The sequence below is a fragment of the Phoca vitulina genome, unplaced genomic scaffold, assembly GCF_004348235.1.
Source record: "Phoca vitulina isolate PV1807 unplaced genomic scaffold, GSC_HSeal_1.0 scaffold25, whole genome shotgun sequence".
Lineage (NCBI taxonomy): Eukaryota > Metazoa > Chordata > Mammalia > Carnivora > Phocidae > Phoca > Phoca vitulina.
In genome coordinates, this window is record NW_022589728.1 from 39,632,876 (window position 1) to 39,777,054 (window position 144,179).

At 34.5% G+C, this 144,179-nt stretch overlaps 1 protein-coding gene across 5 annotated transcripts; it reads right to left on the reverse strand.

Moving 5' to 3' along the window:
- Positions 1-28,177: 28,177 nt before the first annotated feature.
- Positions 28,178-112,792, reverse strand: TRIQK (triple QxxK/R motif containing). 5 transcript variants are annotated; one of them, XM_032421687.1, is made up of 6 exons: positions 112,676-112,792; positions 102,368-102,527; positions 100,676-100,854; positions 69,390-69,471; positions 37,172-37,257; positions 28,178-31,939 (listed from the first exon to the last, which is right to left on the reverse strand). In XM_032421687.1, exons 3-6 carry the CDS (start codon positions 100,805-100,807, stop codon positions 31,826-31,828), a joined length of 414 nt encoding a protein of 137 aa, XP_032277578.1. In that variant the 5' UTR covers positions 100,808-100,854; positions 102,368-102,527; positions 112,676-112,792; the 3' UTR covers positions 28,178-31,825. The 5 variants fall into 5 exon arrangements, with proteins under 5 accessions (XP_032277578.1, XP_032277580.1, XP_032277579.1 ...); XM_032421689.1 differs by lacking the exon at positions 100,676-100,854 and having other exon boundaries at positions 69,390-69,468; positions 112,678-112,792; XM_032421688.1 differs by lacking the exon at positions 100,676-100,854 and having other exon boundaries at positions 112,678-112,792.
- Positions 112,793-144,179: the final 31,387 nt, after the last annotated feature.

The window sequence follows — 144,179 nt, forward strand, 5'->3', positions numbered from 1 at the left end:
CTGAATAGTTGTTAATGCTTTTGTTGCCTAATTAATTAAGAGAAGGAATTCAGGTCAGATGTGAAGAATAGTCAGGTATTCTTCCCTAAAAGTAATTAGCCACTCGGTTTTAACATTTATGTTCCTTGAAAACATTATGTTTATTTACACTGTGCTTCCCCCTCTCCCTCCCCAATTCAGGTGTAAACAAAATAACAAAGTGTTAGCCTTTTCTGGTGCATCTGTGAACACAATATTAGCTTCTAACAGCTGAGGACGGCTGGACCTTCACCTTTACTTTATTTCCTCAAAATAACAGTTGTCAGATGCATAAATACAAACATGTCTATATAATTAAAACCTCAGAAATTAACATATGCAGAGAATCATGTGCCCATACTAAAATATCTTAACACAATTCAATCAATTGATGTTTTAGACTTTTCAAGTTCAAGTGACAAAGATTTATTCTGATGTAAGTTGATGTCAACCATATGCAACTACAACACAGCTGGGAGCCCTTGAGTGCTGGGTATGCTAGAAAGAAATGAAATCATTTTTCTATATTGGGAGCAGGAGTCACAAACTCAACAGCCCACAGGGGCCAGGCAGATGACAGAAATGAGGGAAGTGGTGAAGAACTGGGGTCTACTGGGAGGCCTGTGCCCTACCAAAAGGAAGTTCCCACTGCTCAAGGTTTTCCCGCTAGCCAGGGTTTTCTGGCAGAAGATGTAGCTCAGTTTTCTAGATTTTTCTATTTTTTTAAGAGAAGCCAGACCACCTTTTTGTATTTAAGGAAATCTTTTTTATTTTTAAATGTTGGACACTAGCTCAATTAAAAACAAAACAAAACAAAACAAAAACAAACTACTGGTCAAACAAAATATATCTGCGGGCTCATGTGTCTCTAGTTTGGTAGACTTGTTTTAGGCAGATGGGCCACTTTCAGCTTCTTTCCTAAAATTCAGTGTTTATATTCATTTATTTATATACTTAGGCAAAAGTAAGTTATTTCTCTAATGTTTTTAATGTGCTTAGGCTAAATTAGATAGGAAATGCCTTTGAGATGAATTATCTTAAAGCAATGGCTGCTGGGTAAGGTGGAGACACTTCTGCTAGGTTGTAGCGGGGTGGGGGTGGGGCAGGAAGCCAGAATGAAAAGAAATATTTCCTTGTAGAAATTATTGTTCAAGACAGTCTCAGGGTCACCATCCAACAGAAGTTTCTATAATGATGAAATGTTCTATATCTGCTCTGTCAAATATAGCCGCCAGCCACACATGTGGCTGGCTATTAAGCATTTGAAATGTGACTAGTACAAGCAAAGAACAGAATTTTCAATGTTATTTAATTTAAATTAACCAAATTTAACCATATGTGGTTAGTGACTACTGTATTTGACAGTATAGCTCTAGATATACATGTCAGAAGAGAACATCTGCTTCAAAGAGGACACTCCTTTGTGCAACCTTTATTAGATATTGTCAAATTGATTCCCCCCCAAATTTGTTTTACTAATTTATATATGTAAAAGTTATTTGTTTGTTTGTTTTTAAGATTTTATTTATTTATTTGACAGAGAGAGACACAGCGAAAGAGGGAACACAAACAGGGGGAGTGGGAGAGGCAGGCTTCCCACTGAGCAGAGAGCCCGAACCTGATGTGGGCCTCAATCCCAGGACTCTGGGATCATGACCTGAGCCGAAGGCAGACGCTTAATGACTGAGCCACCCAGACACCCCAAAATTATTTGGTTTTTATAATTTACCTTCTTCAACACCTGTATTGGCAAAATTTTAAATTTTGGGTAGTCACATGAGCAATAATGTCAGCTCTTGATTAGTTTACTCTCAATTTTCCTGATTATTAGTGAAGTTTGTCATCTTATACTATCAAACATTTGGGTTTACACTTTGGAATTGTCTATTCATGTACTTTGATCATTTTTCAAGTGAGTTATTTTCTTTCTTTGCTTTTATCTCTCTCTCCTTTCCTTCCTTCTTTACTAATTTGTAGACATAACTTATAAATTCTCAATTTTAATCTTTTGCCAGTTATATGGATCATAAATATCTTCTCCCAGTCTGTGTGTTGTATTTTCACTTTGTTTATCGTGTCTTATCTGATCAGAAGTTTTAAAATTTTAATGCAGTGTGATGTATCTATCACTTACTTTATGGCTTATGCAGTTTGTGCCTTATTAAAGAAATTCCTTCTGAACCATTTATCTGATATTAATATAGCTAGAACAACAATGTTTTCATTAAGGTTTGCCAGATTTAGTAAATAATTATAGGGCACACAGTTAAATAAATTTGACTTTCTGATAAACTATGAACTCTTTTTAGTATGTTTGCTCATGCAATATTTGGGACATACTTATAGTAAAAGGTATTCCTTGTCTATCTGAAATTAAAATTTAACTGGTCATCCTGTGTTTCATCTGGCAACACTATGTTGTTTAGAAAATACCTACTATGTATTTTTCTCTCATTTTTCTTCCAAACTTTCAAGATCCTTATGCATTAGGTGTGTCTTTCATAACTAGCATTTAAATGAGATTTACTTCCTTACCCAACATAAGGATCTGCCTTTCAAAAGGCAAAGTCCATTTACATTTATTGTGACTATTTTCTTTTAATATTTACCATAGTTTTTCCTCTGCTTATTTTTTCTCTTTCTCTGCCTTTTCCTACATTGATTGCGTTTTCTTTATTCTGGGCTTTATACTCTACTGACTTGGATGATATGACTCTATTAACTTTAATTATTGACCTTAATATCTTAAGCAACCTTTTTTTTTTGAAGCTATATATATTTTAGAGACATTCATCTTCTTTTGCCATATTTGAATGAAATTTTTCTCATTACTTAAACTCCTTCTTTTTGAGTGTATTTAATGCTTTAAACGTAATCTTTTCTTATAGTCTCTGTTAGGTTGCCCTATTATCTCAACTTTTGAGGAAATCTAATACTTATCTTTCATGTACTTTTATTTCATGTTTCCATGTGTATTCTGTTTCAGACCATTGAATTACCTCTGACTTTTCAGAGCTAATATCTTTTAATATCCCTGAATATTTCTATTTTGCAATGGTATGTTTATTGATGTTACAAATGTATGTTGAAAGTCTACTCTGCTTAAGTAAGAGTTGTGGCTGTTACAAGATGAATGAGGCAGAATCCCTGAGCTCAAGATATTTATAGATGTTATTACCTCATAAAATAATAAACATAAAATACACCTTTTTATATAAGTGCATATATATGAGTATGTGTGTGAATATAGCTTGCTACCTAACATCTATATGTATCTACTGCTTATAAACACACACACACACAAATACTTATTCTACTGACCACTGCTATGATGGTGCATTGGTGTGAAAACTGACCATATGCCTGGTACCAGTGGGGGGCCACATGGAGCCACTGACCCATAGTCTTCACAATAAAAAAGTTTGAAGTGCTTATAAACACAGAACAGTCTCACATAACATGACAACAGTGTTTTAAAAGTACTTTCATGTTCCTTCTCTCACTTAACTTTTTCAAAATTCTTACAGGAGTAGGAGAGATATTCTAAACCTCTATATGTAAAGTAGTAATTGAGACACTAAAATGTTTTTAAAAAGATTAGTTCAGAAAGTGTTTTTCTGAATCCTGGAAAATGAACTTCTAGGATTCTGTAAACCTCAACTTCAGTTTCAGGCAGTATTTGATTTTTTACTACAAAGTATGGCCTTTTATTTTATTTTATTCACATTTTAAACATAGCTTAATGAAATAAGTTTATTTTAACCAGAGTTCTGTGTTTTTTTCTTCACAAAGCCTTCCCTGAAACATTAGAACCATGAAGAAAGCCACATCAAAAATAATCTACTCTCCGAACAGAAACTCAACATGACCACATATACCATGTTTAAATTGAACATCAAAGTATATGTTTATGTTTTTAAAATTACAGTAAAATAGCTAACATTTTCTCATATACATCTCATAGTAAATAGTTCAATGATTTATGTTGCTATTTTAATTAAAATCAATCTTATACGAAAAAATGACTTAATCATGTGTTTCATACAAGGTTTTTCCTGGTTAAATTTCATAACAGAATCCTAACCTCGTGAGCTATGCAACTAAAAGCCATCAAATTGCAGACATGAGGTAGAAGGAAAGAGCAAACTTCTGGGATTCCTTTTATACAGGACCAATGAAGAAAGAATTCTCTTTTTTCTTAATCAGGAAAATGATGCAGATGACCTTTAGAGAAAAAGAAGAAGATAGCAGGAGGGGAAGGATGAAGGGGGGGAAATCGGAGGGGGAGATGAACCATGAGAGAGGATGGACTCTGAGAAACAAACTGAGGGTTCTAGAGGGGAGGGGGGTGGGAGGATGGGTTAGCCCGGTGATGGGTATTAAAGAGGGCACGTACTGCATGGAGCACTGGGTGTTATACGCAAACAATGAATCATGGAACATTACATCAAAACTAATGATGTAATGTATGGGGATTAACATAACATAATAATAAAAAAAAGGATACGGATAAAAAGAAGGAAACCTGTTGAAGATAGGCATAGCCACAGAAGCTACTTTGATTAGTCAAATAATGTAATTTATAAGCAAATAAAAGCATTCTCATTTATCTAATTATAGAAGTGTCTTATCAGGGATTAGTTTGAAAACTTGTCCCTCATCCATATAATACAAACTGAAATCCAGTTGTTGGACATGCTTCTACAAAGATTTAACATATTTGACACTGTTAGAAGTCGGTCTACAGTTGAAATGAGTTACCTGTGTAGGAAAGGAGGGGTGCTATAGCAATTTCCTACTTACTCAATATTACATCGCAAGAGCAGAAATTGGAGAAATACATGGTAGGACTGTCATCTAAACATCTGTGGGTAGTAAAAGCATCTTCCCATTCATTCACTGCACTGTGCTCACTGTCCTAAACACAGCTTAACACATATAAACCACTTAATAAGTATTTACCAAAGAAATGAATGAACGAAGTTTAAGCACCAAAAACTAAATTTTCCTTTTTCACCCTTCCCCTAAGTTCAGACCAGTCCAGGTGGATATGAAATAGACTTTATAAGATTGCACCAGTTGCTACCTAAAGGGCTTGGCATCAAGTTGGCTCCTAGGCATGCTGCAGTGTAAGAATCATACCTCTGTGTGATCATCTAAGTTTCTTTCATCACCATCCATAGGGGTCCCAGTGTCCTGGTGACCGTGTCCAAGTTCCCATGCCCTGGGAATCACAACTATTCTGTCTGCCCCAGCTAAATGAATTTAGCATCAGCTGTCTTTGTTTCTTCCTTCTCTTCTTCTTAATAGAGTAACATCCCTGTAATTTGGAAACTTAGCTCTCCCTCTTATAGAATCAGCACTCTCTTTTCCTGGAGAGCTGCTCCTCACCCAACTATAATCACTTGGCTTAGTGGAAGTTGCCAATCATATTATTCTTCCATACCCTCCCCAGGCAGTTGTATTTCCAATTGGATTGTGAGGTCGAAACAATCAGAATCTGTCTGTAGAACTTTTTGAAATAATATGCAAAAAGAAATATAAGCCTTTCCTGTGTAAATCCGTGAAATATGGGGAATGAATTTATTGATGATCGAATTTTTATATATGTGAATGGAAGTGGTCTGAAAAAACTAAGATGGTGGGAAAAGCAGATGAGAGAAAGAGAGAAAAAGAGGGGAGAGGAGGAGAAGGAGAAGAAAGAAAAAGACAAGAGAAGAGAAAGATGGGGGGAATGAAGTTCAAGGTTCCGATTTTCCCTGAAGATTTAACTATATATATCCCTAATCATCCCTCGGTTTTGTGAGGGAAGAAATGGTTCTTTTTGCCCATGTTAATATGATTTTTTGGGCCACTTTCAATCAAATGATGGGGAATGATGAGGAGGAGCAGTTGGAGGATTAACAACCCCACTTCCGCAACCCACCTGAGGGTTGAGTGCTCTATGCAGTTTTCCAAAGGTCCCTGGCAGGGCCGAGTCCCAGTTGCCCACAGTGGTAATCTGCCCATGAAGAGCCTGTGTGGGCATCATCCCCCTTCTTGTCTCGGTTCTCCACTCCTTACCAGGGCTCCCATTTGTTACCTCCCAAGTAAACTCATTGTGCTCGAATCCTTATTTCAGAGTTTACTGCTGGAAAACCCAACTAAGGAAAAATAAGAATATTTTTATGTTGCTACTGTTTTCTGATCATAAAAACAATAGACTGAAGGCAATTTGAAAAATAAAGAGGTACAAAGAAGAAAACAAAAACTATTAGAACATAATTATAGTAGATAAAATTATCATTAAAATTTTCATGTATTTCAATCCATATAAACAAATATAAAGTATTTGAATTGTGTTCACTATCCAAGTTTGTATCCCTATACCACTACCAAGATGTATAACTTATCAACAGCTATTTTACTTCTGTATGTCTCAATTTTTTATTAGTAAAATATGTACACACAGACACACACAGATACATAGACACACACACACCAACAGGATTGTTGCAAAGATTAAATGCAATAAAATATGTGAAAGTGTGTAGTGCAAATCAGGTGCCTAATACCCACCATTATTATTCTTTGTTTCAGGGATTTTCTATGAAATAGAAGATCTATCCATGCCTCATCCAGCCTACTTGGTAATCTTTACTCAGACCCACATTTTCTAATACTTAGAAATATAGAGATCAGTGTTTCTCAAATTGTGGTTGAGAAATCATGAACAACAGAATCACATAGGGGGCTTATTAAAAAGGGAAATTCCTACACTCTACTAAATCAGTCTTTGAGAAAGGGCCCTAGAATATGCATTTCAATAAAGCACCTCATGTGACTCTTTTTCTTTCTCAAGAAAGAACTCAAGAAAGCAGTCATTTAGGTGAAGCTAGTAAGTGTGGCCTGGGAAGCCTGACACCCAGCCCGTTTTCCCCATTTTCGAGCCTCAGTTTCCTCCTCCGTGAAATACAGGTGATATCGGTAACCACCTTTGAGGGTTTGGGACGACTGAAGAGGGTAATGATGCGGGCAGAGCAGAATGTGTGGCACTGGGCACAGAGCGAGTGCCCGGTAAATGTTTGGCATCTTCATTATCACCCATCTGCTCCCAGGAAGCACTGGAAATGTACAACCAATAAAACACCCAACAGTGAAGCTGCGGCAGGGTTGGTTACTCAGTGAAACAATATAACTAGAAGATAAATCTTTGACTTAAAATTGGGGTGCCAGAAAATTTATTATACAACTAATCCATTTTTGTTCAGGACAAATGCTAAAAACCAATGGACTACCTAGACAACACCTGGAACTGGTATCTGCCCACGTGAATCAAGAGACTGTGCAGTCACCCTGCTTACAATCCAACCTCCGAACTGCAAAGAGCCTGTCTTTGGGATGGAAAATCCCAATATTACACAGTTTGTCATTTTCTGCTGGTGTCTAAAACACGTGATCCCTCTGTTGCCCAAATTGTAGGATAAATCAGGGCTAATACTATGCCTTCCAATTATGCATTAAATTATTTCTATTTACCAGAAGGAGTTACTTTTTAGGTTTGTCTCCTATACATAACAAATAACGTAACAGCATTACCAAGTAGTTTGTCAGCAGGTCATAATTTAATTTCTGTGGCTGGAGGGCAAGGGATGATGCAGTGGAGAAACATAAATAAATATTTAGGATAGTTAGATTATTTGGATGCTCATTCTGGTGCCGTCACCAGCTGGCTGTGTGATCACAGGGAAATCACTAAACTCCACTGTGTCACAGTTCCATCAGCTGCAAAATGAGAAAAATGCCACCTGCCCTAAGTCCCTCAGAGACTGGTAATAAGATCAAATGAGATGTCAGTGTAAGTGCTTTGAAAAAGTATGACAAAAGAACACTTATTTTTAGTAAAGGATGGAGCCTCACTTCTTAAACAGAAAGCACCCATATCTCCTTTTAAGCCACCAAACAGAATTGAAAGAGGCAATGTATAATTATAATAAAGCTCAAAAGATCTGGTCTCATGGGCCTCATCTTCCTTGCCCTCCCATTGTTGTGGCAGATGATTAATCATCAGGTTCTTGACTTCCCTCTTTGCTGATTGGCCACCCTAGGGTCGTAGCCACTTTTCAGATCCATCTTTGGGCTTTGCAGCTATGCAGGGCAAAAAGCCTTCCCTAGTGTTAGGGCATGCCAAAGCTGAACCCGGAACCGCCATTAGCCTAATTGACAGCATGACTTTCCCCTGGAGAGAAGAGTGATAATCTAGCTATTTATCTTGTCTGTAGGTTTATCACCACTGTGCTCAGGCAGAGATGTTTAAATATAAAAATGAGGTAAGGCACATTCTTGCCAGGCTATGTGCCATTAAAGCCAGGTTGGGGGTCAGAAGCATGAAAGGGGAGCATCTGGGATTGTGGTCTTCTCTGCTGCCGCTTAATGTCTCAAGCGGCCTTGGAGTACGGGGCTGCCCACGAGGGCACTAAAGGACATCTCTTTGTAATTGGGAGCAGGCTGGAGCTGTGTGGCCACTGCTACCCACGGAGCTGCTGCCTGCAAGCGGCTAGACTGCTGCTTTTCGGCAAGGCAGGAGAAGCCCATTAGAAACACGAAGGGGCGGTTTAACTCTGCAACAAGATGTGTACAAATGTATGCCTCCTATCGAAACCCATGCAACAGCTTCCAAAGTTAATTAAAAGCTAATTTTCTAATGAGGTGGCAACACTGGCAACAACATGAAATCAGTATGAGAGCTGCAGCCAGCAGCCGGTGAGGGAACAGGCCACCTCCTTCTTACAGGCTGGAGCATCCTACCTGCATCCATTAATTAGCCTCCAGCTGTATTGTTTTAATACCGGACACCAGTATAGACTGTCACAAAGATCATAAATTGTTTTGGCGTCGCCAAGATATTGTGGATACTTATTTTACAGCAGGACTCTTTCCAGCCATAACACCATAGGCAATGAGCTCCATTCCTGGAAATATTAAATCCAGGGGGCAGTGCCATGGACACTCGGTTATGTCAAGTGACATGGCGTTTTAATCCTTTGGGCAATTGTTAATTGTAAGCCAGACTTGCAATTAGCTTTAGTAAATAGAGAGAAAATGCCTTAAATTAACTGCACTTACACTGGTTTTGCCTCTTGTTTTGATTTCAAACACAGAGCCACGCAGGATGACTTGTGGCCATTATCCTAATGATCTGGGTCTCCTGGCCATAGTCAGAGCATGCCAGACACCTGTGGCCGTTCCTTGGCATCCTTCACAGGGAGTGTATAGTGATGTCATGCAAATAGATGCTGAGAATCTTGAAAAAAATAATAACATTTCTACAGAAACTCCAGGTTTCTGGATATTTAAGATGTAACTTGTTTGTTCAATTCTATCCATAAGTATTTATTTATTTATTTATTTATTTATTTATTTATTTTAAAGATTTTATTCATTTATTTGACAGAGAGAGAGACAGCGAGAGAGGGAACACAAGCAGGGGGAGTAGGAGAGGGAGGAGCAGGCTTCCCGCGGAGCAGGGAGCCCGATGCGGGGCTCGATCCCAGGACCCTGGAATCACGACCTGAGCCGAAGGCAGACGCTTAACGACTGAGCCACCCAGGCGCCCCTATCCATAAGTATTTAAAAGACATATGTAAGATCTCCAACATAATCTAAGAAATAGAATAAAAACTTATTACATAGTCATTCAGTGGTAAGCAGCAGGTAGAAAAATCCACTTTGAATTTTCTGCTTCTACAGGAAGCTTCTTGCTGCCAGCTCAATAGAAGAGTCATTTTTTATTTGCTCATCCTCTTGGAAAATAGTATAGAGTTAGGGCTTTTCAGTTAGCTGGTCTTTATGTACACTCTTTCTCTCTTATTCTTGGACTCATTTTCTCTCCCTCACAGTCTTGCCTGTAGTTTCTGTCTCTCATTCTTGTATTCATTTCTTATTCTCTCGGTCTCTTGTATCTGTTCATTGTGGCTCTTTCTCTCACTCTTGCTCTCTTATATTCTTACATTCTAGCACTCTCTAGAGCGCTCTAAAACTTAGAGTATGATGTTATGTCTACTTTGTTACCAGTTCAGGAAAACTTTAAGAAATGCCCCTCACATCTCATTGGCCAACACCAAGTCACAAGTCCATACTTAAATCAATCACCAGAAAAGGGAACAAGACCATATGATTGGATTAGATTAATCAGGACCCATTCCCTGGGGCTGGGGCTGGCCTCACCTCCCCTGGAGCGATGGCTGTGCACAGAAGTGTGGCTACCTGAACAGAACGGGGGTTCTGAAGGAAGGATAAAGGGGAAAATCGCTGCTGGGTCAGCAACCAATCGTGTCTGCTATGCAGATCACAAGGGAAATTTAAAGCATGGCAAACAGAGAGAACAGGATCTGAATAATAGCTCTCGGGATTGTTTCCGGAAAAGTAAGATGAGCAAAGCTGGGCCCTCTGGAGAGCAAGTAGAGTTCCACATTCTGTGAGACTAGGCCCTACCCATGCTAGCGGGTGTGAGGAAAACCTTAACTAGTCCTAGGACGAGTAAGAGTTAGGTGTCATTCTCTTGTTCTTTCAATGGATGTTTGTTAAGTGCTTACTATGTGTCTGGCACTTCAGATGATTTATGGCCATGACAACTGAACAAGATAAGGTCCTTACTCTGACAAAACTGACTCTCTAGCAGGAGAAACAGACGATGAGCAAATTAAACACATCAAGTAATAGATTATGAAGAATCTGAGATTCATAAATAGTAGAGAATTCCTGGTTTAGCATAGGAGTTGGGAGTCTTAGCCAGGCTTGCTGGGAAGGCCTCTCTGAGGAAGCGACAACAAATATAAAGTAGCAATGGGAACTTAGAACAAGCTGAACGCCTGCTGCACGTGGCAAACAGTTAAATGGCTTGTTCCAGAGACTTCTTCACCTGTCTGGGGATTATTTCACTTCCAAAACATTATTTTCATCACTGTGGTTAAAAAGTCATTACTAAGGACATACCATCTGCTAAGAATTCTGTGTGCTTTATTGATTCATTCAATAAATATTCATGACGCACCTACTATGGGCCAGGCACTGTTCTGGACAAGAACTCAGGAACAGCAATTACCAAAACAAATGACATTTCTGGGGCCAGGGAGCTGATGTTCCCATTTAATACTCACCCATTAAAAAACAAACAAACAAACAAATAAGCAATGAAGTAGATCCTAATCACACTTAGCAGATGGGACTACTGTCACTTAGAGATATTAAATACCTTGACTTTTGCTATTATACACACTGCCTTAAATGAACCAGTAATACAAAACAGCTGTGTTAGAAAACACAGGTGGTAACCAAGTCTTATGAAGGCAGACTTCAAAATATTCAGAGTAAAGACAGGTATAAACTTGTGATGGGAGACCCTACAACAAATATTGTTAAAATTAAGTTACTTATATTAAAATTGTAATTGCCTTGATACAATTGTGGTAATCTTAATGAAAATGAAAATGAGAAACTCTTCAATAATGGTGGTTGTAATCAGAATTTTGTCCACAAGAGTTCATGGACGAAAGTCTTAGATTTATAAATTCCCTGAAATTATAGGAAATTTGGATGGCTAGGTGTACTATTTGAGGAAGGGGTATCCAGAGCTTTCATCAGGTTCCTAAAAGTCTGTTCATTCAAAATGGTCTAGAATCATCACTTCAGAAGTCAGATATATCCCCAAAGGGTCTTTCCAATAGATTTCACTGTACAAGAGTATATTAAAGAAGAACACATAGTACCAGATATTTCTAGAGAATACTATTCATCAGGAAGTCTTAGCCCCTAAATGAACTGAAGTGAGTGAAAATTATTGGACAAATATATAAAAAGTCTCACTTACCTATCTTCCAAATAAGAGCGGGGAAGGTCCAGGCTTGCCTGTGGCTCAGGTCCAATTGTACAATGCTGACAGATGACAAGCAGAGAACAGATCTGATAAGGTCTGATGATTTTTCTGCCTTGGTTGTCAAGGAGAGTGATCTTCAGATAGGAAAAGTAGGGCAAATGCTGGTGGGAGGAAATCGAAGTCTGCAATCCATATGAAGTCTGTAAGAATTTCTATGTCTCAATTGCACTGGTCTCTTAGCTTTCAAATATTCCTTATTTAGAACTTCAAAGAAACTTAATATAAGTTCATCCATCTAACTTAGATATCCTTACGGATTCATTAAAATTTGAAATTTTGAAAGACTGGAGGTGGGCAAACTTCACTCTGATGTTCCAAAATAGGTCAGACAACTTGACTGCAGTCAAGGGTAGAGAATGGATTGTTTAAAATGTATTTTTGTGAGTACATAAAATGAAGCCAGGCTCATTTTCTTTTAAGCTAGTGCTTCTCAAATAAAAGATTTTGGAGATGCAAATGCAGTAAACACACTGCATTCCATAGGATGTTCAATAAATTTCCTATTTGGGAACATTTTTTTCCTAGAGCCAAGTGCAACATGACCTTACCAATGTTAAATATGGGAAGTGGCCGACTGGATGGAAGTGGTGTCACCTACTCAAATATCCGTCTTACTGAAAGCAAAGAGATCTACAAGCTGAATAAGTATGGTTAAAAGCCGGCCCTGGAATCAGACATTTTTATTTTGAAGATCTAGAACCGTTCTTTCTTTCTTTTTTTTTAAATTTTTTATTGTTATGTTAATCACCATACATCACATCATTAGTTTTTGATGTAGTGTTCCATGATTCATTATTTGTGTATAAGACCCAGTGCTCCATGCAGAACATGCCCTCTTTAATACCCATCACCAGGCTAACCCATCCCCCCACCCCACTCCCCTCTAGAACCCTCAGTTTGTTTTTCAGAGTCCATCATCTCTCATCTAGAACCATTATTTCTAGATTATGACCTTGAAAAAGTCACTTTACTTTTCGGTTTCAATGTAAAATGGGGATATCAATGTTATCTACCTCCCAGGGTTCTGTGAGGATCAAAGAAAATGATGCCAAAGAAGTGCTTACCAGTAGGCCTAGGCTGGCATAATGCTCAATAAATGGTAACTTTTGTTGTTATTTTTATTCCTAGCTAATTAAATGTAGTAGTTTTTGGTAGTTATAAACTCAAGCAATGCTCAAGGAAAAGGGGCCCATATAATGGCATAATAAATTTTAGAACTCTTAAAAAAATTATCATATGAGGGATATTAGTAATAAGTGTAATAAGCCCTAATCTCCTCACATGTTAATATAATGCTCCATTAAAATGTTATTAATAATCATTAATGTTAATTGTATTTCAGAGTGAACTCTGCCAAGGTACTCAGAGAACTGTGAAGGCATATATAATAAATGTCTTAAACATTATAAAAACTTGTGAAATAACAGTATTGATGTACACGTAAATGGTTCATTGAAAGTAACTGAAGATAACCACTATAATTTGCATATTTTAAATGCATTTCTATATTTTAGTGTCCAGTTATTCAGAACTGTGAAAAAGATACCTACTTCTCAGTGAATCGTTATCATAACCATCACTCACTGAGATGCTTTGCAACCACAGTATTTTCAACAGGACAGGAATCCAACAGGACTGAGTTTGCTCAGTCCTTAATTTGGGAGTGTGGTAGGCAATTCTGGAAGCTGTTAACCAAATGACCTTTTCCTATGACTCTACTGTGTCATTCTAATATTAGGACATTCCTATTTATTTATTCTGTCTTCAGTCCATTTATTGAGTTTCAGCAATCCAAGGCCAATGTGGGAAAGAAGACATTCGACATGGGGCCAGCCTGCAGGCAAATAATGGGTTTCATAAATAATTCTAATGCTTGATGAGCTGTGGTAAGTGCCTTATGAAAGGGACAGCTGAAGTGCTCTAGGGAGGAAGAGAAAATGCCATTTCAGTTGAATCCTGAAGCACCAGTACTATATAGATCTGTGAGTGAGCAGGTGGTGCCAGCAGAGAAAGAACCTGGAAAGTAGATAGAGCACTAGCAAAAAGCAGAGGAGGGAAACACAGGTGAGCATTGGGGAATGAATGAGTTTATTTAGATTTAATTAGATCGGAACAAGGGGTCCATGTAGATTAAAGCCTGAGGAATGCTTACGGACCATAGATCGAACCCCACGGGATACTGAAATTTAAGGCCAGAGAGAGAAAAAGGGAAGTCACAGAGGAGGCTACAAAGAATCATGAGGAAAAGTGGAAAAGAAGGATAATGTGTTGTGACAGAGCCAGGAGAAGAAAAGGTGTCAAGAAGAAGAGAGCTTCCAACAATGTCAAATCCCCAGACAGGCAAAGTAAGCACCGAAGAGTGTCCATTGAACTGGACAGTTAGGCCATTATCAGTAATCTCAGCTAGAACAGATATGGAGATATGAGGACCTAAGTCAAAGTGCAATAAGTGGGGAATGAAAGGGAGAGTTAGCAAATGCAGATGAGCCTTGAGAGAGATTGCTTTCATAACACTTGGTTATGAAGAGAAAACTGAAAGCACAATATTAAGGGCTTGGAAGAAGATGCCCACTGTAGAGACAGAGAGGACAGGAGATGGGAATGAGCATGGGGTGAAGTTGGTAGGATGTGAAGCAACAGAGCTAGACCTTTTGCTGGAAAAGGGAAGAAGAATCAGGTGGGACAGCTAAGCTTCTACGGAAAAGATGTGCCATGTGGAAAATAGAGGAGCAAAAGAACTGAGAAAGCAGGAGTAAGGGAACTGAGAAAGCAGGAAAGCATCCCAAGAAGGATGATCTCAATCTGAGGTCCCTTCGAGTCTTATTTTGTAGATCAACAATCTCTAAAGTAGAGTTGGTACATCTTAACACATTAAAGATATTTGCTATTCATTTTCTGGGCCACACTGCAGTTTACGCATGTGCTTAATTTTACAAAAATTAGAATCTCTGTAACACTTGGAGATTGGAGTGACAATAAAAATTGATTTTACTACTCAGAATTATAGAGCTTCTCTTGTAGTACAGTACTTAATAAGAGCAGTAAAACTTAAGAGATGTTGCATATTTATCTTTTGCAAAAAGATAGATACTCCAAATTTGCTGGCCTTTTCTTTATTAAAATATGTTCTTTGCTCAAATCATAGAAGGCCATGCTCAATTGGTGTTCCTACTTTAGTCCCCACTTTTCTCAGCCTTTCTCCCTGGAGCTTCCTCGTCTTGCTGATTTCTTAATATTGACATGCCTAACGATTTTTCCAACAACCTCTCTTCTTCTCCTTTTAACTCATTCCCTAGAAGATCTCTTCCAATTTTATGACTTAAAATGTCAGCCTACATGACTTCCACGTTTGTATTTCTACCCTGGACTTCGCCTTCAAAACTCGAGTTTTGCATATTCAACCACTTATTCAACATCTCCACTTATCTCACATATATTTTTGAACACCTACTGTGTGCCAGGCACTAGTTTCAGCACTTGGAATACACGATTGACCAGACAAAACGAAACAAAACAAAACAAACAAACAAAAAACTCTGCCCTTATAAACCTTACAATCCAGTGGAGGAAGACTGAAAAATAGATAATACGCAGAATAACCAAGTAAAATATGCATAATGTTCAAAAGTGGTAAGTGTTCAATATGAAGAAAAAGGACTATGCTAAGTGTCTGGGGGATGCTGGGGGCAGAAGAGGTGGCATCAGGTTGCAATTTGAAATAGGGAAGTTAGGGTAGGCCTCAATGAGAAGGAGACATTTGAATGAAGATGAGATAGAGGAGGAAGAATGAGTCACAAAGAAAGAACAGTGAGTACAAAGGCCCTCAGGTCAAAGCATGTCTGGTGAAATCAAGACAGGTGTGAGCTGTGGCTGTGCCAGAGGAAGTGGGAGGATGGGGACACTCATTCTCCACCCCCTACCTTCTTTTCTCCAAAACACTTCTCGTCTCCTGGCATACTGTGTTTATATATTTTTATGTATTTTTTCATTTGTCTATTTCATATTTCTGCTTACCTACTCTTCCAGAATGTGAGCTCTGTGTGGACAGGGACTTTACTCATTTTAGCTCACTACTATATTCCCAGTTGCTAAAAGTGCCTTGCATGTAGTACAAATGCATTAAGTATCTGTTGAGTGAATGAATACATTAGAAAGAATATGGCAATATGGTAGACCTGTATCTGCCTACATATGCATTCTTTTGATTAAAGAGAGCAAAAATGTGGGTGTTGCTGTAGTCACAGGCTATTGAGGTCTGGGAACAAATAAATTACATATTTTTATAAGAATATGAATGTACTATAACGCCTAGAAGGCTAAAAGGAAAAGCACAAATATATAAATATTATTAGGGAATATTTCTGATAATATGATTTGGATTGAGTTTTTTTATTAGCTTTCATATTTTTTCTTTAATGCACATATATATTAAAGAATGATAAAACATATATATCCTAAACCTGTGATATTGCTGTATTGATTTCAACTTTTAAAATAGAAAGAGGAGGTTAGTGTATATTAAAGCTTTGCTTTGGGATCTTATTATAATTTTTGGTTCAGTAGGCTATAATTGTGGTATCCCTCCACAAGCCACAATTTAATGAACCTGAAGCCTCATTTCTAGGACCAAAGAAGATTGGGAAACCTGGAGCTCGATAATGCTGTTTTGTTTCATTAAATGTTCTCACTGTCTGTGTGGAAATAAATGTGACTTGTCCCTGACAGATGATAAAAGGCAGCAGACATCATTAGTGTCCATCACATGACTCCTGACACCTACTGGAGAGAGGGCCTCTGTTTGCTCATGATCAGAGGTAAAATCTTTCTACAGATTGATTTGAAATTGCTTCTTAACTTCAATGTTCAGATCTAGCCATGAAGCCAAGAGTGGCTTCCTATTCCAACCTTAAAAACCTTCTTCTGAGGTTTTAAATCATTTCAGCTCTGTATTTCAGGTTGTTTCAAGGGGCAGCAATGTTCACAAAGGAAGAGAGCTCTGTGGAATGCTTTATTAGAATTTCAAAAAAGTGCCATCTCTAAAACTGCTCATTACTAGGAACAACCTGATGCCAAGCAATTTATGATTATTAAAACATATAATTTGCATATAAATTAAATGAATTAATAAATAGCAGAGATTATAATAATGTGTTATATTTCCTTATTGTTTGTTGCTTTAATTTTCACACATGCTAAAATAAAGAACAAACTGTATAAGTTTTCTTTTGTGTTTTTGCAGAGAAGGTATTGAGAAGTATGAATTGGAGAAATTACTCAGTCTCTATTATTTCATGAGAATGTGTCCTCAGATGGGTGTTTCCCTTAAAACCTGGCTTCTTTTTAAGAAATTGAACTATATTTTAGTTGTTTCAGAAGATATTTCTCAACATTTATTCTGAAGTAAGAAATCTTTTTTAAAAGATCTATAAATAACTCAAATGTTTTGCTTTAAGTATCATATATAATATTTACTTATATCAATAAATGATAGTCTTAATAACTAATTAATATTTACTGAGAAACCATTATGTGTACATTAATATACCAAGTACTGTGGTAAAAATCAAAACTACAAGACCCCTCCCCTCAAATTATGGAGTCCGGTTAGGGATATGCAACTTACACACAAAAAATTTAAATTCAAAATATAATAAAACCTGTTGAAAACAAATCCAAGGTAACCTTATACATTTAACCTAGAAAATAGTCAATTTCAAACTCTATTTCCAAGCAAATTCTGGGACTGGATATAATGGTGTCCTTCTGAAACCAAATCTCTCCTCAAATCTTCCCCCAAAATGATTAATATCAAAAATCAGTACAAATAAAATCCCAAATGACTCAAGCCTTTAGCTTTACTAGGAAGTAGAAAATATCATGATTAAGTTATCTTACAGTGTTTATAGAGATATAAACACCACAGCCAAATGATCTCTTGAGCCTGTAGATGACAAACATAGGAAAAAAGAAGCTGAAGAGATACCATTAAAAAGTGGAATACAAAGACAAAGCAAAGACCCCAGAGAAGAAAGTACAATGCTAAGTGGCAAAATTTGGTGTCTGGTATTTGGTAGTTCACAGTATCAGCTATAGGAAAGAGGTTAGAAAATGAGTTGTACTGCAGAAGTCAGAAGCTTCAAAAAGCATTGCTTCCTGGAGACAATCCTAAAAGTAGAGAAAAGATTATGCCCTTGAGGATGTAGTAGAAGTGAGAAAGAAAAAAGTAAGAGGGGAATTCAGAAATAAAAGAGACACAAGGCATGCCAATTCTTGTCTCCCCTACCACTAGGGCATTCATATAAGAAACCGGCCTTACTATACTGACAGAAGGGGGCACTCCTGGACTACAGACTCTACCCCCAAAATGACTAGGAATAGGAAAAAAAAAAAAAATCAAGCTAACTCCATACAAAGTTAATGGAAGAAGGAAACAGAAAATTCAATTGAAATACTTCAGCTGTTGAAATGCTCCCTACCAAAGAAGAAAAGAATAAAGAAAAGTCCACAAAACAGAAGAGCACTCTAACACAATTTTTCACTGAATTGATAATCCTCAAATAAGCAGCTGGAGATTAGATGTAGATATGAAGATATGCATAGATGTAGATATAGATACAAATAAGAATCAGAAATTTTAAACCTAAGCCCATAAGTGGGAAAAAAAAGAAAGTAAATCATTAAGAGTTAATTGATTTCAGTAAAAAACTAAAGAAAACAAGTCCATCTCAGAAATAAAGAATAAATTAAAAGGTATCTAAGGTATAATAGATTCTAGTGAAATTGAGTAAGAGACGTTGAAGAAAAGCAAGAAAACCAAGAGGATAAAAATGAGATAAGGTAACATGTAAAATGGTCAAAGAGAAAATGGTTGAAATAGAAGATATGCAAAGAGAGTTCAACATACATATAATTGAAGTCTTTGAAGAAGGAAAACAAAACATACTATTACTGATACGTAAACCTATAATAAAAAAATTTTGAAGACTAAGAAAAGTAACCATTTTTACATATTCAAAGGGCCCACTGTGTATCTTTGAAAACTCAAAAACAAACTCTGAGACATATCCTAGAGAAACAGTACGAATTTAAAGACAAAGAAAAGCATTCAGGGTATACAGACAGTAAGATCAAATTACTTGCAATCACTATTTAAAAAAAAAAAATAGCCTGGCATCAAACTTCTCAAGGGCAACATACAAAACAAAGCAACAGTGAAAAGCAATATTTTAAAGAAATTCAAGGACTTGAATACTTGAATACTTGAATACTTGCAAGCCGAGTATTTTAGAAACAGCCAACTGCCCCTCAAATGTCAAGGCAACAGAAAAACACTTTTAAACGCTTATGAATCCACAGAATTCTTTACACATGAGCCCTTCCTTGTTTGGATGAGCTTCATTCAACTAGGACAAAACCTGAAGAATTCTGGCAAAAGAATTAATGATTAGCATTTCATAGATTTAATGTTAGAATTAAGTGTAAGAATTAAATGCCTAGGGGCGCCTGGGTGGCTCAGTTGGTTAAGCGACTGCCTTCGGCTCAGGTCATGATCCTGGAGTCCCAGGATCGAGTCCCGCATCAGGCTCCCTGCTCAGCAGGGAGTCTGCTTCTCCCTCTGACCCTCCTCCCTCTCATGCTCTCTGTCTCTCATTCTCTCTCTCTCAAATAAATAAATAAAATCTTTAAAAAAAAAAAAAGAATTAAATGCCTAAAAGGAGGGTAGTAACAAGGCCAGAAGGAAGAGTAGTGTGTACGTATTATGTGTTACCTATGATATACTCTGGCAAATTAGAAAGAAAACACCTTGAAATAGAAGGAAAAGACAAAGAAGGAAATACAATAAGATTATTGACTGTTTTATAGGCAATGGATGAGAATCAAGGATATCATGTAAGATTGACAGTCCACAGAGTAAAAGGTTTTTTATAAAAATGTTCTCAAGTGCAAAAAAAATGTGTAAATATAAGAGAAACCTCTAAATAAAAATACCAATGTTCAAAAATACCAAAATAATCTTTTTATAAAAGCAGAGATATATCAGAGAAACATAGCATATATAACAAAATTAACATGGTAACTATTACATAAAATTATACACAGAATTGATACCAGTATATTAGCCACATCAAAAACTGTGAATGGGCTTGACTCATCCATTACAAGAAAAACATTCCTAATTGGCTCATGAAGCAAATATCAACTCTATGGTTCTATGCAAGGGGACCACCTCACATACAGTGATTCCAAAGGTTGAAATTAGAAGTGTGGGAAAAGATATATCAGGAAAACAAAACTATGAGAAAGCAGGAAGCGTGATATTCGATGTAGTTTTTTAATATATATGAGGTTTGGTGGTGGGGTCCAGAGTCAATGGCCCAGAAAGAATTCTTGAGACATCTTCGGTGCGAAATGGTGGTTTTATTAAAGCACGGGGACAGGACCCGGGGGCAGGAAGAGGTATGGCAGAGGCTGTTGCTACCTCTGCTCCCGGCTGCCCCCGGATTGTGAGGGGCAACTGATTCTATACTTTGGGGGGAGGGGGAGTAAAGATAAGGGACGTTCCAAAAGGATTTTCCTATGTAAAGAAGACTCACCAGATACTGGAGGCCTTGCTATTGTCAAACCAAGGTTGTTTTTCCCTCTAGCAGGGGATTAACATTAAGACAAGTTGGGTGCTTCCTGGAGAAATGTTATACTCTCTGTCTCAAGTATCTGTCAATGGGCAGCACGTTATGAGGACATTCAATTTTATCTACATTTCCTCCAACATCACCAGTTGCCTTTGTTTCCCACATCAGTATGGATATTTAAAAAAAAGTAGAAATCAGGCCAAAAAGTATCAAAAATACTCTATAATGCTAAAGCCAAAACTCACAATAAAGATATAATAGCTATGAATATCAATATACCAAATAAAAGAGCAACCATGTTCAAAAGCAAATACCACAGAAGATGCAAGAACAAGTAAGTACCTAATAATAAAAGACTTTAATGTACCAGTCTCAGTATAAGGCAAGTCAAATGGATGAAAAATAAGTGTTGAAGATCTGTACAGCATAAGGTAGATTTTATGTACTAATATTGAACATAATACTATAATAGAATATACCACTTTTTAAAGTGTACATGAATCATTTGCAAAAAGTAATTATGTATTAGGTCAAATAGAAAACATGAGCAAGTTCCACAAAATAGAAATAATGGAAGCAACACTGATTGCTGTGCAGTAAAACTTGAACTTTAAAATTTAAATAACAGACTGTTCTACCTGTAAACATATATATTTTTAAAATTTCTATTAAATAATTCTTGGATTATTTAATATTGTTTGGGAAAACCCAAACAATAAGGATTGGATAAGAACAACATAAAGTATCCATTTACCGATGACAGCAGAGGATCCTTGGAAATCTTAAGAGAATCAACGGTAGAACTAATGGTGAAACAATAAAGATGATCAGGAAAATGAAATTTTTTAAAGGGAAACATCTTTATATACTCTTCGAAAAGGCAAAAAGTAAAATAGCCAAACAATAAGAAATGTCAGTCAGCCGGGCACCAGTTGCATGGATACGTATTTATTTTATTCCTATCTCTCAGCAATATACATGTACATATATATGCTTTTTTAAAATATGAGTCATTTCACATTCAAAAATAGAGAAAATGGGGGTCAGACACTGCATCCACGAAAAAGAATTTATACATTAAAGTTTCTGATAACTCTAAGAATTATGTTATGTTTCTAAGGCTCATTATTTAGCTACCTATGTATAAAATTTCTCTGGCTGCACTGAATGTGTCTTGTTAGTAGTAAATACATACATACATACATACATACATAAAAGGAGGTGGAAGGGCCGTCCTTTCCTGGTTTAGGAGTTTTGTCTTACGGTGTGTTTAAAATTTCTTGAAAAAAAGTTCTAGATTGTTGGATAACATCGATATCTTAAAGTCCTTCTCCCTTTCCTTTGAGAAAAGAAACAAAACAAGCTTGCAGTAACACCAGGGATTTGAGCAGCAGGTGGGTCAAGTTCAGACATCTCTTGTGACCTCCCCCCCCACCACCACCCACCAGAATGAGTATAGGATTTGAGTCAACAATTTGTATAGAGCTAGGAATGCTTGGAGTTAACAAAAATTAAATGCCTCTGAAAAATGACTTGAAGTAACTCTAAAGTCCTGTCCCAGACTTCCCCATTTCCACCTTGTTCTCATTGCAACTGTGATTTTCATAGTTCTAGGGCAGTGGTGGTTCTCAGGGGTACAGCTGGGAATCATTCTGACCCCAGGGGACACTTTGCTATGTCTGGAGACATTTTTGGTTGTCATAACTATTGGTTCGAATCCTCAGCAGCTTCCCCAGTGAAATCTGAAACAGGCCCCCAGACACAGCTGGCAAGGGGAGATGGGAGAAAGAGGTTTAATAAGCAAGGGAATAAGCGCAAGGCTTGTCTGGGCGGCGGTGCTACGAAATCTTTTTTTATTTTTATTTTTTTTTAAAGATTTTTTGTTTATTTTTTAACAGCGAGAGAGGGAACACAAGCAGGGGGAGTGGGAGAGGGAGAAGCAGGCTTCCCGCCAAGCAGGGAGCCCGCTGTGGGACTCGATCCCAGGACCCTGGGATCATGACCTGAGCCGAAGGCAGACGCTTACCGACTGAGCCACCCAGGCGCCCGGCACTACGAAATCTTAAAAGTATGAAGAGGCCTTACCTGGGTTCAGTCAGTGTACTGCCCACGTTGCTCGGTCGAGGTTGCAGCCTTGAAAACTAACGCTTCTGGCTGTGAAAACCTGCTGAGGACGGAAGTACATTCCAAAGACAGGGGCCCACCTGAGGGGCCTCAGCTTGCCCATGGCTCCTGTGCAGCTCACGGGTCAGCCAGTGGTCACATCCTCTCGATGGACCTCCTCCAACTATAACTGGGGCAGGAGGAGGTGCCCCTGGCATCTAGCTGATTACTAGCATCTAGGTTCCCTGCTAAACATCCTACAATTCACAACATCTCCACACACAGAATTAGCTGGCTCAAAATGTCAATAATGCCAAAGCTGAGAAATCCTGTTCTATGGGAATGAGGTGTAGTACTTATTCAAACATATTTACTGTGGAATAAACCATGTGTCTAGTGCAGCGATTGGCATTTGAGATAAAGCAATAAAACCCAGAGTTCCTTCCTTAAAGACCTCAGAGTCCAGTTAAGAGGCACATAAATGGGTAATCATGGAATAGATTCTATGTAAGAGAAGAATCACCTAACTTAGCCTTGGGTGGGTAGGGTCGGGGGCTTCTGTGGGGAAAGTCTGGGGATTTATCTGGGAATAGATAAATCTTGAAGGATAGATATGTAGGCATTTTACAGATTAAATAAGAGAAAATGGTTTTAGGCAGAGGAAGGAAAGAAGGTTAACAATGAGCGCAAACGGACATAATCTTCCTACCCCACAGGCCAAGCACTAATATGTCTTTGTGCTCTTTCATTGGTTTTTTTCTCACTTGGAATACCTTTTTCACCCTCTTTTTCTGTTTGATGAAACCATCACCATCTCTCAAGTCATATGTCATGAGAGCAAGAGTACTATTTTTGTTTTCTTGTTCGTAATGTTCAAGGATTTGTTGCAAGCATAAAGTACAGTTCTGCCATGTGGCAAATGAGCTCAATAAATATTTTTTGAATGAAAATTAATGAACTTAAATATCAGTTCCTTTCTGAAACATTCTGAATTTCTCACTATGAAAAAAGCAGAGCCACCTTTTTCTATACTACTTAACATTGTGTATAGATGGGGAATTTGAAAGATGACTTATTAGTACCTGATAAGTGCTTAATGGTTATTAAATGAATGAAAAATAGAAAAACATAATGGAAAAAAACAGACAGACTTACCATGTGTCTGGACTCATGATATAGCTCACTAAAACATGGTCTTTCCAGTCCTCTCTGTAGAGTGGAGATTGATTCACTCAATATAAAGAAGTAAAAATCACTTATAATCTAATATCCAGAAATAGTCTTTTACTTCTTCCTAAATATTCTTCAAATATACTCAGATAGACTCACATGTGTACACACACACACATTACAGCCAGAGTTCTATCTCAACATGGTTTATTTATAAAACCTTCTCTTACAAAACTAACACACACACACACACACAGACATACACATTCAAGCAAAATAGAATCCTATCACATGTATCCTATTTTTAAGTGCTTCTTCACCTCTCTCCATATCCGTAGGTATAAATACATATTATTTTAATGAATCCATCACATTTTATTTAATAGATGTAACACGACTTGTATAAAAAGACTCTTATGTTGGACATTTTCATTGCTTTCAGGTTTTTTGAGGCCATGAACAAAGCTGTGGTTAACATACTTTGTGCGCTTCTGCACACTACAGGCATTATTATCTTGAAAGAATTTCTAAAGAGATATGGAAGCAACTAAAGTATATATGAAATTTTAGACTTTTAAAGTACACTGCAAAAATGCCTTCCAGAAAGTGTGTGAGATTACCATTCCCCCAAGCAGTATATGAAAGAGACTGTTTCTTCACATCTTTAATTAACACAGAGTGCTGGGCTGCGTGTTAGATTTTAATTTAATGTGTTATAATCCAACAGTATTTCCTTTATGATTTCTGACTCATGAATCAATGCCTAGAAATAATTTCTGTACTATAAGATTCTAAAAATGCTGTAGTGTCTTCTAATAATTTTTATGGGTTTTTTTCATTTAGAAATAATAAATTCCATCAGAAATTAATCTTGTTTTAAAGTCATGGTATAGGCATCTTTTAATTTCCAAATGGATACTCAATTGTTTTAATATATTTAATAAGTAATCTATCTTTCCATCTTCATGACTTACAGGATACATTAAGTGAATATTTATATTTTGATCTATTTCCAGACAGCACATTTTATTGCTTTGTCTACTTTCCTTGACTATGAGATTATTTTAATTATTATAACTTTATAATACACTTTAATATCTGGTGGATTAAGGTTCTCTTTTCTGTTTCCAATTTAGAAGAAAGTTTAAATTTGTACAGTATTGAATCATCTCATCCAGGGAGACAGTTGGTCTCTTTTTATTAAAGTTTGATTATCTTACCCTGCAAGGTCTTTTTTCCAATGAAGACTCTTCATAATTCTTGCTGATTTTTTTCTAGACAATTCATAATTTTGATTGTGATTGTAATAAATATTTTTATGATATTTAGCTAACTATTGTAATTATTAGATAGAGCCATTAATTTTCACATAGTTATTTTCTAATGGACCATGTTATATAAATCTTACTCAATATCTTATTAGTTTTCCAGTTAATCATATAATCTGCAAATATTAGTCTTTTTCCACATTTACCACTTACTCCTATTATTTTAAAAATCTGATTCCATTGGCTATTACTTTCGGAAAAATGTAAAATCATATAAAAGCATAAAAATTTCATGATTTTAATGATAATACCTCTAATATAAAGCATGATAATGGAATTTGTATTTCAGTATTGAAAAGAATGATGATTGCATTGGGTTGAAACACACATCACATATGTAAAATCTATGGCTTTATAGTGATAATAAAAACTACAACAGGAATAGCAATGGCAAATCTCCACTGAAATTTGATAAAGGCAAAGATTCAAGAATTTATCCTTCTTTTCCTGTTATGAGCCATATTTTAAGGTAACCAAATAGTTGATTAAGTTTCTTATTTTTGTTTTTTTTTTTTTTCAATAATTTCACTTAAATGCTGAAGGAATGATCGAAAATTGTCATTCTGGGGAGCCTGGGTGGTTTAGTCAGTTAAGTGTCCAACTCTTGATTTCGACTCAGGTAATGATCTCGGGGTCCTGAGATCAAGCCCCAGGGCAAGCTCTGTGCTGGGCATGGAGTCTGCTTAGGATTCTCTCTCTCCCTCTCCTTCTGCCCCACCCCTCCATCTCATTTGTGCACATGCTCTCTCACTCTCTCTTGAAAAAAAAATAAGTAAAACGTTTAAAAAATTGTCATTTTGTAATGTCAAAAAATCATCAAATGAGATAATAGACCTAGGGAATAATTATAAACAGATGCTAAAAGCTTTAGGCAAAATGTTGATATAAATCTTATTTTGGAGGGAATCAGGTTACTAGCACATGAATCCACTGGTAAATTTCAGCATCATCATAAATGAGACAACCAGAGATAATGTGTCTCATTAAGTACTATGACATACTATTGCCTTAAAAACAAACAAATAACAATAACAAAACTATCTGGATCTAATCTAGCCTAAGATCCAACTCCTAATTTACAGAAAATATGAAAAATAGAGGTATAAAATAAATAACAAAATGAAAATAGCCAAGTTTAGAATATTGGACATTCAAGAGGACAAATATTGTGGTTTCTTCAACAAATCAGTGGCATTAAAGAAAACGAGATTTGCTATAGAATAAAAGAAATTTAAGATGCTTACAATCAAATGCAGTACAGATCTTGATCCAAACCTATTATAAACAGGTATCTTGAAGACAATTAGGGACATTCTAATATGGACTTGGTATGAAATGATTTGAAGAAATAACTAATCCTATTAGCTGTAATAATAGCTTCTTGGTAATGCAAGAAAAAAAAAACAAATTACAAACAAGAAACGAAAGTTCTTGTCAGAGATGTATACTGAGATATTTGTAGGTAAAGTGTCACCTTATTTGACGTTTGCTTTAAAATACCTCAAGTTACAAAAAAAAAAAAAATGGGGGAACAAAAGAGTGGCAAAATATTGGTAATTGTTGACTCTAGGTGATGGGTATACTGTGGTTCATTCTTCTCTCTAGTTTTGTGTAATGCATGTGGTCAGTGTTAAAAAAGGGGTAAGGAGTGAGAGTGGGAAAAACAGTCTTGATTTTAAGTAAAAAAAATAGAGGCAGTTAATACGGTAAGTACATAGTTAAATGCGACTTAACGTACAAGTGAGGTTCAGACAAACAGAGAGGAAATGTTAGAGATTGCCTAGAGTATAGAATTAGGGCAGATAGTGGAAAAGGTGAAGGGTAGAAAAGGGAGCAATGGTACTTAAATAAGATGCCTACAAGGGCGCTCGCTATCTGGATCACCAATGTTTGGGAACTAGCATAATAAATGATTGTTTGTGTCTGGATTATTTCTCTTTGATCTACAAACTTCTCACATGACAGCGCTTCATGCAAAGCATCCCACTGCAGCTAAAACTGTGACCTCCTTCTCATGGACATTACAGCCAGAGTTCTATCTCAACATGGTTTATTTATAAAACCTTCTCTTACAAAACTAATTGCTGCAATTTAAGAGACTTACAGTGTCTTTAACCTCGCTTTATAAATATGAAAACAGAAAAAAAACTCTGATTTTTTGTGTTACCCTAGGAGGTACAGAGAACGCAATGCAATGAAGACCTGCCTTGTGACCTTCAGTGGAGCAACTGCAGAAGCAATTTGTTACAAGCAGATGGATAGTTGAACGCTAAAAAGGATAATAAACTCGAACGAAATTAGATATTGAAATCAATTTCTTTTAGGCTTACCATGAACCTTCAGATTTACACGATTGTATTTGAAGAAGTCAGGAAAAAAAAAAAAGGCATACTAAGATGGGTGCCCGTGAAAACAGAACTTTACACATGCTATAGCCTTTATAGTCACCATTTACTTGGTTGGTTCAAATATTTATAGTTCATTGTTATGACTGCCAAAACTGGCAACCACAAGGATTGTTGTCTCAATTAGGACAGTAAACAGATTGTCTCTTTTTTTAATGAAAAAATCTAAAATGTAATACTTCACAGTTTAACATGTTTATTCATCTAAACGAGCTAAAAAATAATGGTGCGACATCTGTTCGAGAGGCATTGGTACCTCAAATTTTGGCTGCCTCCCCACCAATTTGGTTGTTGTTTTAAAAAATGAAGAATAGGAGGGGGTACTGTCATCAAAAAATCTTCTGGCATGTAAAGTATCTTATTTTTCTTGAAATAAGGATCTCATGTCTGTTGCTAAGGATAAAAAAATTATTTAAGAATGAGGCACTATGTTGAATAGGGCAGCAGTTCAATTGTTTTAAATGAATTTACTGGTCCACTATGGATATTTCCACACTGGTATAGTTCTTTGAGTGACTCTCCCAGTTCCCTTCATATTTACCTGCATTGCTAAAATACAAAATAAAATAGTAAGAATGTTTCTGTTGGCACTGAATTCATCTGCTAGGTTTTTTTTTTTTTTTTTACTGTGGGTTGCACTGATTCTAGATATGATGTCAGTGGAACAAAATCTAGCAAACACCATTCTATCCAGGCTGCATTGGAGCAATTCTAATAAAAGAAGGCAGAGCCGCTAAGGGAGAAATGGTAGAAATCTCCCCAGAGAAGTCCAAGGTAAGTGTACTTATCTTAGATAGGCTCTGGCTCAACAACCTTACATTACGGATGGAATATATGAAAATTCTCTAAGTTTAATTTCTAGAAGTTTTATTTCTGAAGCCCATCTAAATAAACCATAATTTACTGAATTATCATTGACTATATCATTTTAGAATCTGGAAAATATAGTGCTTTAGTATTCACATAAATATAAGCATTATAATGAAAATTTAGTTTTATTTTTGTTGGGAGTGAGGATATATAATAAGTTAAATTAAAAACACTGAGGGTGGTTTTCAACAATACTAAGATAAAAATAACATATTTGATTTCCTAGAAAAGAGCAATCAATGTTTCTGTTCTACAGCAAATTTAACACTAGTTGTTTTGACCTTAAACAGGAACAGGATGAAACATATATTTGTCCCAGAACATTCAATGATCATAAATGTTAAATGCTGAGTTAATCAATATAGTGATTTCTAAGTTTTATTTATTAAATGCAAATAATTTTTGATAATCTCTTACATGCAGCAACTGTACCAGACTCTGAGAGCACTAAAAGAAATTAACTTAAATTTTGACAAGCATTTATTAAATATGTGCAGATCACTACACTACTGGAATTACAGAAATGATAAGAACATATTTTCAGGATCTTGCAATCATTGGTTGGGGTAAAAGTATTTCAGAAAAATTGAAAAGATGGAAAATCTTCAAGTATTTGCCACCTTAAAACAACAAACTCTATACTGTACTATGATAGGCTTTTTGTTCATTTGTTTTAAAAGAAATCCTGGATGAGGTTATATTTTTACGATATCTCCTCTCAGATGAATCTATAAATGTTTATTTTGCATGCAAAATAAGAACAAGCTACTCTTCAAGCTTCATTCACAGTATTCCATAGGCTATATGTAAAGTCTGCTGCATTAGCTAAAATTTATCCTGCAGAGTATGTTAGCAAATAGATTCTAACATTCTGAAAAGTCATTATAATTTTTCTGTTTTTGTCTCCTGAATTACTCTGAGCAGTGAATTATTGGAGGAGAAAAACCCACGCCTAAAATTTGTGTCTGGTGCCAGTCTTAGATTTATGCCAAACACCACTCACTATTCAGAAGTGTGGTCTGCTGAAAATGTAGGCCAGATATCACCTTTCTATCTTCAAAGATTCAAACCAGATTTCAATCTGGGATTTCTCTACAGGCCCCTTCCCAGTTAATGTGAGTTTGAAAAATTTACATTTCATGAAAACAGTGTTGTATAAACATATATTGTCTCAGTTTACCTGCTATTTATTAAAATCAGAGTTGAGCCTTTGGGACTTATGGTTCTCTGGAGCCATCATAAGTCAATTACACAAATGGATTAGCCAGAGACTCAGGATATCAAGAAAATGAGGTACCCAAACTAGCCTATAATTATACTATGTATAGATTAATACTTATTACTATCAGAAACAACCTTTTTCCCTCAAGAGAACACCTCAAGAACAGAAGGGAAGAGTAACACTTTTTTTTCAGGGTAATGAATTTCAGACATTTCCAAGAGTATACTCATCTATTTTAAATACTGTAAATTCTGTTGTATTTCACTTGGATAGGTATCTAATAAACAATTATTACATATCTTCTCATTTAAATTACTACTGAAATTAGAAATAATCTTTATTTAATATGACTTTTTAACACCATATGGGAGGTAAAATAACTAAATGAAAATTGTTCACGTAAATGTGATAGGAGTGGGGGAAAAGCAGTATTTCTTGACATGTGGCATGTCACTCAGGAAAGGAAAAGGCCCATCATATCCAAAATGCCAGCTTGGATATTCCCTTGCCACCCACTTCACGAACAGACATACCACATGGCATTAAATGCTGCAACCTTTCCTAAAAATGCCACTTGGATTGGTCTGCTGTGGTGAGTGTATAAGAACTCTTGGTCTGTCTCATGAGTTTGTGATTTCAAGGGGTAGAATCCAGTAAATAACACTGGCTAAATTTTGCCCTCAGATGTTTGGCATAAATGATCTGTGAGGATACTGGAACTTTGGGCTGTTTTCACATTGATAAAATAAATTATGCTACTTGAAAAAATTCTACAGAACATAATGCTACACAGTCATATTCAACTATTTCCAAAAGTCTCAAAGAATATCGAGTGTATTCATCAAAGCTTTCTTCTCTGGGCAAATATGGAAACAATCTTAACATTTTATTTGCTCTTCATAAATACAATGTATATGATATAAAACACTTTGTGCACATGGTTCTAACTATTAATTTTTTATACATCTTTATATAAGGTAGTAACTAACAGCTCTGCTGTGGACACATATTTTCTCATTTTCTAAGCTTTATGTATTCATGTGTTCTAAAAATATTTTTAAAAAATCCATTACTGGTAAAAATATTGAATATATTGATTGTTATACTCCAACAAATTCAAAATATCTTGAAAATTTATGTAAACAAAAAAATTACATATGCGAGTAATATGAGACATATATTTTCTATTATTTATCTTTCACAAAACAGTTCTGATTAACTCTCAATAGACAAAACGTAATTTTGTAAACCAACTTTGTATTGTTTAGGTTTAAGAGACAACCCAAGAAAATTATTCTGAGTAGGTAGGACTTCCGTTACTGTTGTGTGAAAAAAAAAAAAAAACCTGCACAACTAAACGACAGATTGTTGCATATCTCCCTAACAAGAAGGGCAAACTGATACTGCAAGCAGCCAGAACCACATAATTAAAATAGAATTCCAAGTTTATATTAATACAATAATAAGTTAATTAAAATCAAGATCAACTGAACTTTCTATTTACACCAGTTCAGACAGCCCAAGAGGAAAGGAACTCTATTTTACAGACATATGTGACTCTTGAGCTTCTGTCATCCAGGTGCCATTTCTGATGGAGCACATGTGCACTGAACAGTTGGCAAAGAAGGAAAAAGATTACTGTAGATGTATGGCAGATAGTCTCTCTAATGATATAAAATATGTCTGGAAAGAAAGCAGGGCTTCTTTGTAAAATGAAAAATTTCCCATGACTTTTCCTTGCTTCTTAGGCTCTGAATGTGATTTGAGAATGTTTCTGTAAATGAGGATATATACTTTTACTTACGACGTATATGGAACAAAAATAGATTTAGTAATCTGTAAGTGATGGAGTTATACACATAAATTGGCTAAGACACCAGAAGAATTTAGGATCTGTTTTCCATTTAATCTAAACGCACCATGAATAGGTTGCTTGTCAAAGTAGAAAGATTTATAAAAGTATCTGGTAGCATACATTATACTCCATTGCTAGGTAAGGTTCTTTTCTTGATATCCTATGCAACTATTTAAAAAGATATTTCTGAAAACTGAAAATACCAGCAGAAAGAATTCAAGATGTTCCAGTTTCAGTACTTTAGAAAGTATTGGTCCCAAGGGGTGCTTTTGTAAAATTATTTCCCTTTAATGCATTGATTGCTGTTCAGCTAATCTTCATCTCCTTCCAGATCAGGGTCAACATCTGTGGACAGTCTGAGATAAAAGAAAGCATAGAAAGCCAGTAGGAGGGCCAATATAGCTGCAAGTACGAGGCCAACTTCCTGAGGAGGGAAAAAAAAAAAAAAGTAGGTTTGAAATTGATGAAAAGAGATTGGTTAATGTTATGAATTTCATCAGAGAAAATAGCGATATAATTCCATCATCTAGAATAATAATTTAAACCTAATTAATCACATTCTTTTTGTTTAACACTTCTTGTCATTTAGTAAAGTAACTTATTTTGTACTTGACAATACCAACTGCAATGACAAGTACATCAGTGGGTGACTCATTTCTGTTATTATTCCTATGTAATTTGTGCTTTTCTAATAGTAAAATTAAACTTTATAATTTTGATATATTTGCATAGTTTGAATATCAAGATGTTGGGTGCAAGCAGTGTAGTTTGTGCCAACACAGTTTCTCTCTTCTCTATTTGAGTATCTTTAACTTTATTTGTTGCTTCAATTAATTTGTTATTAGTTTCAGCTTTAGGACATGATTTTAAAACATGTATCTTTCTTTTTCTAATAGGAAGAAACTGCTATTATAGCCAGTTTCTAAATTATGTCTCTGTAAATCTTTATTAAATATTATTTTGTTGAAACTAAATTTAAACTCTAAATTCCATAGTTTATAACGTGGGGGAACAAAACTGAAGACTCTTAGTTCACGAAGCAAGATACAATATAATTTATCAGAACTGTGAAGGGTGATTCTGAATATTTCATTTGGTGATTTGATGTGGGTTATATTAATTATGTTAAAATAGTAGCCAAAAATTTACTACATATATTATGGCAAAAATCCTATTATCTCTTAAGAAGTCCATAAACTTCATATTTATATGAAATATAGAGTGTGCAGTATACAACACACACAGACTTACACACATACCATTAAGGAATATTCTTGATATTAACATAGCATTTGGCTAAAAAGATCAAAAAAGAGCAACTAGTGCCAGTTCCATATCCTAAAGAGCCTAATATGCCTTTCTAATTTTCAATTGTGTATCACACCCATTCCCAGCATTGTTTTCTGGAGAAGCAAGTTATTTGCATTTACGTGAATATATTTTACATTTCATCAGAATGTAAAATTACTAATTCAACATATACTACCTAATAAACTTTAAAAACATTAAAATGAATTTGGTTTATAATCAACATGAAATTTTTACCTGGATGTTGAAATTACAAATGGGCACTTTATACAGATATTTAGCTTCAAATTTACATTTATTTAGATTTCCAAGCTATGAAAATAAATATTGATAAAAATCAGGGGGTTGATAGACTCAGTGTCAACTATTTTAATCTAATACATCAATATAATGTCAAACGAAAGTGAATTTTTCTTTGTTGCAGTTGGAACACTTCAGCATCTCAAAAGGGCATGGCAGCATCAGACAGGTTTCATTTATATTCCTATATCCACAGCTGTGCTCCCAGACCCATCTGGTTACACAGCTACTAATTTTAAGAGGATGTAATAAACAAGTGACACACAACTGCAAACTCCATCTGTTCTGTATAGTGGACAACAAAACTGTTTAACAGCAGTCACCATTCATACAAGCTTAAAGCAAGAATAAAGTTTTTACTCTTGATTGGAGGCCATCATCCACATCTCATTTGATAATCACCTCTAACTGCTGCTTTTCAACTGCTCCTTGTCCCTTCAAAAAACTCTCTATCATCTTCACTATACATTTTCAGGCTATCCAGAGGCATGAAAATGGGTTTTAAGGGTTAGAAGCCAAGAACCTTCATAGAATACAACTCCAGAGGATCCATTAATTCAATGAAGTCTACTGAATATATGGTGGAGGGGGTAGGGCTAAAGAGTATTAAATGGGGAGGAATAGCAACATTTAAAAAAAAAATGCCCCATACTGTTGTGGGGACTGAATGTATAGAGGTTAAACAACGATAACATTTGAAAATACTGCTTGCAGGATACTGGTGACACTAACCATAACTTAGAGACCTGTAGGCATTTATGACCCCCCACCCCCTGGCCATTTTTAGTTTTACATCCGAAATCACAAAAAAAGAAGAAATAACGTTTCCAGATGTCTCATCCCAAGAGGTTGTTCGCAGGATCTGGTTGACACTTGAAGATTTTATTTATGTAACAGATAAATTAAATTTTTGATACTTATTCTTTTATTAGATTACACCTTTCAAATAAACCTTTCAAATGAACTAATTAATTAACAAATATGAATTATCTTTTTTCTTCTAAATACTGGGAAATATGGGTATTTACATTCTAAAAAATTTTTAACAAAGTTGTAATTCTTAAAAAATAATCTAACTGAACAGCAACCAAATAGGAAATCTTAGTTGTGCTAATATTTTTTAGGTAGCACTCATTACTGGATCACAAATTACAACATTTTGTTTACATTGGTAAGACACAGGAAATAAAATAGCTTCTAAACAGAAATTAATTCTAGATTTTGACACAATAATATTCACATCTTATTCTGAATCATTACTGTTCTCCCAAAACATTTTCAATTACTAAACATATGTTTACAAAAAGGCACTAAAAGTGTTTGAGCATAAAGACTGTATTGTGTATTCTTTACATCTCCAGTCCTAGATCTCTCAGTCAATACTGTTGATTTGATTTTATGTGGTAATGAAATCTGGAAGTTATTTCTTGTATAAATTCCTCCCAGATGATCCTGTCTTGGTCATCTTTCTTTCTATAGGTTCTACAACATTGTAATACTTACAGCATTTCTAAACAGAAAATGAAGGATTGAGTAAGATTTAGATAACATATATATGAAGTATATTAAAATCATGTAATACTTGGAAAACTTTACAACAGCAATATCAGTATCTCCACAGCAAAACTAAGAACATTTTATAATATGCAATATAATAACACAGTGCAGCCTGAGTTGAAGTGGGGGATCTTAAGGCCACTGACAAACAACCAAGGAAGTCTTATTTGTACAAACCAGCAGTGGCTAATTCAAAGAAATATTTCCTCAATCAGCTAACAATTCATAAGTGAATTTGATGTCCTGGGTTCAATGTTAACTGTTTTTGTGGTATTACTTAACTCTTCTGACAGCCCTGTGAGGTAATAGCATAATCGCTTTTGCAAATGTGTCAGCTTAGACTTAGCTAGATCAAGACGACAGGAAGAGGCAAGAGGAATGTGATCCTAGGCCTCTTTCTCCTGTGTTCAGTGTTGTCATGGCTGGCATTTTTCTATTCCATGCAGCTGTTCATATTTTCTATAGATTTAAATTATTTTAAGAGCATAACTATGATTCATTCTAAAAATAAGCAGTAAAGTGATAAAATACTATAATATTATGGTCATCCTGTACCAACTAGATAAGAGTCAAACATGTTTGATGTTCATTAGTCCTTAGTTGCTTCTCTGACATTATCAATATGGATAAAATCACTCACTGGGGAAATTAAACAGCATTAAATGGCAATTGCTGAAAGAAACTTCGTTATTTAAAATCCTATGCTAAAATGACAAGGCAATCAAAGTTTGACAGAGCAAACTAATTAGTATGCCAGATTTGAAATGTAAAACACCTCCATGGTTCTGATTCTAAAGAGTTTCAAATCATTTTAATGGGCTCTTCATATAATTTTTCAAGCAAAGTGACCAATGCTTAAAGTTAAGGTTTTTGTTTTCCACAGGTTTACAAATCAAAATGATATGTTAGCTTATTAAAAAGAAGCTATGTTCAGATGTCGTTAGAAATTCTTCTGTACATGCATTAGATCATAAATTAAATCTAAGAAAAACTTTTTTCTCAAAAAAAATAAGCAAATTCTGCATTGTTTATAAAATGATATTAGATAATTGCATTATAAGGTAGATTTATCTGATACTAGTCATTTCCTCAAATTAAAATAATAAAAATTATAAGAGCAAATAAAGAGAATGTATATATATTAATAAATGAATGGCTGCACCATTTCTCAAATTCTGATTTATAGCTGTTCATTATATTGTGCCACAAGTGGATTTTGCTACCCCAATATCTTTCTTTAAAAAAAAAAACCCAAAACCAAAACAGAGAGTTAAAAGTGAGTGACATAGTGCCTTGGTGGAAAATTACAAATAATGCTCTCACTATAAGAGACAATCACCAGGTAACTAACTGTACAATAAAGAGAAAAAAAACCCTAACTAATGCTTTTAGAAATATCATGTCATGGAAATAATTTTAAAGATGAATAAAATTTCATGTGAAATTAGAAGAAAACTTCAAAAGATTAATCATCTGTCTTTTCAAAAAAAGGCAATTTACTTTTTTTTTCATTAAAAACTGACACACAGCACTAACTGAGGGGATTGTGTTGTGAAAACATACCGTATCACACGGCAATGCTTGATCAAAATCAGCAATCAAGAGTAAAAAGAAGGCAGTGTTTCGTGATCATAATAGCAAATTCTGGAAGACAACCAAATATATCATCTGGCAGTTCAACAGCTGTTACAGCCTAGTAGTAATACCTTGGCATTTGCTATAAGCTATAACTTAGAAAAATTGATTTTTCATCTGCCAGATAAAAACCAAAATCTCCTTTTAACATTTTAATATTTAAATAAAGTATATATACTAGTCACTTTAATTTTACACATTTGACAGTAGAACCATCAAGTTAATTTTTGTATTTATAGTTTGATTCACCTCTAAATACTTGGCAAAAAATTGACATGAGTAATAATGTAAACGTAATTTTGTTGAACTTCATTGTGCTAGCACATTGGATTAATATCTGCTAACATCATTCTCAGATGCATTTATCCCTCTTAAGCAGTTAAAACACTGGTTTTCTAAAAGAACAAGTTTGGGGACATCACTAGAATTTCATCATAGAGAGTACTGACAATAATAATAATACACAGAGTAAAATTACATATATTAATGATCTAAGTATCTATAATTACAACTAAAATTTCAATAACCATAAAATTAAATTTATTGAAATTAAGTTTTTTATTCAGGCCACATAAATCACTGAAATATTTGAACAATATACACGGTAGCTAGAGGAAAAAATAAATTGCAACTTTCTGTATAACTGGTTTTCTTATGTGACATTGTGTTTTATTTTAAGACCTGATCAGAATGATGTTTCCCATTAAGTAAATTCCTTATAAAAACCTTCAATTCTGGCATTGACTTTGATTTTGAAATGTCATAAAACATTTAGCATTCAACATTTATGCAATTCAGTTTTAGAAAATGAAATGGCATGCATATATCAAATTTTAAAGTTACCAAATACAGGTACCTTTATCCCTATTGCTGTTTTCTTTGCTTCTGCTTTTAATTTGGTTGCTCGTAAAATAGGTTTGGTTTTTTTATAATCTTGTTTACCTAGAAAGAAATAATTTCAGGCAATGAGCTATGCTTATATATAATTCAAGTTTAACAGCCATCTGAAATGTCAAAGAATGTTTAAATACAGTAATACTGGGACACAGAGTTGCAAAGTAGCTCCCAGTTTTGGAAACCATAAACTTGTCACCCTAAGGTCAACATCTCCTCTCTTAATTTTCTGCAGGAAGAAGATCCAACAGACGTCTTTGATTTGGTGTGCAGTGAAGAGCTAAAAAGATAAAAACTAATTTTAGAGAGTAGGATGTTTAAGGTAAAGACAGTAAACCTTTCGGAAGCATTTAGAAACAAATGGGTAAATGAGTATACATAAGATCCCATTAATAGGTAAGTTAACTTCATCTTCCTACATGAAGAATAAGAGCTCCTTATAAATTTATTTTATTAGGGATATATAAAATACCCAAATAATCAATTTGAGGAATATCCTCAAGTTTTCTGTAAGAAACTAAGGAAAGTTAAGTAAATACTTAACTTTCAGTCACTGAATTCATTAGAAAAATACATATTTAACTTTGTTTGCTCTTAAGAGAGGACAGAATAAATATGGCTAAATAAAAGATGTAGGAAAGCCACATTTAGATATTAGTTCCAATCTTCTCTACCACATTTCACAGCCAAAGACGAACAAAACTAAGTTAGTTAACATCACCAAATTTCCTTTTTTGTGTACCATTTGATGACTAATGAGTAACAAACCTGAGTTTGCGCGTAACCTGGATGAGTTACATAACTTGTGAAGAAAATAGATTTAACATAACAAAAAACAAAACAAGAGTAACAAAAACTTTGACTAGAATAATATACTCTTCTGTTAACCAAAAGAACTTTTAACTAAGAACTGGGTCAATGGGTCTCAAATACAGCATATCACTCTGTGTGGGAGTTAGCATAAAACCATGTGATCTCTCTTTTAGTTTGCCTTGTTTCTATCTTGCTCCCTTTCCTTCATGATCGGTTCCTTTCCAAATCTTACCTCTATATCTCCTTTATGTAAATAATACAACTTCCAACTTTAAGTTCCACATCTTCCTCACATTGAAATAAATCTGAACACAATTGATCTACACTACAGTATATCATAAAAAGTTAATGTGCAATAAAATGTCTTTGTTAATGATTCAAAAGTGCCTTTAAAATCCATATAGATTTTTAGAATTAGAAATGGCAGGGAGAAGTTAGTCAAAAGGATGGGAGTAATGAAGAAATGCTCTATTTGTGTTCATTAGACACATAAAAGTGTTAGTTTGGCTGAAGAGCTACGTATTGGTTTTTTGTTTTTGTTTTTTTGTTTTTTTGTTTTTAAAGACCAGTGTATGCTATTTCCTTAACTGTGATCATATAGCAGTCATTCTGGATCTACGAACATGCGGAAGCTTAATAAATATTATTTGATGATAAGGTTTAATGATCCAGAAATGAACCAATTGTAAAAATGTACATCAAATGATCTAAATTTAAATTGTGGAATGAACAAACTACAGAAAAATATTACTCTGACCCATTTTAAATTAGCAACATTTAATTTTGCTGAAAAAGCCTTGACAAGTATTCACTCTGATTTCACATCTCAACAGTCAAACTATTCATGTCATTATTCCTGCTGAGACATAAACAGTTCAGAACAATGAAAATGGTGACACATCAAATGCCTCCACTCAGGGTTACAAAGCAAATTTCTAAGGAGAATCTAAAGAGAAATTTGAAGATTATAGATCTGAGGCCAAAAAGTCATTTCTTGTTTTCTCTTATATATACCCTATAATAATCTCTGGGTGCAATGGGAAAAAATAAATGGAAAAAGGATTATCTTAACCCAAATGTTTTACATACACATATGCATTATTCTGGATGATGTGTCTGCCATAAAACAGATTCAAATATACCTCAAAGAGTCAAGGTTAAAGTGAGAATTTATCATTCTACTTCACTTGCCATATAACTTATTGGTTAAATAATGTGTTCCATTTCAATTCAACTCCTGTATCTCTTAGAGAATAATACCTCTAGATTCATATTAAAGTTGACATGAACATTTGAAACTGTATTTATAATAAATAGATGGTTTTAAAAATTATTTACACCTGGTACTTTCCAAATAGTGCATCTGTCAGTAGTTTAGCATTCTGCTTGCTAACTATGATATCCAAAAGTACATACTGAAAAACGAGGTTTCAGTCTATTAAGTGAAAACGTTTACAGGGGCATCTGTTCTTTATAACTAAAACTAGATATTTCTATTATACCTAAAGAAGTTTTCAACATTTAAATTTTTTATGGCTTCAAGAAGGATACCTATGCCTACACAATTGTAAAAAATGTAAAATACAGAAGCCCCTGACTTCTGAGTACTTAGAAAAAAATACATATATATATGTATATATATGTGCATGTATGTATATATATGTATGTATATAACATATATAATAATCTAGATTTTATATGTAGATGGATTCTTAGACATAGTTGGGCCTGATTTTGGTTATATCAATAATGCAATAACCAAAGTAGCTGTTTGACAATTGCTCATTACCTTTTATATGAGAAGAAACCTGGAGAATTCAAGCCTATGAAGCTAATCTGGGGCCTCAATTATTTAGTTTCTCTGTTTAATGACACCATTCATCATATTTCTGTATTTTCATTTCCTATGGCATAGTTTAAGCAACAAAAGCTTTTTTTCTCCATCTCCAAGCTTCCTGATTGAGTGATTTATGCTTCCTCTCTCCAATATAATCTTATAATACTACTTTATTATATTTTATTCTTAAATTATCACAATGAAATTGACTTTTTTTTCCTTTTGGTATACAGTTCTATGAAATTTAATGCTCTTCCATAGATTCATGTAACTACTACCATAATCACAGTACAGAAGAGTTCTATTTCAAAAAACTCCCCATGCTATCCTTTCATATCCATGCCTCCTCCCAGCCATAATTTCTGGCAACCACTGAGCTACTATCCATTTCTATAGCCGTGTCTTTTCAGTAATATGGCAATAACATTACAATGGCTTCTTTGATTCAGCATAAGGCCTTTAAGTTTTACCCAAGTTGTATGAATCACCAATTCATTCTTCTCTATTGTTGATTAGTATTCCATTATATGAAGGTACCAGAGTTTGTTATTCATTCACTCACTGAAGTGCTTTTCGGTTATGTATAGTATTTGGCAAGTACAAGAGCTACCTATAAGCACAGGTGTATGGGTTTTTACATGAACACAATTTTTCAATTTATCTAGAGTAGGACTACTGAGTCATATGGTAAGTATATATTTAACTTTGTAAGAAACTACCAAACCATTTTCCAGAGTGGCTATAATATTTCATATTCCCACCAGGAATGGATCAGAGTTCTGGTAGCTTTGTATCAGAACTTGTATTAGTATTATTACATCTAGATTATCTAGATTATTTAACTGTTTATAGTATTCCTTTATAATCCATTTTATATTAAGATCGATAGTAATGTACTCTGTTTCATTAATGATATTAGTAATCTGAGTGTTCTTTGTGGTTTTTTTTTAACAGTGTTAAAGGTTTTCAATCATGTTGATCTTTCTAAACAAACTTTTGGTTTTGTTGATTATTTTTTTATTGTTTTTCTCTTTATGTTTTTTCCACTTTAATCCTCATTATTTCCTTTTCTTCAGCTTTGGGTTTAGTTTGCTCTTTTCATATTCTAACTTGTCTAGGCAGAAAGTTAGGTTATTGATTTGAAATCTTTCCTCTTTATAAACATAGTGTTTAACAGGTGTAAATTGCCATCGAAATACTGCTTTAGCAGCATCTCATAAATTAGCAAGGAGAGGAAAAAAGTTACACACAGAAAACATATGTAGACTTCTATTATATTTATCTATGTGGTTACCTTTACTGGTGTTAGGTTTTTGCTGTTGTTGTTGCTTTCTATATATGGATTTGAGTTACTATCTTGTGTACTTCCATTCCAGGCTCAAGGACTTCCTTTAGTGTTTCTTGCAGGGCAGGTGTGCTATTAACAAATTATCTGGTTTTGTTTATCCAAAAATATCTTAATTTCTCCCTTTTTTAAAGGACAGTTGTGCTGGATATAGAATTCTTGGCTGGCCATCTATTGCTTTCAGCACATCATATGTAATATGTTACTCTTCTCTTGCTGCTTTCAACAATCATTCTTTATGTTTGACTTTCAACAGTTTGACTATAATGTAGCCCAGTGTGGATCTCTTTGAGTTTATCCTACTTGAAATTTATTGAGGTTCTTGGATAAAAAAATCAAACTCTATGGTGACTAACATAACATAATTTAAAAAAAGGCAAAACTACTAAAAAAAATCAAAGTGTTTCATCAAATTAGGGAAGTTTTTGGATATTATTTTCTGACCCTCTCTCTTCTCCTCTCATTCTGGAAGTATTGTTGTACATAGGTTGGTATGACGGATGGTGTCCTACAGGTCTTTGTGTGTCTGCTCATTTTTTGTCATTCTTCATTCATTCTTTTTCTTCATGTTCCTCAGAAAATCTCAATTAACTTTTCTTCATGTTCCCTGATTCTTCAGTCAGTTCACATCTGCTTTGAGGTCCTTCTAGTGAAATTTTTATAATCATTGTATTTTCCAAATCCAGAATTTCTATTTGCTTTTTAAAATACACATAATTTATATTTCTGTAATGAGGTGCTTTATTTTGTGAGGTATTGTTCTCATATTTCAATTCTTTAGACAGGATTTTCTTTAGTTTTTTGAACATATTTCAAAGGGCTAACTTAAAGTCTCTGTTCAATAAGTCCAAGATATGACCTTTCTTAGATATAAGTTCTATTATCCTTTTTTGTGTATGGAGCACACTTTGCTGATTCTTTATGCATTTTATAATTCTTGTAGAAACTGGACATATCAAATAATGTAATGTGGCAACTCTGCAAATCATATCTCCCCTATAATGTTGTTGCTGCTGTTTGTTTTTCTTTTGTTGGTTTTTTTGTTTGTTTTTTTAATGACTTTTATGGTCTAATTCTGTAAAGTCTGTATTGTTGTCATATGCAGCCACTTAGCTTAATGTTCATCTAAAGACTGGACAAATATTCTCTTAAATGCTTTGAACCAATGTCTTCCAGCTTTGCTGGGGAGCTGTGTGGAGTATATATGTTGGTATATATTTATATGTTGGTATATATTTTCCAAGCTCTGACAGGAGTTTTTAGTCCTGTCTTAGCCTTCACTTCCTGCTAGCTTCCTCAAGGTCAGCAAGAAGTGAGAAATTTTACAGCCTTTTCAGGTCTTTATTGGACAAACCACAGGCTTGTGGCTTTCTAGATTTCCAGAAATCTATGTTGGAGATTTTTAAAGACCCTACGGACATCTCATTCCCAGTTTTTTAATATTTTTAGGACTGCCCCCTGCTAGTCCCAGCTAGTAATCCTGCTTCAAGTAGTTGCAATGTTAAAAACTTGCCTCTGACTGTGTCAAATTCTGGGAGAGGGCTCTTCACACAGACAGCTCTAAGTCTAGTCAAATAAGGGCAAGTTTTGAGAATGAGGCTTTTCAGTGAGTTACCAGACAGGTCAGATAGGGACAATTTTCTGAGGATGGAGTGTTGCATAGCTCCAAACACATTCTGCCTTCTCCATTGACTGCAGGGCACTGTTTTTCACAACTACAATAGTTGCAAGGATGAGCAGAGAAAGATGGAATTAAGATCAGTTAAAACCCAACAAAGCCTAATGTGCTTACTGAGATTCAGCAAGCAAGGAAAGAATTATAAAAGTGAATAGACTGCTGTAGCACAGGTGTGTTTTCCTTAAAAATGCCAGGCAAGACACTGTTGTCCCTATTGGATGTATGTTCTTATTATAGCTTAATAGTTTTGCAATAAAATGTGAAAGGCACATGCATAGTTAGGAGTATTATACTCTTGTTACTGAAACTTTAGATTCGTGATAAAAACTACAACTTATCTTTAGATAATATCTGTGATTTAGTTGTGAAATAAAATTTCCTACTACTCTTCTCTCCAGTTTTGTGACTGGTTTAAACTGAAGAGTATCCTGAAGTTGCTAGATCTGTACTATTAAAAAGTTACATAATTATTTTTAACTATTCATGTTATAATAGGATTTTCTTGATATTGTGAAACCAAAACAAAGTACAGAAAAACATGTAATGTTCAGGATGATACATTATGACAAACGCCATTCTTAATCCCCAATCTCAATGACCACCATCAAAACAGCCATAACATTCTCTTTAATTCTCTCTAAAATAACTACATATAATTTAAACTTATGAGATTTATTTATACTAATAAAATGCCATCTTTGTATGTTTAAATTAAAGTTGCAAAATTAATATTGTAGTACAAAATTCTATAATATGGGAAACTGCTTTTATGGCTTGGTAAGAATACAGATTCTATTATCCATTATGTACAGTTCTTAATAAGGAAAATACATTTAAATAATTGCATTACTAAGATTACCAATCCAAACAGAAAATTTCTCTAAAAATCATGACATGGAGAGTTAAAATTCCTTCAAATCAATCTGAGATTCTTAACAAATAGAGAGTGTGTCAATGTGAATTACTCATTACAAAACTCCTTTTGCATATAAAATTCTAGATCGTTCTTGGGGAGAAAGTGAAAAAGTCCTCCCCAATTATGATAATGATATACCTAAATAATACACTTAGAACAATAAAATAAATTTATTTTTATATGAATACCTGGATTTACAAGAACTTACATAAGGCAAAAATACACTTAGGATGTGTGGCTTTAGTATTTATTCTGTAATAGATTTTAGCTTTCTTTTTTTTTTTTTTCAAAATGAATCTGGATTTAATGTGGAAAAATGGACATTTCAAAATTAAGAAATATTAAAACTTGCATTTTCACACAGGAAAATATGTGATAAAATTGCTCTTTAAACTAATCTCAGCACTGATTCCCAAATTATTAGTATATGCACATAGTTACTGAGTAGAAGGTAAAATCTCTGAAGTAAGGTTATTTTGGCTAGCAAGTAACAAAATATTAATAATTTTCCTCAGGAAACAAGAAAAATATAAGAAAAAATATATATAATAGTTTACTATTTTCACCTGCATCCAAAATTTTAATTGCATAAGTCATTTTTTTTTTTGCATAAGTCATTATTTTTTAAGGTTAGTAGAGAGAATTGCCAGAACCTCTGAGAATAGTGTGACATTAGAACATATCACTGAATATAAGTTTTCCTAGTTAATCTTGTACCTATTTAAGCATAATTGAAAATGTTCCCTTATGGTCATGAGAATTTTTATATTGTTTTCTAAACAACTCTTTCATTCATTCATTCATTCATTCATTCATTCATTAAAAACTATTTACTGGGGGATGCCTGGCTGGCTCAGTCAGTAGAGCACGTGATTCTTGATCTCAGGGTTGTAAGTTTGAGTCCCACACTGGGTGTGGCGATTACTTAAAATCTCTATAAAAAATTATTTGTTGAGCACTTACCATGTAACAAACAATATTCAAGCTACTAAATATACAGTAGTGTGAGCAAAACAGACCAATTGCCTATTATCCTTGTTAAAAGATAAATAATAAGCAAAAAAAAAAAAAAGTTCAGTTTTCCAGGTGATAAAAAGCACTAAAAAGAAAAACAGAGTTGGTGAGGGGCAGAAAATAAAAGGGAGAGAAGTATTGTTTCAGATAGAGTGGTCAGGGAAGGCTTCCTTGATAATGCCAGTTGGCATTATTACTTGATGTCACTCCACCAGATACTTAGATGACTTTAGGGAGGAAGTCATGTTGATATCTGGTAGAAGCAATTCCAAATACTGGGAAAATCAAAGTGCAAAGACTCAGGAAACATGAATGCTTAGAGGGCCAAAATGTCACTGCAGTCTCTCAAGTCAGAAAAAGAGCTTTATAGGTAATAAAATAAAAGTACGAGAGTAAGGTCAGCATCATGGCAGCATAAGTTGTTCCTCTTTTCCTTGCCCTTTCATTTACAACTAATTAGACATCCATAACCAAAGAAAAGCCCCTCTGCAGCACATACCAGGACACTCAAGAGACCCATTCATTCATGCACCCAAAAGTGGGTGGACTGGATAGCAGAGGGGGCAGTGGAGCAAGGGGAGTTGCACCAGAGGTGGCAGCTGCAGAGAAGACTGCTGCAGGTTTTGCTATGGGCCAGCACAATCTTTCTGGCAGAAGAGGTGGAAGGTGAAGGTGGTAAATGGGGTCTGCCCAGTTTTGTGTTTTGCAGCTGGGGAATCCATTGCTCTCTCTTAGGAGGGAAGTAGACAGACAAAAAGAACTGAAGGAAAGTGTCTCCTGCTGTCTGCCTCAGGGTTCTGGCAATAGAATCAGCCACATTCCTCTGTGAATCCTTCTTCCACAATCATGGAACTCTCAATAGAGCTGTGGACACACCCACAGCCCCAAGAGCTAAATACACACCTACCACCACTCTGCCACCAGCTTTTTTTTTTTTTTTTTAATGCCTGGACTCCCAACCTTAGCACAAAATCAGCTCTGATAAGAAAAACCAAAAGATTATGCTATGCCACTACCTTCTGGAAGGCAAAAAGGAAGGCTCCTAATTACCAACCTGTTGAACTATTAGAATCACATTAAACAAAATCTTGACTAAATAAGAAAGGTGGACACTATTTTCAGAAGCACTTTTCATCAAAAATGAGAAATCATGATAATATATCACTAAAAGAAAATGACAATTTCCCTGCAACTGAACCCAAAGATATGGAATATTGCAATCTAATGGATAAAAGAATTCAAAATAGCTGTTATGAAGACATTCAATGAGCTACAAGAAAACTCCGAAAGGCCATAAAAAGATTTCAGAAATAAAATTAACAAACAAAAAGAGTACTTTACCAAAAAGATTGAAATTCTAAATAAGAACCAAACAGAAATTCTGGAGGTAAAGAATTCAATAAATGAGATAAAGAATGTATTAGAATGCATGTAAGTACAGCAGATCAGATGGAAGAGAGAATTCACAAGCTAGAAAACAGGCATCTAGAAATGATTCAGGTAGAAGATGAGAAAGAACTAAGATTTTTAAAAAGTGATGAAATCTGAAAAACAAACTGAGGGTTCTAGAGGGGAGGGGGTTGGGAGGATGGGTTAGCCTGGTGATGGGTATTGAGGAGGGCACGTTCTGCATGGAGCACTGGGTGTTATGCACAAACAATGAATCATGGAACACTATATCTAAAACTAATGATGTAATGTATGGGGATTAACATAACAATAAAAAAATTAAAAAAAAAAAGTGATGAAATCCTACAAGAGCTATCAGACTACATTAGAAAAGCCAATGTAAAAATAATGGATATTTCAGAAGAAGAGAGGGGAAAGAGGGCAGAGAGTTTAATTAAGTAAGTAATAGCTGAGAATTTCCCAAATCTGGGAAGGAAATGTATATAATTCCATGAAGCTTATAGAACACCTTATTACTCGATGCAAAAAAAAACCTCCAAGACACATTTTATTAAAACTGCTGAAAGTCAATGATAAAGAATTTTAATGGCAGCCAGGGAAAAAAAGACAGTAACCCACCAAGGAATGCCTATTAGATTATGAGTAGATTTCTCAGCAAAAACTCTACAGGTCAGGAGACAATGGAATGATATATTTAAAATATTGAAAGATAAAAACCGCCACCCAAGAATACCCTCTCTGGCAAAGTTATCCTTCAAATATAAAGGAGAAATAAAGGCTTTCCCAGACAATTAAAGCTGAGGAAGTTCATTGCTACTAGACCTGCCATATAAGAAGTGTTGAAATAAGCACTTCAAGCTGAAAAGAAAGGACAAAAGGACATAAAACTCTGATTAAGGTGATAAGAAGTCAGTCAGAATTAGATTTAGAATCTTTTTTAAAATAGGGGCACCTGGGTGATTCAGTTCGTTGAGTGTCTTGACTCTTGATTTCAGCTCAGGTCATGATCTCAGGGCCCTGGGATCAGCTTTGCATTGGGGCTCCATACTCAGGAGGGAGTCTACCTGAGCATTCTCTCTCCCTCTTCCTCTGCCCCTCCCCCTGCTTGAGTTCTCTCTCTCTGTCAAATATATAAATAAATCTTTTCTTTTAAAAAATAATCTCTTTTAGAATATATTAAACTCTTAATTATAGCAGAAAGGTAAAAGGAAAAGAACATGAAAATTATGGCTACTACAACTTGGTAAGAAAATCACAGTGTAAAAGAGATCATTTGTGTCATCAAAAATATAAAAGGGGAAGAATGAAATGACAGAACCCTTACAGCAAATGAAGATAAACTGCTATCAGCAGAAAAAAAAGACTGTTTTATTCATCAAATTTTTTATACAAACCTTGTAGTAACTACAAAACAAAAATTTAGAGGAGAGGCATGAAACAAAAACGGGAGACAAAGCAAATCATCACAGAAAACCACTAACTTAAAAAGACAGAAAAAGAAGATAAAAGAAACAATGGAAAGACAGAGTAACCAGAAGGCAAAAGATAAAATGACTGTAGTAAATTCCTTACCTAGCAATAATCACTCTAAATGTAAAGGGATTGAACTCACCAATCAAAAAGCAGAGTGGCCAAATAGGTTAAAAAAAAACCACACACACAAACAAACACATACAAGTCCCAACTATATGCTGCCTACAGGAGACTCATCTCAGCTCTAAAAACACACATAGGTTCAAAGTGAAAGGGTGGAAGATGATATTCCAAGCAAATAGAAACCTAAAGAAAGTAGGTGTAGCCATACTTACATCAGACAAAATATACTTCAAGACAAAAAAGTAACAAGACACAAAGAAGGTCATTATACGATGACAGAGATCAGTACCTCAAGAAGATATAACAGTTCTAAGTGTATATGCTCCTAACATTTGAGCACCAAGATATATTATTAAGTAAATAATAACAGATCTTAAGGAAGAAATAGATGATAATATAATAATTGCAGGGGACTTCAATACCCCATTATACAGCAATGGATAGATCACCCAGACAGAAAATCAACAAAGAAACTTTGTAATGAACCACACTTTACAACAAATGGACTTAATAGACATATACAGAACATTCCATCCAATAGCACCAAAATAAACATTCTTCTCAAATGCACATGGAACATTCTCCAGCTTAGATCATATGATAAGTCACAAAACAAATCTTAGCAAATTTTAAAAAATTGAAATAATACCAACTATCTTCACTGATCACAATGGAATGAAACTAGAAATCAACAACAAAAAGAAAGTGAGAAGATCGATAAATATGCAGAAACTAAACAACACACTTCTAAACAAACACTGGGTCAAAAAAGGAATCAAAAGGAAATTAAAAAAAAAAAACTGAAACAAAAATAAAATGGAAAAACAACATACCAAAACAGTCACATAGTGTTTCAAATCAAATAGTGTGGGTTGCGGCAAAAGCAGTTTTGAGAGGAACATTTATAGCAGTAAACATATATTAGGAAAGTAGAAAGACCTCAAACAACATAACTTTACACCACAAGAAATTAGAAAAAAAAATAAAAATAAAGCGTAGTTTGCAGAAGGAAGGAAATAATAAGGATCAGAGCAGAAATAAATGAAACAGAGACCAGAAAAACAATAGAAAAGATCAATGAAACTAAAAGCTGGTTCTTTGGAAACATAAACAAAATCAACATAACCTTTAGCTAGACTAAGGAAAAAAAAGAGAAGACTCAAATAAGTACAATTAGAAAGGAAGAGGAGACATTAAGCTGATACTACAGAAATATGAAGGAGACCTCTATGAACAATGATTTGCCAACAAGTTACATAACTTAGAAGAAACGGATACATTTCTACAAACACACAACCTACCAAGACTAACTCAGGAAGAAATAGAAAATATGAACAAACTAATGAGTAAAGAGACTGAATCAGTAATCAAAAAACTCCCAACACAGAAAACTCAAAGACCAGACAGCTTCACTGGAAAATTCTACTGAACATTTAAAGAATCAACACCAATCCTCCTCAAACTCTTTCACACTCTTCCCAACTCATTCTATGAAGCCAGCATTACTTAGATACCAAAACCAGATAAGGATACCACAGTAAAAGAAAATTATAGACTAATATCCCTGATGAATATAGATGCAAAAATTCTTAACAACATATTGGCAAACTTATTTCAAGAATTCATTAAAAGAATTATATGCTATGGCCAAGTGCGACTTATCCCTGGGATGCAAGGATGATTCAATATATGCAAATCAATAAATGTAATATATCACACCCATAAAATTAAAGATAAAAATCATATGATCACCTCAATAGATGCAGAAAAAGCATTTGACAAAATATAAGACCCTTTGATGATAAAAACCCTTAAGAGGTTGGATATAGGGGCGCCTGGGTGGCTCGGTCATTAAGCGTCTGCCTTCGGCTCAGGTCATGATCCCAGGGTCCTGGGATCGAGCCCCGCATCGGGCTCCCTGCTCTGTGGGAAGCCTGCTTCTCCCTCTCCCACTCCCCCTGCTTGTGTCCCTCTCTCACTGTGTCTCTCTCTGTCAAATAAATAAATAAAATCTTTAAAAAAAAAAAAAGAAGTTGGATATAGAAGAAACATACTTCAACATAATAAAGGACATACGTGACAAACCTACAGCTAACATTATACTTAATGGAGAAAAATTGAAAGCATTTCCTCTAATATTAGGAATAAGACAAGGATGCCTATTCTCACCACTCCTATTCAATACAGTATTGAAAGTCCTAGCTAGTGCAATTAGGCATGACAGAGAAATAAAAGACATCCAAATCAGGAAAAGAAAAAGTAAACTCTCTATTTGCTGATGATACAATCTTATATGTAGAATCAACAACTTTAGTAATGTGGCAGGATACAAAATCAACGTACAGAAATCAATTGCATTTCTTTACACTAATTATGATGCATCTGAGAAAAAGAAAACTATCCCATTCACAACAGCATCAAAACAATAAAATACTTAGGAATACATTTAAGCAAAGAAGTAAAATAGCTATACGATGAAAATTACAAGACTTGGCTGAAAGAAACTGAAGAAGACACAAACAAATGGAAAGACATCCCATGCATGGATCAGAAGAATTCATATTGTTAAAATGGCCATACTACCTAAAGCCATCTACAGATTTAATGCAATCCTTATCAAAATACCAAAGCATTCTTCACAGAAATAGAAGAAAAAAGTCCTAAAATTTGTGTGGAACCACAGAAGACCCTAAATAGCTAAAGCAGTCCTGAGAAAAAAGAACAAAGCCAGAGGCATCATGCTTCCCAATTTCAAATTGTAGTATAAAGCCACAGTAATAAAAACAGTATGATACTGGCACAAAAACAGACACATCAACCAATGGAACAGAATAGAGAACCCAGAATTAAATCTTGGTATATTTGGTCAACTAGTATTTGCCAAGAATACCCAATATGGAAAGGATAGTTTCTTCAACAAATGGTGCTGAGAAAACCGGAGAAACATATGCAGAACAATAAAATTGGACCCCTATCTTACAGCACTCACAAAAATTAACTCAAAATGGATCAAAGACTTAAACATAAGACTTGACACTATAAAACTGTAGAAGAAAACATAGGGAAGATATTTGTCAATATTGGCCTTGACAATGATTTTTTTCTTTTTTTTTAACATGATACCAAAACACAAACAACGAAAGCAAAACTCAACAAATGTGTCTACATTAATCAAGAGCTTCTACACAGGAGCACCTGGTGGCTCAGTCGGTTAAGCATCTGCCTTTGGCTCTCAGATCATGATCCCAGGGTCTTGGGATTGAGCCCCACATTGGACTCACCGCTCAGCAAGGAGCCTGCTTCTCCCTCTTCCTCTGCCTGCTCCCCCTACTTGTTCTCTCTCTCTCTCTCTCTGTCAAATAGATAAAACCTTAAAAAAAAAAAAAAATCTTCTGCATGGCAAAAGAAATGAGATGAAATGACAAACTATAGAGTGGAAGAAAATTTTTGCAAACTATATATTGGATAATGGGTTAATTCCAAAATAATAAAGAACCCAGCCAACTTAATAACAAAAACCCCAAACAATCCAATAAAAATTGGGCAGAACTAAATAAAAATTTTTCCAAAGAGAACATCAAAATGGCCAACAGACACATGAAAAGATGCTCAACGTCACTAATCAGGGAAATGCAAACAAAAACAACTATGAGCTATCACCTCATGCTTGTTAGAATTGCTATAACCAGAAAGACAAGAGACAACAGGAGCTGGCAAGAATGTGGTGAAAGGAATTAAGAGTACTCTCATTTTGATAAGCACTGAGTAATATATGGAATTGTTGAATCACTATACTATACACCTGAAATTAATATAACACTGTATGTTAACTACTCTGGAGTAAAAATTTTTTTAAAAATGTGGTGAAAGAGAACCCTTATACATTTTTGGTGGGAACGTAAATGTTCCAACCACTATGAAAAACAATATGAAGCGTTCTCAAAAATTAAAAAAAAAAAAGATGTATCACATGATCCAGCAATTCCTCTTCTGGTTATATACCCAAAAAATGAAATCATGATTTCAATGAGATATACGCATTCCCATGTTTATCAGAGCATTAGTCACAACAGCCAAGATATGAAAACAACCTGAATGCCCATCAATGGATAAATGAATTAAAAAAGATGTGGTAAATATACACAATGGAATATTGTTCAGCTATGAGAAAGAACGATATCTTCCCATTTGCTATACATAACATGTATGGGTCTTGAGAACATTATGCTAAATCAAGTAAGTCAGATAGAGGTGACAAATACTGTATGACATCACTTATATGTGGAATCTAAAAAAGTCAAACCTGTTTAAAAAAAAACAGTAAAATGGTAGCTACCAGGGGATGAGTGGAGGAGAGGGAAAGGAGTGATGGTGTTTAAGAGTATAAACTTGTAACAAATATAAATAAGGGGCATCTGGGTGGCTCAGTCGTTAAGCGTCTTGCCTTCTGCTCAGGCCATGATCCCAGAGTCCTGGGATAGAGACCCGTCAGGCTCCCTGCTCAGCAGGAAGCCTGCTTCCCCCTCTCCCACTCCCCCTGCTTGTGTTCCCTGTCTCGCTGTGTCTCTCTCTGTCAAATAAATAAAATCTTTAAAAAAAAAAGTAATAAATAAGCCATAGAGATCTAATGCACAGTATAATGAATATAGACAAAAATGTTATACTTTAATTATGTAATGTGATAAATTTTGTTACATCAGCAATCATAATACATAAATGTATCAAAGTAATACATCGTATACCTTAAACTTATACAATGTCACATGCCAAATTTATTCAATTAAAAAAATAAAGTAAATTTAAAATTAAAAAGTTGTATTCCTGATGGTAGGCTCAGAGGTCCAGAACAGACCCTATGAACACTGACCGTTTCCAGGTGTATGGGTTAAAATGATAGGCAGGATCTTCAGCTTGGTTCCCTGATATGTGCTGTGAGAGCTATTTTGAAAGTAAAAGTGAGGTAGAAATATTACTCCCCTTCCTTACTAAAATGATAAATCAAAGGGAATGTACATTCCTGGAAAAGTTTCAGAGATTCACTATATCATCAAAACTAAATATACAGTCACACTGTTTATTTCCAGAGACCTATTTATTTTCTCACTGTGGCTAGTTGGTCTTGAGAGACTAACTGAGCACTATATTAAATTCAAACTTATGGTAGAATTTTCTTATTGTTCTTATAGTAGCAGAATGTAAAAGTCCTTTATACATGGTCACAAATAGCTAACTATGCTAGCCAATGGTTTTTTCTAGGTTCTAATCACAGGTACAAGAGACTATCTGCCTTTACTGGAAGAGGACAGCAGTATACTTATAGTCCTGCTCAAGAACTAGAACAACTGTCTATCTCAGTGCTATGGTCTCAGTCCAAGAGAATTTAACTGCCTCACTACCACACAATATATCACAATAACAATGATACGATGTAAGGCTTGGAGAAGACATGAAAACTGCCTGAGATGCCTCATTCAAATACATGGATAAGAGGGAGATGAGAGAATATTCTGTTAAATACAGAAACTTGCCATCTAAATCTGATTCATAGAGGTCCACTGATTTAGAGCATGTCAGGATTGTTTCCAAGAAGAAAAGTCCAACTTGCTGTACTTCACACTATATCTACCATTAATAAAGGTACATAGGTCTAACTTACCAGCTTACTTAACAACATTCTTCTATGATCTATGAGCCAACATTCTTCTGCTAGGTATATATTAGAGAGAAACTCTTGTACGTATGACCAAAGAACAGACGTGTCCAAAAATGTGCAATGAATGCTTATAATAACATTCATAGAAAAAAAGAAACAGAATGATCCAATGTCAAAACCAGGAGAAAGACAGAAAAATACTAGTATACACATACAATGAAATGCTATAAAGCATAAAACATGAATAAACTATTATCAAATTTCATAAATAAGAATAAAACTCTAAAACATGATGTTCAAAAGGAGCAAATTACATAACAACATATATGGTACGATTTCATTTATATAAAATTCAAAAACAAACCAATAGATTGTTTGACACATATCTAGGTGGAAAACTCATAAACAGAATTATTACAAAATCAAGATAGTGGTTTATCTCTCAGAGGCTTAGAGAGTGCTGCCATTGAGAAGGGACATAAAGAGGGTTCTAAGGTACTGGTATACATAGAATTTTTAACCTGGATGATGGATACATGGTTGCCCATACTATAATTGTGTTTTTAAAATCTGCATACATATTTTATATATGTAGAGAACCTGAAAAGCAGCTAGTGTTGTGTGGGGCATGGGACACAAAAGGTTCTCCAGTAGATTGCTGTGCAAGCTACTCTACTTCTTAGATATGGCAGAATAAATGAAGCTTGAAGTGCTTTTAGCTGTGACATAGAAATAAGCCTTTAGCAGGTCCCCCCCAAAAAGAAGTGGCAGTCTCTAGGGTTTTGGAACAGTGCCATACATCCTTCAGCAGGTAACAGCTGCTAAGAAACAATTCCTGGATTGCTACCAAGCTCTGATGGAGACTGACTACCTGGTCATAAGACTCAGGGACCATCTGGCCAGAGCTACCAGTTATGAATTGGAGGTTATCTAATTCAACAAACCATAAAATTGGGTGTACCATTTTAGCAGTAAAAAAAAAAAAATGTTTATAGATGGTTCTTTATAACATGCTGACACCAGCTGGAAGTAGACTGCTATCCTCTAAAATACAACCTATAAAGGAAATCCTCCCAGTGGCCAAAGTTTGAGTAGTACATTTTCTTGTGCATTTTACTTAGGAAAAGAGGTAACTTAAGAAAGGCATAATATTAGTTTTCCTGAACTGGATATCGAATCTGCCACCTGGTCAGTTTGGATTATTTATGCCTATAGGTAAACAGGCAACATGGAGAATCACAGTATCGGCTGGGGTAATTGATGCTGGTTATCAAGGACAAAATGATTTGTTAATACATAGTGAAGGCCAAAAGAATTATGGAAAGATGTTAGGGAACTCCCGAGGTAATCTCATGTATTATTATGACCAATAATAAAATTTCATGACATTTCTATATAACTTTATAAATAGAAGAATCACCTAGAACCTTCAGGAATAAAGATGTGGGCTACACACTAAAGACAAAGGGCTCATCAAACTATGATGCTTGCTAGGGACAAGATCCAGAATGAATTTTGAAGGAGGTAGGTCTTAAATTACAACTACTACAACCAGCTAGAGAACTGAGAATGGTAACCTGATATATATTATATATATATAATATATATCCATGATATATATATATATCATTGAAGATCCTGGACTTAGAGAACAGTAGTCCCAGGCTTGGTTGGAAAATATGTGGGTAGTTGCTGGATCCTTTCAAGATTATTTTAATGATAAAGGGCAGAAATCCAACCTGAAATAATGTGAAAATAAGATGGGTGGAGGGAGAGGGAGAGAGAGCGAGAGATTAATGGATTTTTTACTTATTCTAGGAGATGAGAGAAGAATGAGTTCAGTTGAGATTGACTTGAACTCCAATCTTGACTCTGAAGGAGTTTCCACCACCAGTTTGTATTTCTTGTTTCACTCTAGAATCATAGCTATTTCCTGCTCTGGTTCACATTTTTACAAAATGAAAAGCAAAGCAGTATGGATACTTTACCTTGGGATCATTTTAATCATTCTTAAAGTCAAAAAAATTATCAAGTTTCTTCCAATTACAGAGGAGTAAGATTCACCTAATAATATGTGTCTAGTTCCAAATTCCAGCAACTTTAACAAATCAAACTAGCCTGTCTCTGTTTCTCCTATCAAATATAGATTGAAAATATATACTTGAAAACTAATGGTACATAATCAACAGAATTTCTTGCTCCAAGTCTTAAACAGGGGTTATGAATATCAAGTAAAAGCAAAATCATAACTAAAAAGTAAACATTGATGCAAAATAATTTTTGAATTACACCTGGATTTTTTGATAGCAAAGATGATTCCACACATATTCATAATTTTTATTTATATATACTTTGCAGACAATCTGTGTAGTATCTGCTTTTGAAATAGAATAATTTAAAAAGTTATTTTCAGTTATAATTTCTAATCAGTAGCTATTATCTGTGTTAAAGTTTCCTTTCTTATTCAGTATGTTAAAATACATTTAACTCTAGCATGGGCACAATTTCTATAAAAAATCACAAGTGGTACAAAAACATACTTAATAAAAATCATAAATATTTTGGTACCTTAATATTGTCATATACTGTTCTTCATATTACACTAATTTAGAAAAGAATAGAATAATTTATATGCTCTATTTAATTCAACATAAAAACCTATTTTATGTCATAAATTATTTCATATTTAAAGACATGGCTTTAACTATGCCATAGTTTCACTGAGTTTTCTTAGTTTAATGAAAGAATAGATTACTTAACTGCTTTTGGCTTTTTGCTTTTCTATTCCTTTACTTTGTCCAGAAACAAGACTGCATCTTTGCCCTTTGTTGATATTGCTGTCTAAGCTCATTATCATGTGAATATCTGGTTATTGTTTTATAAATGTTCATTTTTCAGAAGCTTGCTGTTTTTTTCTTTCTCAACAGTCGACATTACACTAGCCACACTCATTATCATCATGTGGCAGTACTGCTCTTCCTCTGCCTTTGCTGCTTTAAAAATTAATGCACTGTTATTTTCTGAATACTGCATAAGCTGCTTATGAGTACATTATGCTATCAAGCAAGCACATGCAGAAAAGCTTCCTAAACTGTTATTCTTTCAATGAAAATACAGCTGGTTCTGCTTCAAAGGCACATCTTTTCACCTGCAAATGGACTTGCTCCTACACTTATTCCTCAATTCATTGTCTTTTATTTGTGTCTGGAAATCTTTAATTGCCTTTAATTAGAAAAAAGTAAATTCAGTGCTTTAATCTTGCAAATACATTCAATCATAATTCTGTCTGGGATGAATACCAAGTTCTATTCACTGTCTGATCTCTATAACAAAGATATATAATTTATTGTCCATTTATAGAGACCACACCAATTAAGATACAATAGAAAAGCAAAGAGATAAGAGTCAAAATATTTGAAAAGAAAAATTTGCAATCTAAATTTAATTACTCAAACGAATTATTGGAAGATGAGTTATTTACAGCATGCCAAAAATACTGACAAATAATAATATTTGTTAATCAAAGTAAAGACTTATATTTCCTTCAACATTTTTAGAATAATTTCTCATCAACTGTTTTAAATCCCTCCCCTCTTCTTCGAAAAGCAAAACACTATTTGAAATCTTACTTTTCTCATCTTACCATATGATTACCATATGGTATTACCATACCATATTACTTGTATTACATAGAAAAGAGCAATATAATTTGGCATATAAAGTAATTTCCCTGCCATATGAACACAAATTTTAGTTACTATATTATAAACTACAAATAACTGTGGAAAACTCATTACAAAAGCAAGGGTCTATAGTCTTTCCTGTGGAATCCTATAGCAAACTCCAGTAACTATGTCAATAAACATGATCAGCATTTTGATAGCTACAAGATGAATAAAATCAGAAACAGCATTATCACAGGCAAAAAAATATTTAAACGTTAATCAAGTTGATTAAAAACTTATCACAAAACCAGAAACACTATAAAATACAGATAAAGAATAAAAAATACAGATCCAGGGGATTATCACTGGTATAGTACATTTTTATATTTAGCCAGTCATACAAAATGATGTAAAATTTACAAAAAGTATTTTTCTCAAAATTATTGATGGATATTTGAACTAAGGAGAGGAAATAGGTAAATTAATCCTTAAAAATATAAACTCATGCAAACTTTAAAAATTGTGTTATAAAGGCAACTCAAACCAATTTTTTAAATACTTGGACAAAACAGCTTGATATTAATCATACACTGCAGAGAACCCACCATCACTTAATATCACATTAAGTACTAAGAAACAAGTACCATGCTTTGGTTTGCTAGAAATATAAACCAACAAATTATTTATGATATATAAACTAATTTCTCAGAAAATCATATTAAAAATGCTGACCAAGCAACAACTTAGATATGGAGAGAAATGTAGTTAAATAGAAGATATCATAAAGCATATCAAACTTTAGTTTGCACCTAGCCAAAACAAACAAGCAAGCAAACAATTTTTTAAGTAACTGCTATGTGTAATGTATCCTTGGGGATACAGAGATAAAAAATCAATAGAAAACATCAAAAAAGTATCACAGGGAAGATAAAACACAAACTTGCAGAAAAATTAAATAACAGCATATTTCAGTAAGTTTTCAAGTTAAAGATACTCATTATTTCAAGAGATATAATAGAACACTTAAGACTAATATGAACAAAAAAAAAAGAAAGAAAAACAAAGACTAATATGAACAGAGTAGATTAAACAAAGACTATAAAGAATTTAACTACCTTAGAATTAGGGAGATTTTTTATTGAATATTTATAAGTACCTTCTATCATTAGAGGTGATCATCAGGGATGCAAAATAAAATTAGATAGAGTTTCGTCTTCAAGAATGTTTAAATCCCAGTAGGTACAAATAATATATATATATATATATATATACTTGAAACAAGGAAGGAAGTGGTATGTGCTATCAGCCAATAAAATGCTCAAAAGACCAGTTCTGAAAATACTGTAGACAGAACTGAGGTGGACGCTTCTTTGATATAAACACATAGAAACAGTAGTAAAAACCCCATCCTATGAAGCTATAAATATTGAATGTATATATATTTACATATACATACATACATACATGATAATAAAAGGAAAAATGGAAATGTTCAAATGGCAGGAACAAAGATAAAACTCAAAGCAAAACAGCTAGTTCTAGCTGATATCCTAATAGCCTTGGGTGCGGAGGTGGGCGGTGGTACATCTAAAACCAGTGCCTGGTTGTAGATGTCAAGAGGATTTCACATTGGTTTTTAAGGCCCAGGCATGGGCAGCGCTGCCCTGAGAAAGGAGATAAAACTGAAATATATGGATAAAATTGAGATCCTTGAAGGACTGACCAAACCATACAGAAAAGACACCGTACTTATTTGGAGAAATAGCAAGGAATGTTTCTACTTCCTCTAAGTTCTGGGTGTGGAGAAAAGATGTGTCACCTGTGAGAAATATAAATCTTAAGCTGTCAGACCTAAAAAGAAGGTGTGAGGTCCAAATTGCAAGAATCTTTGGCCAAGAAATAAGTCTAGAATAATGGTCAAAAAGTCCCTACTGTCAGGAAGTACATTAAACACTGTTCTGTAAGAATATTTCACAATTCAGACTGCTTGAACTCCCTACAGAGGGAGAAAACAGAAATAAAAACAAATGACCCTCTGTTGAAGATGAATACACACACACACACACACACACACACACACACACACACGGAGGGGGGGAATAAACCACAAAAGGACTGAAAAAAAGAAAGAAAGAAAGAAAAAGAAAATAGCATGAGGTACAATAAACCAATATAACAAATGGGAAAGTTGGTACCATAAGAAGGAATAGTGGAGGAATCTGAAAGAATATATAAAATTGGTTATTTAAAATAATTAAAGAGGAAAAAAACAGAACAAAAAAGAATGATTTTTAAAGTGATTAAATTGACCTTTTACACATGACAAAAAAGGTCATTGAAATTATATATCCATGGATGCAAGTTAAACATAGTAGTAAATAAATGATTGAGAAAGAAAAAGAATTTGTAAATTTTAATCAAAAGGAAGATAAGTTGGAGAAATAACAAACCCACATACAATAGAAATTTATTTTTTTTAAGATTTTATTTATTTATTTATCAGATAGAGAGAGAGAATACGCACAAGCAAGGGGAGCTACAGGCAGAGGGAGAAGCAGGCTCCCCACTGAGCAAAGAGCCCAATGTGGGACTCAGTCCCAGGACCTTGGGATCATGACCTGAGCCGAAGGCAGACACTTAACCAACTAAGCTACCCAGGCTTCCCAGCAATAGAAATTTAAAGAGAGAAAATATATAACTATGATTTGAAGAGATACAAATGTTGTAATATGAAGACTCAATTTATATATAATAGTAAATCTAGAAGGAGAAATTAAAGAGAAACCCATTATTCAAAAGACAAAAAAAATCAGATATTGATGTCCTTCCAGGACTTAAGAAAGACAAGAATCTTTAGGATGAAGGAGCACACCAAATTTCAAGTATTTTTTTCTTTTTACTAAATAAAAATAAGCATTTGCATTAAATTAAAGCTGAAAAACATTTAAGATAAAAGGAAAAATTTTAAAAACAGGAATGAAAATTAAAAGAAGTGACAATTATATTATTGGAAGATGTCTCATCAGAAACACCAGAAACAGGAAATGAATAAAACAGTATTTTCAAATAATATCGACCTAAAATTATGTACCCAGCTAAACTATAATTCAAGTATAAGTACAACATAACAGTACTGTTTTATAAACAGAGACCAAGAAATTTTGCCACTAATAGATATTTGCATGAAGGCAAAAGTAACAAGGGAACTTCACCACAAGGCAGATGTGAAATATAAAAAGTAAAAACAGCAAATATGGAGTTAGATCTAAGTAATTACTGGTGACTGAAACTAAAAAAATAATAGCTGTAATAATTGAGTTTGTGCTGTTAAAAACAAGAGAAAATAAAGTAATATACACAATAACATGAGCAACATGAAAGAGTAATCATATATAGAGTTAAACATCTTTATATTGTTTTGGATAAATAAAGATATTAATAGACTTTAGATTTCATTAAGTCAAATATATCACAAATAAAATTTGAGGAATTCAAGAAGAGGAAGAAAATGAAGAGGAAGAAGAAGAGGAAAAAGAAGAAGGAGGAGGAGGAAAGGGAGACGAAGGGGGGGAGTAGGAGAAGAAGGGAAGGCAGGAAGGCAGAGAGAGAGACATCTCAGTTAATATTAATAAAGAGAAAAGATAAAGTTAAATAACATCAACTAAAAATAGAAATATAGTTGATATTTTAAAAATACTTAAAAAATTTACACACAACTTTAGGAATACATTTGAAATTTTTTCATTCAACTTCATCACTGAATATGTTACCTAGAGTGGCTCAAAAACATAGATCTATTAAGTGATAAAAAATAAGAGAGAAAATCATTAAAGATCCACTCAAATAAAAAGCACCAGACAGGGGTTTGCTAGGGACTTTTAGAAACATTCTAGAAAGTGGTATTTCCAAATCTGTATAACCTATCTTAGAGTATATAAAAGGGTATATCTCTAATTCATTATAGAAATCTTGTATGACAGTCAAACTAAAACTGAACAAAGATGATAAGAGAATGGAGAGACATATGCCAACTTCATTCATAAAAATTAATGTATAAAAAGTCATAAAATACCAGTAAACTGAAATCAACTGTGTATTTTTAAGAAATGAAAACAAAGTAAGATTTATGTCAGCAATGAAAAGATAGTCTAGAAAATCTATTAATATAATTTGACAAATAATATTCTTCTGATAGAAAAAATCTTCAATAAAATTCAACAAACTTCATCACTTTAAAAAAGGAAAAAAATCTCATGATAAACTAAGAACAAAGGGGAATTTCCTTAGCTCAACAACAAGTATGTACCAAAAACCTAGAACTAACATCACACATAATGGCAAAATGATTGAAGCATTTTCTTTAAAGTTAGGAATAGAATATGAATATCTCTATTTCCAATTGAAAAACACAACATAACAAGATACAAAAGATTAAATGCAAGAATTAAAAATTTTTATAAGTATACCTATTAGAAAACTATATAGAAAATCAAAGAGAAATTACAAATTATTACAACTAATAAGAAAATGTACTCATGTTGCTTAACATAAAATTAATAATTAAAATTCAGTAGTATGTTTATATAGCAGCAACAACCAATTACAAAATATAATTTTACAAGATCTAGTCACAATAATAGCAAAAATTGAAGTATCATTTCTGTTTAACTCAGAAAATTCAACAACTTTATAAAGAAAATAATGAAAATTTATCAAATTTACCACCTATAAGTTATTGATACAAATTTCATATATAAAGACATAAATTCTTCCGGAGGTAATCTATAAATCCACTATAATTCCAAGATGACTACCAATGGCCTTTTTTCATGACTATATAAAGTTAATTTTAAAATTCACAAAGAGGATAAAGGACCAAAAATAATTGAGTCAAGTTTTAAAAACAACAAAGAGGGGAGAGGATTTGTTCTACCATTTGTCAAGACATATTATAAAGCTGTAGTAATTAAAAAAGTAAAGTATTAGGCGCCTGGGTGGCTCAGTTGGTTAAGCAACTGCCTTCGGCTCAGGTCATGATCCTGGAGTCCCTGGATCGAGTCCCGCATCGGGCTCCCTGCTTGGCGGGGAGTCTGCTTCTCCCTCTGACCCTCCCCCCTCTCATGTGCTTTCTCTCTCATTCTCTCTCTCAAATAAAGAAATAAAATCTTTTAAAAAAATAAAAATAAAAAAGTAAAGTATTACCAAAGCAATAAGCAAGTTTAATAATGGAATAAGTAACAGATGATTATTATCAATATAGATAAAGAACTCAATACAATGAGAGAAAAACAACTCAATAGATTTCATTCAACTTTATCACAAAATGTGTTACCCAAATTCATTCAAGAAACTATAGATATATTAACAGATAAAAAAGAAAGAAAGAAAGAAAGAGCAGTTAAAAGTCCACTCACCAAAAAAAGGAAAGATATATGAGCAGCAATATATTCACAAAAGAGAAATCAAAAGATCAATAAATATATGAGATGTTTAACCTTAGTAAGCAACACAATGAAAACTAAAATAAGAATGAATACAATTTCATGTACATGAGATTAGCAAAAATTTAAGTCTAATGGTAACAAAAAGATATGGAGAAATAGACAACACTTTGCTTATAGGACTATAGAATAGTATGACCATTTTGGAGAACAATTTAGCAGTTAAAAATGCACACATCCTATTACACAGCAACAGAATTTCTGGTATTTCCCAAAAGGAGAGAAGAGGAAGAAAACTGGAGTAATATTTTGAGGAAACAATGGCTAAGAATTTTCTAGAACATATTAAAGAAACGAATCTACAGTAACATATACCATTACAATAACAATACCTCAAGTAGTATAAATTAAGTCAAATCTATACCTAAACTCATCATAGTGAAACTACAGAAATCCAAAGACACAAAATTTTAAAAGGAGGTACAAAAGAAAAGATTATCTTTAAAGAAGCAACATTTAGATTGACTTCCCAGTGACAAAAAAATCATAGCCAAAATGCAGTGGAGAAATATTTTCATGTGTTGAAAGAACACACAATGAAATAAAAACAAAAACCTGCCAATTGAGAATTCTATAACCAGAGAAAACATATTTCAAAAATAATGGTATGTCCCCATAACCAGCAAAGAAATTGGATCAGTCATAAAAAAATCTCCCAACAAACAAAAGTCCAGGGCCAGATGACTTTCCAGGGGAATTCTAGCAAACATTGAAAGAAGAATTAATATTCTTCTCAAACTGTTCCAAAAAACAGAAATGGAAGGAAAACTTCCAAACTCATTCTACGAGGCCAGCATTACCTTGATCCCAAAACCAGACAAAGACCCCACAAAAAAGGAGAATTACAGGCCAATATGCATGATGAACATGGATGCAAAAAGTCTCAACAAGATACTAGCAAATCGAATCCAACAGTACATTAAAGGAATCATTCACCAAGATCAAGTGGGATTTATTCCTGGGCTGCAAGGGAGGTTCAGTATCCACAAATCAGTCAGTGTGATACACCTCATTAATAAGAGAAAAGATAAGAACCATATAATCTTCTCAATAAATGCAGAAAAAGCATTTGACAAAGTGCAGTATCCATTCTTGATTAAAAAAAAAAAAAAACACCTCTCCATAAAGTAGATATAGAGGGAACATACCTAAACAACATAAAGGCCATATACAAAAGACCCACTGCAAACATCATCCTCAATGGGGAAAAAATGAGAGCTTTTCCTCTACGGTCAGGAATAAGAAAGGGATATCCACTCTCACCATTGTTATTTAGCATAGTACTGGAAGTCCTAGCTTCAGCAATCAGACAGCAAAAAGAAATAAAAGGCATCCAAATAGGCAAAGGAGAAGTCAAACTTTCACTATTTGCAGACAACATGATACTCTATGTAGAAAACCGGAAGACTCCACCAAAAAATTGCTAGAACTGACACACGAATTAAAAAATGTCACAGGATACAAAATAATCTGTTGCATTTCTATACACCAATAATGAAGCAACAGAAAGAGAAAACAAGGAATTGAGCCCCTTTACAATTGCACCAAAACCCAGAAGATATCTAGGAATAAACCTAACCAAAGAGGTAAAAGATCTGTACTCTGAAAACTATAGAACACTTATGAAAGTAACAGAAGAGGATACAAAGAAATAAAAAAAACATTCCATGCTCATGGATTGGAAGAACAAATATTGTTGAAATGTTTATACTACCTAAAGCCATCTAAACATCTAATGCAATCCCTATCAAAACACCACCAGCATTTTTCGCAGAGCTAGAACAACAATCCTACAATTTGTATGAAACTACAAGAGACCCGAACAGCCAAAGCAATCTTGAAGCATGACAATTCGAGACTTCAAGCTATATTACAAGACAGTATGGTACCGTCACAAAAACAGACACATAGATCAGTGGAACAGAAGAGAAAACCCAGAAATGGACCCATAACTATATGGTCAACTAATCTTTAACAAAGCAGGAAAAAATATCCAGTGGAAAAAAAAGACAGTCTCTTCAACAAATGGTAGTGGGGAAACTGGACAGTAATATGCAGAAGAATGAAACTGGACTACTTTCTTATACCATACACAAAAATAAATTCAAAATGGATGAAAAGACCTAAACCATCAAAATCCTAGAGAAGAACAAAGGCAGCAACCTCTTTGACATTGGCTGTAGCAACTTCTTACTAGACACATCTCTGGAGACAAGGGGAAGAAAAGCAAAACTGAACTATTAGGACTTAATCTAGATAAAAAGCTTCTGCACAGAGAAGGAAGCAATCAACAAAACTAAGAGGCAACCTATGGAATGGGAGAATTTGATATGCAAATGACATGTCAGCTAAAGGGTTAGTATCTAAAATCTATAAAGAACTTATCAAACTCAACACCCAAATAATAAATAATCCAGTTAAGAAATGGGCAGAGACATGAATAGACATTTTTCCAAAGGAAATTCCATTTCCATTATGTACACACACACACACACACACACACACACACACACACACACGATGGAATATTACTCACTCAGAAATCTTGCCATTTGCAATGATGTGGATAGAGCTAGAGGGTATTATACTAAGCAAAATAAGTCAATCAGAGAAAGACAAATACCATATGATTTCACTGATGTTGGAATTTAAAAAACAAAATGAGAGGGGGGGAAACCAAGAAACAAGACTCAACTATAGAGAACAAACATGGTTACCAGCAAGAGGTGGGTAGGGGGATGGGTTAAATAGGTGATGGGAGTTAATGAGTACACTTGTGATGAGCACTGGGCATTGCATGGAAGTATTAAATCACTAAATTGTACACCTAAAACTAATATTACAATGTATGTTAACTAACTGGAATTTCAATAAAAACTTTTAAAAATGGTAGGTTAATATCATAAAAGAAAGAAACAGAACTTGCCACAAGTAGACATACACTCTAAGAAATTCTAAAAAATGTTCATCAGGCACAAAGAACATGATTTCAGATTTAAGGTCTGGGATGTAAATGAGAATTAAGAGCAGGGTAAGTGGTAAATATGTATACAATTGTATGAGCTTTGACTGAAAAAACTATAATAATAATGTCTTAGTTTTAAAAATAGAGAGCATTAAGAAATGGAAGCATCATAATTTGGTCTTTCTAAATTAGGAGCAGAGAGAGGTACCTCAGACTCTCCTGACAGCCAAAGTGCTATTTATACTGTCAATTCCATGAACTCAAATATTGTGACTTAATTATCTCTGCATCTGCCAGTACCTAATACAGTCTTCAACCCCAAAAAAAGTAGTATAGTGAAGGGATTATGTGGTCAATTTCTTGGAATTGAGTCCTGGATCTACCTCCTACCAATTGTAGAACCTTGGGAAAATTCTTTAACCCATCTGTGCCAAGTCTTCCTGATCTATATAATGGAGTTATACAATAGTAGTTGCTTTTTTACAGGACTACTGTGAAGATAAAATAAGATATGCCTGGCACAAGATGCTTAATAATTGTTATCAACTTTTATTACATAAGAAAATAGAGATTTACAAGTAAATTAGTTATATTTTTATAATGGTTTACCTAATACATATAAATATTATTTGGCCTGATATACTTAATAACATATACTTAGAAAATATCTTAATTATGTCAAAGCAGTTTTTAAAATTCTCTTCCAATCTTGAAATAATTTATCTCTAGAATAATACATGTAATATTAGGCAATCTTACTCTCTATTTTTACAATATTATATCTGAAGAAATGAAAAGACCCAAACCAACTTATTTCCCCTTTAAGCCAGCAATGTTTCAGAATATTGTTTTTCTTAGGTGCATTGCCTTGAAATCGAGAAGGTATTTCATCTTCACTACACATTTCAAGATCATGCTCTAGTAATCAAAACAGTGTCCATTTAATGTGAGGATTCTGTATCTACAAGGTGTTTTCAGTCACAGCATCTGCCCATTTGATTCTTACCTGAGCAAAGAATATTGTAAAGAAAGCTTTTATTAAAAGCCATTAATCATTGTCATTTAGTACATAATTGAAAAGGCAAAACTTTTACCAGAAGATAAATATTAAACAGTGATATTAAAATCATTATTCAAAACACGGCACTGGTATTGCCAAACAAATATAGTTACTGACTGACCATACAAAAATTATATAAATAAGTGAGATTTCATAACAAGAGGACATTGCACATATGTAATACCACTATTCTTTGTGAATGTTTATTAACTAGCAATTAAATTAGCTTACCAATAAATTTAATAGTAAAAAAAACCCACTATGATACTCATTTTATTTGCTATTTATATTTCTTTTTTTTTACCACCAATACTGACGTATCTCTTCAAGATAATTATGGCTGATTTATTCCCTCCTCACATTTTTTATCAAATCTGGGAAACATCTGCATAGGACTCCATTTAAGGGAGACAGTGCCAGTTCATTAGTATGAGCTCAGGCTTGTGGTACTTTCTAACTCTGATACGGAAAATCAGATAATGCTTCCTTGAGAAAATCCTTGAATTAGTTAATATCTTAATTAGTTTGTATTAATTAACTAGTCAATATCTTTTCTATTTCATTTCTCTGTCTTTACAAAAACCTACATATATCATAATATTCTATAGTATATGCATAAGAACCTTAAGACTGCAGTGCATTATCCTTAAAAGTAGTGAACAAAGTATACCATCACTCTTTTACTTTTAATATATTGTGTTAGATTATGATTACTGTACTTGCAAAGTACACACAGGATAACTCATATCCATGCAACACTGTAGTTTACAAACTGGTCTGACACTTCTCATGACTCTCCAAAGAACCTTCTGAGACAGGTGGATCTTGTGGAGCTAATATTTTCAAGAGGAAGTAAAACAGGAAAGAGAACTTTGTATAGGAATATAATGCATATCACAGCACCCTCTGAACAATTTAGTATAAGAACAGGGCTGAGTCCTCACAATTATATTACTTTGTCTCACCCTTCCTTGGCTCTAATAAATATGAATAGAACTAAATAAAAGAAAAGATATGCCATGTTTATAATACAGAAGACTTTAGATTTTAATGTCTTTTCTCCAAAATTGATTATTAGATAAAAATTTCAATAACAGACTTTGCAGGGCTTTTTTTTTTTTTTTTTTAGAAAAAATTCATCCATGGTGATAGAAATCAGAACAGTGGTTGCATATGGAGGTGGGTAGAGACTGACTGGAAGCAGATATGAAGAATTACCTGAGAAAATGTAAATGTTTCTATTTTGATTGGCGTTTCTGGTTACACAGGTATGTACGCTTGTCAAAATTCTAAGAATTGTATATTTAAGAGTTGAATTGTGAATTGATCCCTGATATGGCTATTCTTTATGTGGTTAGCATATCCTATTTGATCAGAGACTTTAATCTGATAAGTCAGTCCTGTTTAAACACATAAATAACAACCCACACTATTTATTCATCAGGTATCCTGTAAGTGAAGGAAGGTGGAATATACCAAAAAAATATCAAACATCATAAACCATCCCTCAGGAAATTTAATCAGTTAGAAATACTTTTTTTTTAATCTGCTTTTATCTGACTACCAGTTAGATGAGTTAGATCATTTTGTAAGGCTCTTATGATTTCATTTTTTTATTGTAATAGTTGTTTGTTTTGTTTTTATTTTGTTTATTCAGAGTTCCTCTTTCATGAATTGCCTCTTCATGTTTTGTACCTATTTTACTATTGGGTTTCCAGACTACCTTATTTATTTATAGTAGGACTTTATTTTTCTACATATAAATCTTTAATTGGTTATATACATTCTAAATATTCTTTTCATTTTGCATCTCTTTTGTTTTACAGAAATATCTTTATGGAGTGCACCTTATATATCACATTTATAAAATAGGTATATACTCTTTTGGTATCAATAATTTCTACTTTTTTTCTGATTTCTATTGTAACTTCTCTGTTTATCCTTCAGTGTTTTAGAAGAGGTTTTTTATTAATTGTTATTTTTTTATTTCCAAAGAAGTGGGAATGGGTGGGAATGAGTAGGAACATGTAAAAAGAGAGGGTACAGGATGGGAAAGGGTAAGTTAACTTTTTTGCTTCTAACCGATTTCTAATTTACTAAACTTTGTTCAAAGTTGTAGTTCTAGGATACGGATTCTTTAAAATTGGGGGGACTTGGTTTGTAACTTTGTATGTGGGTAATTTTTTATAAATACTCCATGTACCCTTGAAAAAAATGGGTAGAAAATCCTGTGCTTAGAGCATAGTATAAAATAGGTAAGTTTCCTGTTATTTTTGTACGTTGACTAGTGGACTTTTCTCTAGTCCACCATTTTATTAAAGTAAAATTTTAAAGAAGAATTTCAGGCTTATCAAATTATTGTCATTGAGTCAACAAAATTAAAAGTTTTTACATGGATAAGAATAAATGATTTAATAGATGATAACACTAAAAATATTCACCATATAAATGCATCTAGCCTTAAGAAAAATAATAAAATGTATTTTTGCTTTTATTAAATTCATAAAAATTATAAGAGCTTTGAAAATCACAAGTACACAACATGTATTTCTCCATTGGTAAGTAGGCTACACTTACTTTTTGCTCTTTAAAAATACATAGTCCTTCGTTATTCATATTCTGTGTATCATATGTATTAAGGAAAAGTTATTTTCTTAATATCACACATAATTGCCTTTTTCTTTATCTTAATTCACAGGAATGTATCAAAGGGAATTCATTGCTTACCAATTTGCTTTCTGTACTGATCAACAGGAAGTTTTATAGTGGAGGCATCTTTTCTACCCATCTTTGATCTCCAAAATGCCTGCTGCAAAGAAAGAAAATAATTATGATGAAGTCCTAAAACATCAAAAGGACTATCTACAAACTTCAGGAATAATTTATTCCATAAAATTCATTTTTAAAGCAATGGGTAAAAATGTCTTTGACTTATTCCCATTAGATATCAGTAAAGAACACAAAATTCTCTCAAATAAATTATCAAGGATACAATTGCTGGTAATTAAATTTCCCAATTATTTGTTCTTGGTAACATTCATTTTATCAAGTACTATCAATACTCAATTAAACCAAACTGTTAGAGAGTATTATCTGTAAATGTGAAAATCATGTACCATTTATTCAGAAGGGTTGGGGTTGTAGGCATGCTCTTGGCAGTATGTTTCTTTCCAATTACCTATTCTGTTACACAAAAAGGCTAAAGTTTGAATCTCAGATACTTTGAATCTTGTTTTAAAAAGCATGACATAGGTAACAAAAGTGCATAAATTTGAGTTCTAGTTCTGTCTCTTCTTCTGTAAACAGTATAAATTACTACCATTTACTAATATTCTCATGCTTACTACATTATATGCACTATTTGATTTAATCCACAACACATCTTTTAAATCTTATTATTTTTATTGAATTTAAATATGTGGCAGACATACGTGGAACTTAAGAAACAAAACAAACAAGCAAAGGGGAAAAAAGGACAGGAGAGAGAGGCAAACCAAGAAACAGACTCTGAACTATAGAGAACCCACTGATGGTTCCCAGAGGGGAGGTGGGTGAGGGGATGGGTGAAATATGTGAGGGGGATTATGGAGGGCACTTGTGATGAGCACAGGGTGTTGTATGGAAGGGCTGAATTACTGTATTGTTCACCTGAAACTAATATTACACTGCCAACGAACTGAAATTTAAATAAAAACTAAAAAAAATATATGTGGCAGAGATTGCACGGTCACATGGAACTAAGCAGAAATAGTAAGAAGGGTATAAAATCTGAGGGAATTATATTTACAAGGAAATCAACTTTGTCTAAAAAAGTATGTGAATGAAAACCAATCCTTGGACCTCTAAACTTAAACCAGCAGATTGCAGCCCCCAAGGAAGGCAAAATCTGTAGATTTGGAACATCCACTTCATATGTGACCAGAAAGGAGAACCATCCAGAAGGGAGGGCCATAAAGAACAATGGACAAGGGAACTTCTCTAAAAAACCATAATTAGACTCCAAGGAAGAAACTTCTGTTAGTACAATGGGCATTCTCAGTGGCCTCACGAACAGCAGGTTTCCTTATCATGCTGGATCAGTGCTTCCTGTATGTTTCCCATTCTTCCCATCCGTCCTTTCTAAATGGGACTGATTATAGGAGATATGAAGCAGTTACCTTCTGCTTCACCATTAGGAAAATTTTATAGTCTGTAAACTTCAAGGAAGCATATTCCAACCTAAGAGGGAGCACTATGCTCTGGCTTGAGATCCTTGGCTTTGTTCTGGATGCAGTAAGCGGGGAACTTTAGGATTTTCCTACTAAAGAGTCAGGAAAAAGGATATGCATGGCTATATCATGACCAGAAAGGTGGACTATAGGAAAAATCGCTGGCTGCTTACTAAAATACATGTTCTCCTTCGTTTTGTTTTGTTTTGTTTTGTTTTGTTTTGTTTTGTTTTGTTTCCTGAGCTCACCTGACAACTTTTCCAGCCTCCTTCTATATTAGCTGTGGGCATGTGATTGAGTTTCAGCCACCAGAATATGAATAAATTAGTGTTTGCTACTTCTAGAACTAACCTATAAAAACTTTCCATATGTACTCATTCATGTGGCTAAAATGGAAATGGCCCCCAGAGTGATGCTGGAAATAATGTGATGATGACGACAGAGCCTGTGACTTCCTGGATCCTGAACGACTACACAAAGGAAACCTACTCAACCAACTTGTTTTTCTCTTTCACACTGCTGTGAGAACAAGAATTAACTTGTAGCATCTGAGCCTCTATACACTTTATATTTGTTTGTTACAGTAGGTAGTACCACCCTAACTAAAACAAGTATGTATAGATGTCTCCATATAAACTATTAAACTGTAATTTTCCTAAAGAACAATATTAAGGTTCTCAAATGCCAAATGTCTTTGAAATCTGTTCAGATCAAACTGTATTGTTTATTTATACATATGGTCACACAGAGCAATCCTAACAATGATACCACCCAACACTGTAAAAGGCATCCCCAAATAATAATTACTACTTATGTGTAAGAAAATGATAAGTTCTGCTAAAAATCCATTTTTCTATACATAATAATCTTCAGATTTAATATTATGGTAATATTTGAGAATGTGTAAAGTAAGACAAAGTCAAATAAATTAAATCTTCACCTCTCATAAACCATGTAGCTATCACATCTAAGATAATATAACAGTAAAATTTCAGAAATGAAACCAAGACATCACCTAACCCTATATTCTCACTTGTTATTATTCAGAACATTAATACAAGCATCATAAAAAATATCAATAGATATGTTATAATTTATTAATATAGCAATCCATTTGCATAGTGTTTTGCATTTACTAATTGTAAAGAGGAGTCAAGTTATTTTAATCTTGATTATGTGGGGCTAGAAAAAATATCACCATTTCAGGAGAGAAGTTAGTTTAAATAAATAAATACACAGACATTAATCCCTCTTCAATTTAGTTTTGTCTGTTGCCTTTATGGAATAGCTTAAATTTTTAAAATGCAAAATACTAAGGCCACCTACCAAAACAGTCACTCACTATGCTTCCTTCAATTCCTGCTTGGTCATTTAAACCAGCATCCTAACAGAGATAACACTTTAAAAGCCAATGTTTTATTCATTCCTTACCCGTTGTAAATAAAAAAGGAAGGGATTCATAGAGAATATCTTTTCAACAAAAGGAATTAGATTTTACTTATTTTAAAATGTACTTTAAATGAACAAAGTGATACCAAAAAAAGCTAAAGAACCTAGGCCTATACTCTATGAATTGATACATTTTATATGTATAAAACCTGTGAATATAAAATCCTTAAAAGAACTTGAACCTAAGAGATACATTAAAGAGGAACTAGCTTTAAATTTTTGTTCCCAATGATTTTGGTGACTGATAATCCTTAACCAAAATTTCAAAAATTAAAACTTTATTTTCTGAAATTATTCTACTCCATTCTTTATTTATTCTATTCTATTCTTTAAGCAAAATAAAATTTTACCAAATGTTGAAACAAAAAAACATCTAAAGAACACACCCATGCACAAATACCTTACATTTTATTAGCTGTAACAAACACAAGAAGGTAGAAAATATTTTACTTTCCTAATAAACACACTGAGGCTATTTTAAATGATCTAAAGAGATTCCCATTCATGTGTATGGTGCAAACTGTCAGCACCTCAGACATCTAGAACCTCTAAAATGTTCTGACTTTTCTTTGTTCTTCAAAGCCTTGCAGTAATCATCATTCATTTCTATTGCTTTGATGGTTAGATAGCAAACTCCCAAGAAATCCAGAGAGACATTAGCACATAGAGCCGCAATTTCTAATAAGACAGCTATTTGCATACAAGATCAGCCACAATTTAAAATGTGTTGTGATAGATGCGGAAAGGGAATAACAGATTTATATTAGCATGTACAATACCAAGATTGTTTTCACAATTTAATTCCATGGAGATTACATCTCATCACCTTCTTTTATAAAGAACACCGCATTCCCTGAGGAACTAACTTGCTCTGAGACCCAGCTAAACTAAAATATGGATTAATAAGATAATATTTATTATTTATGAATTTCGCTGTAGGAATGATTTCAGATTAAACCATCAGAGAACTTTTTAACATTCCTGAAACTTGATAACACATACTTAAGGAAGAAAAAATGCTAATTTTATTTAATGCCTAAATTGCATATTAAAATACTTCATAATTAATTTTTATTTAATTAAAACTTTACACTCTTCAGGACTTTTCAGATTAAAGAGAGTGTTTTTGTATTTAATATCCTTTCTTAACCTGAATTTTACACAGCAATTTGCCACACGTATTTTTAAGTACAATATGTGACCTTTAAAAACAAACAAAGGTAGTGCAATATCCTATCACATTCCAACCAAGTTATTTCATTGCTCATTTATACCTTTTTTATGAAATCCAGAAAGAACAAGTAAAGAAATAAGAAACCTGAAGCCTTCACATATGTCTCTGCTTCCAGAAAAAGCATTCAATCCAGACTGTGACATTTAAATATAGATCAAAACACAGGTTATTAAAAAATTCAACCTATGACCACAGAAAAAAATAATCATCTCAGTTTTTAAGGCTAAAAGACCCTTCCTTAAAAAAATTCTTACTTTAGTATGAAGTTATAAATAGGCAGAAAAGATGTTTGGTTATGACTGGATCAGAATTAAGAACCAATCATGAAAATAAAATCTTATGCCAGATGTTGGGATGAACAAAGTAGTGGATAAATAAAGAAGACACTTGTCCCTAATCTGATGCATTCATTATTCCCAGACTGATGGTTTAAAAATTCAAAGCTGATCATGTAAGCAACATATTTAAGTCATCTAAATAGTGGCCCATTTCCTAGATAAAGTAAAAACCCTTAATATACAGGAACATTAATAACACAAGTTTGTCCTGTGTTCCTTACTCATCTTCTAGTGCACTATCAAATTCAGCTTTTAGTTCCATGATTTTGACAAGCTCATTCACATTTTTATGAATTTACTCATGCTTTACAATGTACTTTAAATGTCATTTCCACATTCCCCCACTTGTGGAATCTATATTTTAATATTCCAGCAAGGGCACATGATTCAGATCTTCAGAGATAATTCTCCACACTTAAGGAAATGAAAAAAATTAGTCATTTGGGAGACTATCAAAGTGTGACACAGTAGACAATGTATACTTTGACATAATTATAACATTGAGATAAGTTATTACAAGCAGGAAAAAATTCCTATTGTGTAAAACTGGAGAGCTAACCAGTGGTCTTCTTAAGTTTTCAGGGATCAAAGTGACCATCTCATCTTCACTTTGTCAAATTAAATTCCTTTATAACTGCAGAAAAAAAAATGTCAAAACTTCAATAGGTGAAAAGGTGATTTCTAAAATCCTGATCACTAGCCAACACTGACATAAAAATTCATAAGGAAAGAAACTACAAGATAGTTAGCTGTGTAACCCCAAAAAGTCATATACCAAGGGAATCTTAGTTGTTGGGACTCATCCTTCAGCTATATGATGGAACTAAAATGCAGTATCAACAAACAGTGCTGGAACAACTGTATATCCTTATGGGAAAACAAAGCCAAAATTAGACCCCTATCTCACACCACATATAAAAATCAATTTAGGAACCCAGTTGAAAATAGAGCTACCATACGACCCAGCAATTGCACTACTGGGTATTTACCCCAAAGATAAAAATGTAGTGATCCGAAGGGGTATGTGCACCCCGATGTTTATAGCAGCAATGTCCACAACAGCCAAACTGTGGAAAGAGCCAAGATGTCCATTGACAGATGAATGGATAAAGAAGATGTGGTATATATATACAATGGAATATTATGCAGCCATCAAAAGGAATGAAATCTTGCCATTTGCAACGACGTGGATGGAACTGGAGGGTGTTATGCTGAGCGAAATAAGTCAATCAGAGAAAGGCATGTGTCATATGATCTCACTGCTATGAGGAATTCTTAATCTCAGGAAACAAACTGAGGGTTGCTGGAGTGGTGGGGGGTGGGAGGGATGGGGTGGCTGGGTGATAGACATTGGGGAGGGTATGTGCTATGGTGAGCGCTGTGAATTGTGTAAGACTGTTGAATCACAGACCTGTACCTCTGAAACAAATAATACATTATATGTTAAAAAAAAAAAAGAAGAAGAAGAAGATAGTAAGAAGGGAAAAATGAAGGGGGGGAATCAGAGGAGGAGACGAACCATGAGAGACTACGGACTCTGAGAGATAAACTGAGGGTTCTAGAGGGGAGGAGGGTGGGGGAATGGGTTAGCCTGGTGATGGGTATTAAAGAGGGCACATATTGAATGGAGCACTGGGTGTTATATGCAAACAATGAATCATGGAACACTACATCAAAAACTAATGATGTAATGTATGGTGATTAACATAACATAATAAAATTTTTTAAAAAATCAATTTAGGATAGGGGCGCCTGGGTGGCTCAGATGGTTAAGCATCTGCCTTTGGCTCAGGTCATGATCTCAGGGTCCTGGGATCAAGTCCCATGTCTGGCTCCCTGCTCAGTGGGGAGCCTGTTTCTTCCTCTCCTTCTGCCCCTCCCACTGCTCATGCTCACTCTGTCTCTCTCAAATAAATAAATAAATAAAAATCAATTGAGGATAGATCACAGACCTAAACAAAAGAGCTAAAACAATAAAGCTACTAGGAAAAAAAGAGATTATCTTTATGACTTTGGAGTAGGCAAATATTTCCTAGAACACTAACAGTATAGACTATAAAGAAAAGAAAAGAAAAAAAGAGGATGTACTGAACTTCATCAAAATTAGTTTTTGCTCATCAAAAGATACCAGGAAGAAAAAAGAAAATAAATATGTAATTTACAGATAGTTTGTAAATACTCATAATACCTGTATCTGAAAAAAGAACTTACATCCAGAATGTATAAAGAATTACTCAGTAATATACAACATACAACCTAATAAAAAAATAGGTGAAAGACTTGAACAGCAACTTCATCAAAGAAGATATAGAGATGACAAATAGGTACATGAAAAAGCTCAATACCATTAATAGTCAGCAAAATGCAAATTAAAATAAGAATTAAAATACCACTACACCCACTAGAATGGTTCAAATAAAGTTTTACTATACAAAATATTGGGAGGATGTGGAGCAACTGACCTTCTAGTACATTGCTGATGGGAGTGTAAAATCACAACCACTTTGGAAAAATTGGCAATTTCTTACAAAGTTAACTGCCAGCAATTCTACACCTAGGTATTTATCTAAGAGAGAGAAATACACACACCCACAAAAAAGCTTTGTACAAGGATGTTCATAGTATCTTTATTCATAATAGCCAAAAATTGGAAATAACCCTCATGTTGATCAACAGCAGAACTGATAAACTGTGGTTTATTCATACAGTATAATATTACTCAGAAAAAAAAAAAACACTGATAATATGCAACAATGGAGATAAATCTCAAAAACAGTGTGCTGGGTGAAAGAAGCAATGGCTCCTTTAGACCTAAATCGAGTGAGTATTCATCAGTTTGATGTGTCCTTGTAACATCATTTAACAATGGTGATCCTTGCCTCTTCCCTGAAACACTCATTAAAACACTTCCCATGGGCAAAGGAATATATAAGATGTAAGAAAGCGGAGATGGAAAGCATAGACAAATCTATTACAAAATAAGTAAAGGGAAGGAGAGAGATAGGATATTACTCAGAGAGGGAGAAGTTAGGGAAGATTTTTTTGTTATACTTTGTTTTGTTTTACTCTTGACGGCTTGTTTGTTTTTGAGTACAGATGGAAATCAGAGTCAGTCTAAATAGTAAGTAGAAGGAGCCAATAGAAAGTGAGGGGGTGAAAAGTCAGGGAAAAAAAATTAAAAAAAAAAAAAACGATTTTCAAGTAGGTAGGAAGAGATAGAATTCAGTGCACACTTGAAGTAATAATCACAGCAAACTACCTCTTTCACTTTAACAGTAGAGATGAAAAAAGGATGGGTAAGATTAATGTAAGTTTTGAGGTTTGGTAGTCCAAAGAAGTTTCACCTGGCAGCTCCACGTTCACTATGAAGTAGGAGGCATGATTATCTTCTAAGAGTGAAATAGAAGGTAGAAACTTTGGAAATTTGAGTGCAGAGGCTGGAATTTATGCTGGGGATATTTATGCAGGGGAAAATAGAAAAGGCTATCCAGGGAAAACAGGATTAATGAGAAACACTATGAGATCGAATTAATTTGGTAACCATGAACCCATGGTAGCATTAAACTACATGATTGAAAAATAGCATTTTTTTTTTCCTGAGTGCTCAGCTGTTCACTGCTGGCTTTAGGAAGGGATAGATAGGTGGATTAAACAAGTTTAGGTTTTCCCAGAGAGGCATGACAGAAGGGCAGTAGGGCAAAAAAGTTTAGGATACTATATAAAGTGGATAAAGTGATGTGTCACGGCGTCTAAAGCTAGAGAAGGAAGTGAAGACAGCAGAGGGTGTAGAGTTAAGCACAAAGTGAACCAATTTTTGGACTTTAAAATTTGGATGAGGTCAAATAACCACAGTTTGGGGAAGAAAAGAACTAGATTTTGTTTGACTAGAGAACTAAAGGTTATCAACAGAGAGTATGGAGTGATTGATGTTATTACTGAGATGGAGTAGGTTATGATCCAGAGTGACTAAAGTAATAGGAAAACAGCATGGCAGACAAGGAAATGAGGGCCAGGATAATACAAACATCACACACGTGGATAGTGAAGGCACCCAGGATGGTTGAAGGATTTGGGCTAAGGCGGAAAGACTCTAAGTTAGGAAGACGGGGGAGTGACCTGGATATCCACACTTAACAGCAATTAGGAGGTTGAGGTTACTATAGTCAAATGGAATCAACTACAAAGGAGCTGGGTTTCTTCTTTCATTTGTCTTGTTTGTTTTTAGATGCATGGAAAAGTAAATGAACTAGAAGTGGCAATAAGAAAATAAAAAGATAACAACCAGACTTTTAATCCACAGGTATGTGGAGAATTAAAGAAAGAAGAGTCTCCAGTTAAGGCTTTACAGAAATGGTGTCTATGAGAAAAATCAGGTTTCAATTAATGTCAAGAGGTAAAACTGATAATCAATGAAGTGCTTGAGGATGGATAGGGTTCAAGAATGATATAAAGAAAAATAGAAGAAAGAGAATAGCAAGAGATTGGTCCAGTAAAAGAATAAAAATAAACCACAGAATAACATGGGCATAAGTGTTCAGGGAAGAACAAATAGTTATATGTGTCATCTTGGATGGCAAATAAAGATAACAGGAATGTGTAATATCTTGAATTAGGTTATCTCAAAACTGCATTGAGTACGCAGGCCTCTTCAGGAGTCACCTGTGGCCTGGGTAAAATGAGGAAATTCCAGTCCCTCTGGAAAGGGTCCCCTGGCTGGAACTGAACACTTCAGAAGAAAGACTCAGGTCTCTAGAGTCTAGTTAGGTACCAACTCACCAGGAGCAACTAGAGGCTCTAGGTCAGCATTTGTCAAAATGCTGTCCATCCAACACCAACATCAGGAGTTGTGTGGGATGCTCATTAAAATGCAGATTTCCCCATCATAGTCCTACTGAATCAAAAGCTCAAGAGCTCAGGTCCATGAATCTCCAGGGGTTTTTTGTGGTTTTTTGTTTGTTTTTGTTCTTGTTTTTGGCCATTAATGTTTAAGAATCACTACTTTTCTTTTTAACCAGCTTATAGGTAATTCTGTGCACTAGCGTTTGAGAAACGCTGCTGGAAGTAGATGGAAGGCCTCAGCAGGAACTATGAGATCATTCAGCCTCTTTGGTGGAGGCTGAATAAGACAGTATGACAAAGCTGAGGAAGATTTTAAAAATCGGCTGAAACTTCAGACTTTTTCTAAATTCAACAGGAGACCATAAGAGGGTATTGTGCAATGAGGTAATCAAATCAGATACTTTTTAATATGTTTAGAAAGGCTAGAAGGTTGGAAGATAATTAACAAGCTTAAAACAAATCTAGGTACTTTCCAAAGGCAATCTACTAAGAGAGCAACACAGCAAGTAGAAAGGAAGAGACATTTGGTGTTTGACTTTTCAGATTTGGGAAGAGCAGAAAGGGAGTATGAGGCAGAGGAAAAGCTGAAGATAATGGTGCTTTTAAACTTGAGTGAGGATTAAGATACAAAGTCTCAGGCCTCATTATTCAAAGATACCCAGTCGGTAAGGTGGGGGAGAGACCAAGGAAGCTGAATTTTTAACAAGCACCAACTCCCTGCCAGGATTTTCAATCTCAAGTGGTACATGGACCACACTTGGCAAAATACTCGGTTAGAGAGATGGTATGTCATTAACAGAAATAGGTAATATAAGGAGTAATAGGGAGAAATAGATAGGGGTAAATGGTGAGGGTAGGGGAGTATTATAAATATACATTATAAAATGTTTATAATTGCTGTAAGAAAATAAGGCTCTTGTTTTTCCTGAAACCTTAGAACTGGTTTATCTAAACATAATTGTATCACTAATTCCCTGGCCTCCATCAAAAAATACCCACAAATATTTTACTTACTTTTATTTTAATGCCTTTTTAATGCACAGATTGCCGTGGCATCTGGACACATGACATACTTGAAAACAACACATTAAATTTATACTGCCCAGAATAGACAAAAAGCTGCCTTGCATGTACCATCAACAATGCTCATCATTGGGGGAAGGGGATGTTGCAGTAACAGGGTCCCATGGAATTATCATTTTTAAATTCAGAACTTTGCACGAATATCAAAGGGATAAACACTTCAAATCTGAGAAAGAGAGAATTTCTACCAAGTAAGTGACCATGTTCCTAACTGGAAAATGATCATTACTATTTACAGGTTTTAAATTCAGCAAAATGGGAAATGTACTTCAGTTAATTTCTTGTATTATATTTGCAAAAGGGGATAGGTTAGTTAAACTAGGATTGGTCCACTATTTACCTTTTAATTGTCAATAAAAAGTCATTAGTGACATAAATTATACTATCTTTCAAATAAAGGATTTTATATAATCGCTTCTCGGCCTTTTGGCTAAGACCAAGTGAAATAAAGGACTTTATTATGTCAACTGTACTGTCAAAAAGTTTCTAAGGTTACAATAATATGGTACCAAATAAACAAAACAGCAAACGCTGTATTTACTATTACAAAGTGCCGACAGAAGAAGAGACACATATTCAACCATATTGAAAGAGCAAGGACATCTACAATTCTAGTATAAAACCAGTAAGGCAGCAGTGTGTACTACGGCATGCTAAGAGCTTAATGAGTCAAGAGGAATGAGAAGCAAGTGTATGTTTGGCTTCAATGATCCTGAGGTAGAGAAAAGGCAGTTTTGTGTCTACTTTGACCGCTAACTAATACACCTTCAGACTGTTTTTTTCTGATGAGACAAAGAGTAATTGAAAATAGGATTATAGACCTAAAGGTCACGAGCCTTGATATTTCAATACTTATAATCCCTTTAAACTGGTTATTTTAGGAGAATTTATGAAACCCAAGATTGTTTCAATTATCATACAGATAATAAAAAGTTTTATTCTGTCCAGATGGTACCAAAAACTGGTGGCTAAAGGATGAGGGAAAACAATAAGTTCTAGATGCAAACATCTCAGATGGCATCTATTCTTATCTCTGTAATTCCTAAATAAACATATATATATATTATCATAATTTCTCAATATGAACTCCCTTTCCTTGATTCTCAAGTAACATTAGTGAATTCTTATGATTCAGAGCTTTCAGTAAGTTACCAGAGACAAAGGTTTACAGACAAAAAGTACATTTTTTTCTATTTAGCCCAAAGGTTTAAACACATTTCACTGGGAACGTCCAATATATCTGTGTTCAGTGTAGATGAAATGTTCTGATACACTCTAAATCTAACAAAATCACAATAACCAAGTTTGACTTATTTGAAGTTAAAAGTTTTTATTTTTCTTAGTTTGCATGTATTTACATTGAAGCAAACATGAACCAAGTTCCCCAAATATGGTCATTTTAAGACAATATATTAACAACTTTGGGAAGTCTACTGAAAAGCTTTCCTGTGCCTTGTCGATCTCTTAAAGAGAACTTGAATATGTCATTTCCAATGTTTCTTGACCAATATTTTTTCAAATTTGCACATTATCATCTCATGAAGCCTCTATTTCATGTAAAGTTTGGTGAAATAGACGGATTATTGGAAAGCTGATTTAGAAGGATTATAAGGGAAGTGAATAAGCCTCTGGTTGATCAATAAAAGATGTCAAGAACTGGCTAAGAGACATGCTTATCAGCTCCCCAGCTTCATATAGGATAGGAATATTCTGCCAACAGAGACCTAAAATAGGGTGACCATATAATTTACCATCCCAGCCAGAACATTTTGAGAGTGAAAGGGAACTCTGTGACACCAGGACAGCAAGTATGAACCAGGACTGCCGTGGGCCAACTCCTGCCCCAATACACTATTGCCCTAACTATAAAGTACACAAGTACAATTCACAACCCACTGTACCTCAACTAGTTTTGTCATTCATAAGGTGTTGCAGTAGAGGGAAGGAATGGCACATCTTCTGGAAAACTTATATTTCAGGAAACAAATGATTATTTTAGACAATACCTGCTGCAGATATGACAATACCACGATATCCGATTGTACTATGGGACAAACTGTCCTCATTTATGAATCTCTCTGTGACATATGGCACTACTGAGTATTTGGTCTTGAAACTAAGTTGGTTTCCCAGCCAGCACTGTCCCAATTCTCCCCTTTCCCATCTTGATTTCTTCTTTACCACCTTCATATGTACTCTTCCTCAGTCTGCCTGTTAAACACTGGTGCTCCCCATACTTCATCCATTCCACATATGCTCTCCTTTGGGTATCTCATTCCCTTGAATATATGTATCAAGGGCCTATATCCCTAGCCCTGGCTTCTTTGATCATATATCCAGCATCATTCTAACTGTGTATGACCAACCTGAATTTCTCATTTGTCCCAAAGACTGACTTGTTTTTCCTATGTTCTATCTCATTTATTTTCTAACTAAACTCAAGGAATTTCACAGAAGCAATGTTGTTTTCTTCTCATTGCATGTTTTCCTCAACTGGTAGTGTTAACTTTGATCACTTGATTAAGATTATAATCTACCTGATTTCCCCACTGTGAATTTAGTCTTTTCCTCTTTGTAATTAATAAGTATTTGGTTGGGGGTACTTTGAAATTATATAAAATATCCTGTTCTTCCTCAAATATGCAACTACTAGTTTAGGATTTATTGATGTTTTGTGCTGAATTAATTATACTCATACAGCTGTCACATGATGATTTTCTAATTTCATCATTCCTTCTACATTTATTAGCTGATATTCTATGGTATTAAAAAGTGTTTTCTTCTCCCCATTTATTTATTCATTTTTGTGTTTATAGCAGTATGTACTCGTAAATTGCTGTTTTATTCAATGGGTTAAAATTTATTTATATCATTTGTTTATTTTGATGCTTAAATTGTCCTGGATTTAGCCAATGAAAGGTCCTTCAAGTGATTTATATCTTGTTGACATATTGCCATCATTTTTTAAACACCTGTTATTTTCTGGCACAATAAAATATTCAAGGTTCATCTTACACTCTCCCTGATCCTGCCCTGGAATCTGCCATTTCTCCCAAGAGCCCAGTTACCTTTCAGTGAGGAATAGTATTTGGCCATAAAGATCTGGGGACAGGATATGCTGCCTGCTAATGTGTGATACCATTTCCAAGCTTGTCAGTGCACAGAGCTAGGGAACATACATATTGGTGTGAAGTCAGTGCTTCCAATTTCCAATCCAATGCCACACAATTCATTGTAGTTTTGCCCTTTCCACATTTATATTTGTAACTTTCTTCTCTAACAGTGACAAATCTATCAGCATTATTATCAATGAAATTTGTCATGTTTATTTTTTTGTATAATATTTTGTAATAAAAAGTTAATACCTAAGATTTTTTAACTTGTAGATCTCCTAAGAAACAATGGACAAAAGCCCATTTGAACTAAATCTAACAAGCAATTAACCTATGCTAATGTAGACCAACTTGAGGGTAATAGTAATATCAAATATTAAATACCCCACAGATGTCAATCACATTATTTTATGCCTTACAGACAAGTGCTCCACTCTATGGGCAAAAAAAATGAGACTGCTCTTAAAACAACTAGGCCTATCCCTAAACTTGGCCATGGGGTCTACTTCTCATAAGCATATGTTTGCATTCCGGAGGAATAGCTAGTGGAATAAAATCAATGTTCTCTGAAGATAAGGGTTAATGGAATTCTAAACAGACAACTAAAAGTGTCATTTCAATGTACACATAAATATTCATACATAAAAAAGGAAAAGTGCATATATTGAATTGCTAACATTCAAGATCTATAAAGATCTATATTGTGCAATTACATGTATGTATATTGATTCATCACTTAATCTAAAATTTGAAAATGATGGTTTTCACACTTTTTTTTATTAAACCTTTTATTTTAATTTCAGTATAGTTAACATACAATATTATATTATTTTAGGTGTATAATATACTGATTCAACAATTCCCTATAGTACTCAGTGCTCATCATAAGTGTACTATTTCACCCATGCCCCTAACCACCTCCCCTCTGGTAACCATCAGTTTGTGCTTTATAATTCAGAGTCTGATTTTTGGTTTCTTTCTCTTTCTTTTTTTCCTTTGCTCACTTGTTTTGTTTCTTAAATTCCACATATGAGTGAAATAATATGGTATTTCTTTCCCTGACTGACTTACTTTGCTTAGCATTATACTCCGTAGTTCCATCCATATTGTTGCAAATGGCAAGATTTCGTTCTTTTTTATGGCTGAATAATGTTCCATTGTATATACATACCACTTCTTCTTTATCCATTCATCTATTGATGGACACTTGGCCTGCTTCCATAATTTGGTTATTGTAAATAATGCTGCTATAAACATAGGGGTGCATAACTCCCTTTGAATTAGTGTTTTTGTAATCTTTTTGGTAAATATCTAGTAGTACAATTTCTGAATCATAGGGTAGCTCTATTTTTAATTTTTTGAGGAACCTCCTTACTGTTTTCCACAGTGGCTACACCACTTTGCATTCCCACCAACAGTGCAAGAGGTTATTTCTCCCCCATCCTTACCAATACTTGTTTCTTGTGTTTTTGATTTTAGCTACTCTGACAGTTGTGAGCTGATATCTCATTGTAGTTTTGATTGGCATTTCCCTGATTATGAGTGATGTTAAGCATCTTTTCATATGTCTATTGGCCATCTGTATGTCTTCTTTGGAGAAATGTCTGTTTATGTCTTACTTGTTTTTTGGGTGTTGAGTTGTATAAGTTCTTTATATATTTTGGATACCCTTTATTGGATATGTCATTGGCAAATATCTTCTCCCATTCAGTAAGTTGCCTTTTAGTTTGTGGCAATTATTATTTATGGCAATTATCACTTATGCTAATTATTAGTCATTTCAATGCGTATTACCTATTTCAAGTAATTAGATTTTCAAATTCAACAAAAACACCCTGGGGAAAGTCACTTAAGTCCATCTAGAGAGAGCAAAAGTATATCACTTATATGTAGAATCTAAAAAAACAAAACAAATGAACCAAAAACCTGAAAAAAACAAAACAAAACAGAAACTGACTCATAGATACAGAGAACAAACAGTTGCTTACAGAGGAAAGGGGGTGGGTAAAAGGGGTAGGGACATGGGCAAAATAGGTGAAGGAGATTAAGAGACACAAACTTCCAATTATAAAATAATTAAGTCATGGGGAGGAAAATACAGCATGGGGAATATAGTCCATAGCATTGTAATAACAGTATATGGTGACAGATAGTACTTACACTTACCATAATGAGTATGGCATATTGTATAGAATTACCAAATCACTATATTGTACAAGTAAAACTAATATAACATTGTATGTCAACTATATTTCAATAATAGAAATGTTTTAAAAACTTCGAAAAAATCACCTAGATTTTTCTTTCTCTCTCCTCTTTGGCTAACTTTAGGAAAAGCTAACTGGAAAAGAAAACCCTAGTTTGGTACATAGATGGTTTCTAAGAAACATTCAGTGTTAATATACCAGGCCAGAACATATAAAACTTTAGTTGAGCCCAGGCTTTAAAAAAAAGAAAAAAAAAAGATTGGATGACCTTGACAAAATCATGCTATTTCCCTTCTTAAATGATTCCCAAATTTCCTTCAAATTAGAAAAAACTAGTGTACATGATCATATGTATCAGGTTAAGGATAAGTATTTTCATGCCTACAAACAAATCGTAGAAACAAGCATATTGGAGAGGCCCAATAATAATACTACATATATTTTAAACATATCTTTTAAAACCAATGAAAGATATGTACACAGAAGTAAAGTTAATCTGAGTATATAAGGGGAAATAAACATCTCAAGGCAACCATCAAAATGCTCTTTATGGTTATTTTGTTTCTAATAATTTCATAATCCTGTATGACTTACTAAAAAATAGCTTTATTAGTAAATAAGTGTCAAAAGTATAAAAATAACTAGTACACATCCAATTTCACAGAAGTTGCATTAAATGCATTCATTATATTGAAGTCTCATGTGATTATATCATTACCATTTCACTAATATAAGGATTTCTCAGACTGCTAGTTTTCAAACAGATTGTGTTATTAAAACTTATATTTAGAAACAATGATGCAAATTGCTCATTTTTAAAACCACCAAACTATACTGCCAGAGAAATACAATAAAAAGTATTGAGTTTAAAAACTGAGAAAATAGGTTAATGGGGAGAAGCACTGGGTTATTAACTAACATAATTCTACTATGTAGAAACAAGTAAATAAACAAAAATAGAGAAAAAAGTGCAAAAATACAAAAGTAAATTTCTTCTTCTTAAAAGATTTATTTGAGACAGAGAGAGATAGAGGGGGAGGCAAAGGGAGAGAGAGTCTTAAACAGACTCCATGCTGAACACAGAGCCCGGTGTGGGGCTCAATCTCATGACAGTGAGATCATGACCTGAGCCAAAACCAAGAGTTGGATGCTTAACCAAGTGTGTGACCCAGATGCCCCTGAAAGTATATATATATATACATATGTTTCTATAACAATGGATCAATAGAGAAAAAATACCCCAGATATGAACCAAAACACAAATGAGAAAACCATAAATTCTACTTTGTATTGGGTTCTATCTCCCATTGCCTATTTTAATTCCTATTCTATAAAATATATGATGCCTTTTTTTTAAAGATTTATTTATTTATACCAGAGAGAGAGAGTGAGAGGGGACAGAAGAAAAGAATCAGTGGGGCAGACTCCCTGCTGAGTGTGCAGCCACACCACGGAGCTCTATCCCATGACCCACGAGATCACAACCTGAGCCAAAACCAAGAGTTCGAGGCTTAACGGACTAAGCTACCCAGGTGCCCCTGTAATGCCTTTTATAAAGCATTTCATTTAAAAAGATGTCAAAGCATTGCTTGATAGCTGACCTAAGAGCATTCAGTTTCACAAAAAAGAAATATTTAAAGAAAAGCTATCAAGTGAAAATATGGAAGATATAGATTTAGAATAGTTAAAAAGCAATAAAAGACTTTACATTCCCAGCAATGTTATGGATTACTGAGATTAAAACATTTCAACTGCAAATTACCAAGAAATTATAGGGTTCTGTTTACATGAGTGTTCATTTTGTGAAAACTGAACATCTAACACTCTTGCATCATGTTGTTTTATGTATTATATTTATAATTTAACTAAAAAGAAAACACTAGGAAAAAAAGGAGTAAAGTCCCCCAAATTACAAGGAGTGATAAAATAACTAAATAAACTAAGAGCAATAAACAATGAAACAAAGATGCAAAAGAGATGAGATGATCAACATAGACAAAAGCTGATCTTTTGAAAAATAAGAACATGGAAAAAACTCTTGTGATAGAACAAGAAAAAAGGTACAATAGTATTAGAAATGTATAAGGGAACATAGCTAAACATTCAGCAACTAATGCTATTATTTAACAAGAGGATACTGTAAAAAAAACCTTCTTATCAATAAATTTAAAAATTAATATAAAATATCATTTCTTAGAAAACAGATTTACTAATACCAGTTCAAGAAGGTAATGGTAGCATAAAATTGAACAGAACAAAATTCATTTAAAGGAATCAATCAGTTTTTAAAATCTACCCTTAAAAAGTAAAAGATATACACACAAAACAAAAACAACAAGACTGGATAGTTTTACAGGTAAATTCTATTAACCATTCAAGAGACAGAAAATCCATATAAACAGGCTATATCAGACCCATAAAATGATAAGCTATTTTGAAAAATACAAATAGGTACAACACTTCTCAACTTATTTCATGAGGCTAACAAACCCTTACAATGACACCAAGGCAAGGACATTATGAGAATGAGAAATCATAGGCCAAATTCACTTATAATGAGAGAGATAAAAATCCTAAATATAATATTAGAAAATAAATACAATATGTATAATCATAATAACAAAATTTACCACAATAAAGCTGGGCTAATAACAAAAATGAAAGGATAGTTTGACACTAGATAATACACTAATAATATTCTCCATGTTAACTGATTTAAGGTGAAAAAAAATTGGAAGTCCTCAACAGATACAGGAAAAAAAAGTTATATTCAATATCCATTGATTCTTAAAGAGTGAGAGAAAGAAGAAACGAAGGGAGGGAGGAGAGGAAGGAGACAAAGGAAGGAAGGAAATAGCAATAGAAAAGAACCTTCTTACTGTGTTGACAGGTAGCAAACAGAAAGAGAAAAGATTATCCTTAATAGTGAAAATCATGAACAAGACAAAGGTAATCACTGTAATCAGAAATCCAGGTAATATAGTGAGACAAGGGAAGACAGGACATAGGGATTGAAAGGAAAAAAAAGTTATTATTCACAAATAATATGACTGGGGAGGGGCAGAGAAAAACTACAGGCAAATTATTAGAATCTGTACAAGATTCTTCATAAAAGCTCAGCGAAGTTACAATTTATAAAGTCTATACACAAAAATCATAATTACTATAGTAATAAAATTTTTTAAATATCTATAAATAGTATGAATACCTATAAAATATATGCAACCTCTTACGGAACTTCCTTAAGAGAATAGATTATTACAATAAAATAAGAGTAATTAATGAGCATTTTGGGGAGTGCTACAGAATGTCTAGTAAAATCTAAGATATGTATATACCAGAACCATCAATTCCACTGCTGAATTTATATGAATTAGAGAAACAATCCTCTATGTGAACAAAATATTAAAAAGGCTACTTAATAACAGCAAAAATAAAAAAAATTTGAAAAAAAAATCCAAAGTCCTATATGTACACCACAATTCATTCATCAATGAAATATAATGAAGTTAAAATGTGTGGGCAATGAAGGGCACCTAGGTGGCTCAGTCGGTTGAGCACCCCACTCTTGGTTTTGGCTCAGGTTGTGGGATCTACCCAACCTGGGGCTCTGCATTCAGCACAGGGTCTGCTTGGGATTCTTTCTCCCTACCTCTCCCTCCCTTTCTGCTCCTCTTCCCCCAACCCCCCGTTCACTCTCTCTTTCTCTCTAAAATAAATGAATAAATAAAAATCTTTTAAAAAAACTGTGGGCAATGATACACCTGTTAATACATTTACATAACATTTTAAAACATTCAAGGGGCACCTGGGTGCCTCAGTTAAGTATCTGCTTCAGCTCAGGTCATGAATCTCAAGGTCCTGGGATTGAGCCCCAGGTAGGGCTCCCTGCTCAGTGGGGAGTCTACTTCTCCCTCTCCCACTGCCTCACCCCCCACTTGTGCTCTCTCTCTCTGTCTCTCTCAAATAAATAAAAAAACATTCAAATCAATAACTGATACTATTTAGGGAAAATATACAGTATATATAATATATATATTCATGCTTCTTAATAATAAGCATCAAAATATCAAATTATTTGGTTATCTGGTAGAAACAAGGAAGACAAATACAACTGAGATTGCTTGCACAGAGGTATTTAATTGGACTTGTAAATAGCATACAGTTGGATCTTGCTTTTTTACCCAATCTGAAAATATTTGGTTTAAAGCGACTGACTCTTGGTTTTGGCTCAGGTCATGATCTCAGGGTCTTGAGATTGAGCCCCGCATCAAGCTCTGCACTCAGCATGGAGTCTGCTTGAGTTTCTCTCTCCCTCTGCCCTTCCCCCTCTCAAATAAATAAATAAATCTTTTTATAAGTAAATAAATAAATGGGAGTGTGAAGATCACTTTATTTAATGGAATTATGTTTGTGTTTATATCCACTATCATGTAATTTATTTTCCATTTGTTCCATCTATTCTTTTCCTTGTTCTTCTTTACCTGCTGCTTTGTGATTAATTGAACATATTTTAGTATTCTATTCTACCTTCCCCTTTAATTTGTGATTATTCCTCTTTGTTTTGCATTTTTAGTGGTCACTCTAGAATTTATAATGTCCAAATATTGCTTATCACAGTCTATCTTCAAATAATCTGCTACTACATTACATATTATGTAAGGCTTTACAACAGTAAACTTCCATTCCCTTTCCCCAATCTTTTGGGCCATTTTTTTTTTTTTTTCAGGCAAGAGCACAACTTCATTTTCACCTATAATAATAAACCACAATTGACAACAACAAAGGAGGCTGTGCAGTTCAACTTTTTATTTTAATAAAATCAGAATATGCACAGCACGTGCAGTGTTAACATCTAAATTAATACAATAAGCAATTACTAAAGCTACAGTGACTTGAAGTTCAATCTTTACATTCGCAAGTTTAAATCCATTCTTACGTGATTTTTGAAACCTTATTTACTAACTGAAAATATTGCTTGCTGATAAAACTTGCTCAAACGCTACTGCTGAATGTACAAGTCACTGAATATGCCAATACAACAAAGATAATCACATGTTTGAGGATTGCAACGTGCCAGACATTCACTGAAAAAAAAAAATACACACAACTAAACAAAACTCACGCAACAAACATCTGAGAATCTGGACACTTCGTATCAATGTTTTTGAAGTGTGTCATTAATATCTTAAGACAAGTGTATCAAAACCTTGGCATGATTTAATTTCAAGTCGCCAATTTTGTTTTTACTAACATCAGAAAGTTATGGCTACACTGCCAATGCCGGGTCTGCTTAATTTGACTTAAGAGTTTAATATGACTTAACATTAAAAGCTCACACTACCCCGAAATATATAATTTCACACATACAGTTACATGTTACAGCTACATGTATAATAAATAAGTCATAGCCAATATATTTGCTTTAAACAATCAAGTATATTTTTAAAATTTTTAGAAGTGAGAAAAATGTTTTTCATATTTACCAACATATTTACTATTTCCAGTTCTCTTAATTCACTGTATAGATTGATGTTTCATTTTCGTTTCTCCTGAAGAACTTCCTTTAACATTTCTTACAGTGCAAGTTTTTGGCAACAAATTCTCTCAGCTATTTTCTTAGATACAAAGTATTTGTTTTGTCTTTCATGTTTGAAGAATATTTTTGCGGTATAGAATTCTATTTTCTTTCAGTACTGAAAGATGTCACTCCTTTGTCTTCTGGTTGGCATAGTATTGAAGAACACTCTTCAAATGTATTTTTTTCCTTACTTCATATACATCCCCTGCTGTGACTATTTTAGATTTATTTTATCCCTGTTTTCAACAATTTAATTTTGATGTGCTTAGGTGTCTGTTTGTTTTATCCTAGTTGGGGTTCTTTGGATAGTTCAACTAGCCTTATCAGAGAACCTGGGTTCTACCCTACCCTGATCTTGCTAACAATGACAACAAAATAAGTGACAATAAGAAAATATTTTTCTAATATTTGTAATATAATTCTAATCTGAATAATGCTGTAATTGTGTGAAATTTAGACAACTGGCTTTTGTCTACACTAGCAAAGAATACTGACCTGGTTGAATACTCACATTTGAAAAGCAATACATCCATAAGATCAATGCTTTTCAGTACAACTCTAAGACTCAATTAACAAAGGTATCCAAAGGAATGATATCTATTGTTTCTCATGTTAATTATGATTGAATTATCTCCCTGTCAATGAAAAAAAATCCCAATTTTGAAGAGACTCTAAGAACCAAGGAGATTACATTACCTAAAAATTAAACTTTAGAAACATTCAATGAGTTCCAACTGTGGCCTAGGTACTATCAAAGGCACATTTACATATGATAAAGAATCTTTAAAGAAGTTATCCAGATGCAATTGCTAGAAATCATCCTATGTTAGACCCAACTTATGCGCTTCCCCAGATTCACTGCCTACTATAGCCTCAGTCCTTGCCCAATGGTCAACACCAGCCATTACCTTCAACTCATCATCTAATACCACTGTCTGTCTTGACTTCCTCTGGGTGTAAAGGTAAAAGCACAGCTTCCACTACCACCTCCACAGTCACAGGAATACCTACTCCTACACCCAAAGAAAGCCTGGCTCCTCCCACCACCTCCAAGATTCTAATGAAGCCCCAGATCACACAGTGTGAGATTTGACTTCCCCAACAACAATCTGAAAAGTACAAGGACAGTTAACATACCATGAGATGAGCTTTGACCAATGAGAAACAAAAGAGAGGATGACCAATGAGAAACAAAAGAGAGGAAGATGCAGGCAGATAAATTTCTTTCTCTTTCTCAGTTCAGCTACGTTGACCTTTGAACAACACAGGGGTTAGGGTGCCAACCCACACAGTGAAAACTCCATGTATAATTTTTAATTCCTCCAAAACTTGACACTAATAGTTCACTGTTGAATGGAAGTCTTACCATTAATATAAACAGTATAAACAGTCAATTAATCCATATTTTGTATGTTATATGTATTATATACTGTATTCTTACAATAAAGTAAGCTAGCAAAAATACTTTATTCCTGCAAACAATGAATCATGGAACACTACATCAAAAACTAATGATGTACTGTATGGTGACTAACATAACATAATAAAAAAAAAGAAAAAAAATACTGTATTTATTGAAAAAAATCCATATATTTTAAATGCACAGTTCAAACCCATGTTGTTCAAGGGTCAACTGTAATTGGTTCTGTACAGCATGTCTGGAGATTCCCCACTTGACTAAACAAATCTATGTTTTCTAATGCAGCTGTGGCCAGCTCAGTAACCACCTTGTATTTGTCTTTCTTTATACTGTTTTTCTTTTGTCATGTCCCCCTAGTATTGCACCCAAGCTTAACCTGTACCTCAAAGTCTGTTGTCTGATTACTTTATAAGATAATTCATTCCTATATTTCTGTCACATCAATTCCTAAACATATTACAGCTTTTTGCAATTAACTGGGATACTGTGTGATTTCTCAAAAACAGTTTTGAATGTCCAATAGAGACCCAGAGTAATTTTGCCTGGAATATTCACAAGTTGCTTTTCAAAAATAGAAATCTCAGTGTGTGGATTCCCTATGTCTATCCTAAACCCAGATAAGAAAAAACTATGATAATAATGGCAGAGATGTAGGAAGTGATATGTCAAATGTAAATACAAAAATGTTAAGTGGGTAAAGCAAGAAAGACCTTGTATTAGCTACAAAAATAATGAGGTGATCTTGGAGCACAAAGTAAATCAAAGTTTGAGTGTGGGTGGAATCTGTGAATATGATGAAATATAACTTCTATGATTATGTTAAATTAAATGGCAAAAGAAGTTTCACAGATTTAATTAATGTCTGTTATCAGCTGACTAAAATAGGGATATTATCGAGCTGGGACTCATCTAATAATAAGAGCACTTTAAATCTTGGTTTAGAGGTCAGAGAAGTTAGAAAGACTCAAACTGAAAGGGATTTGATGCCTGAGAAACTCTCCACTGCTGGATAGGGCCATGTGGCAAGACATATGAGTGGCCTGAAGGAGGTCAGTTAGCTAAGAGGAAAAGAGGACTTCAGTCCTACAATCACAAGAAACTAAATTCAGCCAACAATGTATATGAGTTTAGAAGTAGATTCTTCCACAGAGCCTTGAACATTCTGGTGTGATTTCAGATTTGTAAGACCCTGAGCAGAGAATCTAGCCAGGCCACATGGATTTCTGACCTACAAAACTGGGAACTAATAAATGGTTGTTGCTTTAAGTCACCAACTTTATGGTAATTTGTTATGCAGCGATAGAAAATTAATTAATATATACCTGGAAATGGGTCATCTGATAACTAATTACTGAATCAGTTAAACATAGCTATGCAGGTTATTACTAGTAATTATTTTTAAAGGCAGAAGAATGTTAAATCCTTTCCTAAACTATATTCTTATTAATAAGTTAAAATGTCACTATATTAACATACGTTTGAGTGGTTTCTATTTTAGAATCAATTTTTATTCTACCATAAAATGGCACTAGTACTCTGCAAGTTTTCTCTCTTTCCCACTGGCCAATTTTCAACAGTGTTGATAAAATCCTCCTTCAGATAAGTTAACATTTTACCTCTGAATCAGGTCCTCTAGAAGATATTTCCAAAAGAGAATGATTATTGTCAGCAATTTGCTACTTGCCCCCGTGAACAAATAGAATGATGATCACTGATGTTCATAATGAAAGGCCACAAGCACAGGAAATACATAAATGTTTTTTGAATTAAAAAAGTCAGCTATTTTAATATAGTTTACAAATATATTTTATTTCATTTTCTTTTATACACTGTTACTTCTATATTTATATGAGTAAACATAGCATCTCCTTCAGCCATGTCATATAATAAAAGAGTTCATTTTATTTCTGCCCCAGATCTTTGTATTTGAACTTATATGTCATTCAGATATGTAAGGTACTGATTGAAAAAACATCTTTTCATCTTTATTATTTTCAAATAATTTGAAAAACATACTTTGGATCTCCTGGCTAAAGAAGTAGAAAATGAATATAGACAACCCCAGTCACATGGTCCTTAAATGCTCACTCATATAGGTATCCATTGGGATCATGCAGCAATAACAAGAAAACCAGGAATAGTGATGTGCATGATTTTACTTGCACAGTTTCATACCTTCTGTAGAACCACTTTCTTTGTTACATGGTGAGAAGACAGAGCAACAGAATGCTAACACCTTTCACTAAGTGTTTCATGTCAATTTGTTTCTTAATTTTGAGAATTGCATTTAAATTTTTACTAAACCTACCTTAGGCAAACACTCATGCTAGGAAAGAATGGCATTTATGCAATGAACTGTCATACTAGCATGAAAAGCATTCCTTATAAAAAGATAGAAGTGATAACCAACAAAGAATTCCCATATCCTTCACTTAACACTTTTAACTATGAGTATCATTATAAAGACTAAGGAAATAATAAAAGATGTTTAATAAACTGAACTGATAAAATCAATTAAAGGTATTCATGTTTTATGTAATTAAAGAGAGAGAGTGATAATTTTGTGAATTAAAGATTGAAGTTTAAAGGGTTTACTCAGAAAATAGTCAGATACTCTCTGGAAATAAATTATTTGCACTAGTAATGGTTTATTTCAAAGATTTAGCAATATGCTAGTCTTCATGATGTTAGAATAAATAGTTTAACTGTAAGTGCTGAAAAACAGGCAATAAAAACTTTTTTTAAAAGATTTTATTTATTTATTTGAGAGAGAGAGAGAGAGCATGACCGGGGGTGGGAGGTGGAGGAGCAGAGGGAGAGGGACAAGAAGACTCTGTGCTGAGCGCTGAGCCTGGCACAGGGCTCTATCCCACGACCCTGAGATCATGACCTGAGCCCAAATCAAGAGTTCAATGCTTAACCAACTGAGCCACCCAGGTGCCCAACCAATAAAAACTTTTAAATAAAAGTTTTGGTTTCAATTATTAAAAAGAAAATATACAAGTCTGACAATCATAATTTGCATAAAATTTCATATTCAAGAAGATGAACAGTGGGGCTTGCTTTAATTTGACAAACAATCTATGTAAATTATCACTACATAAATCAGTAACCACATTTAGTCACAATAAATCAATATATTTACTACAAAAACACCCTTCTTTATGAAAAAATGTGTATGTGTAGGTGCATATACAGAACAAATATGTACAAAGACTTTATGTGTGTACAAGCATAGATATTCATTCTGGTGTTATCATGTGCCCAAATAGACAGCTCTGTGTATTAAGTTTAGGGATAAAATAAAATTAATTTTCAATTAAATTATTAAAAAGAACTTACTAAACTATGTCCACAGAAATGTCCAGCAGCTTCTATTAAAAATAGAAGCAAAGAATAGAAAATTAAAAAGAAAAATATGTATCTGATGTTAATTAACATAACTATTAAAACAAAACAAAACAAAAACCCTTAACTTCCCAGGGAAGATGATCTGGGCAGAAAGAAAATGACTAAAATATCAAAATAGAAAATTAGAAAATGGTTTGTTTAATAAAATAGGCTAACTCTTAATAAAAATCTACTATACTTCTTAGAATATTTTGATGATATGAGAATGATGAGTAAATTATTTTTCAAGTGTGATGTATCTAGGAAATAGATCAGTGAAACAAAAAGAGTAATATCATCACAGCATACAAACAGAAAATTCACATATAGAAGGAAAAAATCACAGTTTACATTGCATTCATGTTTAAAATCAAACATCACTTTTTCACATTCTGAAGATCCCCCCCCCAAATATGGAAAGAAAAACAAGCCAGAGCTTTAATATAATATTTTTTTCCAACCTGGAACAGCTGCAAAAAACAAATCTTGCTGGAGATAAGCTTGGTTATAAATATCAACATTCCCTTTAAATAAAGGAGTCCAGTTTTCATACCATCTGCCTCTTTCTAAAAGGGAAAAAAATATGAAAATCATAAACTAGGACATCCTCTTTCAAATAAGGCATTTAAAAATGAATGTAGCAAAAAGGCTATGAACTCCTCTGAGCCCCTGCCTTTAAACTTGCCCTGTTTAGCTCAGATCAGAAAACAGGATTTCATGAAAGTAAGCAACTCTTAGTCTATGAATAAAATGCCTTAAGCAATTAATAAAGAAAAAAATGTTCTCAAACTTTTTCACATTTATTGGCCATAATCATAATTTCTGATGGGACCATATTTTTCCTTAATGTATCACACTCCTTACTCTTCATTTTTTAACTACTTTTGTCACTTTTGTTACCTCTACTTTTTCCAAAACCTTTTTACAGCCCGTGCCAAAGACTTCCATGTTATCTCTTCTATGCAAAAATCTAGTTACTAACAGAACTGGACTTTTCTTTTAATACAGATTCTATCCTCTGCAAAAATCTTTCCAATGTCTCTCTCAACACAGTGGTCTTCTTATACTCAAGTTTGGATTTTATCTTAAAACCTTCTTTCTTCTTTTGCCCTTAATTATTTTTCATTCTTTGTTAATGACCTTGTGATTGAACATTTTAATTTTTCACTGTACCACATCATTACTACTTCAATAATGAAGTCCATAAACCGTATCCATTATTTAACTCCTTAAAGCATTCATAAGAGAGAATTAATGAAAGATGGCCTACCAAATAGAACGGTGCAGAGTGGTCTACTGGAGATGCATACATAAAGGAAGATCCTGTATAGCAATACTAAGATCGCTTAAGAGAAAGTAGAAGAAACCCAAGACAGAGAGAAATAGCGTCCTCTATTTTAACAATATATGTAAATGTTTAGCCAATTCCTGGAATTACAGTGGTAGGATTCTGAAAAGCTACTGTAACAAAGGCACCTAGGAAGCCCTGACATAAGTCATTCTCATATTTATTCTCTCCCTTCCTCTTTTTCTCATACACACATAAAGACACACCGATATAGCTGAACAAAAAGAGCAAAATTGAATCTTCAATAATGAGCATTTCCTGTTATTTTAAGGTGCTAAGACTACACTTAAATGTGTCCTTCATAGGAAAAATATGTCTGAAGACTTTTTTTAATTCACTTTCATTCCATTTTAGCCATAGATCACCCAGGTCTGTAATTTTACAAAACAAAGTTCTGTTACAAATGACAAATGACATTTAATTGCTTTCTTGGAATGCTGCATCTTCAGTGTATAAGGAGAGAGGAGAGGGAGAGATGTCTTCAAAATAATGGTCAATAATATTTAATCTCAAATTATTTAAAATAAATGACCATTTCATAACAATCAATATTTCATCCTTTTCATGATTTGATGTAGGCACTACAAAATGAGGGGAACAATTAGATTATCAGCGTTGCAACAGAAAAGTTGTTTTACCTTAGATCTATCAACTATTTAAAAATATTTAAAAAGGCTTTTTCATATTAAATTTACTCTACTGTTTATTTTCTGAATTCCATCCACTAGAACATAGTACCACAAGAGTAGGGATCTTTGTTTTTATATACTAAGAGCCTGAAACAACTAGAAAACTGTGGCGCACAGTAGACACTCAATACATGTTTTTGAGTAAATTTTTTTCAGAACATTAAGTTAAATCATCCATATTTTATGGTTAGTTATCATAAACAATTAAAAATGCTTTGAGTTTTAAAATATTACTATAAATTCTCTATCTCTTATAGAATATGAGCCTGATAAAGGGTGGGTTAACTCCTGTCTATTTTAATTCATTTCCTTTCTGGTTCTATCACTTTTTAGTTGTTTACCAAGCTAAGCTCTTACCATTTTTAAAATGGGCACAGTAAGAATACCTATCCCATACTGCTGTTGTGAGCACTAAATTAAATAGCTAAATATATAAAGTACTTAACATGGTGCTTCTCACATAGTAAGTGTTCATTAAATGTTATTAGTATCATTACGTCATGCTGGTTTAATCAGTTACTCACTGTTGAGGTGCCACACAGTCCAAATGGTTTTTATAAACAACAACAACAAAAAACCCCTGAACTTGATGAACTCACATTCACTTAAAAAGTAAATGAGCTCCTTTATAGTTAAGGTTCTTAGAGTATAAGAATTGCCTCAGAATATACCATGCCTGTATTAACTTAATTACATATAAATTGTACACTTTTCTGCTACTATTTGGTCTCCTAACTATCTTCTAGTATCAGCTAAGTGGCTTCAACAAAAGTATCTTTGGACTAACTTTTAAGATGCCAAATTACACATGCTCTTTTATTGTCAGTAAGCATTGGAAATTCTGGAGTAAGAGAGTACCACTTTCATGCTTACAGTATATGCACATAATCAGTACTCAAAAATACTTTGTAAAATGGTAGGCTTCTAAACAAACAAACAGGCTTAAACACTAGTCCCCAGTTTTAAAACTAATAACTGTTATCTCTAATCTTTGTCAAGAGTTCCAAATTACCCTCCAATCTAAGAAAGGAATCTTTTCAGGTTAACATTCCCATCAATTCTTTGTTATTCCCTCCTCAGGAGTTGTACTAAGTTGTACTAAGTTTACATATATGAAATTTATATACCTATATCCATATGTATCTATATTCCCACCACATGCATTGAGCAGGTCAGTATGGTTCTCTTAGGGAAATAGTCTGATATTATATAAAACTGATTCTATCATCAAGGTCTCAAAACTTTAATTTGCAATAATAAATATAGCACCCCAAATATTTTCTTTTTTTTTTTTTAAGATTTATTCACCTATTCATTGGACCACAGAGAGAGAGAGAGAGAGCACAAGCAGGGGGAGAGGCACAGGGAGAGGGAGAAGCAGGTTCCCCGGGACCCCGGGATCATGACCCGAGCCAAAGGCAGATACTCAACCGACTGAGCCACCCAGGCACCCCAGCACCCCAAATATTTTAACCCCAGGTCTAATACACAACGGCAAACAAGAAACATGATTTTAGAATAGCCTTTAAATTATAGAACATTCCAAGCAATGTCTTCTAAAACCTTTAAGAAAAATATCACAAGTATTCCAATCATTTCTCTATCTTCTTTTCAAAAATTAAACTTCACTGTCACATTATACTACTTTCTTTTAAAGCATATCATAAAAGAATGATTTTATAAAAGCACTGGGTAACTACTTTAGAAATCTGTATTCCCTCTGTTATGAAATAATTGGGTCCTTATTATAACATTAACCAAAATTTGGGGGCTGGAATTAGATTATATCTCATGAGTCCCTCTAATTTTAGCAGCATACACAAAAGTCTTTTCAAATGTATATTTTTTAATTATTACTGAACTCTAAACAATTTAAAGAAAAAGCAACTGAGCTTCCCAAAGCAATTTCTGCAGTAAAATGTATAATCTGATTTTTTACAAGTGCATAACACTTCCCAGCAACTTCTCTACCCCAAGTTGGCTGTATGTCCCATTGGACTCAGTAGTCATTACAATTTTCAGGGCTCTCCTGAAGTCTTCCACCCACCTTCATTTTATTCTAGGCACATGAGCTGGTTTTCCAAGTCACAAAGAAAATACAGATCACTAGGTAAGAATCGCTCACTTGCAAGCTTATTCTAACTCATTCGCTTACACACCAACATCCACATTTATACACACACCAAACATAAATCCACACACACATGCTAAGGTACGGACACTGTTCATGCCATTACCTCTACTATAATCTCAGTGAATGAAGTGTCCTGTCTTCCACCATGGCTCCCTCTGTGCCCTGAAGTCCACCCCCATGTATATACTTTCCCTGCCTTTTTACCTTTTGTTCCGCTCCTTTATCATTTTCTCTGTCATTGCCTTCATCTGCAGTCTCACCAGCATTACTGCATTAGTATCATAATTGGTCCTACTGTTTCTGGTCTTGCTCCCCTCAAACCATGCCCCATATTGCTTCTAGAATAATCTTCCATAAATTAAGTTTAATCAAGAAATTCCCCTGAAGTATATTATATCATTCAATGTTTCCCTATGTCCTTTAGGATGGAGTTCTAATCCCATAGTTTGGTATAATCTAACCCCTGTTCTCCCCCTGATCTCTTTAACCTATCTTTATCCCACACCAACACTGTGCTCTAACTACTTTGAATTACAGTTCCCTGAAATTATCACACTACGTAACAGCTTACTGCCTTTGCCCATGCTCTTCCTTTCTCTGAAATACTTTCAAATACTTCTTTACCTAGATATCTTATACTCCTTTAAAACAGTAGAAAGGTATAACATTCATTAATTCTACTCACATATCTTCCAATTTTCCTCTCCCTCTGGGTAGAGACAATATTGCACTTCACAGTCCCTATTTTGAAATTTGTTTTGACCAATAAAACTCTAAATGCCAGTGCATAATTAGCCACTCTCTTCCCATTGCTGCCTCTGGATCATGGAAGTACATGAGCTTTCCTACCAACACATTTTGGACATGTAGTCTCTGTGAGAAATAAACATTTGTTGTGTTGAGACACTGGGAATTGGGCTTGTTTGTTCCTACAGCATAACCTAGGCTATTCCAGCTGATAAAAAAAAAAAAAAGGTTACCTTTCTCAGGAAGCCTTCCATGAGCCCAACACAGTCTGATTCAAATGCTGTTTCTCCACGTGATGATAGCTTTGTATTCATACTCTCACCACAACACAACACTGTAGTAAGATGGCTGCTGTAACCATCCATCTCCCTTCAAACAGTACTTCTGAAGGCAGGAACTGTGTATTTCATCCCTGTATTGCAGAGGCAGCTTTTAGGCAAACAGGCTTGAGCAATGGAATATAGAAAGGCCCATCAGGAGACCCACCTCAAAATACCCATAGGCCCTAACTGACCAATGGGCTACTTACAATTAGGCACAGATACCAAAATAGAGAATTCCATAGGCGGGCATACTTCCTCACCTTCCCTCTTTAAAAACAGCCTCCACTCACCACCTCATTGCAGAAAGCCTCTCCTCTGCTGTTCTGCCCACCTCTCCCTTGCAGTATATTCAATAAACTTCTGTTTCCTTTGTTCTGCCTCAGGTGAATCCTTTCACCCCCTATGCCACGGCTTCTACCCAATCATCGCCCCCCGCTCCGATGAAGAGACACTCCATTTGGACACCACACGTGAGACACTTACCATGTTTGCTAAATTAACTGGTCATTCATTCATTCACTCATCAAGGACCAAGAACTACTCTAGTTGCTAGAGACAGAGTAAAACCAGAGCAAACAAAAACACCTGCACTCATAGGAACTGACATTCTTGTGAAGGATAATGACAATAAGCAAGACAAATAAGTATAAAATATATAGTTTATTATATAGTGATAAATGCTAAGTAGAAAATATAGAGCAGGGATATTTGGATGGTAACCAGGTTAGATCTCATTTAAATGGTGATCTTTTAATAAAGACCCAAAGGAAAGTAAATAAATGGGCTATGCAGGTATCTAGGGAAGAGCAATTCAGTAGAGAGAATAGTATAAAAACCCTGAGATGGGAACATGCCTGGCATGTTCAGAGAACAACAAAGAAGCCAGTATGGCTGAGCAAGTGATTAGAGATGAGATTAGAGCAGTAACAAGGAACCATCTCTTGCAGAGACATATAGGCCAGTTTAAGAGCTTTAGCTTTTATCTTGAGTGAAACAGAGAGCCATTGAAAAATTCTGAGCAGAGGAAGAGGTGGAAGAGGACAGCAAAAGATAAGGTCAGAGATATAATGGGGGCCCATATTTTTGATTGTATAACATATTTCTTCTTCCCACAAAACAGGTGAATGCAGATATACCAATTAATCAAGAAAGATTAAAAATGACATTGAATGACATTTTATGAAGATCTTAATCTGTTCATTACTTACTATATAGAGACATTGATTATAATCCAAATATAACTAGCAAAATATAGCAATGTACCAAAGTATCATAGTGTATCAAACACAAGAGAGATCAAGTATTTAAAGTAGAAACAAATCCTAATAGACAATAATACTAAATGATTTAAAAAATAAATCAGATATAGATTTATAGCTCTATGGATCTTGCTTTATTTACTTGGATTTGCCCAAATACCACAAAAAAAATATAAGTAAAATCATTCCCCCATTGTAATACTGTCTTCCATAAGAAAAGAACTACATTCCAAACTCAAGTTCATTGCCAGAAGCAAACAAACCAAAACAAGAAAAACAAGTGAAAGAAAACAAACCACAAGTCAAAACACCTTTTGCCAAATGTTAAATCAAATAAACACACCTTGTGTTGTGTCCCTGATGCTGCCAAGTCTGAACTCTGGAGAGCTGCCAAGGGGTAAGATGTTTCCAAAGGCAAGATCTTTACTGAGGAAGCTGTGCTTGCATTCCTGGCAAATTCAATTCCAGATACCAATAACAATGCTCTTGGTTGCTTTTTCTTACTGGAATTCAAAGTAGAGTATATGGAAACATTATAAATGGATGACCTCCAGTGCCCTAATACCCACAAAATAAAATCACTGCGGTAGCTTTTTCCAAGAGGCGTTTCTTGGTTTGCTAAGTCTGTTATACATTCAATTGAATTAAGTTTCTCTGGTCAAATATACTCAGAAAATGTTGCATATCATGCCCAGGCCCCTTTTTTATAAGGCACACCTTCAAAAACAAGGCTCACCTTCAAAAACAAGGCTCTGAGAAATCCCGTAATAGGAAAGCCTATTTAAATTTACTTGACCCAGTGTGTCTGACATTTATTTAATTAAAGACCCCCTTTCCACTGTAATAATAGTAACATTATTTCTGCCGATCACACTTTACGAATGGTTTATTGTATAGTGATTATCTGAAAAGTAGTTAGGGATGTGTTCACTATATTTTAGAGTTGAGTATGAATATAAAGAGACCAATTTGAATTTGTTCTCTGTTAGTGCAATTTATACAGGGTCAACCTATAAAAATAATTGTATTTATTTAACCATAATTGTTTAAATATGTTACTTTCTAAACTAAATGCCCATTAAAAAGTAACAAAGGAAACAATCAGATAATATATGATTTATTCATTTTTGTTCGGCAAATATTTACTGAATACCTATTATGTGCCAGGCACTGAACTTATCTCTAGTTTTATATTGCAATTGCTCTTAAATAGATAAGAGTATCAAGTTTAAATGGTTTCAAACCACTGTCTCATAATAATAACACCAACTCAAAATTTAACCCCAAGCATTTGAGAACACAAGTTTCACTAATTCTAATCATATCATTAAAAATAGCTTGCAACCTTTAGGCTGTTTCTAAATAGTGATAATAATCAAGCTCAAGCATGATAATAAGAAAACATAGTCTTTTAAAAATAGTGCTGCAAAAGAATAAAATTGAAGTCTGACATGGGAAACAAAGGCAAAAAGAAAAATTAAATTTCCTTACTACCCACAGCCCACCGCCAAGTCCTTGAAACAGGCAGCGACATTCCTCTAGGGACTCAACTGCCTCGATGTTAATACTTTGCTAGGGCAAAAGGCAATCTTAGCCTGACCCCAGGATCCTGTAAGTCTACTTTAACATATACAAATTTCTTTGGAAACTTCCTTTATCTCTACCCACCCCCCCACCTAGATACATGTTGGCAATCATCCCCCAAGCATATGACCCACCAACAGACAATAATAAATGACCTTTTCCCAACAATAGCTAGTCCCCTCAAGGTCCTGGAAACCTTGCTTCCAAAATTCCTTAGAGACTTAACACTATCCCTAACCCCCTCCCATCTTGAAAGTTGGGATATAATCAGCCACTCCTCATGACCCCTGTGCAGCTATTTCTGCCCACGGGTCCTATCCCTGTGCTTTAATAAAACCAAAGACATCTCAAGAATTCTTTCTCGGCCGTCGGCAATGAACCTTAACATCTTTCCTACATCAAAGTCCTGTTTACCATGCACAAAATTTAACTTAAAAGAATCACAGACCTAGAGGTAAATACTGAAATTAAAAAATGCTTAGAAGAAAACAGGAGTAAAACTTCATGACCTTGGGTTAGGCAATAGTTTCTTAGATATAACACCAAACATACAAGCAACAAAAGAAAAAATAGGCACGTTACACTTCATCAGAATAAAGAAAAACTTTTGTGCTCCAAAGTACATGACCAAGAAAGTGAAAAGACAACCCACAGAATGGGAGAAAATATTTGCAAATCATATATCTGATACGCGTTTTATACCCAGAATGAAGAACTCTTACAACCCAACAGTAAAAATGCAAATAATCCAATTTTTAGAAAGATAAAGGATTTAAATAGAGATTTCCTCAACGACTAAAAACAAATTGCCAATAAACACATGAAAAGATGGTAAATTTCATTAGTCACTAGGGAAATTCAAATCAAAACCACAATGAGATACCACTTCACTAGACAGACAATAAGATAAGACATGTTAGTGAGGATGTAGAGAAACTAGAATCTTCATACACTGCTGGTGGAAAAGTAAAATGGTGCACAGCCATCTTCAAAACAGTTTGGCAGTTCCTCCCAAAACCACAGAGTAACCGTATGACCCAGCAATTCCACTCCTAGGTATTTACCCAAGAGAAATGAAAACACATGTCCACATAAAAACTTGTACATGAATGTTCATAGCAGCATTATTCTTATAGCCAAAAAGTGGAACAATCCATGATGAATAGATGAATAAAATGTGATATAACCATACAATGGAATATTATTGCACCATAAAAAGGAATGAAATATTGATACATGTGAACCTTGAAAACATTATGCTAAGTGAAAGAAGCCAGTCACAAAAGTCCAATTAATACATCATTCCTGTTGTTCTCTTTATATGAAATGTCCAGAATGAGAAAATCTATACAGACAGAAAACAGATTAACAGTTATGTAAGGCTAGGAGTGAGAGCAGAAGAGATGGGGCATGACTGATAATGGGTACAGGGTTTCTTTTTTGAGGTTATGAAAATATTCTAAAATTATGTAGTGGTGATGGTTGCACAGCTTTGTGAATATGCTACAAAACTACTGAATTGTACACTTTAAAATAATAAATTTAATGGTTGTGAATTACATCTCAATAAAGTTATTAAAATAAAAGAATCATAATAATATATATCTATAGTCCTTATCTAAAATGTTGGGCCAGTTGTGTCTTGAAGGTTTTTAGATTACAGAGAGGTAATATGTCCCATTTACTGTAATTACAAAACAATCCTGGAGGAATGTAGAGATAGCACGTTAATATTTCATAGCAAAATCTTATCACTATTGACACTGACTAGAAAAGTAAACACTATATAAATAGTCCCATGTCATGTTAAATATGGTTTTGCCTCAATTGAGTTTATGCAAAACTTGGGGAAAAATTTTGCAGAACTTTTTTTTTTTAGAACTTTGGGGTTTTGAAAACATGAATAGGGGCGCCTGGGTGGCTCAGTCGTTAACCGTCTGCCTTCGGCTCAGGTCATGATCCCAGGGTCCTGGGATCGAGCCCCGCATTGGGCTCCCCACTCTGCGGGAAGCCTGCTTTTCCCTCTCCCACTCCCCCTGCTTGTGTTCCCTCTCTAGCTGTGTCTCTCTCTGTCAAGTAAATAAATAAAATCTTTAAAAAAAAATGTGAATAATGGGTATTGGACCCTTATTAATGATGATGATTAATATTAGCAACAATAATCATATCAGCACTTCCCATTTACTACGCTTTGCATGTCACATGTATTATCAGAAAGAAATTTCCGTAACATTCCTGTGGGACAAGTACAATTAACTCCGACTGGGAAAACTGAGTTTCCTAATGATTAAGTGACTTTTCCAAGCACATACAGTTAACAAAGAAAAGGGCAGAGATTTGAATGCAATTCTATCTGATCACAGAGCATACTCCCTTTCCTCTACAGGGAAGAGTATGTTCAGATCATCCATCTGAGATATAGACTTCAAATCTATAAAATGGAGTAAAGAATTCTTTTATATATATCACAGAGATTATTGTAAGAATGAAATGAGATCATTTTTATGAAAATAATGTGGCAAATATAAAGGTCCATGTAAATGTGAAACAATTTTACCTGGAAAACTATTTTTATTATATATCTAAATCAATGTTTAAAGTGAGATATAGTTTTAGTCAAATTCTTTACAGACATTCAAAATAAATACACTAATTTTATTGAAAAAATGCTAAGCATTAAACATTGTTTTTTAAATATCTAAGAAAAGAAAATCTACATGTGTTCAAAGGGTCCATAACTAAACGTCTATCTCAAGTTTTTATAAAGTTTTTATAAGCCATATATAAAACTGGTGCAGTATGCAAACATATATATTATGTTTGGTCTTAAAGTAGTTCTGTGTACCCAGGAGAGGCCAGACAGATTATTTTTTTACTTTATAGGTAACTTCTTAATCTTCTGAAATCTTGAAATTATTTCAGTTTATTTAACAGCCTGCTCACAAAAGTTTACATACCATATAAGTTCCTAGGGTAATTAGGGCATTGTCTATATATCCTCCCCTCAAGGAAAATTTTGTTATAAATAGGACATGCAGGGGTATATTCACAGCATTAAAAAAATTTAGGGAGTGCTGTCTGTATTCTAAAATACTGATCCAATCACATTGGCTCTACAGTATAAATATCTAAAATGGATCCTCACTGCCTATAAGATGGAAACTCCTTTGTGTGGCATATAAAACAGCCTTCTCAGCCTGGGCCAGCAGGTCTTTATTGACTCAACTCCAGCCACTTTTCTCCAAATTGTGTTCCAGCCACTGAATTTCTTTCATTTCCCAACTATGTGATCCTATTGACAGCTTAGTAGCATTACAAATCTTGTTCTCTTTGCCTTGATGTTACCTTAGCCCCAGCCTTATCTACCTTAAATTCATAGGCATCCTTCAAAACCTCATTTCAAGCCACTTCCCTTATATAATTCACCTATACCTGTCAAACAAATCTTTGCTGATTAACTGATTGATACATAACTTGCATATTAATACAGTACATGCTTATCTCTATAAGCACATAGACTTTTGGCATAAAGAGTAAAGTATTACTATTTCTTACAATACTGCAATATTTAACTGAATGTCTTTGGAAATGAAATTCTAAAATCTTTACATGAATATGTTTCATTTAAGGCACAGAGATGAAAAAGAGAAATTTTGGTGATTAAATATAAAGAATAATAGACTTGTTTTTAACCCCAGTCCATATAAGACCAAAGAAATGCCAGGGGAAAGTAGAACATTGAAAGGCAATTACTGAGTAAATTTGGGTACCTTGAAATAAAAATTCCAATCTTATACACTAAAGTTTATAGTTTAGGGCAAGAGTTGCAAACTTTTCCTATAAAGGGCCAGATCATAAATTTTTAGGCTTTGAAGGTCAAGAGGGAAAATCAAATTATAACTGTGTCACAGCAATTTGTAGTGCTCTGAGCAATGCAAAGCAACACAGCCACACATTTGCATATCTGTGGCAATTACTCAACACTGCTGTTTAAGCATCACATACAGCATGTAAAATTATGTATAGGCTTGTTCCAATAAAACTTTATTTATAAACAAAATTTGAATTTCATGTTTACATCACAAAGTATTGTTTGTTTTTCCCAGCCATTTAAAAATACAAAAACTATTCTTAGTTCACGGGTCATACAAAAACAAGCAGTGAGCCAGATTTAGGTAGGCCATGGATCATAGTCAGCTGATGAAGGGTTTAGGTATATATTTTTTTTCCAGTAAACAGATCCCCTCCCAGAGCCTCCAGAAAGGAATGCAGCCCTGCTGATACCTTGATTTCAGCCCAGTGAGAACTATGTTAGACTTCTGAACTACAGATCTATAAGATAATGAATTTGTGGTTTTTAAAGTCACTAAATTGTGGCAGTTTGTTAAAGCAAAGAATATAAAACTAATACAGTTCTCATTTTTAGTTTTTTCCTCATCTTTTTGTTTTACCTTTTGATCTTCCTACTGTCGCTTAATCAGTATCTGTCCTTTTTATATGGAGTTCTTCTATCCATAGAGGCCATGAATTCTTGCAAAGAATTTCCTCAAATGTTCTTCCATAGCTTAAAATTCTTGATTTTCACAGGTATGTCACTGAATCTTCTGATGATTACCTTTTCCTTAGATTTGTGGGATTTTTTTTTTTTGTTCCATTCATTTCAAATGTTAAACCTATCCAGAATATTTTGGCATTGAATGAAACTATACAGATCATTTCTACCTAGTCCAATCTTTTCCAAATATATGTATGTATGTAGGTATGTATGGGGGTGGGGTGGAGATGTTGAGGAGGGGAGAAGAGGCAAAGAATGGAAACCTAGGAAATGACAAAATGGAATCAGAAACTGATTCTTTTTTAAATTATAACTTTCCATCCTGAAAAAAAAATCTGATATACCCCTGCCCAGAGAGATTCAGTGTATATTGAACCACTGTGAATAATGAGAATGTATTATAATGCTCAAGCACATTCTTCATAAAAATGGAAGAACATCACAAATCTTCAACTGTATATATTCACATATAAGGAACTTGATGCCTGAAACATGATAAACCACCTCCCTCCCCGCCCAAAATAATGTATCTACTGCTGGAGCCAAGCCTAAAACTTTCAGTCCAGTACACCTTCTACCTAGTATAGTTATAAACTGTAATCCACAAGTAGGATTTTGTCACAGGTATCCATATAATTTATTATTCTACATCCTGTAATATTCAAATATTTTTAATATCTATGTTAAAAAGTTTTTTGGGTTAAACCATCTTCCTTTTGTCTTTGCCAAAATTTTAATTTCTTCAGTCTAATTAGTCTGCTATTTTTGCAACTATGTCACCACATAATACTACTATGGAAGAACTAAGCTTCTTTTTATTCCTATTGTCATTCTCCATGTTCAGTGGCTTGAAAACCATGAAATTGATAAGATCCTCTCACTTATGGAACTGTCTCCACCTTCTGATTCAACAAAACAGAATTTGCTAAACCTCTGAGTACAGAGTATTTATCTTTCTATTGTTTAACATTTCCAAATTAAGAAGCTAAGAAATCATCTTTTCTTTTTCATGAAAATATATACCTATTTCACTCTGTTGTTGAAAAGATACTTAACAAGCATGGATATAACAGGTGTGAAAAGATTTAGCTCTAGGACTCTATGATCCTTATCGGTTCAGTTAGAAATGTCTTGAGGATATCAAATATTATAAAATATGTATCACTATTTTCCATTAATATTGTTTTAGACATTCTGGAAGAATACCAAAAAATGACAATTTTCTAAGCAATATTTTTATTAAAACCTTCACACTTAGAGCCAAATCTATTGATATAAAAAATACGAATACAGAGGAACAAAGACAGAAAAATCTGGCCTAGCCTCATGTTTCCATGAGGAGGAACTTCACTGGAACAGTAGTTCTCAAAGGAGATATTTTTGACATTGGAGTAGGGGAAGAAAATTCTTCATTGAGTTGGACCTCTAGATTACACAGGACCCCAAAAGCCAGTAGCTTTTAAACACATAGTAATAATTTAAAAACACCTCCACTTATTTCAAATGGCCCAAAGGGATCACCCAGGGTGGAAAATCAGAGCACTAGGTTAACAGTCCTGGCCTCAGATCCCACTCCTTATTTGCAGCTTCCCAACAGGAGAGTTATCTGATTGAGGGCTGAAATCCATTGGTCCATATTACTCCAATGGGTAGATATTAGCTATTGCAAACCTGTAAATTCTAAAGGTTTTCCTTCTTTCACTTCACTCTCTGCCCTGGACCACGCATATCAGTAATTCTGGGTAAATGTATCTTTTCTGCAAACTGAAATTTTCCCTCATTGAATTCCAGGTTCTGAGAAAAGAAGTGGAGGTAGAAAGGGGCAGGAAGTACTAGTACTCATTTTTGGTCTCCTATCCAAAGCATTATGCCCAATCAACTATTTAGTAATGAAGCTGATATGGTAAACTCCACCTGTTTACAAACTCAAGAGAGAAAAAAAGCTATTATTTATTGAGGCTCTAAAAACTTTAATTTCACTAGAATGTTTACTCCATTTGTCTTTATACCAGCTTCTCTACCAGAAATGGAGTTAAGAAAGGAAGTCAAAAACTAAACAGTTCAAATGAAATTATAAACGCTAATAAAGAAAACAAGTGCTCCTATATACTCCTGTGTTTATTACAAAACAATATATATTTTCTTTTTTCAATGTTTTCCCTATATAATGATACTATCTACTACAGATGCCCACTTCTATTGATAAACCTAGATAAAGAAAATTTAGCGAACAAAATAACTCTACCTATAGTCTTTTATTTAAATAGAGAAATCAGGAAAAGAGCCACAGTGGAACCAACCACAATATTTTTTAGCCACAAGAAATTAAAATAGTATAAAAGCTGACTCACTTAAGTTAAAGAAAAGAGTCTAGGAGTCAGGTTATAGTATTCAAGTGGCATATGCTAAACATAATCAGTTTTTCTTTGTTGACTTTGATAGAAGAGAAAGTTTATGTATTTAATGTTTATTTCAAAAATACAATTTAACATTTTCTCAAAATATTTGAAATTTCTCTTTCCACTTGCTTAAATATAAGAATATCCTTTAAGAGAATGATCAAAGGGCATTTGAAAAAAATTATAGCTTACATGGTTTTGAAAAGACAGCAACAATCTATTGGTAGTTCCTTTTTATTAAATAGTAAAAAAAATAAAAGGATTGGTTTAAGATTCTGAATTAAAGTAAGCTATGGTAAAATGCATTGTGGAAGAAAAGGAAAAGACCCAATTCTTTTCCCCACTATATACTCAGTCTATCTTTGGGATGAGGCAAGGGGGAGAGTAATTTCCTTATCCCTCAAGAAGTTGATCCAAAACAGGATCTTAATCCAAGACCACTTATGCTTCCAACTGTGTCTTTCTCTAAGGGGGGAGTCAATAGCTTCCTTGGCTTCTCAAAGTAATATATGACACCATAAAGGTTATTCATCTTTGGATTAGAAGGTAATCTTTCCCAATCCTTTCAGGCTATGTATATACTTTGAAAAACCTAGTGATGTCAATCAAGGGGGGAAAAATGTGTCATGCAAGACATTTAAGGTGCTATGTAACCAGAACTATCACAGAATCAGTAAGAAATAGACAAATGAGTTTCTTCCTCAATTCTAAATTACCCAATGATAAAAGAAGTCACAAGGGAAGTCTGAAAATACTTTAAGCTGAATAGTCATACTTCTGTGTTTACAAATTCAGATCATATAGACAAAAAGATAAAGTGTAATCAATAACACTTCACATCTGTCTAGATCATTAATAATCAATTATTCCTTCTTACTCTTTAGGAACAAAGGGCACAGTAGCCCCACTTTATAGATGAGAAAACAGTTATGAAGGTTATTGCCCAAGGACAATATTTCCTAACCCTGCCAGTTTTCTGTCTTATAGGCCAAGGTTCTCCCCAGTGTTATCAAGCAGTACAAGCTTCCTTCTTGGGGATTTATACCGTAAACCTAGCAGAAGGAAGTAAAATCAGATTTTTAGCTCCTTTTGTGTTTTCTCTCTGTGGAATGTTTGTTCTGCTGAATCATTTGGGGCCAACTGGTATGAGCAAAGAGATCTGAAGTGGTTATCTGTGGTTACCATCTTACAGTTAATCATTAAATGTGGGTCAATGAAGCAAAGGGGCTTTATACGCTTAATATCAGCCACCCTCCACAGAAGAGACGGAGATCATCTATTGGGGCCTGTCCAAAAATAAATTGCCTCAACTTCCTGAGCTGCTCACTGTGCTCAAACGGGCACCAGCGAGGAAAAGAATTCTAGGTAGAAGAAACGAGATCTCCTATCCCCATTTTCCTAGCCATCCACATGGACACCAACACTTTGTGGGTTCAGGGATTCACCAAGCACCAAGCAAAGATCCTCTCCGCATCCCACCCTAGCGCCCCCCTCCTCCGTGCAAATAAAGCCATCTCACGCTGCCTAAAGCTCTTCTCTGCAAACGTTTTGGTCTGCAGATACTTATAAAGAAGGAAAGGCGGGGGAAAGTACGGAGAGGAGTGATACTGGAAAGGGAGGCCAGAGGAACTACAGACCCGGAGAGATGGACAGTAAAATAAACGGACGCGAATTAACTGACAGCACAAGGGAGCCAATCCCTAACCAAGTGAGAGGTCTCGGGCGGTGGGCGGGACTAAAATTTCCAGGGCCCAGCGCCCCAGCCAGACACGCTGGCAGGGCGGGAACCGTGCGTCCCTTAGCAACAGCGGCGGCCACGCCCACCCACCACCCCAACACCAGATCCGCCATCCCCACCCCCACCGCGAGCGTCCTGTTCGCCAGAAGGGGTCCTTAAGTTATTACCGTACATACTGGGTTTCCCGGGCTTCGGGTTCCCCCTCTTCCAGAGCCTCCCTCCACCCAGCCCACCCCAGTGCCGCTCTCAGGGGCGGAACGACCATCTCCTAAACGCTTTGGGGGCTCGCTAAGGACGTGCGCCCGCTTTCAGTCCCGGACCCCGAGCTTCCCTGGCAGGGCCTCCCCAGCCCCCTCGCCCTCGCCGGACACACACACCTCAGCTCAGCCAAGGCAAGGGCCGACAAACTTCGTGTCCGGCTGGAAATGTTGCTGTCCACGGTCCTGTCACTCAGAGGCAGGGGCGGGACGAACCAGCCGCACACCCTTAATCCCACAGGGCGGTACGAAAAGAGGCGGGGCTCGGCGGAAAGGGACGGGACCAGTCCCCAGCTCGCGCTCCGATTGGTCAGTCTCTCTCCCGCCTCTGCGCGGGTCCCGGACGCAAAGGAGCCGGCCCTACGGCCTTTCCTTCCTCTAGCGTGGAGTCCCAAACTTCCAATACTTGACTCACGAAATGAAATTAGAAATAAGGACTATGACTTGTTTTATAAATATAAAACACAATTACACGTTATTTTGATTGTTGAAGCCTTCTCACCTAACACACACTCCCCATCCCCACTCTCCGGGGAGCATCCCTTGGAGGAAGCATGGACCATCTCTGAAAAAATCATTGTTTGCAGATTGAAGCTTTTCACAGATTAATCAATTTAGGAAAAGTGGTTCCTGAAACATGACCAACAACAAAACTTTGGCGGTATGTCCAGGTATTCAGTTTTCACGTCTACGAAATGGGAATGAAATACAAAGTTATTATTTGGAAAGCATTTGACAGTTGAATGATTTATACCTAATAATCATGTACTCCTCTCAACACCCAACAGAGCTCTTATTATCCAAGGCCTATGAACAATGAAACCGAGGCTCAGATATGTTACATTTATTCAATCATTCAACAAATGAAAAAGTGCCTGTAGTCATTATTTTTTATACTGTGGTAAATTGAATTTAAAATTCTTTCAAAAAAGTATGCGATTTCCAATTTAATTTTTCAATTTTTCTCTTGCCCTAGTGTAAGTTATTTTCCTATGGGCCAGCCCGTCATAGCTTCAAAAAAAAAAAAAAAAAAAAAAAGCCCTTGAGAAAGAAAACAGCATACAGAGTAAAGAAGGACTGAGACAAGTATAAATAGACTAACTAGAAGGTCTCTGAAATCTCTCAGGATATCAGGGTCAGGAATTGAATCCAAAATGTAATTTTATTTTATTTTTTCCTAAAACATTTGCTGGTCTCCAGTTCCTCTCCCAGAAATAAAGGTAGAGTTAAATGAGATTATCTTAATACTCTTAACCAGATTTGTATGCGTGTGGTTTTAAAATAGTGCAACCCTTTTTCCTTCTATATTAAACCAATACCCAGAAGTATTTATCTTGTCCAATACAGTAGTAATAAAGGAAAAAACAAAACAATACTTCTGGACAAGGCTTTGAGATTCAATTAAAATGTCCACCATACTATGATAAAATTGTTGGAATAAAAGAAACATTCCAATTGCAAAAGATTTTATTCTCTTGTCCTGCTGAATTTTCAAATTCTTCTGAAAGCTCACTAACTGTAAATACCTCTCCACAAAATTTCTTGATTTGTATGACTCATGATCACCATTATGTTTCTTTAATCTTTTAAAAATATTTGGTTTTAGACTAAAAAGAAAGAGCTATGATTGTATATTAATAAGTACGTTATATAAATAAATACTGTAAGATTTAAATAAAAGTGGTGAATTATTTATTTGAATCCTTTTTCAATTGCATATTCAAATAAGGACAGCAAATGCATTTGTTTAAATATTCTCACATATATAAGAGATTATACATTTAAATAAATGTATTGTATGCATGTAAATGTGTAATCATTGAAATAAACACAGCTGTATATGTCCCATATGTATAGCTCCAGATGTTTGAAGCATACATTCAAATTTCTGGAACTCTACACCTTGGTATCTAGTTAAACATCCAGTAGAAAATACTGCGCTACATATACATAGGAATACACATCAAAACTTTATCCTCAATGAGGAAATAAGGTTAGAACAATGAATAATGAGTCTCTGCCACTGAATTTCTTATCTTGAATATCTTCTTTTGAGATAGCTTGTCCTGGTAAGTTGTTTTGCAAGCACTTTACTGTTCTATAAAATGATCACTTGCCCACTTACCCTGTATGAATAGGACTATTGCAAAGTAGTTTTACAAGTATTTATCCAAATAGTTAAACTCCAAAACATAATGTTTCTAGTTAACTTCTCCACTTTGGAGTAGGAGAGTCTTATGTTATCTATGCCTCAGTTGTTTATTTTTTAACTTATACTTCTGCTCCAATACTTGGAACATTTATAATTTGAAATTTCCCCATAGGCACAAATATACACTAGAAGAAATTATGAAGTACAAACTAACCTAATATGAAATAAAATGTATCTTAGGGATATTGAACAAGAAGTAAATGGCTTAATGTAAAATTAAAACATCCAGATGTATGTTATGAATATGCTTATTTCTTTACCATGTAATGACAGACATGCTACATTTAAATTTGTGGTAAGTTGAAATATAAATTAGAATCTAATAATTACATGAGCTAACACTTTGGTCTAGATGAATATGCGTATAGCTTGAAATTTGGGGTTACCAATTTGGATCATTTGCAGAAATTATGATTCTGTCAAAATATATGAAATTCATTGGGTATATTAAAATAAGAAATATAATATCAAATTATTTAATGTTTTTCAGCAGTTCTTTGCCTTAAATTTTAAAGTTTAAATATCCAAATTAGCTCTCTGAGTAGCTGGAAAATGGCTGTTTAATAGGTCAAATACGCATATTACTATTTCTGTTCAGTCATTCTAGAATATAGGGACGCATTGAAGGTGAATTTTGTTTAAAACATGTAAAGAAATGATTTTTCATGTGAATTCATTTAAGAAATCCCGGTTATCCCCAGAGTCTGTGCTTGAAAATCTTGGTTTTAGCCCATAGTACTATATTGAAACAACTTAATAAAACCTTGAAAATGGGTATGCTTTTCTTGAAGAAAAATTTCCTTTACAAAACTCAGAAAATTAATAAACCATAAAAAATATTTTTCATTAATTTGTGTAATATTTGAAATTATAGCTATATAGCACATATACAGAATGAACTCCCTGGGAAGAACTGACATACATTATTAAATACATATTCCTATGTTTGTTTGATTTTTTGATTACTCGAATGCAAAATTGGCTCTGAAACCTGGAATAAAATTATATCTCAAAATATTCTTTAGATGTTACAAGAACAGAGAGAATTATTTCATGTGCATGGAAGAAAGATGATCACATATTACAAATATTTTGAGGCTATAATTTCAAATATATAGCTGCTATTTCTTTAACTGGCAAATGACATGTAGGTAAAAGGTATATCTTGCAGCCATTTGAAAATGTTCACATTTACTTTTTTTTTCAGTTTATTGAAAATTTAATCCAATATGATAATGATTCTAAACCTTCTGAAAACAGGATGTCGTTTACAAATAATTCACTGACAGCATTTTTTTTTTCCCTTCTTAAGAGTACACATAATAATAATGGCCTTTTTTCAGCTGATAGCCCCCTTGTATCCAGGTGGTGACTCATTAATCAAAACTGCTTTGATCTCATGCCCCTTCACTCTCAAAACAAGGCCTCTGAATTCCTCACATCAGGAAAGGAGCAATTGCAGGTTTTCATAGTTTTCACTGCTACGGGACAGAATTGAGGCACAGCATCTCGATGTACTTTTGTCACTCACCATTGCTATGACTCATCAATATTATATTCATTTAATGTCACACTGATAAAAGCAATCTTCCTATGCTCCCCTTATATCTTAACCCCCAGCTTCTCCAATTCAAGTATTCTAGAGCCCACTTACCAATGCTTCCCTTGTATTTGGGGATTTTCTAAATGTCTTTATTATTGACATTTAATTTAATTCCACTCTTGTTAGAGAACATACTCTGTAAGATTTCAAACTTCTGAAAACTACTGAAACATTTTATAGCCTGGCATATGGTTTATCTTCAATGATTGTTCGCAGTGCGCTTGAGAAGAATGTGTATTCTGCAATTGTTTGGTGTAGTGTTCTATAATTCTAGAATTAATAATATGTATCCTTAAATTATTGCTAAGATTCATCAGTATTATATCCATACGATATTATATCTTTAAGAGTGATCCCTGTATGCCCCTTCACACTGTCCCTAGTTTTCTTCTCCCCTCCCACCAGCCCAGAGCTGGAGTTCACAGTTGCACATTTCACACGCATTACTTTACACTTCCCATTCATACATCACACTTCACAGATGTCAGAACCTTATGACAGTGTAATTCCATTCATCTGCCCCCACTCCATCTTTTGTATTATTGTTTTATATGTTTCTTTTAAATGCATTATAAAACCTCAATTTAAAATGTATTTGCTTTTTTTTTTATTTATTTATTCATTTGAGAGAGAGACAGAGAGAGAGGCAGAGGGAGAGGGAGAAGCAGACTCCCTGCTGAGCTGGGAGCCCGACATGGGGTTGGATCCCAGGACCTGGAGGTTGACTCCAGCTGAAGGCAGAGGCTTAACCATCTGAACCACCCAGGCACCCCAAAATGTATTCGCTTTTGACCTAAGTGGTTAGCTTTTTTAAAGAACACAAAGAAAATTGTCTTTTATATTTACTCACATACTTACCATTTCTGGCGCTTTTTGTTCTTTTCTACATCTCCAATAATATCAATTCCCTTTGTACTGTAGAATTAGTATTTTTTCTATCCTCTCCAACTTTCAAGTTTCCTTTCACACAAAATATGAGATTATAAATGATTCTGTTATTGTGTACATATATATGTGAGTATATTTCAAATAAAAATGAATACAAATAAACACACATGTATACATATATGCATTTTTACTTTTGAACATTTTCTTTGGATTCAACAAATATGTCTACACATTTCAATTATTTCTAGCAACATTTATCTGAAGTCACATTTACTATCCCACATTATCTTCAGAAATAAGAAATTGAGGCTCAGGGAGATTAAATTTTTAACAATTACTGATGGGGTGACTGGGTGATGGACACTGGGGAGGGTATGTGCTCTGGTAAGCGCTGTGAATTGTGCAAGACTGTTGAATCTCAGATCTGTACCTCTGAAACAAATAATGCAATATATGTTAAGAAAGAAAAGAAGAAGAAGAAGAATGTAGCAGGAGGGGAAGAATGAAGGGGGGGAAATCGGAGGGGGAGAAGAACCATGAGAGACGATGGACTCTGAAAAACAAACTGAGGGTTCTAGAGGGGAGGGGGGTGGGAGGATGGGTTAGCCTGGTGATGGGTATTGAGGAGGGCACGTTCTGCATGGAGCACTGGGTGTTATGCACAAACAATGAATCATGGAACACTATATCTAAAACTAATGATGTAATGTATGGGGATTAACATAACAATAAAAAATTTTTAAAAATAAATAAATAAATAAATAAAATCTTTAAAAATAAAAATAAAAATAAAAATAAAAAAGCCATTAAAGCTTATTGTGTACTTTTATTTATTAATTAGCATCCTTCTTCCCTAACCCAATACTCTAAGATTCATTCCTCTTCAATACTGTATAGTGCTTAGCGCACTGTTGGGAGGCTCCCAGGTAGATCTTCAAAAATGATAATGAATAAAAGAGTGAATCCAATTTTTAGATATAGATATAGATATAGATAGATATAGATATAGATGCTGAATCAAAAAATGCAATTAGAGTGCATTTTCTCGCACCCCCTGACCCTGCCTCTGGCAACCACCAATCTATTCTCTTTATCTATGAGCTTGTTTTTTGTTGTTGTTTTGTTTTGGGGGCAGGGGTTGTTTGTTTTTTCTTTTTAGACTTCACATATAAGAGAGATAATATGGTATTTGTCTTTCTATGACTTATTTCACTTAGCATAATGCCCTTGAGGTCCATCCATGTTGTCACAAATGGCAACACTTCATTCTTTTTTATGGTTGAGTAATATTCCACTATATATTTTATATATATTATATGTACACATATATGTATATATATGCACGTAATATATATGTATATACTACAATTTCTTTATCCATTCATCAATGAGCACTTAGATTGTTTCCATATCTTGACTATTATAAATAATGCTGCAATGAACATAGGAGTGCATATGTCTTTTTGAATTAGTGTTTTCATTTTCATTAAATATCCAAAAGTGGAATTGCTGGATCATATGGTAGTTCTATTTTTAAGCTTTTGAGGAACATTCCATACTGTTTTCCATAGTGGCTACCCTGATTTACATTTAGCCAAAGCAATCTTGAGGAAGAAAAACAAAGCTGGAGGCATCATGTTCCCTGAATTCAAACCATATTACAAAGCTATAGTAATTAAAACAATTGGCATAAAACAGACACATAGACCAAAGGAACAGCATAGAGATCCAGACATAACCCCACGTATATATGGGCAATTAATTTACAACAAAGGAGCCAAGAATATGCAAGGGGGAAACAAGTCTTTTCAATAAATGGTGTTAAGAATTAAGTATTTTTTAATAGTCCAGGTGTGTTGGTGATATTTTCCCTCAGTTTTTGTTTATCTGAAAATGTCTGTCTCATCTCTCCTTTTTGAAAGTCACTTAGAATTTAAGGTTGAAAGTAATTTTTCTTTGAGCACTTTAAATATGTCATTCAGTTGTCCTTTTGCCACCATGTTTCTTTTGTGAGGTTAGCCATTATTTATCTTACTGTACCTGTTTGCAATCTATCTTTTCTTTTCTCACCTCTGACTGCTCTCAAGATGCTTTCCTTGTTTTTCAGTCTTGTGACTGTCATGTGTCTAGGTGCTTCTCTGTGTATTTATCTTACTTTGATTTTGCTGAACCGGGATTTATAAGCCAAGGCTTCATATTATTTGGAAAGTTTTCAGCTATAATTTTTCAATTAACCTTTCTGGCCCATTTTAATTCTTCTTTCATTCTTATTTTTATCTTTTATTGAAGTATAGTTGATATACAATATTATATTGGCCTCAGGTGTTTAACATAGTGATTTGACAATTATATACATTATACAATGCTCACCAGATAAGTGTAGTTACCATCTCTTTCATTCTTTAATGACAGTTACATGAATGATAATGTATCGCCCAGATCACTGGGGCTCTGGTAATGTTTAAGCCTTTATTCTTTGTTCTTCAGATTGGATGCCTACTTCTGCTGTCTTTAATCTGCCCTTAAGCTTATTCAGTAACTTTTTCAATTCAGTTACTATAGAATTTTTAGAATTCCCATTTAAATGTTTGTTATAGTTCTATTTATATTTGTTATATTTCTATCTACTGAGATTCCTTAACTCTTCACTCATTAAGGCTGTATTTCCCTTTAAGTGCTTGAACATGTTTATAATATTTGTTTCAAACACTTTACCTAGTAATTAAAACATCTTCTCAAGATCAGTTTTTATTGACTGCTATTTTCTTTGCTGTTGGTCATATTTTCCTGTTTCTTTGCCTATCTGGTAACTTTTTATTGAATACTGAACATTGTGGATGATACACTGTAGGGGCCCTGTAGGATGTTAAATTCCTCTGAAAAGTGTTTTGTTTTGTTTTCTTTTGTTTGTTTTTTACTAGCAGCAAGTTCAGCTATAACCAATCACCTTGCATTTGCCTAAGCTTGGTTTTACACTCTGTGAAGGCGCATTAGTGAAAATTCCAAGATGATTCCCAGGACCCTTTGCATTGGCTATCCTCAAATTCCAAATGCTGTTTCCCCTCCTGTTCTTGTCCAGGCTTGGTTTTAAGCTCTGTTTGCAGAGGTCCAGAGTAGTTCTTACTTTAGGATATGGCCCTTGCACCTAAGTTGTGGTTGTGCTGCTGTCTCAGTTTTATTCCTGAAGTATTTCTGAGGTTTCTTCATTCTACTTGGGCTGGAATTTCATCTCTCAGCTCTGATCAATCTCTAATATCTTTATTCTTCTCCCAATCTCATAGCCACTGGTCTTTGGTAAGCCTTGCAAAGTCTTTCATTGCATATACCCAGCCTATTCCTTGGCCAAGGACTTGTAGGAAACCCCCAAACAGACTTTTGGATCCTTCCGAATGTGGATCTTTCCTCTCTCCAATATCCTGCCCTGCAGATTCCAGCTGTTTTGACAACCTCAGACACTAAAATCTACCTCTGCAGACCCATGAAACTGATGTGCTTTGATTGTGCTTCAGCTCCTTATGCTGTGATCAGGACATTGGCTTCAGACAGAGAGCTGCAGTGAACCTGGGGCTCATGTCAAGTGTTTCCCTTCTTTAAGGAATCACAGTCATGTGCTAACTCTTGCCCAATGCCTGAAAAATATTGCTTCCTATATTTTGTACAGCTGTTAAGGTAGAAGGGCTAGTCTGGCACTGATTATTCTGTCATGGCATGAAGCAGAGGTTCACATTGATATTTGAATTTTTATTTTGTCTTAAAATTTTGCTAAACTTTTTTTAATTGTCTGCATCATTTTGTTTTTTACAGTCATTTTGTAAATAATGACTGTTTTTTCTTTTCAATACTTATTAGTTCTTTTTCATGCTACAATACTGGATAGAAATGATGATGGTCAGCATTCTTATCTTCTCCATATTCTCAAAGAGAAAGCTTTAAACATTTTTGATGTGGGGAACAAAGGGAAAAGGAAAAAATTAAATTTCCTTACAACCTATAGCCCATTGACAAATCCTTGGGACAGGCAGAGTGACCTTCCTCTAGGAACTCAGCTGCCTCAATGCTAATACTTTAGCTTAATATTAGCCCAACCTCCAGGCTCCTGTAAGTCTCCTTTAACATATACAAATTCCTTTGGAAGCTTCTTTTATTTGTACCCCCCAAGATATATGTTAGCAATCATTCTCCAAGCATATGGCCCGCTGATATACATCTGAAGGGTTTCATGACTAAGGTTTTATTAGACAGTAGTAAATGACCTTTTTCTAACAACAGCTAGCCCCTTAAGGTCTTGGAAACTTGCTTCCAGATTCCTTAGAGACTTATGCTATCCCTAACGCCCTCCCAACTTGAAAATATGTAACGGGCCACTCCTCACAACCCCGGTGCAGCTCTTTCTGCTCACGTATCCTGTCCCCATGCTTTAATAAAACCACCTTTTTGCACTGAAGACACCTCAAGAATTCTTTCTTGACCATTCACTCTGAACCCCAACATTTTCACATCAATTTTATCATTAAGGATTTCTTAGCTATGAACTTTTTTGTGGCATACTCAACCAGGTTAAGGAATTTCCTTTCACATCTAGCTTTTAAAGATTTTTTAAAAAATCTTAGGTGGATATTGGCTTTATCAAATATATTTCTGTATATTTGAAATGATCATAATGTTTTTCAACTTTTCCTATTGGTGTAATGAATTAGATAATTTTCAATATTGACGTTAACCTCAGGGGCTTTTCGACCATCCTACCAGGTGCAGCTGAAGCCCTGGCTATTGGCCCAGGTAAACACCTGGCCATGCACAGAGCTTCAGTGAGTCATTGGGAACCAAAAACTTTCTTCATCCTTTGACACCAGGCCACATGATATGACCCCAATCAGGAAGGTGACAACACTGTCTTTTGTACCTGGGCCAAAGAGACAAGGAAGTGAACTAAGAATGGATAAGGCCAGTCCCACCAAGCGGTAGGCCAAGCAGTCCTGAACCATTAGCAAAACCCAACACTTCCCCTAATTTTCACTGAGCTCTAGAATGTATCACTCAAGGCCAGCTTTGTGGCGTGAGAACTATGTGAGCCCACAGGACCACATACTCAGAAGGGCCCTGTGGTTAATGCTCTACTGTCGTCATCACGAAATTCTTAATAATTTTATCTTTGAACTTGTTTTTTGTAAAGGGAGTTTAATTGGATAACGGAGGACGTGCATGAACAGAGGAGATATACATGGTATGCATGTTTGCCACCATTCCTTGGCATCCCATTGCATGTAGAGTTTAGGATGCCCTGTGAGCATAGAATTCTGGCAGATTATGATGTGTGGGAGTTCAACATGACACAAAATACAAGGTAAGTGTGGTATGAAAGTCACTGGCAATACCAATAGAGTATTGGTAGAATGTTCACATATAAAGAAGTGAAGTAAGAACAGTTGAGTTCGTTTTGTGCAGGGTTATTACTATTTTAACAAGAACAAAATGCATATGCATGGATGAGCTATGACGTATGAATTGTATAATTTCAGTGGGTCTGCATATCAGCAACTGACCAAGGATACCTGGCTGGAAACATGTATTGCTCCAGGTGGTCTGCTCCTATAACCTCCTCAATTTCTGCCAATAGGAGATTATATTATTTTACATAAAGCAAAAGAAACTTAAAACAATATACTTCCATTTCTCAGTCCTTTTGTTATGGTCATGAACTTTATTTCTATATACATTATGAGCATAACATTGTGTTATTATTTTTCTTTTAATAATTTTCCTTTAGAAATATTTTTAAAACATGAAAAAAGTTCTTTTATCTTTACCTACATATTTATAATTTGTAGTGTTGTTTACTCCTTTGTGTAGATGCATGTTTCCACTGGGTATTATTTTCTTTCTGCTTGAAGGACATCCTTGAACATTTCTTATGATGCCTGTAGTGATGACTTCTTTTGAATGACTGAATAAACCTTTATTTTGTCTTCATTTTTTAAGACATTGTTGTTGGTTATAGAAGTTCAGGTTGGTGGTTTTCATTTCGGTATTTCAAGGATATTACCCCCACTTTCTTCTGTCTTACATTATTTCCAACAAGAAGTCTGCTATCTGCTATCATTTTGTATTTGTTCTTCTATATGTAATAATTCTTTTCTCTCTGGCTGCTCTTAAGATTTTCCCTTTATCAGTCCCTTTAAGCAACTTGATTATATGTTATGATTTAGATTTCTTCGTGTTTCTTGTGTTTGGGTTTGTTGAGTTTCTTGGACCTATGTGTTTTTTATTTTTATTAAATTTGAAAAATTTTTAGTCATTTTTGCTTCAAATATTTTTTCCACCCTCCCGCTGTTCCATCTCCTTCAAGGACTCCAAACACATACACATTGGGCTACTTGACCTGTTTGTATTTTTCTATATTTTTTCTCTCTGTATATACTTTAGTTTGTATTGCTCCATTGCATTATATTCAAGTCATTTATATTTTTTGTTGTTAATCCCATCCAATGTATTTTTCATATCAGAAATTTCTTTTTATATCTAGAAGTTCAATTTGATAACTTTTTCTGTATCATTCATTCCTTTCCCTAACAGATTCCTCCTTCCCTCTGCTTTCTTTAATATTCAAAAGATAATTATAAGAACTTTCTTCATTCTTATCTACTAATTTTATCATCTGTGTCACTTCTGGGTCTGTTACTATTGACTGATTTTTATTTTCATCGTATGAGTCATATTTTCCTATATCTTTGAATACCTGGCAAATTTTTTTATTGAATGCCAAACATTTTGAACTTTACTTTGTTGGATGCTAGAAACTTGTGTGTCCTAAAATATTCTTGAGCTGTTTTCTGGAATGCAGTTGTTACTTAGAAACAATTTAATCCTTTTCGGGCCTGCTTTTAAGCTTTGTTAGGCAGAAGCAGAGCAGACTGTAGTCTATTAATCTTTCCCCACTACTGACCCAAAACACTTGTGTTTATTCTAACCACTGCCCTTTGAATTATGATGTATTTCCACTTTGGTTGGTAGAACATAAACTATTAATGACCCTATGTTAGCCCTGTAGATTGTTCCCTCTGCCTCTTCCAGGTAGTTTTTTCTCAGACTCAGGTTGTTTCTTCACGCACACTCACTGATCAGTCCTCAGCTGACATTTGGAGAGGTAACTTTTATGTTTATGAAGAACTCTCGCTCTGCAGTTTTCTGCCGTCTGGCTTTCCTTCCTGTGAACTGTAGCTGCCTTGGCCTCACCAGATACCCAACTCCATCATCTCGACTGAGGGGTACCAGCAGCCTCCACCTGTGTCTCCTCTCCCTGCACTGTGGCCTGGGAACTGTCCAAGCTGTAAACTGGGACATTCAGAGCCCTGACCTCAAATTTTTTCCTCCGCCCAGAGATCAGAGTCCTGTGCTGCCTAATGTCCAGTGTTTGAAACCGTTGTTTGACAGATACACTTGAATTTTTTGTTTCAGGTGAAAGTTAGATCTGATCTCCATTACTCCATTACCCCATTACAGAAGTTCTGAAGTACTCTATTTTATTTGAAATTTATTTAAAAATTAATTATCAGAACCTTTTGGTTGTAGGAGAAAGGTGCAGTCTTTCAGAGAGGATGTGTATCACCACAGTAAGCACATTAGGGCAGTAAAAATGTAGAATCATTTAAAACTTAATTGAGGGGCATCTGGGTGGCTCAGTTGGTTAAGCATGTGCCTTTGGCTCAGGTCATGATCTCAGCGTCCTGGGATCAAGCCCTGCATAGGGCTCCCCACTCAGCATGGAGTCTGCTTCTCCCTCTACCTCTGCGCCTCCCCCCAACTTGTACTCTTTCTCTCTCTCGAATATATAAAATCTTAAAAAAAAACTTAATTGAAGCATAAGAACCTCAACTTTTGACTGCACATACATGTAAAATCTAGCTTGTGGCTGCAACTTCTCAGGGATTTTTTTTTTCTCTGCTCAGAAACGGCAACAATAGTTCTTTGAGGATAGAGGCATGAGTATATTTAACTTTGCTTCCTTCTTACACTGAGGTTCCCAACTCAGTGTTTGAGAGTTTCCTATCAGATTTCCCACCTTGGGTGGGCCCTGACTCCTAAAGGCTGTGAGAGCCACTGAAGTTTCTACCTTTGACATATAGTATTGAAAGCAGTTTTGATATTCCTACTACTTGTTGAAATACAGCTGTTCCAATTAACTGTTACTGCATAACATACCACCACAAATCCAGTGGTTCAAAACAACAATAATTTTATTAGGATCAAAAATTCTGTGGGTCAGGAATTTGGACAGGACTCAACAGGAAGTGCTTGTCTGTTCCACGATTTCTGAGGTCTCAGCTGGGGAGACTGAACTGCTAAAGAAGGACCCAAATGGCTGGTAGTTGGAATTGTCTCTAGGCTCTTCTACGCAAATGTCTGGTACCTGGATCAAGATGTTTTGAAAGCTGCCTTGCACTTAGCTAGAGTTGTTGACAGGAGGACCTATACATAGCCTTGCGGTGTGGCTTGGGATTCTCACAGCATGTTGAGGTCACATTGCAGAAGATCTGTGGGATGGAAGAAATTATTATACTCATCTTTGGAAAATGGGATTTGTCATACCTTCTCTTATATTTGTGGTTGAAAATGCTTTAATCTTACTAACTCTTTGGATATATACATATATAAGGATTTTTCATTGTTTTTAGCTGTTTTCGGCATTAAGAATTAAACAATGAGGAATTCCAGAGGTCAATCTGGATATTTAGGCTCAATCGTATCACTAGATATGGAGCTCTCAACTGTTATATATATTTTAAAATCAACTTTTCAAATTCAATGAAGGTCTTACTGGCATTTTGGTGGGCATTTCACTGATATTACTGATTTTTAGATGCCTTTTTAATATTGTGTTCTCATTCTTGAACATACATATCACTAGTCTTTTTTATAGCTCATTAACTAAAATTACAAAATTTTCTCTATTCAGGCCATGCACATTTTTCTTTAGGTTTGTTTTTTGGGATATTACAGTTTTTGTGGTTTTATGAATGGTATTCACTACATGCTGCTATGTTTTCTAATTGCTTACTACTGGTTTGTGGGAAAGTTATTGATTTTTGCATACTGATCTTGTATCTAGCCATTCCACTTGCTTCTTAGCTGTTGCCAATTGTGCTTGCTGATTATCTTGAAATTTGGGATCATGTACAAATAGTAATGAACTATCTTGGAATTTGGCATTATGCATGAAAGACAGAGTTGTTTCTTCTTTTTCAGTGTATATGCCACTTTATTTTCATTATTCCAGTAGCTAGGACCTCCAACATAATGTTGAAGAATAGAACAATAGAGAGAATCTTCATCTTGGTATCAACTGTAATTTGAAATATTTTTAATGTTTCACCATAGTGATATGGTGTTCACTTATGTATCTGGTACTTTATTAAATTAAAGATGTTCTATTCTAGACCTGTTTTGTTAAATACTTTTATTATGAATGAATATTTACTTCTATTAAATGTTTATCATTATTCATTGAGATAAATAACATTTTACTATTATTACATTAATAGATATTCTAATATGGGAATATACTTTACCCTGAAGAAACACTACCTAGGGGCACCTGGGTGGCTCAGTCATTAAGCGTCTGCCTTTGGCTCAGGTCATGATCCCAGGGTCCTGGGATCGAGCCCCGTGCAGGGCTCGTTGCTCGGCGGGAAGCCTGCTTCTCCCTCTGCCTCTACCCCTGCTGTGTTCCCTCTTTCACTGCGTCTCTCTCTGTCAAATAAATAAATAAAACCTTTAAAAAAAGAAGAAAAGAAACACTACCTAGTCATGCCTTTTTTAAAATGCTGCTTAAATTGAATTTTAATATTTTATATGGTTTTGTATCTATTTTATAAGTATAAATGGCATATTGTGGGGTGTGTGTGTGTGTGTGTGTGTGTGTGGTGTTTGCTAGCTTTGCTCACTTTTGGTAACTATTGAGTATACTAGGTTAATAAAGTGAGTTAGGTAGCTCTACCTTATTTTCTTTGCTCTGGAAATCTTTGCAGAAGATGAGAGATTGTTTATTTTTGAAGTCTTGCCAGAATTCACTATCTGGGCTAAAATTATCTGGGCTTGCTACTGCTTCAATTTCTTGTAAGGTTAAAGGTTTAATTTAATTGTTCTAATTCCTCTTGAACACACTTGGAAATTCACATTCTCCTAGAAGGATATACATTTTTCCTAGTTTTAAAAATTTATGGTATACAATTTTATATATTCTCTTATAATATTTTAAACTTTATTCAGTAACTTCGTCCATTTGAGTTCCTAATGGGTCTCTCCCTTTTTTTAATGAACATACTTCCCAGTTATTTTTTATATTTGTCTCTCCAAAACTCTTGCTTTTGATTTCTGTTGATCACCTTTAGAATTTTTTTGTTTTTTATTTGTTATTTTTTCAATATATGCTTTCATTTTACTGCTTTTTTTTAAGTTTATGTTATTTTTGTTCTATACTTATTACTTATCTTTAGTCTTTATTGTTTTCTGATAATGCATTTAGGTTCATAAATCTTTCTCTGAGTTCTGTCATGGACACAAAGTATACATTTTGTTAAATAGTGGTTTTATGCTTTAAAAATAGTTTATTTTTTTCTTAACAAAGAATTATTAGAAGCATTTTCTTTAATTGATAGGTTTGTAGATTTGGAGGGGGCTTGGAAGAGAGCTATTTTTTTGTGTTAATTTCTTATTTTGTATCTTCAGTGAATATGGCCTCTGTGATATCAGTGTTTGGTGGCTTTTTTGAGATTTGTTTTGCGGCTTAATACATAGTTGTTTTTTCTTTTGGTGTCCCATTTGTGTTTAAATCCTCCATTGAATACAAACTTATGTAAAATTCTATGTATATCTACTAAATTGAGTTTGTTAATTGTGTTATACAAATATTATATATCCTTTTTCTTTGTGGTGCATTTAGAATTAACACATATTACACCTTGCTTAAACCCTTAATTTTTTTCTTCTTCCTTTTTTGTTGTTTCAAGTTTTTATTTAAATTCAAGTTAGTTAGGAATACCTGGGTGGCCCGGTTGGTAAGTGCCTCTTGGTTTCAGCTCAGGTCATGATATCAGCGTTGTGAGACTGGGCTCACACTCAGCAGGGAGTCTGCTTGAAGATTCTGTCCCTCTGCCCCAACCCCCGCTCGAATGTGCACGCACTCTCTCTCAAATAAATAAATAAATCTTTAAAAAAATTTTTTTAAATAAATATTAGTTAGTTAACATGTAGTGTAATATTGGTTTCAGGAATAGAATTTAGTGATTCATCAGTTGCATATAATATCCAGTGTTCATCACAACAAGGGCCCTCCTTAATACCCATCCCCCATCTAGCCCATCCCCCACCCACCTCCCCTCCAGCAACCCTCAGTTTGTTCTCTATAGTTAGGAGGCTCTTATGCTTTGCCTCTGTCTCTCTTTTCTCCCCCTTTCCCTATGTTCATCTGTTTTGTTTCTTAAATTCCATGTATGAGTGAAATCATATGGTATTTGTCACTCACTGACTTGTTTCGCTTAGCATAATACATTCTAGTTCCATCAACATCATTGCAAATGGCAAGATTTCATTCCTTTGATGGCTCAGTAATCTTCCATCATATATATATATATATATATACACATATATATATATAACCCTATATATATTATATGTATATAATCTTCCATCATATATATATATATAACCCTATATATATAATATATATATTCCATATATATATATAACCCTATATATATTATATATATATAACCCTATATATATATATAACCCTATATAAATATATATAACCCTATATATATAACCCTAACTTTGTATATACCACATCTTCTTTATCCATTCATCAGTTGATGGACACTTGGGCTCTTTCCATAGTTTGGCTGTTGTTGATAATGACGCTATAAACATCAGGGTGCATGTACCCCTTCGAATCAGTATTTTTGTATCCTTTGGATAAATACCTAGTAGTACAATTGTATTGTGGGGTTGTTCTATTTTTAACTTTTGAGGAACCTCCATACTGCTTCCTTACTTATTTTTATATCTCTGATTCAACAAATCAAAAGTTTCTAAAGGGAGGTATTAAAGTTTCTGACTATGATTGTGGATTCATTAAATTTTTTGTGTACTGATCAGTTTTACCTTATGTATTTCTCAACTATGCTGATTGCTACATAAAGAACCTTTACTGCTCTATGCTGCTAAAATTCCTATATTATATTTCATTAGTATGCCATATCCCTCCCCCTCTTGAATGCTGCTTGTTTTAAATTCTATTTGGTCTAATGTTAATATCACTATTTATTTTTTTCTTAACAAGTTTCTGGTTTATTTGTTTTTCATTTCTTCCCCTCCTTCCTAATATGTGTCCTTTTCTTCAGGTGAGGTTTCTGCTAGTGAATGCAATCTGCTTGGGATCTTTTAAATTTTCTCATAGTTTCTAGACCAAAAAGAGATATCCTTCTTGTTTTCCGGTGCAATCATGGCTATTTTTAAAATATTTTTACTATGAACTCCAAGAAATTAAACAGAAGAATAGGATACAACATTTACCTAGTGTGTCATTTTGATCCTGGTATATTAGTAGTATTTTAGGCTCTGTAACATCATATCTCAAGGGCATGATTTTTCCTTATGAAAATAATACCTTTCATTTTATATTACAGAACATACAATAAAGCTCCATTTTCATAATATCCATAAATAAGTAAATTTTTTATTTTTGTAAGAATCTTAGAAAAATCAATAAATGGAGACAAAATAGAAATACTTAAAATTAGCAATAGGTACTAAAAAGACATTATTAATTTTAGAAATTTGGCTTCTCTTTGGTAATTTTTTATTTGAAATCTGCTAAATTAACAATTGCATCATTTGCAATATTACCTTATTTGGGTATTTTTCTATGGAAAACATAATTTTGCGATTCAATTAGACTTAAAAATGGAAAAGCTAGACAGTTGGTCCACTTTAATTTTAGCAATGTATATTTTCCGAATTTCAGTGGAAATCATGTTTTTATATATAATGTATTTGTTGTGGAATGTTAAACTATAATTGTACTCTGCAAACTCAATAAAGTGTTTTTGTCAGCCAGCGGAATACATGAATACTGGACAAGAAAAAATTCCTTCAACAATTTGACACTCACTGAATTAACCGTAAGTTGTTCAGTTGTGGGAAATGTCCAGCATGAGGAAGGGATCATGACTGACTGCTTTCAAGGCAACTTTATTCTGCCAGAACATGCAGCAGAAGTGATGCAAAAATCTGAGAGAAATAATTTTTCAATTTCTAAATGATTGGGTAAATTAAGGATATGCTGGTCTTTTAAGCGTTCCTGTAGATTCAGATGCCCCAAATATCAATGGGAGCTATTATATTCTCTTTTCCATACGGCCAACTGTCCTCTGTTATGTTTCCTGAAGGGGGTCACATTATAAGCCCAGAAGTAAAATAAAGTTATGATGTGATACTGAGGCTCTTCTTCCTCTTTGTTGGGGAGTGACAGTGCCTAAAGGAAGTATTAAGAGAAAGATGGACCTTGCTGCAATCCATTTTGAGGAGCTTTGGGGCCTTTCAGAATTAAATTTAAATGCTAAGTCTATCCAATCTATATGCGACAGACTGGGCAAATTACTTAATGTCTCTGTGCCTTAGAGTTCTCATCCATAAAATTAAGATAATAATATCCAGTTCACAGTGCTGCTATAAAAATTATACAAGATGATGTTCGAAAAGTTACGAATGCAGCGAAACCCACGGTATGAATTATATGGTTTTTAAATTTAAATTTACTCTAAATTACTTTTATTTACTCTACAAGTGCTGCACTAAAGAGAGGAGCAGGGTTCCTACACATGTGCTAAGACACTACGGGTCCCTTCAGACTGCTCCATTGGAGGTAATGCCGCAGCAGACACAAAGCAGATGCAGACAGGAGATGAGAGAGCTTCACTTCAACTCAAGTCAAAACAAAATATTCTGCAACTGTTCATATGCACAGAGTAGAGCAACCGCTATAAGAAACAAGTGCCAAATTTCAGTGGTTTCACAGATTAAAGGTCTATTTCTTGCTGACTTCACAGTTGATACAGAAAGGCAGTGGGGCCTCTGCTTCATGAAGTCACCCAGAGAATCAGGCTTCTTTGACCTGCAGGTTCCACTATTCCCACATCTTGAAGATCTTGGGTGAATCCATTGCACCTGGCAACTAGAATTAAAAAAAAAAAATAGAGAGAAACACATGGATGCATTCTTAGGGACACACGTGGAAACAGTATATATCATTTCCAAATTTTTCATATTGCATTGGCCAGAACTCAGTCATACAAGGTCCCACCTACTGGAAGAAGGGAGGCTTGGAGATATACTCTGTGTGCCCAGGGGGGAAAGAAAATAGTCTGATAAACAAATAGCATTGTTTCAGCCGCAGATGTCATTTGGTCAGGCATCGAAATAAGGGTAGAGAGTTCACTGAATTTTTCTTTTTAATTTCCTCACCTAACTTTTTGCATGCTCCTTTCATATGATCTTCAGAATAAACATCCAATTTTTGCTTAAACTGAAGATCAAACCCAAGAATAGTTTATGATTTGCTAATCAGCTCAGCTCAGCAGATCTTAGTTCAGTGCTGGATTCTTATGCCTAGCTCTTTGTAAAACTGAAGTGACTCAACCTCTCCAAGTTTCATTCACCTGAAAAATGTCTGTCTAAATCACAGAAATGGAAAGTTAAATTGAAATAATACATGAAAATGTGTTTCTAAATTAGGAAGCATGAAGCATTATTATTACTAATGAAAAGATGGCTGAAAAATTACTATAGTAATGATGTGGCATTCTATTTCCACTCTGCCCTGTCTTCATCAAGTCCATTAGCATCCCTGTGCAAATCATGTTGTTTAAATGTCAGATGTATATATGAATTTCACATGTACTATACAGATGGAATCTATATTTAGTTAACACTTTCTTTTACTGAGAATGTTCCAATGAGCTATGAGGTAAAAAATAATGAAGTCATCACAGGGGACAGGATCTTACCATTACATAATGATCCAAGGATTTGGAAGACAAAGATTCAAATGAAGAAAAGGGAGAAAGGAGTTTTTAAAGGTCACATTAAACAAGGGTCTGAAAAGTGGAGAATTCAGTTGATTGTTAACATTATATTAGATATCAGAATAAGAAAGAAACCTAAGGATAGGGTCTTAAGCTAATTCTTCATTAAAGAATTGAAAAGAGGGATTTAATTCTTTAGTTCCCTTTTATTCTGTTATAGACATTAGCCTACCTTTCAAACATACTTCCTTTGCAATAAATCATTACTTATTTAACATTTACAACTTTGTCCTTAATCACCTAAGTGGAAACTTAATATCAAATAGTTTCTCATGTAAATTGGAAGATGATGTGCCAGTTCAATGAAGTCGCAAGTTATAATTTTTAGGTAGGTTGAAAAATGATTTTTTTCCTCTCACCTCTCTTACCTTCCATTTTGGCTTTCCCTGTCTTTTCCCTACATTTTCTTCATTATTTTTCCAAAAGTTTTCTTGACTATGTATGTATTTTATGTATTTAGTCTATAAAATCTGGAAACCACAGCAAGGATATTCAACTATTATGCATAATGCCGTACTTGTTACCTCTAACTGAGCTAAATTCCATGTAGAATAAATTAGTTCTTCTGCTAATTATCATGACAAATTCCTCTCCACCTGTCATGTGTCCAAAGGTTAATAAATTCATTGTCTTAATTTTTTTCCTAGACTCAAGTCAGATACTACTATATATTTATTTCATTTTAGTTTTATTTTTTTTGAAGTCAACTGACACTGTGATAGATTTTGAATGACTACTATTGTTCTCCAAACTTGTATAATACAATTTCTTAAATACATAGCTTATTTTTACTTAAATGTGAGTTGAAGTGTGCATGTGTCTGTATGAGCAAAAAGAAGAGAAAGAGCCTAGTATCTGTACAATAAATGCTTATTGCAAATTTTGCTAGTGACCATGAAATTTTCTCTGTTCCTCATGACTACTCTATAATAGTTTCTAGACTCTATCTCCTATTTCTTCTTCCACTTTTTTATTTCCTGAAAGCTCCCAGAAGAACTCTCAGTAGATGAAATCCATGAACCTATTTATTCCTGGTAGAAAAAAAAAACTGGGAGATAGCTTAATTTAGAGACATTAGAGGAGACAGGGCTTCACTCTATTTTCAGTTGCCATTCGCTATGGAAAACCAAAGGCTAACATTTAATCTCAAGCACTTACTGTTTGTCCATGTCTGACATATCCTAAAGTCTTCTCCAGGCTTTGTTATCATAAAGAGTCTGACAAACTTGACCAAAAGCATGTTAATTGAGGAAAATGTAAGTAAAATGACTTTTTGTTGTTGTTACTGTTGACGCAAATTGAACAAACCTTTCAACTAAAAGTAAGAAAGAGAGCTTTATTCAAGCCCAAGTTAGGACTGCTGCCCAGGAAACATGCTCTTCACAGGGAAGAAAGTGTTTCGGACAATGAACAGCTTCTACAGGGTTATATACTTTTTTACATTTTCGAAAAGCTCAAAAGATTACAGATTAGCATATAGGCAGAAATCACAAGTTTTATCATAAAGGAATTCAGTGAGTAGGAGCATTGATCAATTATCTCAAGGACAAGATGGGTTTCCTTTAAGCTCCTCATTCACAAAGCAGATGGACATACAATGCATGATGGCGGGCCATAAATCAGGCTTTGGTTGGAACAAAGTTTGTATACAGTCATGTTGACTTAGAAAGAAATCTAAAACGACTTCTCTTGTATATCAAGCCTTGAGAGAGTTTTCCCCATCATTACTTTTCTTACAAAACTGTATTACACATTCCATGCCCAGGATCTAGTCAAGAAGAGGCCACATAAGGTGGCCATTAGCATAATCCAGGTTCTAACCCCTCATATTTACAGGCTAGGAACCTTGATTTGTCAGTTTACCAAAATTAATAACAATCCAATATTCTCTACAGTGACTAATAATTAGAGTAGTAATTTAATTGTTAAGAGCACCAGATGTTTTTCTCTGTATGACTAGCAAATTTTCTCCCTATATCTGAGTTATGTGGAAAGTCAAATTACTGAAAAGGTATTTGTGGCCTTACACCTAGCAAACTAGTTCTAGTTAAGTGATCTGAATGTACAATGATGTAGGAAGACATTAGGGTTCAAAGCCAATGGCCAAGAAAGAATTCTTGAGACGTCTTTGGTGAGAAAAGGTGGTTTTATTAAAGCCTGGGGACAGGACCCATGGGCAGAAAGAGCTGCAATGGGGTCATGAGAAGTGGCCCATTATACACTTTCAAGTTGGGAGGGGTTTGGGATAGTGTAAGCCTCCCAGATATTTTGGAAGCCGGGTTTCCAGGACCTTGAGGGGGCTAGCTATTGTTGGGAAAAGGTCATTTATTACCATCTAATAAAACCTTAGTTATGAGACCCTTCAGATGTATATCAGTGGATCATATGCTTGGGGGATGATTGCCAACATGTATCTAGGTGGGGGGGTGGGTAGAGATAAAGGAAGTTTCCAAAGAAATTTGTATATGTTAAAGTAGACTTACAGGATCCTGGGGTCAGGCTAAGATTGCCTTTTGCCCTAGCAAAGTATTAACATCGAGGCAGTTGAGTCCCTAGAGGAAGGTCACTGCCTGTTTCAAGGACTTGTCAATGGGCTGTAGGTAGTAAGGACATTTAATAATTTTTCTTCTGCCTTTGTTTCCCACATCATTCCTCCCCCCACCCCCGGAACAATTTTGACCCTTAAATCTTTAAGATTTCTGAGGGTGGAAGGGCTCATCTTCTGTAACATCTTCTTTCTGAATGGGGGCATAGAGATGTCCCTACCTGTTGGTCAATATCAGTCAGTTGGGGGCTTATATATATATCTGAGTTATGGAAAGTAGAGGCAGCTGAGTCCAAGGGAGACTGCATGTGTGGATCTCCCCAAGTGGAAAGGATCATCTGTCAGCCTGAAGTTATGGCAGTGAAGGAGTCTCGGCACCAAGTGGAGAGAGGAGGGAGAAAACGGCAGAACATGATGAGTATAACAAAAAGAAACAGAAGCCCAAATAAGAGTCCTATGATAGTTGACAAAATTCCTCTTCCAGTCCAGGAGTTTAACCAACCATTAAAGGAAAGAGAGGGATCTTTAAAAGTGCCAATTTGAGTATCCGTGTCAGTTAGAAACCCAGAAATACTTTTGTGGTAATCTGGAATGCATACACACCATTTTGTTTTTATGATAACACAAGTTCCACCTTGGACAGGAGTTAAAACATCTAATGCCATTCTATTTTGTAAAACTGCTTTACACATTTGTGTTACTTCAGTATTTAGTAGAGAAATGCTATTTTGACTGTCATTTAGGGTTTTGACCGTGTACTTATTAAGAGCTTCCATGTGCCAAACAACATCGTCTTGTCCCAAAGAGAGAACAAAAATAGATGTTAGGTGGTCATACTGATGAGACACAGAACGTGTCCACCATCATTTTAAATTTGGAAAGTTGGCTGGGTTGGTATTGGTTTTAATAATGCATCCATGCAGGGATGCCTGGGTGGCTCAGTTGGTTAAGCGTCTGCCTTTGGCTCAGGTCATGATCCCAGGGTCCTGGGATCGAGTCCTGCATTGGGCTCCTTGCTCAGCGGGGAGCTTCTCTCTCTGCCTGCCGCTCCCCCTGCTTGTGCTCTCTCCCTCCTTCTCTAACAAATAAATAAATAAAATCTTTAAAAATAATAATAATAATGTGTCTGTGCATTCAGGCAAAACCCAGGGTAGAGTGGCCTATCCAGCCTGGGGGAAGCCATGGACACAAGTTAGAGCTGCATAGCCCTTGGGTCCCATTAGGAGACAGTCATCTAATCTTGGGTCTCCTTTAACTGTTGTTAAGATATCAGGGGCTATTCAGTTTAAGAGGGCCATCTTTTGAATTTGTGTAATAAAAGACAGTCCGTTGTCACTTTGTAGGGACCAAAGGAGTCCAAATCTAGGGACAATTTCCCTTACCAAAGTTTTTGTCACCTCTGTGCTCTTTTTACTCAAATCAATAGCCTGGTGTGAACCCTGTATTACCTTCCGTTGGTTATTTTGGGGTATAAAGATTTTTCCCTCATTATTAACAAGCCAGTCCTGTGCATTTTTTAATATCCTCATTCCTGGGCTATGTGAACTTCTTAGTCTGAATAGACTGAACTTATGGACTTGATTAGAGTTAACACTAGTAAAAGACTTAATATTTATTTATTTTGTGTGGCCTGCTTGGCTGCACAGTCTACTGAATTGTTTCCCTTAGATCCTAATGTCAGATCCTTTGATGTCCTTTGAGGTGAATTACAGCTACCTCCTTAGGCAGGTGTATAGCTTCAAGAAGAGTCATAATTTCAGGCCCATATTTGATTGGGGAGTTATGGTTTGATAATAATCTCCTTTCCTTCCTAATTGCTCCATGGGCCTGTAGGACCAGGAAAGCATATTTGGAGTCGGTATAAATATTAATTTTTAAGACTTTGGCAATTGCAAAGCACGAGTGAGTGCTGTTGCATACCCAGCTTTTCTTATTCCCTTTTCTATGAAACTAGTGCCATCAGTAAGCCAGCTGTCATCTGCATTTTCAATAGGGGCATCTTTTAAATCTGGTCAACTAGCATAAACAAGATCAATAAGCTCTGTACAGTTATGCTCTATAGAAGTACAATGGTCAGGTTGAAGCATAAGCGTAGCTGGGTTTAAAGTTTGACAGGTTTTAAGTATTATTTCAGGCATATCTATAAGCATAACCTGGTATTTAATAAGTCAGCCTCCCGTCATCCATTGGTGGCCTTTGGTCTCTGAGACATTCTGGACCTGATGTGAAGTCATTACAGTCAGGGACTGTCCCTAGTGAGCTTTGTGATTTTTATTTTTACCTCACACTTATTTATATTTTCTAAAATAATTATATCCCCAAAGGTGAATTCATATTCTTTTTATATCCTTTTTATTGTCACAAAAGGAAGGAGGGAAGTAGAAAAGTATGTATGTTTGTATATATACACAGTGTTTAAATTCCATGCCACCTTTTCTGGCATTTAAATCAAAAAGGGCACTGGATTGATTAGGTATATTTTATGTTTTACTTTCATACTAAAAACGATGAAGTCAATTTTATTTTCAAGTATTATAATTCGTTCAGTGATTTAACTCATCTAAAATTATTCTGTTTTAGATCAACTCTGTTCTACTTAATCCCCAACATTTACTTGGGTAACATTAACACTTAATAATTTGGTCATCTCAAACATCATCTGTTCCCAGAAGCTTCCCAAGATCCATTTAGCCCATGCATCAGTTCCTTGTATTCTCATTATTCCAAAAGATACTTCTCTCTGAACACTTGGCAAATTTTATTGACTGTAACTTTCTCAAAATTAGAGATTATGTCTTATTCAATTTCTTATACCTTGGGGGAGGTGAATATTATATGATGAATACATGTTGAATATTATAAAAATGTCTAACCCTTTTCCCCAATCTGTAATTTTAGTTCCATTCCAACCAAAATACAGCAGTGATTTATTCACTTTTGGCAGTAGACATGCAAAAATTATTCTTAATTTTATTTAGAAAAGTGATGAACAATAAAAACTAAGAAAATTAGTACATTACAGATGCAAAAATATATGGACAAATCAGTGAAAGAGATCATACAATCCATAAACAAACTCTTTAGTCATGAGGATTTAATTTAATACGCAATAAAGATAATGTTACGTTTCAGGAATGGAAGGATTAGTCTATAAAATGTTTCTATTTTAAAATAATCAGTTTAGAGCTACTTCACCCCAAAAATGAAAATAAATTCCATGTTTATCAAAGTTAAAGCTTAGAAGATATTACAACTAGCCAGAATAAAATACAGCACAATATCTGGATAATCAGAACCAGTTAAGCATAAAAGTGAAGGAACCATCAGGGAATGTACATTTGACTACATGAAAATACTTTTTTTTTTTAATCTTGTTTTTTTAAAAAAAAATCAGAGAATTAAAGGACAACAAATAATGGGAAAAATTGCCGTAAGTATTAATGATTTTATTTTACTTACTTTTTTAATAAAGGTTTAAAACTTTTTTTTTTAAAGATTTTATTTATTTATTTGACAGAGAGAGAGAAAGAAAGAGAGCACAAGCAGGTGGAACAGCAAGCAGAGGGAGAGGGAGAAGCAGACTCCCCACAGAGGAGGGAGCCTGATCCGGGGCTCAATCCCAGGACTCTGGGATCATGACCTGAGCCGGAGGCAGATGCTTAACTGACTGAGCCACCCAGGTGCCCCAGTATTAATGATTTTAATAAAGCATTTGTAATAACTCAATTACTAAGGTCATGAAAGAGCAATACATAAAAACATAAATTAAAAATAGAATAGTGCTAGGACAATATTCCATATTGGTCAGAATGTGGTAAAATTGAAACATAATGCTGGGAATCCCAAAGAAACTGTATATTATGTGCTTTACACTGCTTGTTAAAATAACAAAATGAAGAAATACACTTCATGAAAATTTTCTCAAATGTTGAGAACTTTTTTTGTCAATTAATAAGAAAATTAAATTAGCCAGAACATCTGCTTCTCTAAGAAGTTCACTCAATTATGGTATTAAGATTGATGTTATTTTTACTGTGATGCTCCTGTTTTATTTCCTGTGATTTTCCTTTGTGCGTTCTCTGTAATTTTTTGGTCAGATTTGCCAGAAAACTGTTTATATTGTTGGTTTTTAAATTTAAAAAGACATAAAAATCAAGTTTTATTTATTGTACCAGGTAGGATGTGTTGATCTCAAGTGACAAAAACTGCCTTTGATTAACTCAAGCCAAAAAAAAAAAAAAAAAAAAATTAAACTTATTACTGGATTATAGAATTGAGAAGCGTAAATTAAAGGAACTCCAGGGATTTTAGAAGCAAGATCCCATGATAATTTTTTAGGTTATTATTAAAAGAGTGACTCAACTCTAGTTTTATATACTACTGTGGAGATTTGGATATCCCTTCAGATTTAAATTTCTGGGATAAAAAATCCAACTCCTATCAAATAGCTCATTGGTTCTAGTAGCTTTTTTAAAATTTTTATTTTGACTCCCTAGGTTTTCTTGATATATGCAGTTATGACAACAATTTTGTCTTTTATAACCCAGTTTTCTTATCTTATTGCACTAGTTATTACCTCAAAAATAAAATGGAATAAATTACTTATTTCTTAACTTATTTAATTATACTTACTTAATTTTTGTGCCAGCCATTGTGTAAGGCTTAGAGGATATAGCAGAGAATAAAACAGACAAAAACTCTGTACTCCTAGAATTTACATTTTGCTGTTCCCACTGCCAAACTCTTTAGTTGGATAAATTAGAGCATTAATTCTAGAGTACTGTTGATTTTCTATTACAATAAGTTCCTTCTCTTCCAAAAATCCATATTTATTATGTTACTATTTCAGTCACAGTTCACTAAACTATTTTTATTGAACGTTTATTGCTCACCATATTTTTTCCTTTCTATTTTCCTACCATTATCTGGGAGTCTGGTTTGTAATTCATTCTTTATTTGGTTATAGTGGAGTTTTTCTCACTTTTTTTTTTTTAAGATTTTATTTATTTATTTGACAGAGAGCGAGAGACAGCAAGGGAAGTGGGAGAGGGAAGCAGGCTTCCCGCCGAGCAGGGAGCCCGATGCTGGGCTCAATCCCAGGACCCTGGGATCATGACCTGAGCCGAAGGCAGACGCTTAATGACTGAGCCACCAAGGCGCCCCTCTCACTTTTTCTTAAATGTCATTTTTTATACCCTGGTATCTTTGCTAAGTATAAAATTTTCAGATAACTCTCCTATTGTCTAAATGTATGTTACTGCAGTGTTTGTTTCCAGTATTGTAGATAAGAAGTTCAGTGTCAGTCTGATTTTCTTTCTTCCTTTGTTTTCAATTCAGTTGTTCTGATGGGAAATTTCTACATTTTTCTCTTTTAGTGAAATTCAGAAGTGGTATTAGGATATGTGTCTTTTTTCCCATTTACTCTGCCTGGAATTTGGTGAGCCCTTTCAATCTGGAGGATAAAACCATTGTCAAAAGCAAAGAATTTTTGTATGTAGTTTCTTTCAATTTCCTCCTTTCACTTCAGTTTAGATCCTCTATGAATCTTTTCCCTTTTCTCTTAACTGTTTCCATATTTTTAAAATTCTCATTCTGTTTTGAAGTAATTTTCCTATTATTCTTCCATATCATTGATTCCATTCTCAATAGTAACTATTTTTTTTCAGTTCATCTACCAATATTTTTTTAATTTGAAAACAGGAAGTCATTTATATGTCATAATTTTTTCTACTTAAAATGACACTATTCTTCTGGTTGAACATTGTTATGTATACATCTTGCAATTCAAGTTCATAGGGGCATCTATTTTATAGGTTTTTCTTCATCCCTGTGAAAGTACCAATATTTTTTTTTACCTACTCCTGTCTTCATTCAACCCTAGTAGGTAAGCGAGGTTTCCTGGATTATTCATGTGATAGGAAATCTAAGAGTAATAGAAGGTACATAGATTGGCATTTTGTGAGCAAATGTATAATTGATCAACTGTCTTGTTTCTGTTAAAACACTAGAAGGAGGCTTTTTTGATCTATGTTCTCTCCCTGTAAAATTCTTAATGCGTTCCCAGTCTTGGACATAAGAAGTATCTTAGTCCATCTGTGTGACTTTCCTTACAGTCCTTCTGGGTTCTGGAATATCCTGAATTCCAGTGCCCCTCCCCCCCACCACCAGGATAACATGTTCTACATGTTTTCTCTTCCAAATATTTTGGCAAAGGCTTTGAACAAGTACACATTGTTCCAGTTCTGTCAAGCTACTTGCCCTGTTTCCTGCATTTCAGAGATGTAGTTGATAGGAAATTGGGAATGTGAGTGTCCTGGGCTTGAGTTCAGAATGCCATTTTCCCAGATCTCTCTGAGTGAGTTTATAACAATGTAAATCACATCATGTCACTCCCCTAATTAAAATTCTTCAATGATTTTCCATTGAACTTGAAGTTAAATCTGAACGCCTTTCCATGGTCTGCAAGGTTTGCATGATCTAAGTGCTATCTCTTTATTCAGCTTCAGCATGCACCACGCTAAACCTTGCCCTTCTATTCTGTTTTCTATTTTGCAAAAATTTTTTAAAATTGCTGGTCCATTGATTGCACCCTTTTATTATTTTCTAATGTTCTTATGACGTTTTAATTTTTTTGTTATTTCAATAAATTTGGGAAGGTAAATTGATGTGTGTGGCCTACTGACTCGAACCAGAAATCAAGACAGGCTCTTGGGCAAAATTGTGTATGGTGTCCTATGGATACTATAATAGTAACATGGGAGGAATCATGTTGGTTATCAAGGAGCAAGGAGCTACTTGTATATGGGTTTAATGGTTGATAAGAAAAAGGTTCACAAAGGAGGTGACATGAACTCATGGACTGTTATCACCTTGACATCAAGAACTGTGATTAATTCTTTTCTGAATCATCTCAATACTGGTTATTTATTAGTATAAGATCATTGTTACTTATTAAATACTGAAATAAGTGAGAGCCTGACCCCTTCTAAATTGTGGAAAAAGATTCTACTTGTTTGTATTACCAAACTTGCAAGAGTTTCGACCTCAGATAGACTGGTCTTTTTTTTTTTTTTTTTAAGAAAGCTTAATAAGCAACCTTTGTGAATTTGCACAGAAAGACATAGAATTATGACCAGAGTGGATACTGAGACTAAATTAATTATAGCAAGTTAATTAAACTGAATTAATCTTAAAAATAAATTAATAGAAATTCTTAACTAGCAAGAGGTAGAGTGTTGGTTGAAGAAATGGAAAAATGGGAAAATCACTTCAGTAGAGGTGGGGTGCACATAATCAAGATGGATACAGAATGAGGCCTATGAACATTAGTATCCACTGAGAAATTCCTTATGTTGAGGACAATTAGATAATTTTAAGATGACCAATACTCGGGGCGCCTGGGTGGCTCAGTCAGTTGGGCGTCTGCATTCGGCTCAGGTCATGATCTCGGGGTCCTGGGATCGAGTCCTGCTCAGGCTCCCTGCTCAGCAGGGAGCCTGCTTCTCCCTCTGCCTGCTGATACCCCCTGCTTGTGCTCTCTCCCTCTCTCCTCTCTTTCTCAAGTAAATAAAAAAAAATTCTTTTAATGACCGATACTCAATTACACATTTTCTCTCTTCCAGTGCTAGAGTGTAATTTCCCTTCATTTCCTATAAACCTTTAGTAGAATATGTTACGAAGAGCACCTTTTGCTAGTAATGTATTAAGGAATCATTAACTGAGAGGAACTGAAAGAGGAGGTCCACAGAAAGTGAGATAGTAGCACCAAAATCAATAAACAAACTGGCACTAGGAATTCGGATTGTGCAAAAGAGTAAAGAAATATGTCCTCTGGGAAATTCTCAAAAATATTTTATTTTGCTGGTATTTCCACAGTACATGTGATAGAATTTTGAGAAATATTATTTACGTATTAAAAGAAAGGGCATCTCAAACTTTATCAACCATGGAAGGCTAAAGGACCCTGGATCTCTAGGTTACAAATTTGTTATTTTTTTAAGTGAACGATGTTATGTCATTTTAAAAGCAACTCAATTTCTGTCCTTACATCTAGTCATCAGAAGTGAGATTTAGTGTTTGTTTTAGTCTCAGATTTTGAAATAATGGATACTATTGCCTTGATGTTTTAAGTGCTAGTAAGTAGGCGTGAGGGCACTGAAGAAAAGGCGCTGGTATCTTAGTACCTACACATAGTAGATTCATATATATATTTGTTGAATGAATGAATCAATCCATCAGTTAATCAATCGATGCATGAATGAATGAAAGAATGAATGAAAAAAAGAATGAATGAAGAGTCTAGGAACTGGGTTTAGTTCTGACCTTTGGGTTTCAACTTTCTTTTCTATTTTTTTAAATATTTTTATTTATTTGAGAGAGAGAGAGCGAGACCAGCACAAGTAGGGGGAGGGGTAGAGGGAGAAGGAGAAGCAGGCTCCCCGCTGATCAGGGAGCCTGACGTGGGGCTCGGTCCCAGGACCCTGAGATCATGACCTGAGCCAAAGGGAGACTCTTAACCGACTGAGCCACCCAGGCACCTCGGGCCTCCATATTTTCAAATGTGGAAAATTTGAATTTGATCTCTGAAATCATTCTAGTTCTAATAGACCAAGAAAGAATATTAAATGATTTCTAACAAGAAGACAGTACTTACAAAAATGAAATAAAGTGAAGTCTAGAAATGTTATAATACCCATTAATCCAGACAAATTAATTAAATAGTTACAGCATTAATTTTCTGAACATTTAAATAGATCATATAGAGATAGATAAAGGTATATAGCATGAGAAACAAGAGCAGTTATCAATACAAATGAAAAAAAAATGTAAAGGTTCAGTCAGCCCAAGGCTAAAACTTTTTCTGCTAAAACCTCAATAAACAGTAACTTTAATTTATTCATATTTCAATCCTATATAAAGTCTCCAACTCAGTGCTTGGCCCTTAATAATCCCTCAGTAAATTTTTGTAGAATAAATGAATGAATAATTAATAATCACATTATGTAATCAAATATTAAATATTTAGCCTACTTAATATTGATATATTTTAATTCTCTTTCCATATTCATTTTAATTCTTTCCATTAATTTTCAGTGTTATAATAAAAATGTAGAGAGAGGGAAATGGGTTTAAGCTTCAGTGTGAGGATTTATATTCACTTTAAGAAAGACAATTTGGCAGAGAAGAGTGTTGGATAAGAGATCAGTTTACTGAAAGAGATTGGGAAATTTCTAA

What these genes read in the sequence shown, in the direction of transcription:
- TRIQK (XM_032421687.1), bottom strand. Translation starts at nt 100,807, where the DNA reads ATGGATGGTTACAGCAGCCATCTTACTACAGTGTTGTGTTGTGGTGAG. An exon ending in TGGAAGGCTTCCTGAGAAAG is followed by an intron (nt 69,472 to 100,675) that starts GTAACCTTTTTT and finishes CTTTCTTTGCAG; the next exon opens with CAGGCATTTTGGAGATCAAA. An exon ending in AAACAGCAATAGGGATAAAG is followed by an intron (nt 31,940 to 37,171) that starts GTACCTGTATTT and finishes TTCCCTCCTCAG; the next exon opens with GAAGTTGGCCTCGTACTTGC.